We start from the raw sequence: 124169 nt of genomic DNA, 5'->3' as shown, positions 1-124169 counted from the left end.
TAAAAAGTCATAGTATAGCATGTTGACAAAACTGAAAAAATCACAGTGTAGCATGACAAAAAAGTCACCTAGTAGTATATTGAAAAAGTTGTGGTATATCATGTTGAAAAAGTGATTAAAAATCATAGTATAGCATGTTGAAAAAAGTCACAGAATAGTAAATATAAAAAAATGTCAAAAAAGTCATGCTATAGTACAGCATGTAAATTTTTTTTTGAACATTGCATTGTGTTGAAAAAAGTGATAAAAAGTTATAGTATAGTCTGTTGAATAAAGTAGTAAAAAAGTAATAATATGTGTTACATACAATATAGAATGTTGAAACAAGTAAGGGTATAGCATGTTGAAAAAAGTGATAAAAAAGTCATAGTATAGTATGTCAATAAAAGTCATAAAAAAGTCATAGTATAGCATGTTGAAAAAAGTGATACAAATTCATAGTATAGGCTGTCAAACAAAGTAGTAAAAAATGTAGAATGTTAAAAAAGTCAGAGTACAGTATGGTGATAAAAAAGTGATACAAAAGTCATAGTACAAGTGATATAGAATTCATAGTGGTGTATGTCAAAAAACATGATCAAAAAGTCATAGTATAGCATGTCGAATGAAGTCATAGTATAATTTTCAAAAAAAAGTGATTAAAAGTCATAGCATAGCTTGTTGAAAAAGGTCATAGCATAATATGCCAAAAAAGAATGATGAAAGTCATAGTGTCCATGTCAAAAAAAGGAACATGTAAATAAAAGCTGTAGTACAGGATTCCTGTAGAAAAACGTAAAAAAAGAAAAAGTAATGGTGCATAGCATAGTATCTTGTAAAAAAGTCATAGTACAGAATGTCAAAGAAAAGTCAGAGTATAGTTGCTGAGCATATAAGCCAGATCAGAAAACACAATGCAGACACAGGGAGGAGTTCCACAATTTATTCACATAAAACAAGTAAAATATGCAACAAGGTGAATAACACAATAAGGTGAACAGCACATCTGGGCATGGAGCCGGTGTCCAGGTGTGGGGAACTGGGGATCCTAGCAAGGACAGTGGTGAACAAAGACGAGGCTGAGCTCGGCAGACGTTCAGGTGAATGTGGAGGGCTAAAGGGCAACAAAAAAAGGCAAGAAAAATTAAGTATATATAACATTACCATGTCATAAAAGCAAAGTAAAAGTCAAAGTATAAAATATTGTAAAAATGGAAATAAAAGTCATAGTATAGTGTGTCATAAAATGTCATAGTATAGTATGACATAATTATGTCATATATATGTCATGACAACGTCATAGTATAGCATGTCTTACAATATCAAAGTGCAGTATTTTGTAAAAATGTACAAAAGCCATAGTATAGTATTTTATAAAAATCTAAACAAAATTCATAGTATAGTATAACCTAACAATGTAAACAAGAGTATTTATAGTATAGAATGTCATAAAAAAGTCATAGAAAGGTCTTAGTATAGTACATCCTCAAAAATTGTATGTCAATCAAAAGTCATAGAACTGAATGTGAAAAATATGTGAAAAAGTCATTTTTTTACATTCATGACGTACTATATTTTTATAGTGTGTCATAGAAATGTAAACAAGTCACAATAAAGCTTGTCATTAAATCATAGCATAGAACATAAATTCACGTAAAAGTAAAAGGATGTCATGATAAACGATAAATAGTAAATAAAGAAATAATAAATAAAGTCATAAAAAGTCATAGCACAGTGGGCTATGCCATGAAAGTTATAGCATGGTATGTTATAAAACGTAATAGTACAGTATGTAAAAACTTGACAGTTTAGCATGTCATAAAAAAGTAAAAAGGTTATAGTATATACAGATGTAGTAAAAGTACATCATAGTATGTCAATAAAAGTCATGCTATAGTATGTCATAAAAATGGGAGCCATTACACACTGTTAGTATGTAATTAAAACGCCTTAAAAAGTCATAGTATATTGTGCCATAAAAGTTATAGTATTGTATGTCATGAAAAGTAATAGTACAGTATAGTATGTAAAAACAAATGTAAAAAAGTCAAAGTTTGGCATGCCATACAAATGTAAAAAGTTCGTCTATAGAAAGTCATAAAAATATATAAAAGATCATAGTACAGCATGTCATGAAAAAAATCATAAACACTTTTATTATAGTATGTCATAAAAGTCTTAACATTTACTATGTTATAACACTCTTATTACAATTTTTTGTCTGACAATGGAATCAGTAAAATACACCATTCTCGGCAGCTAACCGTCACTGAATCTCAAAGTAAGTGATGACAGATTTCAATTTAAATGAAAATTGATTCTATCAGTTCCTCTTCTTCTCCACCAGGGGGAAACCTAGTGCTACTGTCTCATTTCTTCCTCTCAGGCCAGGGAAGGACAGCCACAGCAGATTAATCACCAACATATCTGACTCACCAAAGAAGCTGGTGTTTCTTCACAGCCCTCTCTCTATTCTCCTGCTTCTCTTTAATGGCCCAGTGCCTTTCTTTTTATAACCAGCTGTCTCTCTCACAGTCTTGTCTGCTAAGCACATCCAGGCTTGAGGGGGTCCATTAAATAAACGCTCTTTGTTTACAGTTTCTCGTTGTTACCCACCATCACTTTCCTATACAGGTCCCTTTTTCATACACAATCTCTGGAGATGACTTTGTCAAGGCCAACTATTTTTATGACAATGGGTATTGGAGGTGTCACAGGGAGGCGGTAATAAGAAGAACACAGGGGAGAAAGGCTAGAGAGAACTTAAGGATACACATTGCTGGAAATCGGCTGCAAACAGTGCAGTGTGTTTTCAGGATGTCAGAGGCAGAATGGAGGCCGAAGAAAGGAGAGGAGTACATTGCTTCGTAGTCTTTCTCTCTATCGTTCTATTCCTCATTTCTACACTGTGTGTTGACCTTTGTAGTACCGCCTCCGGGCTGTATGTTTTAACCTTTCCAGTGAGATCGAGGGGGCCCCTGCACTGGGAATACAAGATAAATCACAACTACTATCTGTTAATGCTACAGACAAAAACACACAGTGGCATGCAGGCACCGGTGAAACCTTGTCCTTTCTCACAAAAACCTCAACGTCACCAAACACACACACACACACACACACCCACACCCACACACACACACACACACACACGCGCACACACATTCACACATGCAGATGGCCAAGCCTTCATAAAGATGTTCACAGCATCAGCATCACTGGGCTATTTCATCAAAAAGTGCACCCTGAATTATTCATCCTTCATTAAAATGCACTATGGGTAATGATAGGCAGTGTGTGCCAGAGTGTTTTGGGGTATGCTTTTTTCTTGTGAGTAAAACACAGGGGTCATTAGGAGTCATTTGTGGTCAATTTTGTATGATCAACCATGCTCTAGAGAACGACAGAAAAAAAAATTCATTTACTTTTTGTGCATTGGGAATTCATGTTGAAAGAGATCAAAGGGGAGAGACAAAGATGAGAGAATCGACATCTTCTCGTCTCCATTTGGCTCCCTATGAGAGGAAGAAAATTACTTTAAAGCTGCTGGCTTGATGAAAGAAAAGGGCGTTATGCCAGATGTATTTCTCCAGAGCTGGAATCAACAGTATGAATGACTCAAAGGCAGAGAGAGGGGGAGAGAAAGAACATTTGTTTGAGTGAAACTAATGGGGGATTTTGGTGAGGAAGGAGAGTGCTATTTGACAGCAGTGAACAAAAAAGCGATTCCCTTGTCAGGAGATGTGACTGGTTCAACATTCAGCACTGTTATTTCCGGTGTGGGCATATAAAAATACAACAGATGTCATCAGATAGTGAGCTCATTTGCAGTATCAGTCTGGGGGTTTTATCAGACAGAGTGCCATCAAAATATTTGTCACAAAATTTGGTGTCATATTCATCTACAACCTTGTTTTTTACAGGACAAGTACAGAATAGGTCATGAAAATGAAATAGCCTCCCAACGTCCCATTAGTTTCTCTCACCTCAACCAGCATTGTCATTTTTCTGACAGAGCTGTCAAAGCGTCGCGCTAACCATCCTAGTTACACATAAAGCAAATAGAAATGAAAACATTGTCAGTGAAAAGACTCATGGGGTAACGGAGACGCCAGAAGCAGGGTGAATCACTTAGCAAGCTGTGCTCCTCCATTCTGCAGCTGCCACCCACCACAACACATCTGCCACTGGGAAAAAAAAAACCATCCAGATAGAAAACCGCATCCAAACAAATAGCTACATGACACAAAAGATCACTTCTTCAAATTGAAATTCATTTGCAGCCGAATCAGGGTTTCTCCCACTGGGCACAAATGTGTGACTGCCGAAACCCACATTCAGGTGGCAAATGCTGGAGACTGTACATACATACACACACGCTCAAACACAGATAATACACTTAGTTCCAGTAAGACCATTTCTAGATTTCTTTGTGTGGGCCCAATGGTTCTACCAATACACCCACCTGTGATATCTCTGGGCAGACATGTGCCACTGCTGGGCAAGATCCTAATGTGTACCAAATCATTTTCAAGCAACAACGCCTGCCCAGTTCAGACAGTTACTGCTATTCCCCTTTTATTACATTTCCCCAGGATTTCATATCATACATGCTGAACTCCACAGAAAGGAGCCAAAGCTCATTTCTCGAGCTGAAATTTCTGCAGAAGGGGGAGCATCTACTGCAGACTGAATATTGCACCAACAATTGCCACTGGCTTTGTTGACATGAGCCACATGGTAACAAATCATTAAATTATTTACATGGACCATTCCAGGAATCAGTTAATTGCTTTAGGGAGGGTGTATCGAATGATGTTAAATATTCAATTTTTTGCCTTTTAGTTTGAAAGCAACAAGTGCTTTTGTAGTCTGCACATTGACTTTTCCCTGAAACACAAGGATTCTATTTTGCAACACTTCATCTATTATTTAAATTTGCTCAGATGATTGAGTTCAAACATATCCAATTATAGATGTTTAGACGAGTGACATTTACAAGCTTTAGTCTTTAAATTGCAGGGATTTGATTGTTCATCTTTAATTGCAGTGGGCAGTTGTTCTAGGTGTGACAAGTATAGTTAATATACAGTGATAGGGGTGAGTAATATAGATAAAATCCTGTTATTGTACATGTAATTTCAAATGATCATATTCAGTTGTGTTTTAGGTGGAAAAACTACTTTGTAAAAAACTAAAAAAACACAATTTTACAAATGTTTGAGATCCTAAAAGCCTGTTCTTGACCAGGTCACAACCGCTCTAAATAATAATACACACAGGAAGCAAAAAAGCATCTTGTCTGACAAGCTAGGATCCATTTTTTTCCCTCTGGAGAACCACCCCAAGTTAAATCAGATTGATTTTACAAGCAGTTTGGTTTTTAACAATATCCCGCAGCTTTTAATCTGGTGTTTAATCTTTAGTTTTTCTGCAAAAGATGTGTGCTGTGGAAGCTCATTCACATTGTGCATGGTGACTGCATTTACTATGCCCCGAACAACTAACAAACATGGTATTAAATGTGTGCTCTTTCATTTTCAAAGGCAATTGGGCATGCATTGTTGTTTTCCCACACTCGGGGCAGTTGACATTGTTAGCCGACCTCTGGGGCCAAACTCATCCAGCCACAGACCATAAATTGTAGACTACTGATAAATAACAGCAGTAACCAAGGGTTTTCATGTCATGCATTCATCCAAGTTTCCAGCAAGTGGCACTTTGCCCCAAATTACTCTTGGCCTCTAATCCTCCGTTTATGTTAGGATATTGTATTTTTTTCTGAAAAATCAAGTGAACAAGACTACGCAAGTTTACATCTAGCGGTACTTGTACAAGATGTCGGTAAAAAATTCAATGGCAATCAATTCAACACTCAAAACAACATATGTGAACATGATGGTGCCACCAAAAGTGTCCAAAACTGTGGATACAACAGAACAGGAATGTGTTACTGTTATTTAAGCAAATTAATTACATGACAAATCTACTTCATCACATTGGTTCATTAATAATATAAAAATTCAATTTTTGCCATAAAGCCGTCCTGCTCAGTACGCCAACAAGGCAATATGGATGCCATTGCAGAGGCATTACCAGAGAAACAGAAAAGCTACTTCGAAACAAGTTTTTATCAGATTTATTCTCAAATTCAACAGGTGCGGCTCAACAATGACAAGAGGCTAACTGCTATCCATGCCCAGCTAGCATGTCTAACTGCAAGCTTTGGCTCTATCAGATCTGATGTGGACAATCTTAAAACTACTGCGGAAAGCAACTCAAGTAGCCATGGCACGCTGCCTAAGTGGTTCTCGGAATTGGGGGATGTTTGGATCGAGATTATGAGAGCCAACCGCATTTACAGTGATCGCTCAAAGAAGAACAACACCACTAGTCGTACGTTGATTTTCAATATCCGTCGCTACACAACCATGGAGATGATGATTCTACAGGCTGCGCAGAAATCCTGGCCCCCTGGCCAACTTCATGGTCAAGCGAGACCAAGCCTTATATCTTACCATGGATTCAGCACGAGTCTAGGGTCTGGATTTTTTCTTGCTTTACCCGGCTACCCTGAAGATCAAGGAAGGCTGTCAGTACAGAGCTTTCACCTCCCCCAAGGATGCTGAAGATTACGTGAACCAGGCTGCTTCCCCTTTCTCCTGTTGCCGTGGAGAACACCATGGAAGAAGATCAGGATAAAAACAACTGCCTGATGAACATGGAGTCTTGGTTTGTCTTAATCTCTTATTGTGTCCTAGTTTCCTTTCTATATATCTAAATATCATATCTGATAGGATTTGAGATAGTGTTTTTTGAATAACATATGTCTTGTTTAATATAGCCTACTATTCATGGGTTAATTAGTCCACTACTAGGTTAGAATCTATTTTCCAATGTGCTCTCCATTTTGTGTGTTATGTTTCCTGTTTTTGTTGACAATAAATGTGTTTATTTTAAAGTCAATTTAGTGTGGAACCTGTTGCTGTTGCAACCAGCTAACTATGGACTGCTGTTCCTTTTGGCTGCCCCAAATCCAATCTTGATCACAGACCTACCCTGAGTGTTTGTGTCACTGTGTTGTCTGTTTTTGTTCTGTGTCTTACATGTTCTATGTGTTGAGGGACTGCATTTTGGATACACTATTGTTAGGATTTAATGAAGTGAAAGGCAGTAACATGTTGCTTTTCCACATTTACTTTCATTTAGCTTTTTTGACCTCACGTTTTTAGTTTGGAACTGTTGTGGTCTAAATACACCTTAAAAGCAAGCCAGCAACCTAGCCTTACTTAAAGAGAGAAATGTTGACATTGCATTACTACAGGACACTCATTTGTTACAGGCTGATACCAGATACCAGATACTCAGCCAACAGAATCTATCATACAATTGCATCCTCCTCAGCAAGCTCACAAAAAAAAGGAGTGGCTAATGTTGTCAAATGGAATCTTCTGCTTAAAGTTTTTTTTCTCTTTGAAAGACAATACAGGCAGAATTGTGATCGCCACATTAGAAATTAGTTCTAGGAAAATTGCATTTCTAAGCTTGTCAGCTTGTGCGCCTGATGTTTTTGATGGCAATTTCACTGGTATGCTCACCAATCAAATGCTGGAGGTAATGGATGGTTCTTTTGTTGTTGACTTCAATACTGTGTGGCACCCAAATATTGATCGGTCGAACACAAAGGCCACTAGGGTTAATCAGGCTCAAGCCACAAATGCTTTGAAATCATGGGCCAGCAGCTTGGGTCTTTTCTTAGGTAGACATCTATTTCTTCTTCTCTTTTTGCATCCACTCAATTATTTCATTCAGCTGACAAAGCGGTGTTACTCCAAAGGGTATTGTTGGCGCTTTAATACTTCTTTACTGAAAAGTGAATCCTATAACACTCAGTTCATAGGAGAATTCCAGATATTTGCAGACATTAATGTTGGCTATGATGAAGAACTGAGGATATTGTGGGATTTCATTAAGAGCAATACCATATAAATCTGCTCTAATGTGCACAAAGCTGGATCACTTCAAGAACAGAACCTTGAAGCTGAGTTCAACAGATTAGACTAATGGTTGCAAACTAGTTTTGCTGACCAAATAGCTTAGAACAATCACTGGTTAAGAAATAAATAAATAACATTCTCAAACAGAACTCTGAATTTCTAATTCATAAAACGAGACAGCGCTTTTACTTTTAGGGTGCTAGATCTAGTCATCTACTTGCCGTACAATTAAGGTCCAAGAACCATTTTGCAGATATTCCCGCTATTACCTCTTCAAAAGATAATATTAGGATTGACCCTGTTGAAATAATTAAATCCTTTCAGACATTTGATTCCAATTTGTACGAATCAGAGGTTACTTTGGAAAAGACCTACTGTGACAGCTGGTTGAATCAGCTTGACTTCCCTGAAACATCAGCAGAGATATCAGTTTCGATCACTGTAGAATAATTAAAAACGGCAGTAGAGAATATCCAAATACACAACTGGACCCATTCTTGATTAACTTTTTACCCAGGATTAAATTTTACAGTAACGGGGTAAAGCAAGGCTAAGCTATCCTTATAATTAGCATAAAGCACATGCAATATCTTTCAACTTTTAAAATGCCATAGAAATTCAAAACACAGAAGATGCAATCACAAATTACAAATGTTTGAATGTTACCTGAAAATCGTCTTCACCGTTGTGTGTAGGAAATAGTTAGAACTGTGGCCTTCAGCTTCGATCAGTGAAGGCCACCTTCACTGATCGTGGTTTCCCTCTGCACCTGTAGCAAGATGATGCAAAATTGCACAACACAAGTATTGTTAGATTAGCGTCACATTCGGTTTCTGAAATGGTTGTGTAACTTAGAACTCCACAGCCACTTTAAAGAACGCCTAGTAGGCCTATAACATGAGCGTCCCATAATATCAGCGATAACTCAACCTATCTCTGCTAATACATTCAAAAAACACTGGACCGAAAAGCCTGTAGTCCAAAGGCCTGTTATGCCAAAATCAAAAGCCCACCTTGGCTAACGTTATCTAACTTAATTTTTGCAGAAGAGCTGTAGAAGTTAAATGGCAGCCAAAATTACAAGTATTTTTAAAAGAGTCATACAAAGTCAAACATTATGATTTATACATTGTTATGCAATACCTCAAGAGATTCTGGAAAGTCACTGGACTTACATTGTTTTTCTCAACAACGGGCATTCTTAGAGAAGACTTCCTATTGTGGCACAGCCATACACTTTTGGTTAAAGATGCTGGGCTTATTGTTTTTGGGTTGTTGTTGATGTTGACACATGACCTTTATTACCTTTTTCTGTTTTCAGTCTTTTTTTTGAAAGAGTGCATCCTGGTGAAGTACAACAGAGAGAAAAGTGTGACAACTAACTAGGGTCTTTAACATGACTTAGCTAAAATAATGTGAAATTACAGTAACTCACAAAAATGAAATAACATAATTCTCACAAAGAGAGCAATGGAGCTCACTGAGGTGTTCTGGTTTTTTATAAAACACACATAGGCCTATGTGTTAACTTAACGTTAGCAAATGTAGTCTAACGTTAGTAACAATGTAACATTATCACTTAACTTTAGACTAAGATTCAACTTACATTGTGCAAAAGTAAAGAGCTTTGACCATTGGTCCTTTTCTTCAGTTGTCTGATGCTCCTCTTTCAAACCGCCTTGTGCAAGTCAGCATTAACAGTAATACAATGTATGTGAATTTTATCCAATCAGAACGCAACATTAACAATATTTTACTGTGGATAAATGCTATCAGTTACAGTAATTATTTTGGATCCACAATGCATTGCAATATACAGCTGAACTTTGTATTATGTAAGAACAAGAAATAAATATAAAATGTAACTGCAGAAACAACAGCAATTTGTTACAGTGCATGACTTCATATATACAGGGACCCTTCCCTTTTTGGATGTCATATGTCTGGAGCTCTCCACGGCTTATATAAATGGAGCGCCAGGAAAGAATTTGAACACTTGGCTCAGCATTGCTAAATCTTTCAAATCCATGTTGTAGACTTGTGCTACAGCCTTTTTGCTTTTATCTGTGGGTGTGTTTGTTCCTTTTTGTCTTCTGCCGGTCTCCCAATGTTTGTTTGTTTGTTTGTCTGTCTTGTTTGTGAGCTGCAGATATCATTCTTGCTGTCGTCATTTTGTTGTGTCTCCCTCATTCCTGTGTCCTCTCTTTGCTTTGGTGTGAAACATTTGGTCGCAAGGAAGGATTGTGGAAAAGGTGTACTGTACCTTCTCTGTTATGTGTAGTGTACCTTTCTGTATATTGTCATCTAGACCAATGTTTTGCACTTTTGCTTGAATAAAAAACTTGATCGCAAAAGAAAAAAGGGTAAACTGTAAACTGTATGGAAATCTCGGACATTTGATGCATTTATAAAAGCTCATGGTAGACTGTGTATCATTATATCAACCACCGCTATTGTTATGACTTAACAAGCGCATGTCGTGCTACTTGTTTCACAGGAAAAAGTGGACTTACATGATTCTTAATCCGAGATGCTGAATTATTAAAAGCGCTGGGAAATGAGCAGAGAAATACATTTCCTCCTTCACAAAACCTTCCTTGGCAGGTGCTATTAGCCTTTAATATCTGTCTAACAAACCAAAGTCACATTCAGAAAGCAATTTTCAGTCCACAACGCAATCTCAGCCATTAATTGCCTAATGAACAAGATGTTATTCAAGGATACCTTTCCAACGGCCACTTAGGAAAAGAAGAAAGAGGACTTAATATGATGGAAATAAGTGTGACAGACTAAACGGTCCCTGGTGCACACTGACGCATGCTCTGACCTTCCCTGTCAATCTAGAGGGCAGACAGGGTGGCCATTTATGTTGTGGCGGCAGAGCTCAGGCTGCAAAAAAACGTTTTTGTCATTACTCCTGAAAAACCTTGTCAGAGCTGTCTGACTGCCTGCCTGCAACCTCCTGTGGGAGGGAAATAACAATAAACAATGACAAATCAGAGAGTCAGGAGGCGTGGAACATTTTCAGGAACATTTTATCAGGCTGTGCAATCTCCTGTGTATCATTGTGAATTCTATGTACTTATGGTCATCTGGATTTCCTGGATCTCAGAGGGGTATTTCAAAAAACTCTGGCTCGGAGTGTGATACAGACTGGCACAGGTGGATAGTGAGCCAGTCAGAAAAATAGCTGCTCAACATGCTTACAATCTTGATTTGATTAACAATCTAGCAATTACCTAACGTGTTCCTTTAATCAATTAGAAGAGCCTGACATTTCAAAATGTTGCAAGTCATTATGCCTGATGGCATCAGTAAAACTGAGTTACCAAAACATTTCCTGTCGTCAGTTCATTTGTTACCAAAAGAATATGAAAAAAGTTGTATGAATAATAAAAAGGCAAAACTACAATTATGACATTTTTAATGACGTTATTTGTAAAACCTTGCATCAATGTCAAATTCCATGAGCTCATATTCGTATTCGACAGGAAAGGCAAGCCTTTGAAATAGTTTTTTAATAAATGTATCCAGGTATTCAATCACTTCAGCTCGCGCCACTAGATTTAGCTGCATGGAAAAATGACAAGCAGCACTGATAGAACGCCAACTAGTTTCAGGATTAATGTCTTCCCTGTCAATTTTCTTAATGTGTATATGTGGTTGTTTTAAATAAGTCAGTGACTAAATCCATTCATGTACAGCAGAGTCTTAATGTTTTTTTGTTTGTTTGTGAAATCCCTGGAATAACAGATCACATGATTACCTAGTTTCAGAAGACAGGGGAAGTGAAGAAGTAAGCTCCCAAGTATGCGTATCATTTCACAACATGGGACAGAGTTAACAGAAAAGTATTGCAGGGCCAAATTTGATTGTGTAAATTCAAAGTGATGAGAATCTGGAGACTATTAGTGGATAAATGATCTGCTCTGCTCATAGGTTGTCACCAACAACACGCCCCCTGGGTTGCTTAAGTCCCATTCAGGGAACATGATGAAAGCAACGAGCCAAGGTGAGACATTTACTATGGTAACAAACAGGAAGTGCCTCAAAGCTGCTGATTATTCCCACATCACATTTACTGCAGTTATTATATACATTCACAGGTCGCCCATCACTGAGGTTTAAAATGCATTCCTACCCATGGAAACAGCAGTTACTAAATACCACTTAGTAGCTGCTCTTGTGCTTTCAATCATTTTACATGATCTTCCTCAGCAGAAAAGATTTACTCAATTGAAATGTCAAGTGTCACAAGTTTCCATTTTTATGAGTACTTTTAGCCCACATGGATGAGTTCTCATCCTTCATCTCATCTCACATGGATGAGTTCTCATCCATGTGGGCTCAAAAGTTGACAATGACTATTAGAAGTTGACATGGCAGCTGAGCAAATCTTAGATGCTGCTGATGAATATCATGATATGATCAAAAGCTGCGGACCAGCTACTAAATGGACCTTGGGTTGAGACTTGTGTTTTATTCATAGCCAATAATTAATTTTTAACTGCCTGTCCACAATGCAAAGATCTACATTTATCTTCAAGTCTTCTTTTTGTAAAACATAATACGTCCGTGCTGTGGGATTATTACTAGTTTCAATACTTTTCTTGTATCAAGTGAAATTTTTCTTCTCCTAGTGCAGCAGTATGACTCATTAGGTCTTCAGTAGGTTTTTTAGGACTTGATACTGTGAAAGATCCTATGATAAAACTGAAAAAGGTCTGCTCAAATGTAGCCGGGTAATAACATTGTTTACAACATTTGCATGTGTTACTATGTCTTACATGGTGACTATCATGGCTACATATACTGTAGTTAACCACTTGTTGTCAGCAAGAGTTTGCTAATAGAAGCTCTGTTTCTATTTCCAGAACGATTCACCACCTTTCCTACTTTGAGCACCACTTAGTTTACAGTTTTGTTGTTCTTACTCAACGCAAACCACCACATTGTACCCAGACAATATGTTCAGCTGGCCCCATGATACTGACAGACAAAAGAGAAAAATCTCTGATTGATGAGAGAAATTAACCCTACACAGCAGAGTTTGAAGCCCCACAGCCACTAGTTGACAGAATTTGAGGGCTGAGTTGGTATCTGCTACATATTTTGTCCTCAGGAGGGGCTACCATGATACAAAGTACTACAAAACCTCTTGTTCTTGTACAAAAACAAACATTTTTTGTAGAAATCCTGCATTTTTAAACAACAACTTATACAGTGAAAACTGCAGACCGTGTGTACGGACGGACATGAATAAGGACTTTGAAAGTGTACACTGCTTGAAGAGGCTTTGAACATAACAGTAAAGGTAGAAACTAAGTTCTTCACAATGGCCGAACTTTGGCACGAGAAAGGCATTACAAAAGAAAACAATGAGTATTTGACAAGGTCAGCATAGGTGATTCCAAACTGAACATCACTTTAATACATTGGTTCATAGTAAACCATTTGGCACTGACTACCGTTCTCTTTGTTGATGTGAGATTAGTGTTTGTTTAAATCATTTGAAAGAAACTCAAGCCACTGACAGGAGGGAGCGATGGGTTCAAACACACATGGAGGTAAGACAAAAGGGCATTGACATCAACAGAAAAACTACATCTGGTGTTACAGTCACAATAGAGTTTTCCCTTCTGCACAAGTGTGTCAGATGAGAGTGTATGTGTGTGTGTGTGTCTCTGTGTGTGTGTGTATACAGTGTGTCATGTGTATGTGTTTAAGTCCACTTCTAGTGTGGACCAGGACTTATGTTTTGACCCAAACCTACTTGGATCTCTTTTTCAATTTATATACTTTTGAGTCCTTCCTTTCCAGCTCTCTTCAAAAAATGAACGTCACAGGGAGGTGGCACTGCCCAGGTATCTATATTTCCACAGGAAACATCCGTCTACATAAACAAGTGGGTTCGAAAGGAATCCTGTTTTGACTGCTAACCCTTAGTCTGCGGTTAAGTCTGCGTTCATTTAACCCAGTCTCCCCTCCACGGTTTTTATCGAGGGGTTGGATCGGGGTATGCAGCGTTCATGCCATGGTTTCTTTTCCTGGGAGTCTCCTGTCGTTGAACGTGTGCATGTTAATGACCTCTTCTGTCTTAACGATGACGGGTGGCTGAGGCTTCTGTTTGAGGCGGCGTTTGCACTTCAGAGACACACGAAGCTCATCCATCATGGCGCTGCAAAATGATCGCTGCAGAAGGCAACAGGAAAGAGGGAAAAGTTATCGCTGGCACCATGCTGTTTTTCCACACTAGACAAATCTATGCAACTCTGCTGCACAAAATATAACCATTATTATTATTATTTTTTCTACATACAAGATGCATTCATTGGTAACATTTTGGTGGGGCTATTCATGACCATACTAATTATGTTTCAATGTATATTTACTTAAGAATGTTCCAAAACCATGTTCCAAAACAATTTTATTATCCCTTTATGAAGTATTGCTTCTGTTTGTATCATATAACAAAAGTACTCAAAATTAAGCAGACATAAGCTTCACAGCTTTACTATCACACAAAGGTCTTAATGGTGTGTCAAAGCCTTTTGCACCCTGCCAAGAACTAAGAGAAACATTCAACACTTTGGTGTGCAAGCAGAAAAAGAAAACATATTGACTAAAGGACAAAATATCCACTTCAGCAGATTAAATCCAAAAATATTGGTACCTTCTTTTAAAACATCAATCACCCCCTCACAGAGTGACACGTGTTATGTAACATCAGTTATATGTGCCTCTGTCATCCCTGCATTATGTATGTGGTGTGAAATCCTATAAAATTTCAATATGCTTGTGCATCAATGTTGCCAAGACAAATTCCCATGCATTCACTCTCTGATTATGCAAAATCTAATTCAAATTCTTAGAGGGTGTAGGAGGAGAGATGATATGAAAGAGGAGGGAGAGCAGTAAAATATGAAGCTATTATTTTTCTGTTTGTGTATGTGCGTAGGTGTGTGAGATGGATATCTGTAGGTGGCTTATGCACCAGGTATTTTTGTTTTTCTCTCAATTTTTTACATATATTTGTCTGGCGCCTGAATGAGATATTTCGCACACTTGGGAAGATGAGTGATTACAGAAGTAGAGAGGGGCAGGAAAGGGTGGGAGAAAAAGAAACTGTGAAAAACAAGGAGGAGGGATATGGATTAGAGTGATGGTGAAAAGAAAGAGAATGAAGGGGGTAAAAAAGGAGGTTGGCGGGGAAAGAAAAAAAAAAAAGGCTTGTTGCTTGCATGCAAATTACTAGCACCTTGGCAGCCTAGAGATTGTGGCATTTGCAAATTATCTGAATATTGTGACCCAGTCTTGCGGCTCTTGATTAATGATAGCCGAGATGTGTTCTGAAAAATATGCAGACCTTAAAAAAGCCAGAAACTAATTACTGTTGCAATAAAGTAACATGCTGCTGGGCTGTGCTAATTCTGTAGATGTAAATAATTAAAACACGCTATCAACAAAACGTTCACAATTATCTGGGAACATCTTCATACGAGTAGAGAACACTAAAATACATACTCCCGTCTGTGTGATAAATCATTTGCACTCAGTACTAAAATAGAGCACAGATAGAACAGTCTGAAATATATGTAGTCTTTTGCTAGTAAGAAACATAACCAGAGGGGCGGGGTGGGGGTGCCAATACGCTGCACTGTGCACAAGGTAAATGTCTTCAGACAAATCTCGAGATGAAAGGATAAGTTCACATTTTCTTACGCCTGTCTTGCAAACAACACCCACATGCAGTTTTTGTTTGCTGTAATGATTCCTCTCGTGCATACTGGCTGTGCAGAGATCCCATCCTGATGTGGCATAAAATTAAGAGATGAGGGGAAAATTCCACAGTCCATGCAAAAGTTCAAGGGATTACTTCACAGCCGGTATGGACAGAAGGAACAATTACAGCGACCAATGACTCGTACATATGGGCATGTGAGTACTGTTTCATCACCAAGTCATTCCCAAACCTGCTAAAAAGAACAAACACGCAAACTAAAAAGGCACTACAAGCGTGCAATACAGTATGTATGTTGAATTTGATAGTTTGATTTCATTTCTCAAATTTTTTGTTTGCTTTAGCTTAAATGGTGAAATTCCGAATAAAAAACTATCATCTTTATGACAAATTGGCAAAAGCTTTAATTCTTAACATGCATCAGAAAAGACGCCAGTACCTTTTCCAGCTGGGCATTCTGCTTAGACTTGTAAAGCACCTCCCCGACAGCCACAAACACTGACAGCACCAGTCCTGCAGCCAGCACGATGAATATCCCGCCGATGTTCTGCACCCCCAGAGCGCTGGCCTCCTTGCTCTCCTCCTCGGGACAGCCGTTCCCTCTCCACCACTTTTCCTTCATCATGTGCAGCTTCCCTTCCTCCTGCAGCTGCAGAATGGCTATCGTGATCTTGTCTCTGTACGGAGAGCCTGTGAGGAGACATGAATTAAGCAAGCTTGGATAATAAGCAAGATATGATTAAACCAGATTATGCCTTGCAAAGTTATTGTTGAGTTTATCTGTATATTTAACCAGCGGTGGTGGGTGTACTTTATGAAACACACTTTGGCTTGCATGTGATCGTATAACCTGTCATGTTATTTTTGGCTGCTTAGAGGGAGTTCTTTTGTAAGTCCTTCTTCAAATCCCACTAATCCCTATATTCACAAAGTGATTCCAAAATTCTCACTCCTCTCTGCAGTGTGTGAATTATAATGCACAGGGAGTTGGCAACAAAGACTTGGCTTTGTGCGTCAGAGCTGCTGTTGATTCTGACGAATTAGCTGCTGTTTGCACACATTTCCATATGCCATAAATTGTGCGTATAAACAGAAAAAAACAGAGAACCCCAGTGGAGTCTACTTTACGAGGGCGCATATGTGTTTGGGATTAAATGTGTGTATCTGAGATATGGTTGCCCTATCAGAGTGTTTTTATGCATGTTATTGTCATTACGAGTAAAAGAACCCAAATCTGGAGACAGTGGGACGGCGCCAGAATTAGCAACAAGGCATTAAGACACAGCGGGTGCTGGGTTGATCAAAGGAGGAGTAATCGTTGCAGAGTACCCGAGTGGGGTCGTGTTCCTCTCCCATCCACAGCTTGTGTAACAGAACACACGGCTGAACGAGATGCAGCGCACCCTGCCTGAACCAGGCCAGAAAAGATTTATACTTACTATGAGCATTCATGTTTCATTTATAAACTGGTTTAAAAGCTTGTTAGTGTATTAATATGGTTAGAGACTCATACATAATGAAGCCCGGTTGCACATTCCCATTTCATGTGCTTATTTAGAGCGACTTAAAAGAGATAAAACAGTAGTAAAATGTAAAAATAATTATAATACAGACAGATCATAGAAATCATTTTTAAAAACATGAGAACATTTTGAGCTAAAACTTTGGGGAGAATTAATTCAATACTGCCCCAGGTAGCATCACTTTGTCTGTTGCTCTCACACAGTTTTGCCCGTCAGCCCCCTTAGATGATTCCCTCTCTGTCTCATCTATCATGTATCTGCTGCCATCCATCATTCTTTCATCTCCATGTCTCTGTGTATTTAAACTGACAAAGGGGACATTAATACAAAAATGAAAAATTACACAAAGTGCAGACGATTTTTGAACAGCATAAGAGTGTTTGCTTCTTTGATCATGACATTTTTTGTGAGTGTACCAGTGGTGTGCTTATAGATGTATATGCTCTTCAATGTGACATACACGCTGTGAGACATATGCGTTACCATCATACCATCTATTCTGTGCATGCACAGTATACATGACTGTATATTCAGAGCTGTACATATCTACTGTACATGCACTGAATGGAATGTGAAAAGCATTGCTTCATTTGTAGATGAGAAATCTATCATGTATCCCAGTCCCCTGGTTCTGCCCCCCCCCCCCCCCCCCCCCCCCCCCTCATATTTCAAATGATTAATGATGGCCTAACAAAGCAGGCCTTGGATAAATGCTAATAGGATGGGTCCTTTGAGATGAGGATATGAAGAGCGGGGCCCAGGCAAATGGAAAAGCGCTGTGCTTGACACACTGTGCATACGCAACTACCTGACAGATGTTCAACAGCAGAGGACATCCATCACTCCCACACTGTCTGGCTTCAAGTATTAATGTGATCATAGTTTAAGTCGATAGCCGTAGATGACGCATTTGCGTTTTGGGAACAGGACGTGTGAAAACCGTCAAGCACTAAAAGGTTAAGACTTATTATACGGCTAGCTGGTTAATTGCTATAACAGCCCTACAGGGAATGCACCACTAAACAGTGTTGAGCAGGGCAAAAGTTATAGTCTAGAGGTTGACATGAAGGCTGAGGTCTTCATGGTGTTTGGGACAAGGAAACAAGGAGAAAAATAACATAGTCTTCTTCCAACCCGACATCCAGCATGAAAACGGAACTCACTTTGAATTAATGAAGCATTTACCAGACCTATCTATTACAGAAGAAACATTTTTGATGCTTTATTTCTGAAATATTGAGAAATGAACATCTGAATTAGAGATTGAAATGAGTTAGAGGGCAGTAATAACTTTGAAACATTTTTAATAATTTTTCATGCATTAAAATACTAAACCACTTATCGTGGAATTGAAGTGATTTGGGGTATATTTTGTAGTCATATCTTTGATAGGCCACATAAATGGAAATAGAGCTGATCCATGTTCTAGGTCTGTGTGTCCATCTCAAGGGCATCAGTGTAAGCAATTCTGCACTCACGGCGCCACAGTGGGACTATATTTCACAGCATAACCTCAGCTTTGTTACAGCTACGGCAATCAGGGCATCCCTGCAGATCCATAACTGTCCCGTACCCATCAACAGTAGCTGGGTCCAGATGTGAATGGCCAGAATTAATCCTCCATATTTTGATGGCCTTCATATCTTTGATGATATATGTGGCTATTACAGCTGGTTGCAATGCTCTCTGTGGCCTTGTCATGACCACTCTAACCTCTGTGACATGAGGATTGAAACCATTACCAAACAAAGGCTATGCAACTCTATGCAAGAAAACTGTTATTATAATACAGAAAGTGGAAACGGTTTTGGTTCCTCAGTTTTATTATTGGATAATGGCACTTTACGATGTAATTTAAGAATGCAAAAAGCTTGTTTTATGATCTCTGAAGGGCTTTGTTGTTGTGGTTTAATGCTGAGACACAAGTCATACGGTGTCAAGCAAGTCACAGGGAATTGAACTAAATTGACTAACTGGTCACTCTCTGTGATTGTTTCACTGTCTTGCACTCACTGCCTTACATGACTGCAAAGTAGACTAAAACAAATGGTTAGAAATCATTATGGCTAGAAAAAACAAAGGGCGCCTGTTTCTTGAGCCTTGGGCACATTTTAACCTTAGCCATAAATTCAACCTCTTCAGCCGTTGGCTTTTTATTAAGATAAACCTTTTAAATCTCACAGTTATAGCATTATACATATGACCCCATCAATAAAGGTCAACCTTTTCGTTCTCAGAGCTTCTCAATCATCCACACTATTTACTTTTATCTGTTCCATAGTATCTGCAGTATCTCTCTCTGACGTAAAGCTTTTCAAACGTTTTCATAAACACATTAGGCAGCCGCACAGAGACACACAGAGATTCGAGGTTATTTACCCATAGGTGTTCCCACTCCATAGGCTTTGGAGTCTATGAGCCCTCCGATCTGTGTGAGGTTGCAGTTGCGCTGGGTGACAAACTCAATGGTGGTGGACTCCATTAGGAAGGCATAGTCTGAGGTCAAGGCGCGCTGGATGCCCTCATCCACATTCTTCACCATCACAGATTGCCTCCTGCTGTTCATGAACTCCCACATCTTGTCGTAGGTGGAGATTTTAGTTTTCTACAAAGTAACAGAGAATAGAAGGGGAATGTGATTGGTGCTGATATTAGGAATAAATGAGGTGGTCAACACTAAATTCTGCAGCTATGATCATTTTGTTTGTTTGTAACATTTTTGCAGACTGTTTGTTTAAGATCATTGCAGAATGAAATTACCAAACTTGCTTGAAACACAAAAGAGAAATACTTTCACAATTCTACAACAAAAACAAGGAAATTAAAGTTATAATCCCCATAATTTTCAGGAAATCAATCGCCTGAGACTATTTGGGGTTGGCATTTTTTTAGCAATACATTGTGGAAATACATTTTTTTCAATAGCTTTCATTGTTAGTGGCGCTGTGGTCAAATTTTCTACCTTAAAGGATAATTCCAGTCAATTTCAATATGTAGTCCTGTTGTTTGTAAATTTAGAGGGCTGTCAGTGGCAAGACAACTGAAACCAATCGGTGCTGTTGACACCATGCTATCCTCCTGTTACATTCTGCACCAACAGGCTTAAACAGGGCAAGTTTTAAACTTGTTTTTAGCTTCTAAACATGTTCAAACTGTCATTACAAGTGCCAAGCCATCCTAGCCATGTGCAGTTAATCCTTCCTAGTGCACACAGCGAATTTGACTGCAGTTGATGTGACAGAAAGGCGTGTTTCAACTAGTGTGGACCTCACCTGAAATGAGGTAAACAGAGACACGTGCACTGGCTGAATAAACACAACTTGTTCACTTGGAAGGATACTGCATATGCGTAGGCACTTGCAATGACATTTTGAGCATTTTTAGAGTCTAAAAACAAGTTTAAAACCTGCCCTGTTTAAGCCTGTTGGCTGCTAACTCTAGCAGGAGAATAACAATGTGTAGGCAGCACTGATTGTTTTCATTTTTCGCGATACTGATAGCACCCCAAATTTACAAGCAACAGACCGACATTGACCGGAATTCTCCTTTAACATGAGAGAATCACAGGACGCAATGCATGAATGTAATCCAACGTTTATGTTTTCAAATTTTATCTCATTGATATCCGCCTCACTGTTTGCTGTTCGCTCTCATAACATCGAGCTACTGCTAATGCAAACTGAACATTTCCTACTGATGCTGGTTCACAATAAAAGTGTTCAACTGGCAAAACAGGTGCTGGCTTTTATTGTGAAGCAGTCACAGGAAATACAATACATCTGTCACCAAGGTTAGTGCTAAACATGATTTCATGAAAAATGCATCTAGAAAAGGGTCATTTTTTGACAGTGGAGCAGTTTTAAATATGGCAATAATTATTTACTGACTCCTTAAATGAAACAAAATGAGTTTGTTTAGCTGCTTAGTAAACTTTTGTTGTAATTAATAAAACAGTAACTGCTTAAAGAGTTTTCTAGTGTATTAAACAACACTTGCTGTCACCACATGTGACCATGAATGTTTAAAATCTTAAGGATTATAAAATAAATAAGTGAGAAAGAAGGATTATGTAATCATAAAACCACCCTGTAAGCACCCTGGGGGACCGAGCTACCTTGAAGAAGGTCATGGTGGCGCCGTCTTCCACCACCCCGTACAGGATTTTAGTTTGTTTGGCCAAGTCATCGGCAGAGTCTATGGGCGACTCCATCCTCTCCACAGTGAGGAAGGCAGCCAAGTTGGCTGTATATGAGGAAATGATGATGAGGGTGAAGAACCACCAGATGCCTCCCACTATTCGAGTTGACAGGGCCTTGGGCATGAGCTCTGAGCCTGGTGTGAGGGAGGTGGTAGGAGGCATTGTTTATTTTTAACATGTAAAAAAAAAAAAATCAAGATTAGATTTGTTTTTAAAAAGTTTTTAGCTCAGACAGATGCAACACACCCGCTTCAAGAACAAATCGTTTGAGAGAGCTCTCTTAACAAGATGATTGTTGGATATCAAACTAGGAAAATTATAATGTCTCAGTCACAAGTGAGTGCTTTAAATAATGCAGGAAATGCAGAAAAACACTATTTAAAAATGTCTCCTGAGAACAAGGTGTTTGCATAAATCAATCCTAGGAAATCAAACACAGTGACGGTCTGTTTGGGCCAGAGAGTCATGTACCCAAGGTAACCTCACATCCTGACTCCATACCCCACTGATCTCTGGGTGCTGATGGGCCATGGGCAAGAGGAGAGGACTCTGGGTAGTATTATCATTACTTTGAAAAAGAGCCTAATAATAGACTGTATCTCAATAGCCATGCTATTTCAGTTGCTGTTTATAAAAACCATATTAGCATTTCTTCAAATGTCATCTCAAAGTGGTATTTGAATCTACCCTGTATGCACATATGTTCTGTGTTCCTATGAGCTAAATTGATTAAATAAAAAAAACATGACATACACATTTAGTCTAAGTTCTGTCTTCCTATCAGTGGAACCCCAGAGGTCTCTCTCTGTTGCCGCTGGCTTGGACAAAACAACCCAACCCTCAGAGACAGTGGGATAAAGAGAGCTTCAGCTCTACAGAGCAACAGCAGCTACAGACTGAGGCAACTACCTTGCTGCATGAGAGCCCCAACTCCAAACCAGAAACTATTGAGTAGCGTAAAATTGTTTTCCACTACATCAGAGTCTGGGTTGCATGGATGCGGGTTGTACCACTCATAAGGGCTAAACCTATAAAAAGGAGAGAGCAAAGAGACACATATGTCAGCACAAAGCAATGAACAGTGTGATCCCTGTTGCAGATTAAACAGCACATTAAACATACATTTTAAAACATTGAGAGCAAAAACAAAAGGAATTTAAATGTGTGGAAATCCTGTGTTGTGGCCTTAGGGTTGGAAGCTCCTGCAGAGACCAAAGCAAATCATTCTGGCTTTTGCCAAGATCAACTTATTGGCATATTCAAATGCCATCAGTTTATTGTGAGAAGAGATCAATAGGCTGGGATAACACTGTCACTGGTGATAATGTCCCAGTACATGATGATCTTTGGAGCTCATTTGGATTCACTGACTCTGGAGCCATAATGTGTTTCCCCGGGCAACTGCAATCACTGTTACTCTGAGAATGCCACGTCCTCCTCACACCCCCGATATGGGACTTGTCTTCTCCTTTTTTCTTCTGGTTTCCCAACAGCAGTCTTTCTTCTTCCCCACTCTAGCTGCTTTACTCTTTTCTCTCTTCTTCATTTACTTTCCCCATCCTGCACCATTCGCACCCCAACACCGCATTTTCCCCCTGATTATCTTGCTTCCCCTATGAACCGCCCCTTTTACCCCCAGCCTCCCGCTGCCTGCCTCGGCTGATTGTCAGTGTCTCCAGGTCAGTCGTGGACATTTCTCATTTATTATCCTAAGCAAAAGTGGCATGACATTAGTGCAGGGTGATTGGGTGAGTGTTAAGCATCAGGAACTGATTGAGTTTGTGCTGTGTGTGTAGCTTTTAGAGACACACACACATTTATACACATACTGTCCCTTTATACTGTGTTTAAAACACACAGTATTTTACATTACCAAACCAAATGTTACATAGTGGCAGTTTTTATAGTAGCACTATCGTGTGCCTTTTCTAGTTGTGTGCATTTGTCCGTGGTTGCAACTGTGTATTTGCATTTGCTCAACCAAATCCATCTGAAAGTCAAATAATTTCATTGATGATTTATTTATGTTGCCGTTTACAGAAAAACAATATTGAGCTGCAGCTGGAGGCCAATTGTGAGTGTCATCTGATATGTGCCGTCGGTGAGGTGGTGTAAATCTATACACCATGCTCTTGATTGGATTGTGTTTGTCCCTCTCAGTGACTACACATGTATTCTGTATGCAACAGGCCCAGTGACTCCTCTGGATGACCTTTGCCTGCAGCCGGCCCGTATTCCTGCGGGCCGTGTTCTGCACACCGATCACCAGGATATAGGGGACGTGAAACATGCGGACGTAAGGTCACCTCTTCACATTGAGCAAGAGGGACATGTTGAATTGTGCACAGAATTCTAAAAAGATCCCCCCCCCCCCCCTGCTTTCCTGTTCCACTTCTCCTTCGTCCGTCCCCGGACACAATAACACAACACGCTCTCTCCATTAACTGTCTGTTGGATTCAATTACTCTGGCTGGCATTATAGATCTGCTGCCTTTCTTCTCTCAGGCCAAGTGAAGAAGCTAGGCTGTGTTGGGGGTGTTAAAATCACAGGCTTCTGGGACTTGGACTGCCAAACCGCAACATCCTGTAATTACATGTAAACATTTTATAATGCAATTTAAATCATTTATTTGTCTTGACAGGTGGACATTTTCTAAACTGGAAGAGGAATTGCGATCTGAGAGAATACAATTTTGTTAATAAACAGACGAATCAATTCAACCACAAACAGAGCTAGAAGGAACCACTGAGTGAAATGTATTTCTTTGGAGCTTGAAATGAGATATCTTATTAGTGTGTGTGTGTGTGTGTGTGTGTGTGTGTGTTGAAAGCAGTGGAAAGACTTGAATCCCTGGTGAGTTTGAAGGTGTTCAGTGTTTTATTGTGCAAAACCAGGACTTCATAAGATCACTCCACTCACTCTATTTGCAGGGGATTTAAGTAAATAATATACTGTGCTTTTGGGGGATTGACCAATCAATCGGTGGCCGTCCAATCAATACTACAATTATGAGAGAACTAACTCAGCGAACTGAAGAAGAAAACACTGTACTTCAGATTTAAACTGTGCTGAATATTTTTTACACATAGTGTAAGGACAAGCAAGATTTATTGCCATGGTCGGCAAAAAAGAGGCACAGTGCATGCATGCAGACAAGAGCATTATAATTTAATAAAAGTACCGAGGCCATTTCATTACAACCATAGGAATATCAATATAATTGCATGCTAATCACTTACCCTGACCATCCGTGGAAACAAAGGGCTACGGGTATAATTTGCATATTCTGAACTAACTTAGGTGACAGTTGCTGCATTCCTCTCATGTGATCATTGTGCCGGTAACATTTGAAGAAATCTGCATTAAACCCAAACCTCTCAGGAATAAAAGCGGAAGAGGAGCCCTGGGCTTAACACACATCTTTCCACATTGGTCATGCATTGGGGGTTTTAGCGGGGTGGGTTCACATAATAATTGCAGGAATTGTACTCTTACAATGGCCGAATTGTACTTGTACATTTCTTACAGCAAATTAAGAGATGTATAACAGGGAGCCTGTTTTACAGTTGCTGATGCTTGGCAAATGTGGAGCTGATTTTAATGACAACGCCAGTGTTTTTCCTTGTTTGAATTTGTTTACAGTAAAAGTACAGAAGGTAATGAATTTTTGATTTTTTCATTTTATCAATGCATAATATTGACGCTAGAATAATTGTTATGCAAAACCTAGGTGGTGAGTTCTTTTGGCAATCACCACACCTTTTATATATATATATTTTACATAAAATAAGTCCACACTTTCAGTTGTATTTTAAGACAATAATAATCAAATTTATTTTAAAAGATATTGTATGTTTGGGAAAATGTTCAACAGTAGTGTAAAGTACAAGCAAACATGTAAAAACATTGGCATGGTCCTTTAAAGTAACGTATTTATATTTGATATATTTCTTTGATGTAGATCATGTCTCCATCATTGAAATCATCTAAGAATAAAGAAGCATGGACTGCCTCTTGCAGGACTGTTTTGGCCACCAGTCACAGCTAGATCATTTTCAATGAATAAATTCCTCTCTTTTCCCCTCTTTAGGCCCGAGGGAGCAAGCAACTGCTGTGTGTTAGTGGAAGCAGGGAAACAGGTAGGGAAAAAGGATGTGGAAAGAGGAATGAGGGGAAAAAGGAAGGAAAGTGTGGGGCTAGACATGTTACCTGGCTATGACAAACAGCACACAACTGACACCCAAGCAAGCCAGCAGAATATACATCCAGATATCGGGCGAGAGGGGGTTGAGGAAGGAGAAGACCCCGGGGTTGGTGCCATTGGGCTTGCGGTACAGGATACTTATCCCCAGCGTCATGTAGGGCTTCGAGAAGTCGATGACCTTCTCTCTGGCGTAGGTGATGGCCAGAGGAGCCACTGCCAAGTCTGCTTTCTGCAATGGCATAATACAGGTTGAGTGGGGTGGGGGGTTGGTGTTTGAGTCAACCAATGAAAAATAACCAATCGAATTAGCATGTGATTTCTGTCGACAGCTCGTCTGGTCAATGTGTACAGGAATTAGAGCCGCAACGGAGGAGAGAAATTAAACTGGGGTCATTAGCTCAACTGGATTAGCAGTTCGGAAGCTGAGTTTTTCTGGAAATTACAGGATACATGTCCTTTTGATCCTTCTCATGTGGTGTCAAATGTGAGTCACTGAGGCAATTTTAAGATTAGATTAATCTAATCCCCCTCAATCGTGAAATTGAGGGGGGGAAGCCTTGAGTTTTTCATTTGCATAATCCCTCCAAGAAATAAAATATCCATCAAAAAGTGCCAGTTTTACTGTTTTCTTTTACTATGTTAGAATTCTTGCTTAATGTTTTGGAAATTCTGTGGGTGGCGCTCTTTTTTTATATAAGTTGCTAATGCTAACAAACAAACTCAAAAATTAATTAAAGCAAAAATGTATAAACTGGCTAGGAAATGGTAATGTCTGATTTTCTCCCTATATCTTTCTAATTGTAGCCCTGGTGATACTTGACTCACATGGTCCATTAGCTCCCGCACCATGCCGTTCCATTGGCCCGTGCTCTCATCCAGCGCTCCGTACTTCCCATCTTCCACTAATCGCACCTCATAGCGGAAGCCTAGGATACCAGAGAGCTCCCTCAGCAGGTCGATACAGAAGCCCTCAAAACGGTCGTTCCCATACAGAGGCTTGTCTGACTTCTTAAACATCACATACGGCTCCTCCTGTACAGGGAAAACAAGATTAGCTGTCGTTCTTTTCTTTTTGTATGCCGCTTGTGTTTTCATTTGTCTTTGTCTACCAGTATGGTGGATACACGCAGGGATTTGTTAGCCAGAGAGTCTGTGATGTTGGATGTCTTGCTTTTGTGAGACTCTGTCATATTCAGACCGCTAGGAGGATCCCATGTTCCAATCTGTTGAAATAGTTCAGTGTCATGTTTATATCACCTTGTCTATCGATAAGAAAAAATAATATTAATGTATTTCTTTAGGACTCAGAAGTCACACATCATCAACTACACCACTGTGTGACACACCTTTTCCAGCCCATCCTCCTTCAGACTGATAACATCCAGGTCGAAATCTGTCCTCAGTCCATTGGTCTTGTTAAAGAGAACACGTCCTGTCAAACCGTCCCAGTGAGCCTGGAGTCAGAAGCACACAGCATTATGAGCTAAAATCTTCAGCACCACTATTACATTAACCTCAAAGTATCGTCTTTTGCAGCAATAACAATCTAACCGTAAAACTTTTTTTGTCCCAATTATGAATTTTGTCTGGCTCTGCCTATACTGTCTGTCTCAACAACATAACAAGAAACAATAAAGCAGCCGGAATAGAAGCAGGTTTGACAGGTAAGAGTTTATTATGCATGTGGTTCATTGTGCTTGAAGTTTCACTTCAAAGCCATTGGAGGAACAGACGGGCATGGAGAGCAATAGCAGACACAAGAGGGGGAGGAAGCGCTAGCTACTACAATGGCTCATTCTGAAAATTACCTGCAATGATACCATCCACAGAATGAAAGAGCTTTGTAGAACAAAGCAAATGGCTGACCCCGACTATAGTTAAGAAGCCACACAGATGCTTTGATATAAACATGGTGGAGACATGCACGGAGAAAGAGACAGGGCGTGAAACATCACAAAAACACATGTTGCTGTGGATAATGAGGTGTTTTTTTAGATTACATTACAATGAAGATTATTGTGTTTTTTGTATTGTTAAGATTAGGCAATAAACTTGTTATAGAAGTTTCTATGGGTTTTATCATGATGATCGCAATATCCTTCAAGAGAAAGACAATAATAATGCAAAATGTGCAACTGAAAGGAAGTTCACAGAGGAAATGCTTGCAAACATGTTATTGTGCTAATCAATACAACATGCCCAAGCTACAGTGTTCAGCGGATTCCATAGGTGAAGACCGGGTGCACATTGATAGCACTGATGGCTTTGTACCTCTTTGATGAGGCTGATGAAACGGCCCCCGAAGCGCCACGGCTTATGGCGATTACACTGCAGAGAGCTGACTGTGATCTGCTGTGATTGCTGCACTGCCACCGCCACCACATGCACGGCGTCGTACATTAGCGCTGCATCCGTCTGCAAACAGGAAGGGGATATCGTTAGACATTTTCACAACACCTGCCAATACATCTGTCCAAGTGACCTTTGATCTGTCCATTTGCGGAGGGACACAAGAAGCCGTGCAAAATCTCAGGTGACTTGCTTTATTCTTTTGTCAGGACAAGAGAACATAAATTAGAAGTAATGCCAGCAGTAAATGCCCCGCATAAATCGCACCGTGTCTCAGCCTGTTAGTAAAAAAATACCAAACCACTGTCTGAGGCAATGAGAAAGCTCCGCCAGGGAGAGTCTCTCAGTGGAAGGCCAGCCTGTCACTGTGAAGACTAATGGTTCCTGATGGGTGTGCCCGCTCTCTAGAGGGAGGGAAAGCAAAACAGGCACCCGTGCATACGGGACAACTCTGACTGGCAGACTTGGTGTAACATGCTAAGTACACAGAACAAAGCACAGCTGGGATACATGTTTAACTGCATTGAAAAGCACTTATGATAGCCATCCATAAAATCCTGGTAATAAGTCATCAAAGAATATAAATGCTTGAGCTAAAATTTCTCACACTGACTGCAATGCTGAGGTTTATCTTTATTTTCTGCCTGGCACACATGAATTCCTTTCATGCCGTCTGTCCTCACAGTTTGAGACACTCTACATTTACCCAGGTCAACACATTACAGCTTTGCTCAGATCCTTTTTCTATGGTCCCACACAGGCTGAAATACACTGTGGTGATCTTATTTGACAAGTCCTGGATGACCAACCTGCGAGGGAGTATGAAAAACGACTTTGAGACCACAAAGTATCCGCAGCTATAGGGTCTTTGTGGATGCGCGTGCTGTCGGAAAGAATGAGCAAGGCTTTGGCTGAGCTAGGCACACAGCAGGAGACCAGTGAGCTGCTGTTCAGCTCATATCAGTTCCCTATGTTGTCTCTATGTGCGCAGTGGAGCATCCATGCCATCCATGTGTGAGAAGAGGAATGCAGAAAGGGTCTGGGGGGGGCAGAAATTGTGCTACATGTACAATTTTTCCAACCTATATTTATAGTGGCAGGTCAATTAAAGAAATAAATCTCACCTCCAACAGCAAGAAAAGAGAACATTCAAGTGAGGAGGGGAGGGAGTGGTGTGTGGTTGTGGTGGTGGGCAGATTGTCAGTTTTTAACTTGTCCCCTCAGTTGTCCTGTGCTTTTGGAGTTTGGTGACTGTTGATGTCAAAGGCAGCAGCAGATCAGAGCATGGGAGACCCATCTCTGCACTCTTTCATCCCGACTGCTTCCCTGGGAAAGGCGACAGCTACTGCCATATCTGCTCTCCCAGCGCAGGCAGGCAGTGTGTGGATGCTGTGCTAGTGTTGTGGTGTTAATGGCAAATGCAGATTAGGAAGAGTCTGTCATTCCGCTAATCTATGTTTTTGAATACTAGGGTGGAGTTTTTCACCCAGTCAGTATCCAAACACTACATTCTCCACTGAAGGGAAAGATTGGATGTCCCATCATCCAATTATTGTGTTATAAACTATATACAACAAGTTTTTTTTTTAAACTGCTCAATCTGGTTTGAGAAAAGTTTAAATAATCACATTTAGTTTCAGTCCACTTCTAAAGGGCCTTATACATTTTGAATTTATTCCACAAATTCACTTTGGAAATGGTTTTAGTTTAACAGTGACAGAGTTGAATTCCTGCAACTCAAAATAAATCTGTGCAGCTTTCTAGTAATGTTTTTTGTCTACCTTTTTACTTTTGTTTTTATTTTTGACCTTTTCCTCAAACCAATATTACATTCCTGTTCTTCCATCTGTGAACTCTTTGTTACTTTGGGTCAAACTACAGCATGCACATTATTTTCTAATAAAACATTATAAAGATATTTGGTGAAAAACAGACATCAGACAATTTTTTCACTAAAATTAGATTGAGTTCGAAAGTTCTGCTTGCAAGTTTATTTTTCATGTTTTTTAAATCCAGTGGGGATATTTTAGCACAACCTGGATGCGTGACTGGAGGCTAATAATGTAGGATTTTTTGTAGATGACAGGGACTACTTTATGAGGAATGACATGCAGCAGATGTGCAGTACACAGTTTCAAAATTAAAACATTGACGCCTTAAACATGCTACGATGACAATTTTATTGCATTCTAATAATATATAAGGCCCTATCCAGTTTTTTATCTAGGCCACGATATAGACGGAAAATTGTTTATTGTAACGTAAAGATCGATTTGCCTACAAGATAGTCTATATAAGAACAGCAGTTTATCAGATGCTTTCCACTGTAAACACAGTTGTGTTTGCTACAGTGTTTGCACTCTGAGGTCAAATACTCCACAGAATCCATCAGCCTCTTTGTTTGATTGATGCCGTTCTATCAGACTTAACAAGCGTACTTGGAAACATTTCCTCCATCTTTTAACGTTTGATTGCTGTAATATATCAAATATTGTCTGGCTCTAATGATTTATGTGGCAAAGATCTTTTTCCTGTTTGCCTTTGCAGCAGAACAATTCCTGAAGACCCCTTTGTGATAGAAACAAAGAGAGGCTGGCATCAAGTGGAAGAAGGAGAGATCAAGAGAAGTGTATGGGGGGTGGGGGGGGGGTGAAACGATGGCTCACAGCTCTGGCAGATTGCATTCAATTTAAAAACAATCCAAGAGCGATCTTGATATTTATTTCAGAGCCAAGCATTGGTCCTATGGGGTGTTTTAAGTGCTTTAAGTGAAACCAATCTCAAACCCCAGGGACACTCAGACAGAGAGGGGAAAGGGTTTCAAACAAGATGCCCGAAATCTTTGTTGCCTTGACTTTCTCGCCTCTCCGTCTCTCTTTCAGTCAAACACCTACATAACCACCTGCAATCAAACACAGAGCTCTCTCTGCTTCAATAAAAGTACCAGCCAAGATGCCCTTTCCTAGGCTACATGTAATGACTCAATTTCTTTTCCATGCACATCTTCCTTTCCACTCCATGATGTCTTAGCTCATCTTTGCATGAACATGAAACATGAGGAGCATACAAATAATAACACAGACATGCAGGAACCAATTAGCAAGATGTGTGTACGCCACACACCGAAACGGGAACACGCTCAGACATAGTGACTAACCTCAAGCTTCCCAGAGGCATGCCTCGTTTGTTGTAGTTGCATGCAGTTTCCTAAATTTAGAACAGGTGAACTGCAAACACTACTGAACTTGCCACTGTGTGTCTGTCTATGTATGTGTGTATTTACACAAATATATTCCTTTTCACGGCATCAGTATTCACACCAGCTCCCCACCTGTGTATAAATCCTCTCATAATGTTGCACCCTGAAAAACGGCTTCTCTCTCAATCAGTCGTCCTCTCCCGAGCATTCCTCCACACCCATGCACCCACCGACCCACACACCCACCCACACACACAACTGCCGTTGCTTGTGTACAGTAGAACTCCAGTGTTTATACATATCATATACATCTGATTAGCCCTAATGAGATTAGCACTGACCTGTTATTCACCATGCATCACTGGGCTCCAGCTGCCAAGCCCAGAGCAATGCAACGCACGCACACAAACACACACAAACACACACACACACACACACACACACACACACGCATGCATGCACGCGCACACAGCATTGCCATCAGCATCGGAGTCACAGTGTCAGCGGGAGAGAGAGAAACTCATTGTTTTCTTGGAGCCGAAGTCACTCTGCCCTCAGATCACAGACAGACCCATGGGGTTTGATGATTTGATAGAAGAAGGAGGTAATTATTCATTTCTTTCCATAGTTTATATGTATTTGTTCTGCTTCAATGCACAGTAGGTGCAAGTTTTTGAGTCACACTTTTTGCTGTTAGACACATAACTGCTTTTCTAAACTTTATGTTTAGCAATTCAATCTTAGTTAGTTAGTTTTCTGTAATAACTACACCGTGATATTTAAATTTAACTCCCCCCTCACTAGGTGAGAAAATAATTTGAGGAAATTGTCACGATGAGGATGGACACTCGTGGGAAATGTCTTCACACAATTAGGGATTAATTTTAAACTTATCAAGAAATATGGCCCCCTTTAAGAGCAGCTAGTGGGAGAGCAAACCACATAGACAAAAGTGGATTGTCTAAATATGGACGAGGGTCCATAACACTTTCCTGTCATATCAATTACAATGAGGATTTGGGGAAATAAATGTATTTGCTTTTTGGTTGATAGTAACATAAGAAGATTGATACCCCCTGTAAGAAAGCAAATATAAGTATTTCTCAAATTTAACAATGGATAGAGTCAGCATACAGTTTACAGACGTTTCTGAGGCCTCAAAACACTCTCAATGTTAGTACGTCTACGTACTAACTACGTGAAACGTTTCTACGTTTTTTGGGAACTACTGTAGTAATTCAATTCTAATGCAAGATGCAACCAAGTATTTCTGGCATTGGTGTGTTACATTAGACCCTGGGGGATGAAACTGAGTCAGTGCACTGAGAATTGTGCAAACTTTCACTTCTAGGACAAAAATGAAAAGAAAAGAGTCGAAAAACACTGAAATATGACATATGTGATTTATGGGGCATATTATAGCTGTTTGAGGCCTCGTAGCAGAGAAGGGAAAGCAGGCAGTGTCAAATCATTTCGGTGGGGAAAAAGCCCTCGGGTGACTGAAACTCTGTATAGTGCCATCTCTCTCTGTCCATAACTTTTCCACTCTGTCTCTCTTTGTCTCTTTCTTTCTGGCCGCCGATGTTCTGCCCCCGTCTCTCCTCAGTCCATCCTCCCTTCATTTCGACTGTATCTCTTTCTCTCTTTCAACCCTTTAGTTTTTTTGTCTTCCCTCTGCCTTCCCCGGTTGCTCTCTACAGTATTTTTCTGAGCTGTGCAAGCGCGTTGCTCAAAGTGTGGGTATATTTGGGGCTCTGCCAGTAGTGTCGCTGTCATTTTTCTTTTTTTTGGTGCGTTGGATGTTTAATCCCTTTCTCACATTGCATTTCCACATGCTGAGGCAACGGAGCAGCTTTGTTTCATTTTTTTAATGAGTTTTTTTTTCACAGGAAAGTAAGACTGCCTTCTTCCGACGAGTACCCCTGGGCAACGGATCCATTGATGGTGCAGGATTTATGTGAAAGCACATTCATGGTTTTATTGTAGATTTAAGCACATTTTAAAGGGAAATAAAGGACTACACCGCAGAGTTATTTTGTTTAAAAGAAAGCACCCTGTGGGAGTAGTGAGAGAGTGGGTTGAACTCTCTTAGGTGTATGTGTACTCAGCATTGATTTGGTGCGATTAAAGTATTTTATTAAATACTGACAGATGCGGGAATTATGACAAATCCCCACTCTGACCGAATCACTTGCCTCAACACTGTATATTGAATGACAATATATATTATATTTGAACTTGGGAACACAGTCAGAAGGGGAGAGAGAGTTAGTGACCTTATCAAACGTTGAAAACAAACAATTTGTATACATAGCTAAATGGGAGAAAACATGCACAGACTGCTCATACTAACTACCTAGTCCCTCTTCTGTTTGTTCCAAACAAACCCCTGATGCTGCTGCCAGAATCACAAATCTTGCACACAAGACTTTTCCCTACAGAAATGTCTAATTTTGGGTGAAAGAAAAAGCAATAAGCAGAATATATTTATTTTGCGCAAAAACAAGATTAAGAGTCTACAGCCACGCCAGCAGCTCTGTGAGGCTGCATTTACCAACAGCAGTGCTTTGAGCTAAAAGCTAATGTCAGCGTGCTAACTTGCTTACAAGGACAATGCTAACATGCTGATGTTAAGCAAGTTGGCATGCTAACATTTGCAAATTAGCAAGTTAACACAAAGTACAGATGGGACTGATAGGAATGGGATTTGTGCTTAGGTATTTAGTCATAAACCATAATATTGGATACATTCAAAACTTGACTTCCTAGACAAAAAAAATCCAGGGTTTACCAAAGTAACCCCTTGAAACATAGTATAAGACATCCTGATGAGGACATTTTATGACAATCCTTTTAATTTCACTCAAAACCACAATTGTTACCCTCATGGTGGCACTGGAGGAAAAACCATGAGATCACCACAATCAGTTATGGTTACATTCTCAAGGGACTATAACTATGTGTACAGAATTTCATGGCAAACCATCCAATAGACCAACTGACATACAGACCTAAACTGCCATCCCTAGAGTCATGCCGCTAGCTCGGCTAGAAATGGAGGGAGGGAGATCACAGATTATTGGAAGTAACTGCCAAATAAAAACATTGAATACGATACATCCCTCATTATTTTATTAAGTCGGACAAAAGTGGTAGTGAATACTTGGAGCAGTGGTGTCCCACCATACACCACGCAACAGCCTGCTGTTGGCAGCACCCTCCACTTCAGAGTTCACCATAATTAGCACCACGCTGCCTAACCTACATCTGATTAAGTGGCTGTTTAACATGGTGGCCTTTACTCAAATTTAATCAGCCTCCAGACACGTTTAACTTAAGAAGCCAGAAGGTGCCAACAGGTTTTTCTTTGTCTCACTTCATCAAATAAATACCCTTTCCCAAATGCCCATAGTAACACACACAGCTTTTGCAATTCAAATGATATTGTTAGGTAATCTTTTTTCCAAGTGTTTTGTCATTTTAACATATTAAAAATAAACTCTTGTTTTAAATTCGACCACTCCATCTCTTTCTCGCTGCCTGTTTTCGCTCACAAAAGGCTTCTATGGACCAAGGGAGCATTGGTGCTAATAATGTTGATGCTGTGCCAAGCCCAGCTGGTGGTGCCCGGCACAGGGCATCGAGTGTCTGCTCTCCACAGTTGCTGTCTTTAAAAGGCTCTCTCTTCTGCCAACTGGGATCAGAGGGAGGGAGATCACATTGCTGTAATGGACGCAACCAACCTGTGAACCTGTTTGGAGTGCAGCCTGGTAGCTCTGCATATCAAATACAACATTGAAGCACTGCCCTATTCTATTTAGCGGCGAAGAAAATGTGTTTTCAAAGCACCTGAGAGCAGGTTGCAATAACATCTTATTAGAGCCTGACATTTACCAATGTATTATATATATATATATTTGAGAGGAAAAAAATCTAAAATGATACATTGGCTATAGGTTATAAATGACAAACCTTACCAATGTCTGATAAAGGCCACTTAAAATTGGTTAATAACAATCGTTACCAACACCTGTAATATTTTAAAGAAAACAAAGTACTACTGGACCAATTATATAATTGCTTCACTGGTTTTAGACATTTTCGGCATTTATGTACTATAATAATTTGTTATTAATAAGCTGACATTAATATTGATACTAATATACGGTATATGTGATAATCTCAAATTGGCCAATAATAACAGTCATGCTGACGCATCAGTCGGCTGCTGAATTAAATTGAATCTGCTACACTATATGTGGGTATTTACTGAGCTCTTCCAATATCCAATATACTTATTTAAGCTGCTGGGGGAAAACTCAGTTTTGAACAAATAAAATGAATCCCCAAATACTGGATCTAATTTCCAGTAAAGTTTATTTGTGCACTGATTCATATCAGGCCAAATAACAGAATGCGTCCCCTTTTCAATATCACATTGACTGGGGAACTCAAAATTTGGCTCCACATCTACACCGAGGACTCTCATTTGGTTGAAATGCTGCATGAATGAAGCTCACAAGGGACGGGGATTCATGTGGAGCTATTCTCTTGCCATTGTCAGATTGCAGGCAGCCATGTGGTCCCCAACAACAAACCTGAGCCAAGTCCTCCCCTTTGGGAAGCCACCAAACATGGGGAAGTGAATCAGACATCTTACAGTATGTGCTTCACACTTACACACAGTACAATACAAACACATCTAGCAGATTCCTTTCTACCGTTCTTGTTATGTGGGTGGCTCCTACCCTACTCCCAGCAGGGCTTGTTAATGCCACAAGGTATCTGTTCTCTCGCCCCTCTCTCCCTCTTTGTCTGTCCCCCTGTACATTTCCCTGCAACAATGCTCCCTCCCTGTTTCTCTTCCTCTGTACACAGTATCCCTTTATCTCGTACAAAGACACAAGCTTTAATCTTAATATAAACAAATACTCCACCCCAAAAAGTTACAAATTTGAACTAAAACCTGTTAACATAATTTCAGTCTTTATGAATCTGGGGGTCACTGGTGGTACTGATAAGTGTTATTTAATATTACAGGTCCCAGACTTCAGTTCATAATTACGTGTATCGATCACTGAGGACAGAAAACACACCTTGAGTGGCCACTCAAACACTGGCTGAGAGGAATCCATTGTATCATTGTTTTAATCGAAGTCGGACAAAGAAGTCTACTGAACTCATGATTGAATGCTATCTTAATTAAATGTCAAATGTTGTCAAATGATTGTCGTTCACAAATGCAGATACATTGGCAGGTACAGAGTTGGTTTCGATAAGTGAAATGTTTCCAAATTACGGAGGGGAAATTATCTCATGTTGCAAATTACAGCTTGCAAATGTTGTGAAAAATGGGACCCAGGATATGTGAATGCATCATTTCCTGTCAATCCCTTGTGCATGGGTATGCACATCGTTTCCCATGGGGGAAAGGCAGACTACCATATGGAGGCAGTTACATAATGCAAATACATTTTACAGCTATTTCTGGAAATATGCTGGCCATAAAGAGTATACAGTGTATATTATATATATTTTCCTTTGGGCGTCCCTATGTGTTTGTCTCTCTCTTCCTGTCTTTCATTATTTGTATGTCACTACAACTAGGTTTCCTTGTGTACAATGTACAATGCTGCTTTTTAATCACATTTAGTCATTAACAATTATTTACTGTACAGTATCCCGTGAAAGCTTGCTGAGCAGGCATGTTGTGCTGATTTCAACTTAAGTGTCTTGCTCAAGGATATCTCAGCAATATCTGCTGATGGAAAGGAACAAAAACAGTCACATTTGCAGATTGTCTTCACTTCTGCCTTTATCTTAAGTAGGCTATATTCATGTTTCTAATGACTGTGACAGACCAACCCAATAATCAGCCGTTGGACGGCAGTACAGAACACACCGAACAGACTTGAGTCACTGACCTTGCCAGACTAAAGTCTGTTTGGTGTGTTCTGTGCAGTGGTCCAAAGGTGCTTCAGCCTTCATTTTGACTGACCTGACATGCTCAAAAGGAAGGCGGGCACTGCCGACAGTCAGTCTCACATGACCAATCTGATTGGTGGAGTGCAAACCCGGAAACGAGGAGCGGGACAAGAGTGTCTCAAAATTTTACCAAATCTTTTAAACTTAAGTTTGTTGATCTGAAATGACGACAGATTCAACAACTGCATGGCCTATTTCTCACTTAAAATGTTTTCAGAAACACGTTTCGTCAGTATAATATGAGATTGTATTCTGATCAAGCTGCGGCAGTCTGGCTTTGAATTTCCGGAGGAACCAGAACCACGTGACGCGTTCCAGTAAGCTGCCGGTTTTTCATTTTTGGGCACCAATTCCGATTACCTCCACCTGCTGTTATGGAGACGTATTACGTTTCCTCGCTTTGGTGTGGTCTGAGGCACTTTTTTGACCGACTCGGGGAGATTGATCAGTCCAACTGCCTTTTCCGCTGAGGGTTTGCCGTCTGGTTGGTGTGTCAGGGGCTTAAATCATTTAGCCTGTGTTGCGCTAAGATGCATTTTATAGTGTCCCATGCGAAGTTAACCAGCAGCCCCATCATTATTATGAGCTATTACACCACAATAGCCTCGCTGTCTCTGGAGAACATCCCACCCTCTGTTGTGGTAATTATAGCTCAATGAAATGTAGACATAAATGAAATGATTTAGATGTAGAATATATCTGGCCCTAAAGCCTCAGTGAGGCTTACAACTGGGAAACTGTTTTTGTCTTTTTCTCAGTTAAATCCAACTATATACTTAGCTCAGTGAATGGGGATTTAAAAGAATGCAAATTACAACGAAGCATTAAACCAAATATCTAATTAACTCCATACAATAATTATCCACAGATGGGAAACAATGAATAATAAGTCCATCCAACCATCCATCCATCCATCCATCCATCCATCCACCCATCCATCCATCATCCATCCACCCATCCATCCATCCATACTAAACAGGTCTTGGGTCTCTAACTGCTGTTAATTCCCATTAAGATCGAGGTTACAACAATTTGAGCTCCAAATTACTCTAGGGGCATGGTTAAAGAGTCTGCACAAACACTTTCATGTCCACACGCAAGTGAACTGAACTGATTAGCATCTCCACTCTTATTATGCACCGCTCCACGTCAGCGATACCTCTGACAAACAGCGCTAAGAGGAAGGGACCGATTGCATTTGTGGCTGCGAGGCTGCCTGGGCGGAGGAGGGACATCTCATTATGCATCCTTCCCTGAGACAACACTCGGCCTCACCCAAGGCTTAGAGTGTCACTGTGATTTTACACTAGCCTGAATTAAAGTGAGCCTAGTGGCAAAACATCGCATGCACCACTCGAATCCTGGGAACACCCACACCCTCATCTTTTCTGCCTGTTCTCCTCATCAACTCCCCTCCTGCTGCCTCCATCTCACCCCCAACCCCACCCCCTCCAACCCTCCTCCTCCCATCTCAGTCAATCAGTTCTTCATAAAATCACAAGGTGACACGAACGGCGTTGTCCTGGTAACCATCGCTACACAACTGTTGCCTGGTCACGGAGCACAAACAAGCCCCGAGCCCAGCATTGCTTCTCTGTTGCAGAGAATGAGAACAAGGCTTGAGAGAGGGGAAATAAAGGCTGGAGGGAGGGTCGGGGGTGGAAGGTCACACACTGGCTGCTGCAGCCCTCTTTCAATTAATGATACCCTTCAAGGTGGCTTCTGAGCCAGGAGCACTGCAGCATAAATATCAGGCAGATCTACAAATGTATTAAACACTTTTGAGTTGCAGAGAAACCAAACCATTATTCTAACCACCACGTTTATAATGTAGGTACGGGCTATTTTTCAAAATCACCAACAGAACTGCTTCTACATTGTTCCTTTATTATACCATTAAAATGAGATTTTTTTATATTCATGCTGCCATTTCTTCATTGACGCATTATAAGGAATCCTTTTAAGACGAAACACTCTAAAGAATAAAATACATCAGAGCCAGGATTTATAAATAGAGCACTCTAATGAAGTACTTTATCAAGCTTGCGTGAGCCTTTGGACGCATTATTCATTATTCTAGTCCAGTGAGATATGTCAATATGTAGTATTGGATCTGACAAAATGATTCATGCAATGCTAATTAATCAATTCAACATTTCCACTAATATGCATTAATTTCCGTCTGAGGAAATAAATCAAGTGATTTAAGTTCCTTGTGCGTTGCATTAATCTTTTTGCATACATACAGTAACTGCTTTGCTTGGTTTTGCACACTTTAGTGACACATAACAAAAAAGGATACACATACTGTTGTTTGAAGGACAAAAATATGATATCTATATTTACTGTATGTGTTTGGCAAAAAATTAAACCGTGGTATATTTACATGGATTTATTTATTAAAGACTAATTGATTTCTAGTGAAGTGAGTAAATTAAAGCTGTGACTGATATATGAATAGACACTTCTTTACTAGAGTCTTTGATGAAAAGACACATCTTGCATTACACTGATTTCTGATACCAGATAAAGAAAGAGTAGCTGAAAGCAGGAAAAAAAGGTGTTTGTCTGCAAGGAAGGTGTTGCGAGGGAGGTGGAGTAAACTCACTGTTTACAACAGCACCCAGGCCCAGAAAGGGACCTTGAATGTCCATGATGAGCTGTATTGACTTTTTCACTTTCAAATCACCTTATCCCATGATTCTTTTGGATGCCATCCTGAAAAAAGCCAAGGCCATAATTTCCATCCAATTTGTTGCATCTCTCTGCATGAACACTGACAGATTGTCATATTTTGGCCATCCTCCCAGAGGAGTGTTGCGAGAGGCAGAAGGGCAGATAAACGGCTATTACCATTCACACCACCTCATTATGGAGCATTTAGACCCAGGAACACCAGCCCAAAAGCACCACACAGTGGGCGTTCATGCTGCCCCCGTGCTCACCCCAGAAGCACTTTACCATGGAGCTTGTGATTGACAACTGGTGCTCATGTGTATTCCCCTTAAAAACTATTGCATATTTCAAAACATGATTTTAAAAAAAGTACAGTAACCTAGTTCTTAAACATAATTACATATACACACACAAATGTCGTCAGCATAAAACCCCTGAAGGAGCTGTTACATTTCATATGGCTTCAGATTGATTCGGTCATCTTGACCTATAAGCATATTTTTGCATGCACAGCATAACATTTGCATTACGTAAGCAGCATAAAAAAGTTGGAGCCTACCGTCATGAATCCATCCAGCAGGCCTGAGTCTGGTTTCGGCGGGGCTTGTAGCCGCTCCATTGACCACTTCTCAATGATTGACGACACCTGAGAGTTTTCTGTGTTGAGGATGCGGAACCCGGTCATGTTGACTCCACTAAAACGATACGGTTCCATGTCGAGGGCAAAAAGGTCCTGAATACATAAGGATTAAAATCTAGTGTTTAAGCTGCAGAAATAATTAATTTCTTCTTCTTCTTTGCTTGTACACTTCTATACTGTACATCTCTCATGCATCCTCAGTAATTAAGAGCAGTTGTTTGAGTGGCAGCAAGTGAGAGTAGAAGACACAGTTGAAGGTATTTCAGGAGTCATTTTATCTCATGCGGAGGCAGCAGCCTTAATGAAGGCAAGGCTTTCAAGGTTACAGGCAGGCTTTTGGTGGACTGCCATCTATCATGTGGAAGTGAAAGGACAACCCAATTGTCCTGCATACAGCATGTCTGGCATCTCACCAGGCGGATGTCTTTGGGACGCAACAACACAGTTGACAGAGCAACAGCAGGTGATGGACGCAGAATGGGGGGGCCACGGTCAATGTTTGCTGTCCTATTCCAAAAGCAGCATGCATGGCTTGGCACCAGTGTACAGCAGCTTTGGCCGGCACAGTGGCCTCAAACAGGCCAACACACTGGCTGATGTTAGGCATGTCCACCCTGACAAGCAGAAGTATGCCTGTTGACAGAGGCCTATAATCACTATTCTCTTTACTTTTCCAATGACATATTAGCTGCCACTCACTCCACTTTCATCTGGCCAGGTTCTTATGTGAATGCACAAGGGATAGTTAGATGTCCTGTCCACTGATAAATGTATTTTTCAGGTCAGTTTTCTCCAACCTTTCCATCAGACCAATTGTGCTTCAAACAACACAGCATGCAATTTATTTGTTAGCTATAATGGACCAAATGGGTGACAGTCTCATCTGCTCAGGGCTATTATCTGAGCTCTCAGTCTTCTGTTCTCTGGGCTCAGGGAAGATGTGCTGCTGTTCATCTGTAGAGTGGTGAGCTATATTTGTAGTGGCTAGATCAAAGAACTTAAAAGAACTTCAATCACTGCTAGAGTCAAAATTAAATATATCCAACTGCTTTTGTTTTCTACACTCAGGGTTGATAGAGTATATTTATAATCAACACCATGACAGTGAGTCAGCTTTTCAAGGCAATGTATTTCTATCAGCACAAATATGGGTTTGAAGTAGTAAATAATAGCATGTTGTTCTTTGTCTGGCTCCTGATGACTCATATTTATTATTTATTTTTAGAGAAGAAACACTGCTTTCAGACACAGACAGACGGATGCATTTTTGCCTTGCAACAAGCAGGTCAAGAAGCCACAACAAAAAAACAAAAAACACACACATTTTTAGTTAGATAGTGCTGTGCAAAAAAATGGCGATGTATTAAATAATTGCATTTTGTCAAAATGAAAAAGCGTACTCACCAGGGTAGTAAAAATATAATGGTAGTATTCTGTCATCATACCCATGGCCAGGGCCTACAAGAACAAAAGCACATCAGTGTAGTAAGTAAAAAATTAATAATACATATTTAGAAATAAGATTAATATTGATGAGAGGACTACTCTATTCAATTAACTCTAAATGTGCAGTCAGCTGATACTGAGATCTCTTCACTGACCAGGAAGTCAGCTTGGAACAGAAAATGTTTCACATTAAAAGAGAGGAGCATTGTGTTAGAGCATTTTAAAATCGGGCAGCCAGGGGGGGTTGATAATTGATTAAAAGATATGTAGAATTAATCTTACACTTACAGTCAGGAAAACACTGTGTGGCCATTGCAAACACAAGATAGCATTGCAGTTATTGGACAAAGACGTCCAATATACTCCAACTTCAATCAATAAATCAACCAACCAACTTTGTCAATAAATAATCATTCTTGTTGCTTCCCGTAGACACACACAGGAGACTTCAAGCGGTGCAATACACTTACACTGAGAAGACTTCAGTTCAATAAGAACCCCCAACTTTCTCATTAATAATGTGCCTCTGTAAAATTAATTTAACATGCCTGTGAGCAGAATTAGACTTTCTAATTAAAAAACCTTTATTGTGCAACGGAGAGCTTCCATTATGATGGGTCAGTAGTAGAGATCTAATATTCTACAAAGAGATTAAAGACGCACCGAGCAGAAAGTAGATGTCTGAATCCTTTGCATCAGTGCTTAAAGAGTGAATAATAAAGGGAAGGGAACACATACTGTATGAGCTTATTGTTTTAGTGCATATTCCTAATGATATGAAGTATGAGTCTATGCACTGAGTACTGAGTATCTATGAAGGGAATTGACGCACATTTCGGGAATGCAGTTAATTCCGTAATTTAATTTTAATTTAATTCAGGAAGATTAATCACTCATTTTATTCAAAAATGACATTTGCATTAACTTAACTGCTCTTACTGTTTGCATATTCAACTTAAAAGGTGAATGGTATGGATCTCCAATGACATTAATTATGTAAAATATTTAAACAAACCAATATTTGTGGAATAATTAAATAATTATTTAAATTTCACATACGAGTAGGACATGTTATTTTATCATTCATTTTAATTTAATTATAGGCAACTTCAAAAGTCTGCTTTATTTTATATTGGTGCACTTCTACTTTATGTAAGTTTTATTCATATATATATATATATATATATATGTACAGTCATTTTTCATGCACAGAAGGAAGGGGATGGGATGAAGAGGAGGGTGGGGCAAGCTAGTCTCGTTTTGTTTGAAAATACTCAGAACGTCAACAAGAAGTAACGTCACCTTACATTGCTTAGAGCACCTTTTAGAGTCAGAAGGCACGTGATTGGTTAAAAGATGAGAGGGCGGTGTCATGAAAGGTGATATGAAATTAAAAATATATCATTGTGAAATAAAAACAAACTTAAGAATAAACTCTACTAAACTCTCTTTCTTTAAAATTTAAAAATAACCCAACATCACGTAGAGCGCCTTTAAGACGGCTTGGGAAAGGGAAGTTTGGGGTCCCCTACTGGAGCTGCTGCTCCCATGACCCGAGACCGGATAAGCAAACGAAGGTGGATGGATATTATTAATCACTTTGGAATAAATAGTCCCCCCAGGTTTGGTATTTGTAATGAATTTTAATGAACTATCCTGGCTCATTAAGTTGGGTCCACACCTGTTTTAGGATCCATGCAGCCATTTCATGTCCACAATCAAAGATGACATGGAACTCTTTTGCCTTCTTCATCTCCTTCAGAAGTGGCTTGGCATCCTTGGTCTCCGTGGGCAGCTGACGGATCTTCAAACGAATGTTGTATCGTGAAGGCGCCTTGATCAGCTCCTGCAGTCGAATGAGACCTGCAGACAAAGAGGACACATATAGCGTGAAAAAAAGAATTATAAAGACACAGCTACATCTTGTGTTTGTATAGCCGAAGCTGAGGAAGCCACATAAAACAACTGGATTCGGGTTTTCTCAGGAGAAAATAGGCACATATGTATGTCTTCCTAATCCACAGTCTATTGGTCCTCCTACTCATGCTTGGCAAGCAAACAGACAGCTACAGACCTATCAAGAGGATTTAAAACCAGCCCAGCACATTGCACTCTTTCATAATAAATGCACAAAATGGAAAGAACCTCTTGTTGCACCCTCCTACAGAAACTTCCAATCCTACAGAAGCCTCCCAAATGTTGATTCGCTCTTGTCTTCAATGATACCATACAGCAGCATGGAATAGGTTCAATTTTATCCTGATGGAAAGCTGCGGCCATTCCTGCCACTCCGCGCTCTCTCACACACACAATTCAGATGTGCTCTGATGAGAGAGGCTCTGTTTGCCCAGCTTGTACTTGCCCCTAGGGAGCATGACGCCACTGTCATATATTGAGCTACAATCTTCACCTTTCATTTCTTGGCCACACACTCAGGTAGAAAGCTCTCCGGGAGATACTGTGATGAGATTACAATGAGTTTCTCCCTCAGTAAAGAACTTCAGAGTGCAGGGATGAAAGAGGCTGGATTGATGGGAGAGATGATTACTTGTCATGTATAAAAATGGATGTAGCTCTGAGGATAGTTTGAGAGGGAACTGGAGAGAGATGGGATTTCTTTTCCTTCTTCTTTGTGGAACCACTTTAAGATAGCTCAGCCTATTTTTTATTTTGAAATGAAGTGCTGTGTGAGCAGTTTAATGGTCTTACTGTGAGTGGGGCTGGGTCTCCCTGAGGCCTATAGAAATATTGGTGTGAAATAGGAGCATGCAAGTCTTGTTGTGAAAAGTACCAGTGCAGGGAGGAATACTGAACCACCTAGCGCTTTCCTCAGGTAATCCCAATAGATCCCTACTCTAGGGCATGTCCTCGTCTCCCTGTTTTTGTTCGTACTGACACTTTGGGAGGTGTTAGGCAAGAAAAAAAAATCTGTCAAGGGAGCTCAACGTTTGGGAAACACTGTCAGTGTAGATGTTTGTGGGCTCTGGCTAATGCCTTCAGACTTTCCCCCTGGATCTTCTAACGGCTGTGTGTGAATATTTTATCCCCTCTGATAGTTTTTCCTGCCAGCCGTCAGATAGACTCCAATCAGCAATGCGGGGCCCTGGAGCATGAAGCTGTGTGATTACAGCCTGGGACCAGGTGGAAGCGGTGGCGGGAAGCTGTCACACTTTTCAGGGCGTCAGGTGTGTTATAGCAGAAATGCGCTAGAGAAGAGGCCAAAGTCGCTCATATCTGACAGAGAGACAGGCGAGAGGTCACCTTTTGGCATCTCACTGGGGCAGATTGCTGGAGAATGAGGGTGTTAACATACTAAGCTGCAAGGCAGGAAGTGGAGAGAGGTCAAGGAGATGAGTCAGAATAATGTGGCAAGTGGGACAAGTCATTGGGATTTGGTCGGGGGTTGGCGCACAGGCGCTAGCCTGCTGCAGGATTGGCTGTTTCCTTAAATCTATGCGTCAGTGAAAGTAGAGATGATGGTAGAAGCGAAATAGCAGTAAAACTATTAGTTATAATAAGGAACAGAAGAGGTGTTACATTTCTTATTTAGCGGCACAATTTGGGAAGTCAACTACAAGACAATATTCATTTGCTCAGAGAAGGGAGTGAATTCATTACGCAACCTGTCTAAAATTTAAACCTTCTTTAAACTCTGTCTAATTTACCTACATTAAGCTGTCAACCAAATCATTCCAAATAACCCATGAATTGCAAATGAGCATTTGAATATTGTTATCTTCTCTCAAGCGATTACACTTTCCCTCATAAAAATATCACTGCACTCCAGCTAAATTATGACTCTTCTTTTAAAATGCATATTATGAGCCACTCTCCACAAAGTCACAGGATAGACAAAATGGCTCACAGACACATTTGATAGCCACCCTCAGAGATCAAGTGTCTCTCTGTTATTAACGTCGGTTGTCAGCCCCCACATACTACAATTCTGAATGGCATTAATCTGAAGAGACACTGGGTCATTTTGGGTAATGTGGTTCTCTTTTTTTAAATGCTGCTGCTCACTCTCCTGGAAGACTGACGTGGGCAGCACCTGCAGGACTGAGGCAGAACAGTGAGCTATTGATTTCTGAATTAACTTGGCAGGTAACAAAGCACTCCCTGAACCCTGACTTTTTGTAGTTCACCTGGTGCCTCTTGTTTTTCTGGGCATTTTAAGGTTTAAAGGTTGCCGTTTTTTTAAATACTTAGCATGCAAAACAATAGCACCACTGAAAGATAAAGACAGACACCGACTGTACCTGTACCTGTGCTGTCGTCGTACACCACAGTGACTGTTCTCCACTTAAAAAAGTGCACCAGGTCGAGAATGGCTCTACTGAGGGAGGAGAAGTCGGGGTACAGGCTGACATAGTACGAGTCCCTGTTGTCTGACACCTGATGCTTCCATTTGGTCTGGACGTGGGGCACTCCCAAAGCATTGCAGATGGATTGGACCGCGTTGGCCGACGAACTGTGTGACGGGCCAAAAATGGCCGCCACCCCGAGGGAAAGCTGATCACATGCTGGGAGGGTAACAAGTAGAAAAAGCAACAAGTTAGCCTTATGTTTCAGTTGGGCTGTTAAATTCCACTGCTCCTAAAGGTCTTTGGTGTTGTTTAATTTGTGCCCACATCTAAAAACTGGTGCTTCACAATGGTCACAACCTAACTGATGTGGAGGGGGGCGGGTTTTGTTTGTGAGGACACACACCATATGGGTGATGAGATACTCATTTCTGCCAATGGTTTTATACTAATCCACTTGGTGGCTGTAATGTGCCAAAATTGCAGCACTGTGCCAGCAAAGGCAGAGAAGAAGAAGACTAGGCTAGCAATGAATACATTGATTTAAAAATGCACGTTTCACAACCATAAAAAAATCCTGGTAAATGTAGCAGCCTATTTCATCACTTTAATGCCGTTGTTGACGGCATTTGGTGTCAGACTACTATTCAAGTATAGTGCATACATTTCACACTCAAATTAAATAGCGGACAGTAAATAGAGTTTAATTTTCAGACACAGTCTATGATTGCCTCCATTGATTTTCTGTATTTGTTTCCAATCTTTGGTAGTTTACATTCAAATTCACATAATCTGTGAGCTGCTTGCTATTGAATACAGTCAATAGCAAACATTTAACATGTTGTAACTGTGTTTTTGGATGGATTTTTTTTTCCTTGTATTGAATGCTTTTTTGCACGGGGAGCCATACGACAAACCTTTTTATTTTCTACGTTGTTGCAACTAGACAGATTTAGCCAATGAAAAACAAGAAGGAAATTACTACAAACTACAAAAATTAAAAATAAGTACTTATTGTTAGGTTCTGCTAAATGTCCTTTTCAAATCTCCCAACTCACCTTTCCTGGAAGCCTCAAAGCTGTCGAAGATGTTTATTCTCTGGATGTCATAGGTAAGCGTGGTGTTGGGGAGCAAGGTGCGGTTCCTGTTGATTGTGTTCAAGGCAAATTTAAATGCAAGTTCCTCTGCTCCAGAAGGGCCGCTCTCAATGGATTCAAATATTCCTCCTGAGGGTCAAAAAGAAGAAGAACAGAAAACAGCTGAGAACAAGACCTCCGAATAGACTTCCTTCTCCAGTAGTTGCAACAGATTCCTGAACACAATTGACATTCTTGTAAATGATCAATATAATGCAGCTCAAGCCGTGTTATCATTTTTTAACACTGATGCTATTGTGTTTAGTACTTTACACAGATCAGTCAGACGCTGACATGAAACTGATTAACGGTACAGATCAGGCCTTTGGAGCTCAGCTGATTTGCATTCTGTGACAGTCGTTGGTGTAATTATAGGCAATTAGTTACATAAGGGGTGAGTTCAGGGGTGGGTGCCCTTCTTTAACTCCCTCGCTCAGCCTTGACAGAGAGGTTCACTCTTCCACTTTGTCCCATTGATTTCAACAATTCTCAAATGAGAGCAGAACGAAGAAAAAGCTCAGGGAGCAGAGAAATGAGGGCAAAAAGACAAAAAAAGGTAGACGAAAAGGTAGAAGAGAGGAAAAAAAGAGAGCCAAGGGATAAATCAGTGAGATATTTAAAGTGGTAGAGAAATAGGAACAAGAACAAAAAGACAGATGTAGTGAGGGGGGCCAATCGAAATCAGAAATTAAGATGAAACCTCAGGAAGCGTTTAATTACACTCATTAAAACTAATCGACTCACAAGTTCAAATGATTATCTCTGCATCATATTTAACTGTTACTTTGGTTGATTTTTAATGGGAGCGTGTCCTGATGGGAGTTTCATGCTGGGCTTGTCAGAGCAATCTTGTTACCTTTTGGATATATGTTTATCACACCTCGCAATGCTCATTAGTTGTCAAAGTTAAAAAAATAAACAATACACAGATTCACCATTGCGCACGAGCCAGAGAGTATAATTACCACCGCAAAGTAAGGTCTTGTCAACTTAAAATAGCTCTCATCGGAATTCAATTATTTTGATCAAAACAAAAACCGTCGTCCCCCATCCCGCTCCCGCCTTTCCCATCTATCCACTGTCACTATCAAATCTTTAAAAAACATAAAATGGTCACCAAGGTGGTTCAGAATGCTAGACAAAGCAAGGCTATGTTTAAACCGTCTAATTTCAAGATATCATGGGATAATTTACCTGCATACATTTGAGTATTCCCAAAAATGGAGGTCAGTAGCGTGCATAGACATATTGCAGTTACTATCAAATTTACATGTTTTTTTTTTTTTACTAAATATATATATATCTTTTTATTTGGTCCATCTAATCTACAAGCCAGGTGTAAAATGGGGTCAGTGAGAATTATGAATCAAGGTGAAGTAGTGTTGTAGGTGGTGAAGTATGCCAGAGTATGTATGATATTACAGTTTTACAGTCTTCAAAAAGAATATTTATATGTCAAACAGCTGAAACATCGGTAGAGTCAAACAACTACTTTCAACTTTCAAAATAAACATAAAAAAGGCAAATCGGAAACGTAACGAAAGCTGGTACACCTTTGAGGATGGACTAAATCCTGAGAAAGCTTTGCAGAAATCAAACTTAAAAGAGAATGGATCAGGGGAAAGGGAGGAAAAGATGAAAGAGGAATGTGAGAGCAGCTCTGAGAAAAAAAAGAAGAAAAAAAACTCTCGGAGTCAAGAGCAGAGTTCAGTAGTCCATTCACGGCTCCCGTCTTCTCAGAGGATAGAGTTGGTTTGACAAAATCCAAATTGAAAAAAAAGTTGAATGCCTGTTTATTGATTCAATTACAAAGAGCAAGGGAAAAGTGCGACTAAATGAGAAAAAGACAGAGAGAGTGATTCATTCGTTTTTTTTTAAAAGAGCGGAGAAAGTAAAAGCTTTACAGTAACAGACACAGCAGCTATAAAAAGCATCTGGCCATGGCAGGAAGTGATAGAAAAGAAGTGCAGGAGGGCAAAGAAGATGTCATTAACTTGAGCTTTCTCACTGTCCCCACTACACCCATATGTCGTGCTGCCCTACCTGCTCCCTTCCTGTGTTATAGCATTTTATTTTAATTCCAGTAGAGAATTGAAAAAGGTGAAATGGAGAGGAAAAGAGTCTCGCAATGGAAGAGGAGAGTTCAGAGTAAACCTCCCAAAGGCACTTCAGTACATGTTTTGTGCTTCACTACCATTGAGCGGTATAATGAGGTTTGCATGCGTCAGACCTGATATACAGCGCTGGGATTTGAACGTGCTGCTATTCATTGCATTGCATTTCATTGAAATTGCACATTAATCTACAAAAGAAGGAATACCCGAGAATCACCATTAAAGATGATTGGAATCATGTCAGTCTGACCCAATGGATAATTATTACACTTTAGCCCTGAGGGAGCAGACTGAGCTCTACTGGCCTGTCCAGGGAGTTTGAAAATGAGGATGAGGGTATTAAGTTATGCTTATCGGATTTCTTTGGCACACTGTTTGGCTTGGACATGCAGGTTTAAAACCAATCATACACCTTTTGTGAACACTGAAGAGCAGGAATATTAACTGAGTTCACAAAGGGTTATATTTCCAAGGAGGTTTCAAGCACTACATTGCAGAAAATTAAATGGTTACTCTTTGATTTAATGCTCCGTGGAATGTGAGAGAATGTTTTCTTAGTATTGTGTACAATGAATGATGAATCCCACACACATTGAGATTTCTTCCCAAATTGGACTGACTGAATTTTGCCGACATTCACAAACGGTCTTTCCATCTTCCTCTCACTGCTTGGTGTTGTGGGCCATCTGATTGTAGGTGTGTGAGTTACAGCTGGGATAATCAGTGTGTTTGTGAATTATACTGCCGTCATCATAGGGACTGGTGTGAATTATAGTGCAAATGAAAGCTCTGAGTGAGTTATGAGCTGGATAATCACCCTGACGAGAAAACAGGCCTGCTGATCTGTGTGTCTGTGTGTGTGTGTATGTGTGTGAGAGAGAGAGAGATAGAGAGAGAGAGAGCCTGAGCCGAAAGTGGAAATGAAAAGGCGGAGGGGGGGGTTCTCTATGTAAATTTCACTCCCTTTTAATATTTGTTCACAGTTAATCAAGTGCATTTTGGATTGATCATTGTAAAGTAACTTTGCCATTGAATTAATTTATAATTGAAAATAAGTCAATTTAAAATGAGCTCCTGTAAATAGGAATCATTCATACATCACAAATATTAGTAAGGGACAAACCTTGAAATGTATAATTAGGTGGGTAAAATATATTCTAATGCTCTTAACAAACCACATTTGTGTGACTTTGGTGCACTGTAAATACTAACAGGGAGAGTGTATTTATTACTAAAAGAAAAGGCTTACTTACTAAACCATGAATGAAAATACAATTAGCCCTCTCTACTCAAGGATGCTCTTGTACACTGGGGGAGTCTGATATGTTGCCATAGCAACTCATACATCTACGCTATGGCTGAGAGGAATCGGCAGTTTTGGAATCTGAGCAGCTGATTGGTGGAAGAAGGCCGTTGTGATAGTGCGGATGGCCTGTCTCTGTGACTAATGACTAGCAGCGCAGCTGCAGGATAGTGGTGGGCTATAGGGTGGGTGCCATGGCAACCGGCGAGCAACCCTGTCGCTAGGGCAAGTGGACCAGGTATGGGTGTAAGGTCGCTCAATTAGGCTTTAAGACCTCCATCCACCATTCCATAAACTAGTCGCCTGTTTCTGTCTCTCTCCGTCTTTCAGCCGGTGAGCATCAATGATTGGAGCCAATAGGTAAGAGGCCAAAGTGATGAAAACACACCGTAAATATCCCTGAAATTCCCGATGGGAATGCTCCCTGACATGTTTGGCGGTGAATGGGACATGATGCATGAAGGCCTGCAGAGAGTCACCGCCCCTGGTCATTAATCTGAAGCTCCCCTTGCGGTAGACTGACCTTCCAATGCTGCACAAGGGCCAATTCTCTCTTTCACTGAAAATCCCCAGAAATCTGACCAGAGCATGGAATACATCAACTGTGCAGGAAGCTCGCCAGTGCTCCGATATCATTCAAACAAAACATCATCAACGTAGTCTGTATGAAAATTCATCTGAAAGCTATTTTCAAGGAAATGAAGACCTGGTGTATGACCTTTTACTCATTAAAAAAAACATTACCGACATTATATTCAATTCTACGTGAACATGCTGGTTTCATGCTGTTAAAAGAAGAGGTGATACAGTAACAGTGTTTTATTTGATCAGCTACATCGTCTTTGGCCTTGGCTCATAGGTAATATCTTACAGAGTCTTGGTGATGTAAGTGCAAAAACAAAGAAGGCAGTAAACTTGGTTAATAGAGGTGATATTTTCTAAGAAGATAGAGATTTTATTCAATAGAGATCTTGGCTGGGTCTACTGAGCTTGTTTAAGAGCCAAACTCAGATCTAAGATCTGATTAGAGAAATAAATAAAGAGCAAAGACTGAATTACTAGTTTTAAGAACTCCAAAGCTACAAAAACTTTAAAATGACCCACAACCCAAGAAAAACAGTTGAAACCACCATTAAGCGACAAGTAAGTAAGGGTAAGTAAACTAATACAGTGGGTCGGCAATCAATCAACTATTAGAAAGCAGCTTTAGTGAACAACAGTTTAGCTGTTGTTATCCGACTTGTTTGGCTCGTTGTGTGTTTTTTTTATTCTCCAGGATAGAATCACTCCTGTCACCCTAAAGCCTCTTGACACTGGACTGGACTGTCACCTGCCACTGCTCGATGCTAAGCCTCAGGCTGACTCACGCACTCAAACGTACTGGTGTGAACACACACACACGATCACGCACTCCAAAGATTGAGCCTAAACAAATGTGTCAGGTAAGAAACAACTGAGTCTGAGAGAAAATGCGACTGATGTAAGAGTTTAAAGCCCACGCCTGTAGCAGGCGTTTAGAGACACCTAAGTTCAGTTCCACTTATAATAATTAGCTCTATCATAGCCAAAAGGTCAATTTAATCAATCTCTTGTAATGAGCACACAAACACAGTCTTCAATTAGAAATGTGTGCCACCACCCTTGTCTCTGACCCAGCGCCAAGTTGGAAACCACTGATCATATAACATGTATTAATTCTGAGCGCTGGCAACACATGTGCTAATTTGCCAGGCTCTCTCTATTCATAATAATGTGCCAGCTCCCTCCTCAAAATATGTGCTAATTTGCAAGGGCTCATTGTGGATGTGCTAAACTACCAGCTGACATTTTGTGTGCTAATTTGTCAAGCAGAGACCCCTTTTGGTACTAATTGTGCCAAACTGTGAGTACACTTCCACAGGCCTTGAATTGCTGAAGTCCCAATTGACTTCTGTCGCAGTTTCCATCCTCTCCACTGCTCTCAGTTTCCAAATGCAACTGAAAAGAAATAGCACTGTGAAAATAAGAAGTATAAGCACCAAGAGCACACGCTCACCTGCATGCACACATACACAAGAAGAGGTGGCTGCTCTTGAGATTAGACAAGCTCTTTAAAAAAATATAGGAATGCTGCTAAAGTCAGAAGCTATGGTAGTTCTGTATCATCAAACACACACTATATGCAGCAATAAAAGCCTGTTCCTGAAATTAAAACAGGCTAGAGTTTATTATGATGATGTGTTATATTAAAATGAACTTTTTTGCTGTTTTTTAATATGAGCATCTATTTATCTATCTGTAAATAACATCTAGATGTGTGCATGATTTGGTAGAGAATGTCCTTGAGTTTCAATTGCAATCACAGAACACAGTGAGAGGCCAACACATGCGTCACATTGTCAGTTAAAACAAATTTCACAAGGAGAGGCTTTGTTAATGTGATTGTTGATTTTGTAAAATATCAGAAAATATTATCACAAATCCCTAATTCAAAGATTGTTCAAACTGTTGGAAAGTTGGAGATTTTGCTTGAAAAAAATGACAATTAAATGTTTGTCAAAATAGATATGACTTAATGTTCCGTTGATCAAATTGTTTTAATTCTTTTCAATAAATTACTCTGCAAGCAGAGATCATAGCATGTAATAAATATCAGTCAATACTTTATTTTTCAAAATGCATACATGCATGCTAGAGCTCATTCAGTACAAAAAGCAAGTATTTGATGTTACTACCAACCATCTGCCAGGCATAGACACATAGCACGCATCACAACATAGAGAAACCTGTAAGAGCCATGCTTGCAAAGAGTAAAAACATCCATTGAAGCTTCTGATGCTAGCGAATCAACAGAAGCATGCGGAGCAGAAGACTGTAACATAACATGCAGAAATGTGGCAAGGTTTTTTGAGCACTTTTTCTGCATCATTCAGTGCTGACTGAGAAAGAGCAGTGAAGCTTCAATAAATATTTTCACTCTTTGCAAGCAAAGATTGTTTTGTAATGTTTCTCTGTGGGCCACTGTAAAAAACCTTCTTTCCACTGTTTATGACAGATAGCAAAGCTAAGAGTTTGTTGTTTGATTTTCACTTTTTTTTTTTTTTACTTACTTATTAATACTTTCACACCCAGTAGGTTTTATGAGCCTTAGAGTTCTCACACGTTGTGTCTGACTTCCAAGTATAAACTAGGAGTATTCCCAAAACTGCCGTCACAAGGTTATAAAGTTCAAGTAAATAACACAAATCCCAAAACTGCAGTCAAGAGCTTTTTACTGCCAACACAGAAAATATGTGATTTGGCTCTAATATACAGGCCATAGGGAGCGAGGGGGACCGGTTATTGAACAGAATGCTTCTGATGCTTCATGCTTCACCCGTTTCTGCCATTTTTCTTTCCATGTTTAATCAAACGGACGGACACACACACACACACACAGACACACACACACACACACACACACACACACACACACAAACACACACGCTTCCTCACTCCCACTGACTACAGTACATCTCATGGTGGCCTCAGCAGGTGACAGATGGTAACCTCGCAGCACTGCTCACTGTAAACTGAGTTTTAATCAAGCCTAAGCACGTGTGATAGATGCTAATTATCCACTGCAGGCTAAGAGAGGCAGGATTCCAGCCCCGAGAACACTGACTATGCATGTGCATCTCTGACTTACTATAACATTCCCCATTGTGAGAAAAAAACACATAATAATTCATTAATTGCATCACAGCTGAAAAGGCAGCAAGTCTCGAGCATCCCTGGATACTCTGGCCCTCAAGCTGTATAGCTCACCAAAATAAATAGAGATTGAGAACTTGACTTAACAGTAATCTTGGAGTCTTAGAAAAAACTCTCCAAAAGTAAAGCAGTGGGATTTCCAACTCTCTCCAACCTACTTGCCAAAAAAAGACTCTCACTCAGTTGTGACATTTCTCAAATAAAACTACCAGTCTTATCCGACAAGAGTGGGAATAGTTACATATCTATCATGACTTTACCATATATTATACGCAACGGACTTCGGACTAGAGCTAAAAATAAGTTTCATTTATAATGTTGCAATTAGGTCACAGCAAATTAGACCATATTCTATCATCTTCTTTGCTCCCTTCGTAGCTCTCATTCTAATTCTTTCACTGTTCTCCTGATCATCAAAATGGCCCTGTATTGCAGTCTATCCATTGTAATTTTGGACAAAATGGCTGTAAAATTAGACTTCTTCCTTGTAGAAGGGCAGATGTTATCTCCAACAGGGCCAAAGGTCAAAAATTAATTCAGTAACCGGATCTTTAATGCTCACAGCTGAGTTTTTGTAGGTTGTTAAAGAGGAGGGAAAAGACTTTTTAACAGGGTTTCAGATTAAAAGGTAATCCGATTAAAATATTGTTTTTATCTTCAGAAATGGAAAGATACTTGCACAGAAGGTAGTTATGGTATTCAGATAGGGAATGACACAGAAGCTGGTAAACCCTGACTTTAGCATACCATAGATGTGTGAAGTAAAATAGAAATATAATAAGTAGATCTGGCAATATTGTTCTTGCACAGACATTTTAAATTACAATCATAAAGAGAGTCATTGCTTATGATTTGCAGTGCGTTAAAACTAGAGTTGCGTCACCACAGTAAAGCCATAAGCTATCTATATTGTCTCATCAAAGCCACTAGTGTCATGGAAATAATATGGAGGCAGTATCAGGGCTGGTTTTAAGCCAAGAGGCAAATGAGTACTGTATATTTGTATAAAAGGTGATGCTACAGCACAATGCTCTATTCCTAGAATAAGGGAAGTGCAATGGAAACCTGAGACCGAAAAGCTACTCTTTGCATAGAAATTCAAAAATACAATAGGTAATAGAGGTTTGGAATGTGTATGATGATTCGTGCCTTTGTGTCCAAGGACACTGAGACCAGGGGAAGAAGGGAAGCTAGGCACGATGATAGTGAGAGAGAACAAAGTAGAGAGGACGGACCAGGAGACAAGCTGAGAGCCGAGGGGAGCAAAAGGGAGACAAAGACGACACAGAGAGGACAATGGAGGACAAAGGGGGGAAATGGAGAAAGGAGAAGAAGGAATGAGAAAAAGAAGCGTTTTTCCTGCATGGAGGAATTTTTGGCGGCCCACAAAGCCCCAAAGGAAATCCCCAGCAACAAAATGATAAGAACTGAGAATAAAAATAGTTATTTAAATCCTCTCAAGAGCAATTTACCAAACAACTGTTAAACAAGCAAAACATAAACTTGAATATGAACGCTAATCACAGTTTTATCTCCAGAGTCAGGCAGTACCAGACTATCCTGGTGATTTATTTAGGTGTTCTTTTTGAAACCAGTTTTGTTATTTGGGGTTTTAAATAACAGGTAAATGTATAGATTTTTGTCAAATAAGGTAACACAGACTCATTGCCTTAACTGTAAACGGACTGATCTTGTTTATTGGCGTGGGTAACCCCCGTCCCCCCAAAGGCCTATTATGAGCCAGGAAAAACCCTGAAAAAGGATTATTTTTTAATCGTGCACATTGATTGGATGCCGAAAGTGCCCCTCCTCGCAGCCCGTCACGTGTTTAGAAAACAACAGGTGATGGCCATGATGTCTAAAGTCAGGGTAAGCTGTAAGATGACAGCGTGTTCTTTCAAAAAGACCAGAAAGAGGGGAGTTTGGAGACAGAGAGAATGAGAAAAGGAGCAGGCGTGAAAAAAAAAAAAAAGATGTGCAAATCACAAAGAGGGAGAAATGGAGAATAAAAGAGGTCACCGGAGGCAGATAAAAGACACTCAATTAAACGACTGAATGGATGGCCCATTAGACCTGAACGGACACCTGCATCCTTCCCCTCCTCTCCTTCAGCCACAGGACAGGAAAATGTCAGTTCTTGGTGTGGGTTCATCAGCCTCCCATCAGCCACTGCAGTACACAAGCTAGCTGATAATCAGAGCTACAGGTACAAGTCAATATGCTACACTTTGCTTCAAGGTGTGTCGATTTCTTCTTGCTTGTTCTACAAACACACACACAGGCAACTGCACAGTAGCAGAGAGAAAAAGAAATGAAACAGAACCTGCACGCTAGCTTTAGCGAGGAAAATAGCCAGAGGCTTACCGACGTTCTGCGTGCTCATTTTGTTCCTCAAATAAATAAGGAAAGATCTATTAAGGATAAATGTAAAAAGACAATAGAGGTGAAATAGGTGGCAAATCAAGAATCCTGTACTAATCTTTCTTTTCATCTGTAGTCTGCCATTTATTTTGCAATTTCTCACATTACTTCATTCATACCCTGCTGAGTAGAAAATCTAAAGTATTTTGTCATGTTCGAGTCAAAATGGCCTTAATAGGTTGGTATATCTCTCATGGGTAGCTGTGTGATGGAACACAGAAGCAATTGGCTTCATTATGTCTCCTCAAAATCTTAAAACAGATTGTACAAGATGGGAAATCAATCCAAATCTGCTCCAGACCGCCGTAATGCTAGGGGGGGGGGGGGGGGGGGGGGGGGGGGGGGGGGGGGGGGGGAGTGTGATATGACAAACGTTTGTTTTTCATTTCAATCAAACGTTGCTATGAGTGTAGGCAACTATCAACAGCACCTGCTAGAGCCAAACAATGTAGTTGGTTTAGAATTACAGCTTGTTTTAATTCTTTCGATTCTCCAACTAAGGTACTAACTTTCATGCTTGTCTCTGTTTTCATGAGCTAAAGCGGACACAAATGTTTTCTTCCCTGTGCATACATCATTTCTCCACTCCTCTCACCTTTCCTTACACAAATACTTTCTAAAGAAAACGCTGGAAGGCTGATTTAGAAAAAACCACACAAACACTTAAAAATCCTGTAAGCGGAAAGGAAAGGACAGAAAATGAAATTCAAACATAGCAGGGGGACGTTTTGCATAGCCCTTGCGGATCGTGGACAATAGAGTGCCATGCTGATTCAAAGAACATGATTTTAGGTAAGCCGGCCTCAATATGTCCTCCCACAGAGGCCCATTTCCCCCCGTGTCCTTGGTTCACACAGAGAAACGTTCATACATCCGTCCGAGTGTGCTGTCAATGGGAACACGAATTCTGCTTTCTCTCTTTCAGTCAGTCGCTTGCCGTTTCCCTCTTACTCCTTTATTCAGCTGGCTGGAGATGAAGGTGAATCACCACATCCTAACCTGATCGCTGCTCCACATCATAGCCAAAACAGGACGGCTTTCTGTAATCGATTGACTTCTGAATCCCACGTACGTCGGTGCTTTCATTTACAGTATATGTGCCTCCAAAAATCTTTACCGCCTGCTTGGAATTCACACAGAATTGCCGGACACGATACACAGTATTAAATGTATTTATAGTTGTATGGATGAAATTATACATATTTCCCCCAACAAACAAAAGACCTCCTACGTGCATTAATAATTAGAGCAAATACACAGTAAACATTAACCCCGGCTCCAAATCAGCATTTTAACAAGCCTCCATAACAAACCATAGACAAGCCATGTTTGTTTCCTTCCATATATGCAAACACTTAATTGTTAATTACAACAGATGAGGTCCGATGAGGGTAATTGTCTCACAAATTTCACCCACACATAACGCAAAGCGTGGCACGATATTGCAGATTATATAAATATATCACACCATTTAAAACGCAGCCGGTTCCAAACGTATATCACACAGAGAGGAAATGATACAGTCGTACTGAGATTGGAACGTGTCAGATCTGTGATAGAAATGTGATAATGTCAACATCAATCCATATACAGGCCCACAGACGTCCCCGCAGCTTGTGGCTGTTTAAAATCGTCATTAATTCACAGTGACATAGATATCCAATCCCAAACATCCTTCTTATAGTACACAATTCCTCTTTTTTTCTAGTTTATATGTTAGCATTGTCGCAGATGGTAATTTGTGATAGGTACACACAGGAGGGGGCCATCCATCCGGGACTTGGCACTGGTTAACTGCTATGCTGCCAGTTTCTTCCTTTTTTTTCATTAGTCCTCTTAGAAATTCTAACATATTGATTTTTTTTCGATTCCCACCATTTTTCAGTCTACTGGAAGTGGAGACAGCCAAATACGTAATAAGACTATATCGATAAATTCATGAGACCCTAATAAGAATACATTTTGTGTTTATTTCCCCAAGGGACCTATGGATATTTTTCACTGTTTTTATTTCCCGTAAAAGCTATTTTCTGCATATCTGTAGTCCCAGCTTGCTAACAGTATATACACTGCTGACATTTATTTAGAGCTGCAGTGCATGACTCCTGGCATCCCACTATATTTCCACAACACACTCCACTGTCTCTCTTCACAGAAACCATCAGAAAACAGTAATAAAAGACCACAACTGCGAGTGGGCTGAGAGTGGACTGCTCAGAGGCAAACTAATCTATCTTTTCTTTGTATCTTTGTTTCTCTTCTCACTCACACTTTACACCGACTCCCCCTCCCTCTCTGGTTTTTCCCCTTTCTAACAAACACTCTTGTTTTTCTTACACCTCTCATTGACTTCAAATTTCCTTCCATCTCCCTTGGTGGGATTGTGAAAAGGACAGCTCCACGTGTGTTAAAATATGCGTAAACACAAAAGATTACTTGTGAGTGTTTTTAGCTCTGAGCCAGCCAGCCATGTTGCTGGACTCTTCTCGAGGGACAGTTTCTAAAAGTCAATGCCGACTTCCACATGTCAGTAGAATAGGACTTTAACTTAAAAAAAATTATAATATCTCTAAGGAGGCAGTTATGCTAGGACAGGTTTCCCTGCAAACAAGGTCACTCATCTAAAGCCATCTTCATGCAAATAATCTTTTCCAATGCAGTGGATAAATCTCAAAAAATGACTAAATACTCAGCACAACAGGAAAACTAATTTCATACCTCACAGATATTTTCCAATTTAAAATTGCGAAGAAATCTGTACACCAAATTAATCGCCATTGAGCCTTTTGTAATTGAGGCATGACAGCAAGACCTTCAAAGTCTCAGGAATGTAAACATGTTTAAGGAATCTATCTAGATAGCTTCCCTGCTTCAAGCCAATGTGTGGTGCAGCATGCTAATGTAATCTTCTTTTTGTTCTTGAAACCCACAGTGGATATTTTTAAACCATGGAAATCATGTGCCAGCAGAGAGGAGATAGTTTCATATTTCTATAAGCTATAGTGCGGCCAAGTGACACATGAATATTTTTAAGCAGCTTTGTGCCTATTTAAAATGGGTTTGCTGTAAACGTGCAGGCAGCAGGCCAGGGTACAGGGTGTTATCCTTAATTCCTGCAAACCCAAACTAAACTTGCATCGTGATAATTCAGGCTGGCAGAAAGCAAAAAGCAAATAAAGTCAATCAACGAGCAGCTCCCCTTGAATTTGTTCCCTCTGCCCTTGCATGTTCTTGACAACCTTGTAATTCCGCCGGCATGAAACAGTTGAGGGAATGAAAAGAGTGTTACGTATTAGAAATGCAATCCGTGCACAGCAGCTGGAAGAAGTTAGATAAACATAGCTTAGTGCATTTTGCAAGAGGACTGATAAAATGTCTTGATTTCCTTTCCAAAATGAAAAACAATGAAGTGTTTTAGTCATGTCAGACATGTCTGTATTGGAAAATAGAACCCAGGAAATAAGCAAACAAAATGAGCACCTCTGAGTCAACAATGCTTTTAGCAGCAGTTGAAAGCCCAGGGCCATACTGCGTATGCCAATGCGGATTGAAGATGGCGCTGATAATGTTATCACTCGAACTTCACAACCGCAGACCAGCTATGGTCATCAGAATTTAAACACTGTCTCCATTGCATTGTTGATTTCCCTTTTCTGTTTAACATCTCCTTGCACTTCTTAACGAATCAGACACGTCTGTAAGTAAACTTCACTGGGCTTTGATGGAATGACAGATGGGATGCAGCATTGCTTGCAGTGTGACTGAGCATTTGTTCGGGGGAGAGCTAAATAAGATCATGTGCGTGTAGCAGCACTATGTATTTCCATGGAAGAATGTAAAATTAGCTCCTTTTATTCTAGCCCACCAGTTAGCAGACTAATAATGCTACAGACTTAAATGCAGCCCTGAATTTTACCCTGGTTGGTTTTACACAGGTTGAGCTTGCAAATTCAAACCCAAGCTCGGTTCTTCGTGCCACACACCAAAGCTGTTACACTTCATGTTGCAAGTGGACATTTTACACTTTTTCTTTTGCCTACTGGTGAACGTGGAGAGAAAAACCCAATTGAAATAGTTTTATTGTGGGAGACTCTTAGCAGTATCAGTAGCTACGCAGTCTCTGTCAGTGCTCCCAAAAGGCAAGTGTAAACTTATTATAAAAAGAGAATCTTATCTCAAGCGTATCTTAATACACTTTGTAAGGGCTGCACCAGGCCCATTTCACTATCAAAGTAAACCAATTACCTGTAAGATTTATAAAAGAGGAACATTGGACACAATAATTCATTTCTGTGTGGAAATTGGCTCAGCATTTTTTCCTGCAGCTGGTGGGCAGAACACTTCTTGTCACACTAGACAAGGTAAGGCCGATGCGATGAATACAAAGGGCTGACTATGCGTTGGTGTTACAGTCTGTGTCTGTGTGTTAGCTTGTGTTTAAAGGTCTCAGCCTGACAGGAGAACCGTGGTTGTACAATGTGAGCTGCCTGTCTGGGCAGAATGGAACTTAGGGTTAGGAAGGGGAACAGACAGACCCAGGGGAGCTGACCTCCTCGTTTAGCCAGCCTCCTGCAGGAGCAGCTGGGAGTATCTGCTGAGCAAGCTCACCCTACAGGACAGGAAATGCACAGGAAAAGGACCAATGAACTCCATTGTCTCTCAAGTCATTTTTGTATTTCTCCTCTCTCTCTCATACATTACACGCACAAATACAAACTTACACACGTTTTCTCAGATAAAATCACCCACACACAAGCCTATCTTCATCTATGTTTTGGAAACTCAGCATATAATCTTTTCTAAAGAGAATGAATTACACTACACGAAATGGAGATATCATACAATGGAAAGACATGAAGTGGATGCTACTTGACTGACAGTGAACTGTTGTACAAAAACCCAGAGACTAAAGCTTTTACAGTCTATTATATATATTTAAAAAAAACAAAAACAACATAAGCTTGAGCTTCCAGTTCAGCAACAGGCAGCAGGTCGCACTGCCTGGGTCGCTGTCCGTAGTGCTGAACTGGAGGATCACTGGCTCGTTTGGCAGCTAGATCAGGACCACGGACAGAAACCTGCCTTTTTAGACGAGTTTCAGCTGCTCTGGTATTACTCTACTGTCACCGTCCAGAACACGGGCCATTTCAAGCAAGAGCTTTAAATACCTCAGAGCAAAAGATCTCAGTAACATGCATCATCTCCTATCTCGCACGGTCATGTCTGTCGTGCAACTGATGCCGGATGCCTTACAGGTGCAGGGTGTGAGCAAAGTCGACGTATGGCGAGGTACAGGCATTAGTGACACGGATTCTAAACTTAACTGACATTGTCAAATAACCATGGTATCAAAAATCCCAAATTCCCTCCAAGCTGTAACAGATATCTTATCAGTTATTCAAGCCACTGCTTTTCCCAGGAATGTACTCATTATTTGGCGGCTTGGAAACTTACGTGTCAAATGCTATTATTATTATCACGGACTTCGCCGTCCCTTAAGGACTACTGAATAGACGTCCGGCGACAGTCAGACACCGTGTGAGACGGGAAAGCGCTCATCGGGCTGAGGATGCAGCAGGGAGACAAGCACATCCCGTTGCCATAGCGGCGGCTACTGCAGACGCGGCCTGACTCTTAAACAGGACCATCTGGGGAATTGGTGATTGTAAGGATGTGTTGTCAACACTTGATGACATCCGCTGTCGGGGGGGGGGGTCTCATGTCACTTCAAAATGCTCTCTGTACATAAAAAAAAAAAAAAAATCAAAACAGCCATCCTGCAAAGGATCTAATTAAACCACAAAGGAAACCTCAAGCGGCCTTGGTTTAGTGATTTTAGAACATGAATACAAGCGTCAATAGCACAATTTAAAAGTTATGAATCAGCAACAAGGTGCCGTGTGGCAACTGTTAAAGAACTACTTTCCTATAAAAGCATTCATTTAATTACTCCGCCATGCGGTATTCTAATTATTGAAGAGTGGCTATGTTTAGGCTAATGAGCTACACTAACTATCAGAATGGTTTTCAGAATGATTTACGGTTAATGCATTTAACTGTTACATTTCAAACCTAGTCACTACTGAGAACCGGAACGATGCTGAAATGAAACACAAAGGCAAACCCCCTGGGATTAGTGGGATAGCGGCTCTGTGGGGTAAAGAATAAAAACTACTGCCCGCCGTATCGATTACCCTTGTGACAGATCAGAGGACTTGATCCGCACTCCGGGTGTAATGTTCACATGTAAACGTTTACAGCAGACGACATGTTGAGGACTCAGCGGTAAGAGGCCGTGGAGATCCAAGACTACGTGAGGGTACCGGAGGGGAAATGTGAGCAACGAGTCCGGTAGTGATTCTTCAGTTTATCAGCTGCCCATATCCGTGAACTGCTGCGGTCTTTTTCTTTCAAAGTTACTGTAACACTGGTTCCAAGGTTCGTGGAACACCTTTCATCCTTGATGGTAGCCTAATATGCACTCGCTAAAAATACTGTTACGAAACCTATTTAGATTATAACGATCCAACCGTAAACTATCCACGAACAAATAGGATTCTTAAGAGCGCAAGTCCGATTGTTTTGCCAACTCTACACTAAAGACAAGGCAAGAGTGAGACCAAATGTCTCGATACATCTGCTTTTGCATCTCGTGATCAATTCGTTCATTCATTGACGACAATCATACAAGCAGTTCGTGTGATCACACGTCGTTCCGGATGATAGCGTAGTGTAAACAAACAGATTCTTACCAAATCTTAAAACGTGTGGCATCCCGCGAGAGTAACCAAGAAACAGCAGCAGAAGCGGGATCAGCCTAAGGTTGGACCTGAAAACGAGACTGCTTATCATCAGATGATGGGAGGTAATCTTCATGTTGTTTTTAAAAAAATGCACAGTGGTTTAATCCCCCCGGTGCGCGGGTTCGAATCCCCCGAAATTCTTCTACGCTCGTTGGGCAAGGCAGGGTGACGGCGGCCCTGGATGCGCAAGATCACGGCATGGTCACTTGCGCTTTCCCTAAATCCATTAGCAGTCCCGGCATGATTCCTTCCCCTTCTCCTCCTTCACTGCGCCAAGAAACAACAATCCTCCCGGTCGAGGGACGGCGGGACATCCATGTCGAAGGGTACGGATCCAGTGGGGAGGGGGGAGCCTTAGCATGGGCTGTAGGTAAGGTACTGGAGAGGGTTTGGAGAGGGGCTAGAGAGCGCCAAGCAGAGGATACAGCAGCGATATACAGCCCCCTATGAGGCGCTCTGGGTTGCTTGCGCTCCCATTATACTGCACTGCTGCACCGGCTCTGACGTCGAGCCAAGGTTAGTGTTGTGAACGCGCACCAGAGAGAGACAGAGAGAGAGCGAGTGAGTGAGAGAGGCAAGGAGAGGTAAAAAAGATTGATAGAGAGAAATAAATAAAGAGAGATATGAGGGGAATGTAAAGAAAGAGGAGAGAGAGAGAGAGAGAGAGAGAGAGAGAGAGAGAGAAAGGTTGGATGGACGGAAAGAGATAGAGAAATAATGGGGAGGGAGGAGTTGTGGAACTTTAATTCATGCTGTAGTTTCTCTGTTATGCCAATAACTTGCCACCAAGCTCGCATGCATTTGGAGATGTGTGGTTAAAGATGAAATGCAAGTGCAAACAGCAACTTCAACACCCTTGGTTGCAATCGGTCCAAATAACCACCAAATAGCCTCAATGATGATAAAAATATCAGTTAGTCAGTCAGATGATAAAGTTATCAGATATGATCATTAATAGGTCCCATGACATGGTGCTCTTTAGATGCTTATATATAGACCTTAGAGGTCCCCTAATACCGTACCTGAAGTCTCTTTCCTAAAATTCAGCCTTGGTGCAGAATTACAGCCACTAGGGCCAGTCCCACAATGAGCTTTCTTTAGTATGTGCCATTTCTGAGTCTCTAGCTTTTGCTCGTTTGAAAGCCATGATGTCTAACGATCATGGGTGGGCCACATTTTCAGGGCGGGCAAAGCAGAGAAATGGGAGGTAACCTTGCCCCCTTTTTGAACTCATTAGGGGCAAGATCCCAGATCGGCCCATCTGAGCTTTCATTTTCTCAGAGGCAGAGCAGAACACCCAGGGTTTGGTTTACATTCATCACTATTTCTAGCCACTGGGGGACCATAGGCAGGCTGAGGGAACTCATATTAATGTTAAGAAAACCTCATAAAGTGAAATTTTCATGCCATGGGACCTTTAAGTGGCATGTGATAAGGGAAAAATGCAACCTCTATTCAACACTGAATACAAAACTGTTTGCTTGTTTAGCCAGGGTCTCCATTCAGCACCGTGGACAGAGACCCAGCAAATCTGCATATCAGCCACAGAAAGCAATTAGAGTCTGAAAGAATAATAAAAGTTTCTCAGGGTTTCTCAGGGTTTAAACAACCAACAATGATTTAGTCACTCTGGAGAATATTTAAGCTTTGTCACTTTCCTGTACAGGCACATACGTATGGAGATAGATGTGTTTCTTCATTACATGAGAGAAAATAAATGATCTGAGAGAGAAAAAAAAAATGTTTGAAAGAAAAAGTTTTCATAACCAATAGCAAAAATTAACTGACTAAAAAAAGCTTAAATATAAATTTGAAATTTCTAAAATAATTCTCAATTTTCTTTCTCTCATAAAGTGCTTTTATGCAATCAGTGTGATTTTTTTTGTCTCTCTCGCATGTAACAAAGAAACAAATCTAGCTCCATACATACAGAAATAGCTATGCACACACTGCGATGCACACAATAACTGGCCAAACCCTGCACACAAGCGATATAAGCTCATGCCTGCAGGTTATCGTTGCGTTGATTTGTTTCTCTCGTACACCCAGTAAGATAAAAGGTCCACTTTGGGTTCCATCGTTCCCATCTTCCCTTTCTAAACCTCTTTTATGGAATTTAGAGCAATAACCCTTTCAAATATTTCCATCATCATTCCAGAAATGTGGGAGTGGGATGAAAGGAATTAAAATAGGCAGAACAGCAAATCCGTAATATCGACAGAAGCTGCTGAAAGGCGCAAATATTTAACCTATGCAAATAACTCGACTTTAGACTTGAAAGCCATCCAGCAACAGACTATGCTCGAGTGTGAGCCATCCTCCGATGTGAAGGTGTGTGGCATTCACACAAATGCTGCGCCGCTTGTAAATTTCAGGGGAATGACATCCCTTCGAGATTGTAAGTAGATCGCATTTCTATCAGATTAGCGAGTTCAAACAAGGCTGCATCCTATAGATGCACAGAGAAGATGGATATCTGCAGCTCTTGCATGAGTCTACACGCTATTGATCTAACACTACGTGCACCTTATCAGTGTCCACCCCCAATGAGCACCTCTTTATGAGCCAGTGCATCAGCTGGAGCTATAGTTACAGCGGTGCACCCCCTTCAAGAGGGTGAAGGGCTATTTAATCCCAACAGAGATGTGAAAGAAGGTCTTTGATCGGCACCACAGTCCAAGGCCTGAATGAACACCGCCATTGTGTGACTCAGGCGTGAAAGGCTGGCTTGTGTGTGTACGAGTGTGTGTGTGTGTGTGTGTGTGTGGTGTAGATCTACTCCAAAATAAAGTCACTACAAGAATTCCTGTAGTGTCTTATAGTGTATTAAATAGATCTTTCAGGTGACGTTGCCATTCTTTATGGTGTATTTATCTCTCGTAATTGCACTGATATTTTTGAAGTAAATTGCTGTGTTGTATCTTTACTAGAGTGCAGAACAGTGAAATTAAAAGTAAATGTGTGGATAAGCAAAGGATGCTGACACATTTCTTTCAGTCGAGTGCTGCTTCATTATACGTTACCGGATCTGTCAAATCCCCATTCACAATTAAAAGCAAATGCATTTAATAGTGAAGAGGGCGATTGTATCAGCTAAAGGAAACACAAAGTAATTACACGAGATCAAGTAGGTGGTGTGAACACTGACTTTGAACGTGTGTCAGTTTGCGTTGGTCTGCACACAGGCAATCTGCAGTGTGAGAATATCAAAGAGAATGGCACTCATCATGCCACCATCTGGACCATTAGCATAATTATGGAGAAATTCAGAGTTCCTGTATAAGTCAGCACAGCTTCACACAGCATGAAAGGAATGTTTATTGAGCTCAGGGAGAAGACATCCACTAAAAGGCTAGCTCCTCTTAAAGTCACAGCATCCCCTAGCCAAATACTAAGGTATTGCACTAAGTTAAGCCACCAGTTGCCCCTAAACACAAAACACCAAAAATTGAATTTGCGGAATAGAATTAAGGCTGCCACAAATGATTCTGACTTAATTTTCTAATACAAATCTAAATCGTATTTTTTGTCCGTGCCTCAGCATAGGGTATGTATGGACTAAATAATCAGTTATGCTTCCTTTCAAGCCTCCTGAGTTCCTTCTTTGTTTGTAGTTTAGTTTAACACACTTCTGACTTCACAGTTAACCAGTCATCATAACATAACTGTGTGTGTAAACCAGAAAAGAGGTGGTGATAGGAATGGTGAATCGCCTCATTATGATGTTAAAATGACTCCTACTACTTTAGCTCGTTGTGACTGATGTGAAAATACCATTTGGGAGATGTACATTTTTTTTTTTTTTTTAAATCCTTTAAATCACATTGAGTCATTTTTAAAGGAGACCACAAATTAGATTACTTAATACACACCCACTCACTTGTAACCCAGGGAGGCTTCCACATTAGCTGGTAGGTGTGTTTATTCAGACGCCATTCATGCACTGGGTAATGCAAAGGGGACTTTATGCAAAGTAGAGATAACCACTGCTAAAAGCCTTCTGTCATTCTCTCTCTCCCCTCCGCCCTTGTTCACTCTCTCGCACAGGCAGACTGGTGGAAAGATGGCATTGGCAGAGGGAGGGAAACCATGGAAACGAGAAGCTGATGCACTTTGAATGGTAAGACCCTGAAAGAGAAAACATTCACTCAATTGAATCGCCCTGTACTAAAGGCTCGTCTCTACTGCATTATTCTGAATGCTACAAGTTTATTCAAACCATGGTTGGCTCCAGAAAGCCAACAATGGTCTCACTTCATCAGCCCATTATGTCACGATGACTGTGGCTAAGGATGTCTTAACATTTTGGCAAGTTGAAGTAGGGGCTCTACAAAAACACACACACACACACACACACGCACACAAAACAATGTATAAACCTGCCCATTTTCCCAGGAACAGTTTAACAGAGATTGTCCCTGCAGATGCCCCACACACCATGTGTGACTCACCTGAGCCTGTTATCATGGCAGTTTTGAGTTCAGTGTATCTACATTTCTCACTTGCGTCTTTGCGTCAGCAAATGCCTTTGAACATAAGAGCATGCCAATATCAGCTCTAGCCTATATGTCTTGAGAAGTGCTGCTGATGAGATTTCAGGGATCTCAGTGGGAATACATTCTTCAGAGACGACAATTAGTCAAGTGAGACAGTAATTAGGACCTCTCTGCACACTGTCACTTCCAGTTAGTGCTGACGGATGCCTACAATTCCCCCCCCCTCCAGCAGTTGCAGAGAGGCAGCCTTACTTCTGGAGCTGCGCACTGTTGTGACAGCCATGTGTAACTTCTGTCTACTATGGTAATAGTTTCAAAAAAATTGCTTGGCATTGTGGTCAGTATAGCATAATGGTAAATTCATTTTGTGAATTATACTTTGTGACCAAATTACCGTTGTCATTTTACTTCCGTGATAGTACCACAGTCCTTACTATGGTGACCAAATTACCAGGCTACAGTAGGCTACTACAGAAGTTTAAATAGTCCCATTATATCGTATTAAAAAATTCCCTGCATACGTGTGTAGAACAATAATACCAGGCTACTTCACGACTCCTCAATTTGAGTTGACATCGACACCGAGAACATACAGTAAATGTCAATATTTACAAGCGTACAGTCCCGCCACGAAGATATTATTAACTGGATCTCATGTTGCAGTCGAAAAGTCATCACAATTCAAACATAACATTAACTTTCCTGGTTAAGAAAAAGTGGCATAACCCGTTACAAGTTAAAGTTGGACACTATAGTCACTAGCTAATGCTTTAGGTAGCCTAACGTTACGCGAGCTAACGTTGCCCGGGTCCCATTTCCGCCACACTAACAATAATATAAGACGTCATATTACGTTTTATGACGTCCTGAATCAGGAATTATGTTCCAATCAAAACATGAATGGACCGGTCATTATAGTTGGCAAATCATATGCTTACCAAGAACATCGTAGGGACGTTACCGGTAGAGCCGGAGTGTGGCTAATGGTTTTGAAAGAAGCTGACAAACACGGATTGGCTGAGTCAAGAGAGTTTGTCCAATCAGGTTACTTGTAGGCGGGACAATTGTCACAGTTGGCATCATAGACCGTATATACGGTCTATGGTTGGCATGGGTTTACAAATAATTGTAATACAGTGACAGCAATGACTTTGACAATAGAGAAGTATTTTAAATGAATGTGTGACATAGTTTGATGTGGCTCATTTTTTTCCGTGAGTATTTCTTCATAGTGCCACGTTTTGAATCATGCATTGTGGTTCACTGTGTGTGTACAGTAGTTCAGTAAATCTGTGTTGTAGTGTATCATTTTAATCAAAATCAATACTGGTGATTGCCTTGACAACTGTGACCCCTCCACCCCTATACGTCAATGATACCAATATGGACCTTTTTCACAGCATTTTGACATGTCACAGTGAAAAGTATAATCAATAATAACAACTGCATTCCATTTAGATAAGCAGTTCTAGTCAGGTTTTGTGCATGCTGGTGTCTTACTGGGTCACCTATTGCAATGGAACTGAGCCATCCTTACTGGTATTAGAACACAGGTGTGGGTGCATAGACCACGGGTTCGTGGGGCCTTCAAATTGGCTCCTGTTCAAATATTACTCACACTATATCTTAAATTAAATCTACTCCACTCTCTGGATCCATTATTTTTAATTAGTTTTAGTCAAAGATAGGATTGCAATTTCAGACAAGAATGAACAAGGCTACCAATAAAGGATTATGCTTCATAGTCCTAAAAGGCCCATATCCACTTGCACAAAAAAATGAAAATAAAAGCCAACGGACCAAATATTGTGTATCCAATATTTCCAAATAATAACCTTTTGTGCCTTCATTAGAACGTATCTGTAGATTGCTTTAAATGCTATTGCAAAAGAATGCTCCATCAAAACCCTATATTTTGAGTACGAAACACATTCAATTAAAAGGTGGGTGTGAAACATTGTTATAGCTGTAATCATTTTGGATTCATATTCATGTTTTTTTGGTGTAAAAAAAAAAGTCAGATAGTCCATAGAAACAACTCCAACTTCTTCAGCAGTATAATCCACATGTCATCTCATGTTCAAATCATGAAAATCATGTAAAAATCATCACAAACCATAATAACAACAAAAAGTTTAAAGAAATAAATATATTACCATTTCTCTTCTTTTTGTATAAGATGTTTGTCTTTGTTCTTGTCAGGGACATCCAGCACATACAGTACATGCTTTCTATTCTTTGTGGTTTCAGAAGAAAACAGACCCACAACATCATGTTCACACACACACACACACACACACACACACACACACACAGACACAGACACACAGCAGAGAGCCATGCTGATTGGACGGTGGATGGCTGGAGTTGTTATTACAGAGCATCCAGCAGAGTCTGGTTTGCAGGATAAGGACGTCCTTACAGTGCATTTCTCTGTGTGAGCGATGAGGAAACAGCCTACTGTGTGTGTGTGTGTGTGTGTGTGTGTGTGTGTGTGAGTGAGTGTGTGTGTGTGTGTGTGTGTGTGTGTATGAGAGAGTGAGATAGACTGATAGAGACCCCAGAGAGAAAGAAAGGAATAGACAGAATGTGGACAGATGCACCTGTCTGCCTACATATTTTGGCCATCAAATAGAAATCTTGGCAATGCTTGCAAAAAGTGACTATTCCCACTGGACTCGTCGGTGCCAAGGGTTTGCCTGCAGAGAAAAGAAACTAGAGAGTAAGAGACGAATTCACAAGGCTTTACAATCTGATACAGGAATGCTTTTGTTTCTGCAAATACATTTGGAGAAACTTTTGTGTCCACAAACAAGACTAAGAGGCGGGCCTTTCCAAGCCAGATATGGAAGTGTAAATAAAGAGCAGACGTGCACGGTTTATTTTCATACATCTGGGGCTTTGTTAATGGTTTCTCTTGGTTCCTATTAGTAACTCATTAGGGTTTCATCTAATTCTCACTATTTTACAGACCACTAACAACAGAGACATGGCAACAACCTGTAAATCTGAATGCCTCCGACACTATGAAGCGTCAGTGTGTATAAATAAATATAAAACCTCATCTGTTGACGCATGAATTGATGCATGAAAACAGTTAAAAAGTCTTCTCAGGGAGGGGTTATAGCAGGCACACGTCCCTAACCTTTTTTTAGACTTCCATCCCAGTAATGAAATCCACTCTGTTTCCACAAAGATCCAGGGATCAACTGTTGCAGCAGGGGATGAGGGGGCCCAGGAGTCGCCTCAGACATCCAGGATCTAAAACTCCAAACAGGGATAACACCCTCTCAGCATTCAATGTTTTCAATCAAGGGATCAGCTACTGTGACTGGAAACAAAATGTCCCAGACAGCTATCAGGCAGGTGTTGCCGGCAGGCAAAAGCTGGCACGAATAATGGCTTGTCAGAGTGAAAATAGCCCGGTATTGTTCTCACCTTCCGGAAAGGTACAGGCAAAACGCTTTTGTCTTGTTCATCTCTCAGGAGTCATGCTCTAATAGCTTTTCTGGCTCACATTGCTTTGGTAAGAGGGATTTAAAGTTGCTACCCACAGAGTGTAGTGATGGAGGTTCAGCTATTCATTTACACATAATTCAGCATAAATCAAATTTACACCGTCATAAACGAGATGAATTCATGTCTTAAGATTAAATGGCATTTGACGCATTGGATTTGAGAATTATGAAACTGCCTGGTTCTGGATTTATTAAAAGTGAGTCAAGGTACATGGACTGTGCCTTCTACAGCTCAAGTGTTTTCATGAGTTGCCAAGACTGCAGTGGTACAAAATATATTGGACAGATAAACAGAAATACGAAATAGTGTGACAAATCTGTCAGGCATCGGTTGTTAAAGGTGGTTGCAAAGGACTGTGAGAGATTAAGGACATATGAAATGTTTTTAGACACATTTCATTTATTGACTTTCAATCCCAAAAACTTGTACTTGGTGACAGTAGGACACACATTTCTTTTGCTAATGAAAACAATTAAATTCATTGCACAATAGATAAATGGTTGCATAAAGTCTAAGTATGGAATTCTAAACATCTGCTCGCAGTTATGTGAAGACATTTTTCTTCTTTTTGTGGCAGATAAATGGTTATTTTTACATATTCATGTCTCACGTCTTCTAAGTTACATTCAGTGGTTTCACTTCCATGCACAAAGCCTTGGAGTGGTTTTAATAGACAAATACTTGTAACAAAGGCCCTTGGCCATAAGCCCTGCACAAAATCCACCCTGAAGTAAAATGTTGCCACCTAAGCCTCTGTAAACACCCAGGGAAAAACATGGATGGAGACCAGCAGATAGAGCGTCAGTTTGAAAAAACAAAAAAGGGTTGGATCTCATTTATGCCCTACTGTTCTGGAGGTGATGAAATGCTGGTCTTGAGCTTGGTGAGGTCCGCCCTCTGCTCTGTTCTTCTCTCCTCTCCTCCTTCCCTGTGCCCTATTAATCACGTCTGCACACATGAAAATGAGCTTAACCCTTTTTCCCATGCAGTGCTCTACTTCCACTGAAGGACACCTTGCAACAGCACATATGAGTAGGATCTTAGTGCATATTTTCTTCCTGCATTTCCACTAATGGACACCCTTTAGTCTTGATCCAGCTTGACTTAGCGATGAAAACATGCTTGATGGGGCTTTATTCACTCTTCCTCATGGTGCCTCATAACAATTAACACTTCCATAAACCCTTTTGTCAAATGCTTTATAGTGAAGAAATTGAAGGACTTATCCTCCTACCCCCTTGAGTCTAACATAATTTCACTGGCAACTAAACTATGTGAAAGAAGGTTGGTGTATAATATATATGCTCATGAAAAAGAGGAGGGTGGAGAAAAAGATAGCAAGGAAGAAGATAAAGTTGCAGAGGGAGAAAAAGAAAGAGAAGTAGTTAGAGAATGAGTAAGGAAGAGAGAGGAAGGGAAAAAGAAAATGAGCTTGGTTCCCTGGGTGGCACAGTGCTTCACCACTTAATCATCCCCTGGTCTATAAATAGACCTTTACAGGCACGGAATATTGGGAGATTAATGGAAGAGAATGGAACACCATAATGCTCAGGAGCTTCAACACTTCTTTTGCACTTCAGTTCAGTGCGGAGTTCATTTTACTTCTCTTCCTCACTTTTATCATTACAGAGTGAAAATGGGAAGGTCCCCAGATTGCATCCAGTTTAATCCTCCCACCTCTTTTGTCTCTTGCAACAGTCTCACAGCAGTGCGGACAATCACAAGCTAAATACCAACTATATACATGTACGTATCTACAGATGTGTAATGGCTGGGATTCTGGTCTGGAGTCATTAGGTTTCCATTAAAGTCAATGTGTGTATTTTCACTGACTGAGGAACTGCTGAGTTCTGACTCCGTCCCAGCTTCGGTGATCCGCAGCCCTCCAGAGCCGATAGCAGAGCTTCTATTTTAGCCAGATGCGGAGAGCTCCTCAGCAATACAGCACACGGCAGATAGTGCGGTAGAGGAAGTCGAGCACATAAACAAAAGAAAATATCTGGTTAATTTTCAAAATAAAACAGACCGTGCTCATGGTGGATCATGTTTCCCTGCACTACACCTTGAAAACAAAGCACATAGTTGTACTCTCTACTGCTCTGGATGGAAATAAACTGTTTTTGTTGTTCTATTCTAAATGAAATTGAGAAATTTTGTGGATCCTTGAGACTTCAGCTGTCAGTCATGCCGTTCTGCAACAAATTTGGACCTGGTGGGTATTAACGGAGGGCAGAGCCAATCCGCAGCCGTACGCGTCTGTTGGAAACTGTCCCAGCAATTAACAAAAAAAAACAACCTTTGTTCCACCTGAACTGCTGCTTTGCAGACTGGTTAGTTTGGCAAACGCCTTCAAGTGTGCCCACTGTTTATTACTTGAGAAAAAAAAATATATTAACATTAAAAGGAAGTTGTCTTAGCTCTGTTGGAACTAATGCTCTTGGGTGGGAATTGTTGAGTCCCTGTAAATTATAAAGTGTGGTCTAGATCTGAAAATTGTCCTGTCATGATTTGGCATTAAATTAAATCACTACCCACTAACTGTTCAAAACACACAAGTCTGCATGCTGACACAAAACTATAACTTCATGCAAGCATATTAGCTAATTAGTAGGATCCTCATAAGCTGCAGAGAGTTGCAGTTATTGCTGTTAACTATAAATATTAAAACAGGGTCATGATTTCGTAATCATGAGAAAAGAGACTGATAAAGTACATAATAGGCCTTTTAATCAGAGAAGAACAAGGTGAAAGTAATACAATCATATATGGCTAAATTCCATTTAAATGCATAGTCGTCAGATCACATTTGCTGTCTCACTGGGACACTTGAATGGAACAGAGCCACAGTTACTACGTTACTACACCTCCAAGTCAAAATGTCTGCAGTGAAAAAGTCCATTGTGCTGCTTCTATCAGGCACAGTAAGGAATCAAACAAGAAACAAATCTAAGAAAGATTGAAGATATAACATTTTAGTGTTGTCTTCTTATCCTTCTCAGTGTTCGCTGTGGAGTCAGGCCTTATGTGCATGGGCACCCAAACCGAACTTTGTAGTCACGGCATGCGCCATATGTCTGGTCCGTATTGCGGCAAACAAATCCGTCAGCTGGATTGTAGCTGAAAAGAATATTCCAAACCGTTAATGGACCCGTATGATATTTAAAGCAAGGAGACCATTGAAAGCAAACAATAAATTCTTTTTGATGGGGCACATGACTAAAACCATTAATTATTGTTTAACTATGATTAAAAAAAATTATCTACTTTATGAAAAAGAAAGAATAAACCACATCACCCCATTTGTCATTACGGTCAGTTTTGAAATCTTTTGAAATGTCTCAGATATCCAGTGTAAACAAAAACAAAATAATGAATACCAATACATTGGGTCATTCCTTTTACCACAGACCAAAAAGGTTCTTTTTCTCCCCCCAAACAAAGCTCTTAGCACAAGAATAAAAAGTATAATAAAAGTAAAGCTCAGCTACATGTGATTTGGAAAGGTGGGAAAGGAGTTTTAATGTTGAGAAGCATTGATTTAATGTTGGAAGTAAAATTAGCACATGTAAAGTTTTCAAATTATTTTCCTGTAAAGCAACTTACATGAAGAAGGTCTGCCCTGTGGAGGTGGCTGGGGTCAGTGTGTCAGTGGTAACAGCCTCGATGGACAGAGGGTTGGCACAGATTTGTCCGGGGTTTTCTGTGCTCAGGTCAATCGCACCCTCCCAGTCCCCTGTTCCACTGGGATCGTCCCGGTCAAACCACTTGGTCCAGCACACTGCAAGAACAATACATAGAGACATGCTGAAGGGAAACTGCAGAACCAAAGCACTGATTACTTATGCCCCTAACATGGTTTACTCAGTAGTTTGCACAAATCATCTTATAGTAGCGAGTAAACTCTAGACCGTAGCCTACGCCGTTTCTTGTGTGCTAGTATGTCTGTTCTAGTGCATCTCTTGAAGCCAAAAGCAGAGCTGGTCTGTGTGAATGGGTGTGGAGAATTTGGTAAAGCGAGTGACAGGGATTATCTTCGGAGCATGTTTTGATTTGGGAATAGTTACCTTCTCCTTAATTTCTCCTTAAAAGAGGGATTAGCGGGAAATGCAATGCTACCAAGCCACAGCCAAGCCAATAACTTGTTGCGGTCTGTGTCGCTATCACACAGTTACATTTCTGGGGAAATGCAAGTCAGGCTACAGTGTAGGGTACGGCGTAAAGTCTGTACCTACATATACAGTACCAATGTGCGTACCTAGAAGATGGCATTGATTCAATGCAGAATCATAAATCAAGAGTAACACTTTAATATAAGGTGCACAAAAAAGGGTAGTTAATGATTAGTTGTTGTTTTTCAGAAGGGTAGTTACTGTTCTTTGAAAGAATAACAAATAATTAGTTACTGTTTCAAAAAACAGCAACTACCCTTCCGAAAAAGGTTAACTAATCATTCGTTGCCCTTCTGAAAAAGGGTGACTACCCTTCTGAAAAAACAACTGATTATGTGTTACTATTTCAAAAACAGTAACTAATTATTAACAAGCCTACCTATTTGTTGTGTACCTCATTGTTAAGTGTTACCAAATCAAGTGAACACTGCACATGTGGTCACAGTACCTTCACAGAAAGATGGAGGGCAGCTGAAACGAACACGATAATCATTACACATCTTATCATTGGGTTGGTCCTGGTTCCTGCAGACGAGTCCGTTTGTTGCGTCACTTCTGAAAAAACAAACCGAGTAGCACAATAATGGCATGGGTTAAAATATTAAAATGTCAGTCTGTCAATCTTCTGTTTGTCCACCACATCGGTCCTGTCTAAATATCTCCACAACCGTTGGCTGGGTTGCCATGAATGGACATTCTTGGTCCTCAGAGGATGGCCACTGATAGCACCTCTCTTTGTGAGATTAGATTAGATTAGATTAGATTAGATTAGATTAGATTAGATTCAACTTTATTGTCATTACACAGGTACAGGAACAAGGCAACAAAATCCAGTTTGGGTCTAACCAGAAGTGCAATAGCAGTGAGTGCAGGATATACAATGGTTTCATGAGTGCAGGATATGGATATGTACTGAATAAATATAGAAATTAATACTATTATAAACAGAATTTTACAGATGGGTGTGTCCTATGAACAGAAAATATAGATAACAAGTATTGTGAGCAAGATTTACAGCTGGATATGTACTGAATATAATACACAGGTATTACTATAAGTAGACATTTTACAGATATGTAAATGTAAATGTGCTGTATTTATATAGCGCTTTTCCAGTCTTAACAACTGCTCAAAGCGCTTTTACATCTACAGGAAACATTCACCATTCACACACATTCATACACTGTGGCCGGGGCTGCCGTACAAGGTGCCACCTGCTCATCAGATAAACATTCACACAAATTCACACTCCGATGCGCAGCACCGGGGGCAACTCGGGGTTCAGTGTCTTGCCCAAGGACACTTCGACAATGACTGCAGGGGCGGGGATCGAATTACCAACCTTCCGATTGGCAGGCAACCGCTCTACCACTGAGCCACAGCCGCCCCAATATGCACCAATATGTACAATGAACATAATGTACTAATGGTTTACAGAGTTTACAGGTGAATATGTACTATGAATATATATACAGGCGACTATTATTATAGGCAGAATTGATATAATAAGTATAATGGATATAATAAATTAGGCTAAAATGAGCAGTATAACAATGACAATGAGCATATTAACATTGGCTATTGCTGAAACCACTGCTGGTTGAAAAGAATAGAAGGTGAAAAGTAGAACCAGTGAAAACATGTTAATATGTAATATGTGGTATGTATATGCAAGGTAATCAAACTGTAGCAATAGCAATGCAAACAATCAGAACACAAAAATAACTATTGCACATGTTAACGGTGAAAACATGTTTGATCTCAACAGGTATTCAAACAAATATACTGTAGTAGCAATATTAATGCAAAACAATCAGTAGAACACAAGATGAATCATTGTTTGAAACATTAAAATTATTCATCCTTATTCAGTACTTACACATAAATCACATCCCCTGCTTCAGCCGCAGTGAGTCCAAACGGAGTTCTGGCCTCAATATCTGATGGATTTGAGCAGATCTTTCCCGGGTACTCCTTGAAAAGTTCAAAGAGGGTTTCCCAGTCTCCAGTTCCAGAGGGGTCATCTCTGTCAAACCATTCTGTCCAGCATCCTGGACCAAGGTATTTAAATTGAGATCAATTAACAAGTCATTTTTCTACACCTTTCAACACAAAGTGAACTAGTAACTGGTTAGTCTGTACTTTAAATGTCAAAATTGCCAGTGAAAAGAATCTAACCTGGGACAGGGGGGTTAAGGTCAGGCACTCTGGCTGGCTGCTGGTTGCTTTCTAGTAAAGATAATCAGAAAAGGTGTTGACAACTGGGACTGAGTATATTTCTGATTATAGAGTCAAAATTGTACACATGATCTTGACACTGGATTGCAGTTATTGAGATGAACCTACCAAAAAACAACCCTGCAACAATGGCCACACTCAGCTAATAGAGACAATAGAAAATAAAAACATTACAATCACAAAATATGGCACAGTGCTAATAAAGTACATGTATGGAAGGAATGTAAATATACATTACCAATTGGATCATGATTGAAGATATTAAGGTTCTTCAAAACTGTAAGGGATGTACGCATTTTAGGAGTATATATGAAAGTACATTTTTTAAAACTTAATTTAAAAACACATTCACAGAATGACACGTTATAATAAACTGTTAAAGAATACCTATGAAATTACATTCAAAATAGTACAGATACATATAGATACATTATGTTACCTCTCTTCAAAATCTTTTTAAATTAAAGACACATACAGGACTTCTCAGTTGAACTGTTGTTTGAACTTATGTGTGGCATATTGAGGCTTTCTCCGGTCTCTCTAAATACAGTTGTGGAAGATATTTAGCTACAGACATAGGTAGTCAGTCATAACACTGAAACTGGAACCACCCAAAGAAACCAATGCCCCATTGAAAAAAACTAAACAAGACATATTCGTACAATATTTCTCAGATTAAAAAGGGTTGAAAAACAAGGTTTGATGTGACAAAGCGGATGAGGTCACACCACTTGTCCCCCTTAACCACTTTTTCCATGGGCAAAGCCATTGTTACCAGTCTTATGTATTCCTTGTTTTAGTTTTAATTCCATATGTGTTACTTCTTACTGACACTGAATATCCAAGAGTAGTTTGTGTTTAGCATTTTATTCAGTTAAAATTTAGATTAATCATTGGGTTAAGAGTACTGTTAAGTTAATGTATTGGTAAATGTCTGTTAGTTATTCTGTTTACTTACCATACCATGCGCTCCAGACAAATGGAATAGAGGACACGTTGATTCACTTCCTCTATTTATACTGGATGTGATGTTATCTTTGATGTCAATGGGTTGGGGGGGGATTAGATAAAGTATGTTTTGTAAATAATTTGTTTTGCTTTAGTAATGGGAAAATTACATTTAACCAATGATTTTCATATTCATTATTCATAACAAGATCTCCAATCTCCAATCCTCAGAATACATGACTTCTGAATCTGTCCTCTGTGTGTTCTCCTTGATGGGAGACAACTGGATTTGTTATGACTTTGTTTTCTTTCCTTGAAGGATAAATGGCATGAAGTCTGACAGAAACAGCTGTCTAGAGCTGTGTATATCATAGCTGGTCGCAGGTCGAGACCACGGCCTATCCAAGGAGACAAGATGTTCTTTTTCAGCTAAGATAGAATGACCGGTAAAACCTGACACACGAAGGGCAGATTCACAAAGACGTACTAGATCCAACTGTCTGCCTGAAATCCATTAATTGTTATGTTTAAGATTAGACTGTTTCGCAAACAAGGTATTCTTTCCTCTTGGGGGCACGAGATATATAAAGAAGTGTATTACTGATTGTATCCAAACAGAACTCTTGCACTCTGTAAAATTGTGCACTGTGAAAACCGTTCTTGTCAATTTTGATTGTTCTCTGCCGAAAACAATCAAACCGAAGACTAAACTTTGATTGAGTTTGCAGCCTGTCTTTATTTTGTTTCAAAAGAGTCTCACTTCCAACTAAATTTCTCTCTCGCTGTGCAAGAAAATTCCACCACACTTTCTGATTGTTTACATGTGATGCATTAGTCCTAAAGAGACAAAGATAAATGTGTTTCTACACAATTAGAATGTCAGAATGTTACTACATACCAGTGGTGGGGAAAGGATTTCATACTTGCCTGTGGATGATATGATCTGGGTATGCAAACTGATGAAAAGGCCTCTTCAAGCAGTTGGATTCAAGCAACTCTGGGGTTAAGATGGCTTGAAGGTGTAGCTGTGTGCACTTTCGGTTTTCCCTAAGTTTATCAAATTTTCTTTGCTATGAGTTGAGTTAAGGCAAAGTTATTTAGTCAATTGTGTTCTTTTGAATTTTGCACATTGCTTTTGGTTACACCAGTCAATAAACCACATCGGGGATGAAATGGACACAGTTTCTAGAATCTCTCTTTGTTGACTACTCTGGTCAGACTTCCTTGTAGTTGGATGTAAGGTGTGCATCTCCCCCAGTCTTCACTTTGTACCTTCTAGATAAAGTTTTCACACAGACACATGCAAATTAATGGGAATGTGTACACAGTACACAATAGACTTGGTCTGAATTCATGTTTGTTTGTGCAATGTATCTCTGCATTAGTGGCGTATGTTGTGTTACAATCTGCTTACTTTTTCAGCTGCAACTCACATTGAAAAAATAAAGTCTTGCATCAAATTGCATCTTATGCAAACTTATATAAACTTTGTCACAGCAACAGACAGTCAGGCAGCAGTTATTGGAAAGTCACATGTTTCTATTACAGAAAGAAGAAACCCAAGTTGGTGTAATGTTAGGGTTGGTTTACACACATTGTGGGTGTGTTTTTCTCAGTTAAACGGTCAACATATAGTTTTCAACTTCTTTGGTATTTAGTAGTTTCAGTAAAAGATTTAAAGAAAGGTCTGTGGATTAGCCGGAGTATGGGGCAACTTGAGGGCATGTGAGAATGAACTATATCAGTAAAGTTGCTAGCTGCAAAACAAAATCAGTGAAGGTGAAAGATGTTATAAAGCTACTTAAGACTGAGGGAAACTGCAGTCAGGGGATCCAACTCACTGCCGGATTATCACAGTTCCCCTTTCTGGAGTAAATGTGGTCATCCGATCACCTGTTCATATACTAATATTTATAAGTTCAGCTTTAAAAAAATACTACTCTGTCAAAAAAAGATCAAATTACCTCCAAATTACTGTATTGTATGCAAATCCATGGGGATACGTAAATAGAGGCGTGTGGTAGACAATATGTTCAAAACCATATCCTGATTTAAAATTCTTTAGGGCTTTATTCTGTTTAACTAAAATTTAGGATGATAATGAACATTTTAAACTGGAGTGGTTACCATTTTTCTCTTAACAAAATGATGGATGACAGCTGAAACTGCACAGCTGCTGAAGCAAATGCCATAATCCAGACATAAATTTGGCTGCCTCTTGCAGTTAAAGGCAGCTGTCATGCTATTTCTGCTACTATGCAGGATGATTCAGGTGCAAGTGGCTGATAGGAATTAGTGCACCTTCCACCATCAGTTTTTTTAGAAAGTGTTTAGATTTTGTGGTTATATAAGGTAGACATATTGACTCATCTTGACACCTGATTACATCCAAACCAATTCCATTTGAAAGGTTAAACTAAACAGTTTTTTCTAAAGAACCAGCCAGAATTCTCCTTTTAAACTACAACCTCCAACGTCCATGCACTGTCCCAGAGTAATTTCCAACCAGACGATCCAGCTGTGTGAACAAAGAGACCAAACAATGAGAGAATTTGAGAAATACACATCTAATAATTTACATCTAATAATTTTGTTATTTAGGGGAAACTTCTTGTCACCGATTCTTTAGGCACTTGGGGTCAGCAGAACAAGCTGTAAACACAACATTGACATATTTGTGAAGGTGAAAACAACACTATGTCCTAAAACAATATCCTAAAGTCTAAAAATCAAAATGCAAAAAAGCTCTGTATAACTGAGGGTTCAAGTGATAATTCTCTGTTGGTTTATCACTGAGGGATGCCTTATTTAGTAGTATAAGTTCAAAGGAACTTGTGTTGGTGTAGACTCACATCAGGAGCATGGAGTTAGAGAGAACCAATTTTTCATTTCCGGTTTCACTTTGTTCGGGGGAATGTTAATCTTTGACGTCAAAATAATGCATCGATATTCTGGTTTGGTCCCTAAATATTTATATTAATGTGTGTATTACCACAATATGTTCTCAAGAGTTGCATGGAACAATATGAACATGCATTGAGAAGTGCTTGTACAATATGTTTTTTATTCAACACTAGAAGTGCCGGCATTCCACTTTAGTGAGCAGACTGCCAGATTCAAAACTCTAGAATCCCTCATAAATACCCAATTATTATCACATGTATTGTGTTAGGCTATCTTTAGAAAAACATAATAACTTTAAAATGCACATTTTAATGAGGTTGATCATATATCTGAGTAGTAACATGTTTTTTAATAAAATCAAACTTGTTGTAAGTGAACGAGAACCTGTCAACGACTACAGGGACAGAGAATAAAGCGTTACTGATATCAATCACAGATAACTCCTAATATCTGATTGTAAACTATTGTAATGAACTCAATTGGTCCTCTTGTTTTCTTTTTCTTTGTGAAGGACATAATATATCAGCTTCTTTGTTGCCCAGTCATAAATTTGTAATAAGCGTTCAAACTCTCACTTTTCTCTGAGCCCTTACCCAATGGTTCCCAATTTTCAGTCTCTTTGCACGCTGTCACATATCTTTCCAAATCTATTCTCAGAGTGGTTTTAGACAAATTCAAAGTAGTGTGTGTGTGCATCAGTTCAGGGACTCTCCAGACTCCTCCCATCTGGGAGCGACTGAGCTGTGATTCAATCAGTACGGTCTGAGTACAGAACCTGTACATTTCTCTCAGAGTTGTCCGCTCTCAGTCCTTCCCTGGCAGTTTAACACTCTTTCTCATTTCACTTTTCCAACAAACTCTCTTTCTATTTCTAACACTTACTTTTCTTTTACACCCATTGTCTTTTTGTCATTTTGTTTTCCTTTAATCTTCCAGATCTCAGACTCAATCTCATCTTATACTTACTTTATCCCCCAATTTTCATTTAATCAAATACTTATGTTGCAACAGTAGTTCAATTCCTACAAGAGCCAACACTTCCTCTTCTGCTTTCTCCTCTCTGTAACTATGCCCTTGCTTCAATATAACCTGCCTATTTTTTCTTTCCCCCATTCTTACCACAGTCTCTCTCTATTTGTTCATCAAATCCACACTTTCAGGCACATCCAACTTTTCAGCAAAAGCATAATCCTATTTCCAGTTACTCAAGTACTTCACATTACCTTTCCCTTTCATGTGCATGTATTTAGCATCTCCCTCTAAGTCATCCTTCTTACAGCATCGGTTTCCCATTGTTGACGTACAGTTTGTATGGAGTTCACCCGAGCAACTGACGTTGATAAATGAGACTCAGTTTTGTGGACCTCGTCAGGCTGCCACTCTTCTCAGTCTCATCAAGACACCATCAAAAACAACTGGACACCTTTCACAAGAACTCAAAAATATCCCCAAAAATAATAATAATACCCTTGCAACAATTTCACTAGTCTGACGTTATTTAGAATGAAGACATCGTATTTATGACATACAGTATATATATAACCTTTTATTCTGAACCTTATGTTAAAATGGCAGATTTGTATATTTTATTTTATATTTCAAAACTCCCTTCTGTTCTTCTCGCTCTGACAGATGAGCCCCCACTTGCTCTCTCCTTTAACGGTCAGTTGGTTACCAGGGCAACCAGCCTAAGCAGTAAGACAGGGCTGTTTTATGTTGAATATCAGCTATTTCTTGTCCGTCTTATTGAGACACCGTTAATAACTATCTGCCAGACAGTTCACACGAATGCAGGAAAGAGACAGAAAAGCGTCATTAAACACAACACAAAAGAACATAGATGGACTAAAGAGCAATTCTGCATTGTCCACTTATACACTGAACAATATAGTGGCTCTACTCCGAGCTCCTCACGAATGAGCATGCTTCTCACCCTATTTCTAAGGGAGACGCCAGCCCCCCTCTTGAGGAAACCCATTTCGGTCGCTTGTACGCTAGATCTCGTTCTTTCGGTCATAACCCAGCCTTCATGACCATAGCTGAGAGTAGGAATGAAAACGGACCGGTAGATCGAGAGCTTTGCCTTCTGGCTCACCTCTCTTTTTGTCACAATGGTGCGATAAATGGAATGTAATACCGCACACGCTGCACCGATTCTCCAACCAATCTCCCGCTCCATTGTCCCCTCACTCAAAAACAAGACTCCAAGTTCTTTAAACTTCTTCACTTGGCGTAAGGACTCATTTGCTTCCTAAAGAAGGCACTCCATCGGTTTACTGCTGAGAACCATGGCCTCAGATTTAGAGGTGCTGATCCTCTTCACTGCCGCTTCACACTCGGCTGCGAACCTGGCCAGTGAGTGCTGACGGTCACAGGCCAATGATGCCATTAGGACCACATCATCTGCAAAAAGCAGCAATGAGATTCACAGTCCAACTAACTGCAACCCCTTCCCACTCTGACTACGCCTTGATATCCTGTCCATAAATACCACGAACAGGATTGGTGACGGTCAACCCTCACCTTGAATAAATCCGACAAAGCTCTCGCTTTGGTCATACAGAGATTAGATGGCCCTGAGAAGGGACCCATTCTCCCCATACTCACGCAGCACCTCCCACAGTCTCTCCCGGAGGACCCGGTCACAAGCCTTCTCCAGATCCACAAAATACATGTAGACCAATTGGGCATACTCCCAGGCTCCCTCCAGGATCCTTGCCAGAGTGAAGATCTGACCTGTTGTTCCACGACCAGGATGGAATACGCATTGTTCTTCTTCAACCCGCGGTTCAACTATTGGCTGAACCCTCCTTTCCAGTACCTTGGAATAGACTTTACCAGGGAGGCTGAGCAGTGTCATACCCCTGTAATTGGCACACATACTCTGGTCCCCCTTTTGGGAAGGAGAATCACCAGCCCGGTCTGCCACCCCTTTGGCACTGTCCCAGACTTTCACGCAATGTTGAAGAGGTGTTTCAACCAAGACGGTCCCTCCACACCCAGAGCGTTCAGTTTTTCTGGACCGATCTTCAATCCCTGGGGCTTTGCCACTGTGGAGTTGTTTAACTATCTCAGCAACTTCCACCAGGGAAATTGACGACAATCCCCCATCATCCTCCAGCTTTGCCTCTGACATAGAGGGCGTATTAGCTGGATTTAGAGTTACTCAAAGGGCTCCTTCCACCGCCCTATAACCTCCTCAGTGGATGTCAACAGTGTCCTATCCTTCCTGCACACAGCTTGGACGGTTGCCCGCTTCCCCCTAATGAGGTGACAAACGGTTTTCCAGAAGCACCTTGGTGCCGACCGGAGTCCTTCTGCATGTTTTTTAAAAACTTCTCCCACACCCTCTGCTTTGCCTCTTTTACGGCAGAGGCTGCAGCCCTTCTGGCCCTTTGGTAACTGCTTCTGGGACAACAAATCCCAGAAAGACTCTTACTTCAGTTGGACAGCTTCCCTGACTACCGCTGTCCACCAGCTGTGCCCGGCTGGGCCCCATGGCAAACCCGGCCACCAGGCGCTTGCTGACGAGCCCTCGGTCTAAGCCTGGCTCAAGACGGAGGCCCCAGGCTTCCTCCGGGAAGGGTCCCTCAATCCCTTCCTCACTTTCACATAAAGTCTTTTGAACCATTCTTTGTCTGGCCCCTCATGTGATAGCACTTTGCCATGGGAGACCCTACCAGGAGCATAAAGCTCCAGACAACACAAACCTCAGGTTCATGGGAACACAAAAACCTCTCCACCATGATAAGTTGATGGTTCTGAAAGAGGACATGAATTTTGTGACGAAGTGGGTTCGCTAACCACTTGTCCCATACAGGTCATTAGTAAAGTAAACACACAGTCATGTTAGTCTCAGTTCCCTTTTATTAGGTTACAAGTTTAAACATGGTTTAAAGTTTCCCTGTATTGATACTTACAATTGTTTGTTCCTTTGTTCAGTTCCACCATGCAGGATAATTGTTTGGGGAGGGGCCCGCCTAAGTATTTCCTGTTTTATTGGAATAGGTTAGTCATGGATGACATCACCGGGCCAAACCAAGTAGAGGGTTTTCTTGTGTTTAGAAATGTTTATTTTGGTTGTTTTTTGTTATTATATAAAAAAGGCATGAATAACCCTGACCTGTTTTGCAGTCAGTAAGATAGGAGGGAACTGGTAACAAATTTCCATAGGTTAAGAGATTGTAAGGTATTAAGGTCATGGAGTGGATCAACCTGCTTGAGGATGAGATGGACTGAAGCACAGGGGTGTTAATTGACAACAGTATATAAATGGAATGATTTGTGCTCCCGGGGAAAAACAGGGAGGTGAGGCTCTGCTGCTAGGATCACATGCCTGTTGTCAGCGCTGCTACTGTTTTGAATATGAAATTGTTTTTTGTTTGATTGTTTAGTTATCCATTTACTTCAGAACACTGGAAATATATAATCAGCTCTTGAAACCTACAATGTCTGACTCTGACCACCTACCACCATCATAGCCACTCTGGCTAACTTACCACAAATTTATGTAATTTTTTTCTCAAATATAACTATACTAAATTATAACTATGATTGATACTATACCTAAATTTGAATAGAATATCAGTTCCCAGCATCTGTTGAAAACAAGTAAGTCTGCATGCTCACACATAATCATAACTCCATTCAAGCATATTAGCTTATTTTTACACATGTCCTCGCAAGCTGGGCAGAGAGTTGAATAAAATGTAATGACAACATTGATTTGTTGTTTATTACCAGTTTTATTACTGTCAACTATTAATTAAGTTCCTACATTACTGGATAATGATTTCACAATCACTAGAAAGAAAAGAGACTGATAAAGCACACATAAGCCTTTTATCGGAAAAAGACACTTACAATATGGTAAAAGTAATACAATTATCTATGGCTGAATTCCATTTAAATGCATAGCCTTCAGGGTCCTGTTATTGCACATCCTGCTCACTGTCACACTGACAGGGCTCACTGGGACACTTTAATAGAACTTTGCCAACATTAATGGTAACACACATTTTTTTCCACCAAGTCAAAATGTCTGCTTTGAAAATGGCCTATTAGGATGCTTCTATCAGACACAATAAGTTTTGAAAAAAATATCAAGAAAAATCTGAAAAAAATGAAATTGATAGAAATGTAAGTGTTGTGTCTTCTTCTCCTTCTCAGTGTTAGCTATAGAGTCAGGACTTATCAGCATGGGCACCCAAACCGAACTTTGTAGTCACGGCACTGGCGAGATTTCTGGTCCGTTTTGCGGCAAACAAATCCTTCATTTTTATTGTACCTGAAAAATGATTCCAAACAGTCAGTATCAGATGTATACTATGTATACAGTATGATATTTAGAGCAAGGAGACCATTGAAAGAGAACAAGAACTTATTTTTAACAGGATATATGTCGCAAACCATGATTTATTGGTTAACTGTGATAAAAACAGGATCTAGATTATTAAAGTCAAATTAAAATTAAACCTAATTATCCCCCGTTTATAGTCATTTTGTTTTTTGATGTCAGGTGTTACTTCTTTTCAAATGTGAAATGTTGCAGAAATCCAATAAAAGTAAAACAAAACAACTAATTATGACTACCAATAAATTGGCTTATTCCTAATTCTTACTCCTCAGACCATAAAGAATTAAAGTTTTCCCAAACAAAGCCCAAGAATAAACTAAAGCTCAGCTACATTTTAATGATTTGGAATCTTTGGGAAAAAGGTTGAGAAGTAGTGATCTAATGTTGGGGTGCTGGCAACAAATAGTATATTTAACTATTCAAAATATTTTCTGATAAAGCAACTTACACAAAGAAGGTCTGCCCTGTGGAGGTGGCTGGGGTCAGTGTGTCAGTGGTAACAGCCTCAATAGACAGAGGGTTGGTACAGATTTGTCCGGGGTTTTCTTTCCTCAAGTTAATCAAATCCTCCCAGTCCCCTGTTACACTGGGATCATCACGGTCATACCACTTGGTCCAGCACACTGCAAGGAACAATAAAAGAGACATGCTGGAGTGACGCTACAGAGCCGAAACACCATCCTAAATACATACTTATGCACATAAAGAATGAAAGAGAAAGGAGAGCGAGCAGAGCCTACGCTGTTGCCTTCTTAAGTGGTTTTGCCATTGTGAAGATTTGCTCATGTGCTAGTATGTCTGTGTCATTCTAGTGTATATATTTAAGAGAATAGCAAAGTCAAAAGTGACAGGGATTAACTTTGGAGCATACTGATTCAGAAAAACATAACCCTCGAGGGAGAACCCAAATACAAGCAGACGCCACCAAGCCACAGCCAAGCGAACCAATCACAGTGATTGCAGTCTGCAGGGCGGCGACGCATGGTTACATTTCTGGGGAGGTGCAAGCCAGGCTACAGCGTAGGGTACGGTGTAGTGGATATCCCTCACATACCAATGTGTGAAGCCCACCTACAGTCTAAGTTCCATGCAGAACCCCTAAATCAAGATTAACACGGCACATCAATGTGTTCACAGTACCTTCACAGAAAGAGGGAGGGCAGAGGAAACGAACACGATAATCATTACACCTCTTTTTATTGGGTTGGTCCTGGTTCCGGCAGATGAATCCTGCAGTTGTATCACTTCTGAAAATAGAAACACAGAGTAGCATGCTAGTGGCATGGATCTAAAAAAGAAAATGTCAGTCTGTCAATCTTTCTGTTGGTCATTTGGTCCATCACTTTGGTCTGGACTTCATTATCTCCACAACCATTGGCTGTGTTAGCATTACAGTTACAGTAGCACTGTTATTCTGAACATGTTAGCAGTGAAAATATATTTGATCTCAACAGGTATTCAAACACATATAGTTGCAACATCCATACAAAACAATCAGTAGAACACAATATGAGTCATTGCATTAAAACTCAATCAATTTATTCATCCTCGTTCAGTACTTACAAATAAATCACATCCCCTGCTGCAGCCGCAGTGAGTCCAGATAGAGTTCTGGCCTCAACACCTATTGGGTTAGCACAGATCTTTCCTGGGTACTCCTTGCGAAGTTCAACGAGGGTTTCCCAGTCTCCAGTTACAGTGGGGTCATCTCTGTCAAACCATTCTGTCCAGCATCCTGAACCAAGGTATTTAAATTGAGATAAGACATTTTTCTAAACCTTTCTATTCAAAGTGAACCACTGACTGCTTTAGTCTGTACTTTAAATGTCAGAATTGCGAGTGAAAAGAATCTAACCTGGTTTAAGGAGGTAAACTAGGTCAGGCACTTTGGCTGTTTGCTGGTTGCTTTCTGGTAAAGGTAATCAGAAAAGGTGTTGACAATGTGACTGAGTATATTTCTGATTATAGAGTCAAAATTGTGCATATGATCTTGACACTGGATTGCAGTTGTTGAGATGAACCTACCAAAGAACAATCCTGCTACAATGGCTACACTAAGCTATTAGAGACAATAGAAAATAAAAACGTTACAATCACAGAATATGGCACAGTGCTAATAAAGAACAAGTACATCTACATTTGAAAAATGTATATAATACAAAGTGATACGTTACCAACTGGATCATGATTGCAGATAATGTGGGATCTTCAAAACTGTACGAGATGTTTTCATTTAGGAATACACATAAATGTGTGCATTTTAAAATAACTTCTCAAAAGTAGCATGAAATTATGTAAACATGCATTGAAATTGCATGTATAATATCTTTTTCCACATCTAAATTTAAAATACATCTTCATTTAAATCACACATTCACAAAATATCCAGTTTATAATGGCATAAATTGTTAAGTAAATAAGGATATAAATGAAATCACATTCAAAATATTAAGCTCAGAAGAAACATTATGTTACCTCTGCAAAAATCAAAGACTCACCCAGGGGAAACAGTTGTGTGAGCTTCTGCGTGGCTAATTGAGCCCCTCTTCTGCCTCTCTCCTTAAATACAGTTCTGGAAGATATTGATATACCAGACATACTGACACAGGTAGTCACAGTCATGCCCACTGACACTGGATCTACCCAAAGAAAACAATGCCCCATTAAAAGAACTAAACAAGATACGTTGGCACATTATTTCTCACACTCAAAAGGGTTGAAAAGAAAACACTATTTGGAGATAAGGTGTTCAAATCCCACAGCAGTAACAATGAAAAATTAAACCAAAGGCATAAAGTGACCATACATATGTGGTTACATTATACCTTCCTTTTCATTGTTATGTTACACTTTTCTTACTCGCTCACCTGACATTCAACTGATGCAAAACAAAGTCTTGTATCAGATTGCATCTTACTGGTTACTGAAAAGTTGCACATCACATGATGTTATTTCAGTGAGAGGACAAACAAGTTAGTCTTGTGTAAGGGTTTCTTCACACAAATCATTAATGGATAACAGTGACACCTTTCACACTAAATGTGGTCATTTGATCCTCTGTTTATACTGTATAAGGATATTGATAAGAGCAGCTTTGAAAATATACTCTTCAGAGATCAAATTACCTCCAAATGACTGTATTGTATGCAAATACAAGCTAATTCGTAAATAGATGCATGTGGTACACAATATGTTCAAATACATATTCTGTATCAAAATTCTCTGATTGCAGCATTTTAGCTTCTTCTTCAGTTAAAAGAGATGAGCTCAATGTGTCACAACATGCCTTAGGAGGTTGACCAGATCATATCCCCAATCAGGCAAAAACATGTTGGAGGTTCACATTCTCATGGATGGAAGGGCTTTACACTGTTTAGCTGAAACATAGGATGATAATGAACATTTAAAACTGGAGCGATTACCTTTTTTGTCTTAACAGAACGATGGATGACAGCTGAAACTGCACAGCTGCTGAAGCAAATGCCATAATCCAGACATAAAGTTGGCTGCCTCTTGCAGTTAAAGGCAGCTGTCATGCTATTTCTGCTACTATGAAAGGATGATTCAGGTGCAAGTGGCTGATAGGAATTAGTGCACCTACCACCATTACAGTTTTTTTAGAAAGTGTTTAGATGTTGTGGTTATATAAGGTAGACAAATTGACTCATCTTGACACCTGAAAACATCCAAACTCATTTCTGCTTGAGAGGTTAAACTAAACTGGTTTTACCATATAGAATTCTACTTTTAAACTACAACAAAGAGACCAAACAAGCCGTAACAATGAGACAATTTGAGAAATACATCTAATCATTTACATCTAATAATTATGTTAATTAGAGAAAACTTGTTTTCGCCGATTTTTTAGGCACTTGGGGTCAGCAGAACAAGCTGTAAACACATTGACATATTATTATCTGACAAAGTGGAGAGGGTAAAAAAAAACACTATGTCCGTATGACTAAAACAATGTCATAAATGCTGAAAAATGCTGAAAAAAAGCTCCGTATAGCTAAGGGAAACTGAGGGATCAAGTGATAATTCTCTGTGGGTTTATCCCTGAGTGATCTAAATCTAGTCATTTAGTAATGTACATTCAAGGGAGCTTGTGTTGGTGTGGACTCAAATCAGTGAAATTCTTTTATTATGGTTTTACTGAAACTGTTGACAAGCATGATACTCTCAGAAACTGCATTGTAAAAGACACAAACAATGCACTGTTCACTTCAGATTGTGCACTTGGCATGGACAATGACAATACATATAGGCCAAAGAGATTGCAATATAAGCCTGTATATTACTATTAGGAGAATAGCCTACATACGTCAAGGATCCACAAATTAAATAAACTTCAGCTGTAGACCGATTTGCCACAGCAACACTGTTGACCACATCTCTTTCCATTCCGTATTCTTTCTACAGCCTTCAAAACCAGTATTCAGGCAGGCAAATAGTACACACGTTAGTGTAAGTGTACCTGTGATGAAAGGGTTTCAATCAAAAGAAAAAATGCCGCTTCTTAGCTAGATAACATCCTGCCATGTTGTAAACTGTAGGGGCGAGGCCTCAAAACCGAGAATATGTTGGGGCTTGATAAGTAAATTAAGTGTGTTTCCAGCCAGACTTATGTGTTTTCTCTTGAAAACACATAAGTCTGCATACTCACACATAATCATAACTCCAGGCAAGCATATTAGCTCATCTTTACGACTCTCATAAGCTGGGCAGAGAGTTGAATAAAATGTAATGACAACATTGATTGGTTGTTTATTAACAGTTTTATTGCTGTCAACTATTAATTCATTTCTTACATTACAAGATAATGATTTCACAATAACTGGAAAGAAAAGAGACTGATAAAGCACATACTAAGCCTTTTATCAGAAAAGACACTTACAATATGGTAAAAGTGATACAATTATCTATGGCTAAATTCCATTTAAATGCATAGTCTTCAGGGTCCTGTTATCACACATCCTGCTTACTGTCACACTGTCAGGGCTCACTTAAATAGAACAGAGCCACCGTTAATGTTACCATACATTTTTTTCCACCAAGTCAAAATCTCTGCTTTGAAAATGGCCTATTACGATGCTTCTATCAGACACAATAAGTTTTGAAAAAACCCACAAGAAAAATCTGAGAAAAATGTAATTTATCGAAAGTTGTATGTTGTCTTCTCATCCCTCTCAGTGTTAGCTGTGGAGTCAGGACTTATCAACATGGGCACCCAAACCGAACTTTGTAGTCACGGCACCGGCGAGTTTTCTGGTCCGAATTGCGGCAAACAAATCCTTCATTTTGATTGTTCCTGAAGCATGATTCCAAACAGGTAATGGATCAGTACGATATTTAGAGCAAGGAGACCATTGAAAGAGAACAAGAACTTCTTACAAGATGCATGACGAAAACCATGATTTATTGGATAACTATGATAAAAACATGATCTAGTTTATTAAAGTCAATTAACAATTAAACCTAATAACCCCCCGTTTATAGTCTTTTTTGTCAGATTTAAATGCTTATCAAATGTGAAATGTTGCAGAAATCAAATCAAATAAACTAATTAATTATGAAAACCAATACATTGGCTTATTCCTGATTCTTACTCCTCAGACAATAAAGAAGTAAAGTTTTCCTGCACAAAGCTGTTAGCCCAAGAGTAAAGTTAAGCTCAGCTACATTTTAATGATTTGGAATCTTTGGGAAAGAGGTTGAGAAGTAGTGATCTACTGTTGGGGTGTTGGTAGTAAAAGGTACATTTAACATTTCAAATTATTTTCCTATAAAGCAACTTACATGAAGAAGGTCTGCCCTGTGGAGGTGGCTGGGGTCAGCGTGTCAGTGGTAACAGCCTCAATGGACAGAGGGTTGGCACAGATTTGTCCGGGGTTTTCTTTCCTCAGGTTATTCAAATCCTCCCAGTCCCCTGTTACACTGGGATCATCACGGTCATACCACTTGGTCCAGCACACTGCAAGGAACAATAAAAGAATGAAATGCTAAAGAGATGCTACAGAGCCGAAACCCCATTCAAAATACATACTTATGCACATAAAGAATGTAAGAGAAGAGGAAATACGCAGAGCCTTCGCTGTTGCCTTCTTAAGTGGACTTGTGGATTTCTACTTATGTGCTAGTGTGTCTGTGTCGTTCTAATGTATTGTCTCCACAGACACCGTCCCGGTGTTCCGGTTTAACGAGAGACCGTGTTAACTGGCGACCGTCAGCCAAATGCGTATGTTGTTGTCGTTGTGACGACAGCTGTTGAAAACGGGAATGGACTACGTAGCTGTCCACGAAAGCTAAAAATGTTAAACATAACGAGGTGTACCTCTCGGATTTGTCTTTGGAGTCTAGTCTGAGGAAACTTGTCATTCGCATTCGGAACGTGGCTTGCTGTTAAGGAAAAAAGCGTAAGACAGCATCTTCTTGTTAATGTCTATACTGTTTTATTAAATACACCTATTCGTCTTCAGAGCCTGTTTAAGTAAACACATGTCACGTAGAAAAGTATTTAGCCCTTTTAAAAGTAGAAAAAATATGAATTAACAACGTATGTCTTTTCAAGTGTGTTTAAAGAGGTTAAAAGAATAGCAAAGACTCTAACCTGGTCTTTTGATGCAACCTGAGGGAGGCACTCTGCCTGGGTACTGGCTGCTTTCTGGTAAAGGTAATCAGAAAAGGTATTGACAACTGTGACTGAGTATATTTCTGATTTTAGAGTCAAAATTGTACATATGATCATGACACTGGATTGCAGTTATTAAGATGAACCTACCAAAGAACAATCCTGCAACAATGGCTACAGTCAGCTAATAGAGAAAATAGAAAATAAAAACGTTACAATCACAGAATGTGGCACAGTGCTAATAAAGACTAGGCATATCTGCATTGAAAAAAACATAATACATTACACAAAGTGATACATTACCAACTGGATCATGATTGCAGATAATGAGGGATCTTCAAAACTGTGGGAAATGTTTGCATTTAGCAACATATTTAAATGTGTGCATTATCGAAATAAGTTCTCAAAAGCAGCATTAAGAAGTGCATTTATATCTTTTTTATTTTACACATCTCAATTAAAAATTACATCTTTATTTAAATCATACATTCACACAATATCCAGTTTATAGTAGCACACATTGTTATATAAGTATTAATATGTATGAAATTACATTCAAAATATCAAGCTCAGAAGAGACATTATGTTACCTCTAAAATCAACGACTAACCCACGGTGCTTCTCAGTTGAACAGTTGTGTGAGCTTCTGCGTGGCTGATTGAGCCCTTCTTCTGTCTCTCTCCTTAAATACAGTTCTGGAAGAAAATAACATACCAGAAATATTGTTGTCACAGAGATGCCAACTGAAACTGGAATACCAAAATAAAACAACATCCCATTAAACAATTAAAGTCCTTACCACTTAAACTGGAACCACCCAAACAAAACAATGTCCCATTAATAAAAATAATTATAGCTTTTAACTTTCAATGTGTCAATGTTGTGTTAGACTTTGCTTACCAGGTCACCTTACAAGTAAAACTTTGGCACGTAAATAATTAGACAGTCAGGCAGCAATTAATTATAGTTTCACATTCCGTTTTTTTATAACAATAAGAAGACAAACCAGTCAGTGTGGTGTGGAGTTAGGAATTAATTGCATGTGCAATGAAACTGAACATTGTTCATAGCCTGCCCCAGATTTCTGGGCCTTATTGCAGCTAACAAATCAGTCAGTTGTCCATCAGTAAGATATTTAAAGCAAGGAGACCATTGAAAGCAAACAGTAACTTCTTGATGGGGTACATTGCTAAAACAGTACGTAATTGCTTAACTATGACAACAACATGATATAGTTTAAAAAAGTCAAATAAAAATTAAACCTTATTATCACCCCATTTATTGTCAGTGTTTCTTGATGTCAGATGTAACTTCATGACCGAAAGAACGAGATCAAGGGTACAAGCGGCCGAATTGGGTTTCCTCAGGAGGGTGGCTGGCGTCTCCCTTAGAGATAGGGTGAGAAGCTCAGTCATCTGAGAGGAGCTCGGAGTAGAGCCGCTGCTCCTTCGCGTCGAAAGGAGCCAGTTGAGGTGGTTCGGGCATCTGGTAAGGATGCCTCCTGGGCGCCTCCCTAGGGGGGTGTTCCAGGCAGGCCCAGCCGGGAGGAGGCTCGGGGAAGACCCAGGACTAGGTGGCGAGATTATATGTCCAACCTGGCCTGGGAACGCCTCGGGATCCCCCAGTCGGAGCTGGTTGATGTGGCTCGGGAAAGGGTAGTTTGGGGTCCCCTGCTGGAGCTGCTGCCTCCGCGACCCGATGCCGGATAAGCGATGAAGATGGATTGATGGATGGATGGAGATGTAACTTCTTTTCAAATGTCTCAGATATCCAATGGAAATAAAAATAATATTTATTATTAATAAGGAATACCACATACATTGGGTTATTCCTATTTCTTACTTGACTGACTAAAAATATTATTTTACCCAAAGAAAGCTTTTGACACAAGAATAAAAATAAAGCTCAGTTACATCTTGATTATTTGGAAATGTTGGAAAAGGAGCTTTTAATGTTGAAAAGCATTGATTTAGTGTTGGGATGTTGCTAGTAAAATTAATACATGTAAAGTATTAAAGTATTTCCTAAAGGGCATACCATGTGGATGGCTGGGTTGTGTGTCAGTTGTAACAGCCTTGAAGTTCAGATGGCGGTCACAGATTTATCCCGGGTTTTCTGTCCTCTGGTTACTCAAAAGCTCCCAGTCCCGTAGTCCACTGGGATCCTCACCCAGTTGGTCCAGCACACTGCAAGGAGCAAAAAAAAAGACAACTGAAGGAAAACTGCAGAGCCAACGCCCTTCTTTAAATGAATGTTATGCACACAAACAATGAAAGAGAAGGAGAAATCCACTTTACATTAGCAGTATAACACTACACATGAATGTGCTCATACAGTACCTCCACAGAAAGCAGCTGAAACAAACGGGATAATCATTACACCTCTTGTTCTTGAGTTGGTCCTGGTTTCTGCAAATGAATCCTGAAGTTGTATCGATTCTGAAAAAAGAAACACAGAGTGGCACTTACTAAAAATAATCTTATGGATGCATCCACTTAAAGGAGACCTATTATACATGGTTTTCAGATTCATACTTGTATTTTGTGATTCTACTAGAACATGCGTAGCTGCACCTGTATTCACCCTCTGTATGAGACGCTCTGCTGGCGTCTCTTTTTGTTGATCAGTTGGTCCCCCACTTTGGTTACGTTGCACAACAGCTGGATTCTTAGATCACACGAGAATTGCAGGATCACTCAAGTTAATTAACTGTGTTGGGCAGACTACAAAACCTGTTGTTCCAAACATGGCATTTCCTTTTGTCAACAATCCCGTTTATGAAGAAGCTGTATTACTTCGCATGGAGTTAAACATACGTCAGGAGATGATATTGAGGCCTGTACTGTAGATGTATTTTCATTTCCAGATAACTACTTATCCGAGGGGTATTGTTTTTCTTCCCAGTCTATCAGTTCTGTAGCCAACATATCCTTATCCATCCTCATATCACTAACGTCACCCATCGTGGGCATGGTCTTACATTGTAAGAGTCTTACTGACTCAAGCAGCAATTTTCTCCCAAATCAATTCTCACTATTTCATAGCAGCCGCTGTGATACTTTTTGTTAACTGAATACATGTTCAAACTTGTTGTATGTGCACCATGGACAGTACAAGAAATGGACAATATGACGCCATTGTTTTCAACGGAGACTGGTGAAGTAATTTAGAAGCACTTTTTTGGTGATGGTTCAGCGTTACTGCGCAGCCTCCAACTGAGATAGAAGACGTAGCTGTGACGTGAACAACGTGTCTGAAAGTTGTAAGTCTACTGGTAGCTGTGCCAAGAGAAATCTCAATCATTCCCAATGTTGCAGAAATGGACAGCGTAGGTATATGTTAGGAGATAACATAGACACAGGCTCCTTTTTGCTAACTAAAATGCTACTTAACATTAGTGATTGAACCTAAACAGCTAATGTAAGATAAAACTGCCTGCGAGCTTATCCTGTACTGTTTGGTAATTCCCGTAAGTAAGTCCCCTGCTGCAGTTGCTGCCCCCGCTGCCCGATGCCGAAAAAGCAGGCGAAGATTGATGGACTGATGAATATAAGTTCCCATCATCTCTTAAAAACACATAAGTATGCATGCTCACACATAATCATAACTCCAAGCAAGCATATTAGCTGATTTTTGCATTTGTCAGAAGCTGGGCAGAGAGTTAAATAAAATGTAATGACAACAGTGATTTGTTGCTTATAAGCAGTTTTATTGCTGTAAACTATTAATGGATTTCTCACATAACAAGATAATGATTTCAAAATCTCTAGAAAGAAGAGAGACTGATAAAACACATAATAAGCCTTTTGTCAGAAAAGACACTTACAATATGGTAAAAGTAATACAATTATCTATGGCTAAATTCCATTTAAATGCATAGTCTTCAGGGTCCTGTTATCACACATCCTGCTCACTGTCACACTTTCATGGCTCACTGGGACACAGAGCCACCGTTAATGTTACTATACATTTTTTTCCACCAAGTCAAAATTCCTGCTTTGAAAAGGGCCTATTATGATGCTTCTATCAGACACAGTAAGTTTTGAAAAAAATCACAAGAAAAATTTGAAAAAAATGTAATTTATAGAAAGTTGTATGTTGTCTTCTTATCCCTCTCAGTTTTAGCTCTGGAGTCAGAACTTGTTAGCATGGGCACCCAAACCGAACTTTGTAGTCACGGCACTGGCGAGATTTCTGGTCCTTTTTGCGGCAAACAAATCCGTCATTTTTATTGTACCTGAAAAATTATTCCAAACAGGTAATGGATCAGTATGATATTTAGAGCAAGGAGGCCATTGAAAGCAAACAAGAACTTCTTTTTGAAATGATACATGACAAAAACCAGGATTTCTTGGTTAACTATGATAAAAAAGTGATCTAGTTTCTTAAAGGGAAATATCAATGAAACGTAATTACCCCCCGTTTATAGTCATTTTGTTTTATGATGTCAGATGTTACTTCTTTTCAAATGTGAAATATTGAAGATTTCAAATTATTTATTTTTTAAAATTATGAATACCAATACATTGGCTTGTTCCTGATTCCTACTCCTAAGACCATAAAGAAGTAAAATTTTCCCAAACAAAGCCCAAGAGTAAAGTAAAGCTCAGCTACATCTTAATGATTTGGAATCTTTGGGAAAGAGGTTGAGAAGTAGTGATCTAATGTTGGGGTGTTGGTAGTAAAAGGTACATTTAACATTTCAAATTATTTTCCTATAAAGCAACTTACATGAAGAAGGTCTGGCCTGTGGAGGTGGCTGGGGTCAGCGTGTCAGTGGTAACAGCCTCAATGGACAGAGGGTTGGCACAGATTTGTCCGGGGTTTTCTTTCCTCAGTTTAATCAAATCCTCCCAGTCCCCTGTTCCACTGGGATTGTCCCGGTCAAACCACTTGGTCCAGCACACTGCAAGGAACAACAAATAGAGACATGCTGAAGTGACGCTACAGAGCTAAAACACTATTCAAACTATAAACTTATGCACATAAAGAATGTAAGAGAAGGGGAAGTACGTAAAGCCTGCGCAGTTGCCTTCCTAAGTTGACTTGCCGTTGTGAAGATTTCTACTTGTGTGCTAGTATGTCTGTGTCATTCTAATGTATCATCTCTACAGACACAGTCGCCTAACTGTTTAGCCAATAAGAAGACAAATCGATTAATACCAAACTTGACCAGAAAATGTTAACCCTGTGATGGTTGCAGCCCTCGCGCTGGGACTGCACAGCGTATGAGGCGCGTCCCCCTGGGTGGCGGATGGGGAGTTACACCCTATGTTGTCGTGGACCAACGCAGTCTAAGGGAAGGACACCCTGACAGAAAACCACTGGCCCTCCAAGCTTGGGGGTTGGGCAGAAGGCTAACAACCTACTCCCGGAAAACAAGCCTGTTACAGAAACAACGGACGTCACATTGCAAGACGACCAAGGCCGCCCAAAAACAACTTGGTGGCGAATGGTGGAAATGGACCGTAACGGTGCAGGCTGGAATACGTGGAACAGAGCACGACGTGCAGCTGCAAACCAAACCCAGTGGAGGAGTGATGTCCAAGCCTTGTGTGCCTCCTGGCACGGAGAGAGTTAACTTAACTTGATGGTTGCAGCTGTGTCAAGCAAAAACAGGACCTTAGTTATTGCAATTCACCCTTTCATTAATTTATAATTACTTATGTCTATAAATCTATGTATATAGTTATTTCAAGAATGTGTGTGATTGATGTTGATGTGTTTTTGTTTTTGAGAAGTTTTGTATTTTTCACTTTTTGGGCTTTTTCTTTGAACTTTTCAAAAGGAAATAAGAGAAACGCACAGACATGTCACGAGTAAAAAGATTCATACAAAATCCATTTTCTGAGTGTTTTTCTTCTGGATATTTTTCTGTAGAAAGTTGAGACATATGGCTATGGTACTAGTGTTGCGTGTATCCCATCTGATATGTTAACAGTGGTGTTTTCAAATCCTTTTACAGATGCTTTACTGGGACGGAAATAGAAAAGCTCCATTCTAATCTAATTGAGAGTGTTCCCAGTGACCTCAGGCACATCCTAGAGGGCCAAAGTATATGGGAGCTGTATCACTTTTTTTTGGTAAAACATTTAGGCGAGAAAGCATGTATGTTCAAGTGTGTTTAAAGAGGTTGGAAGAATAGCAAGGCCGAAAGTGACAGGATTTAGCTTTGGAGCATTCTGACTCAGGAAAAGTTAACCCTGGAGGGAGAACCCTAATACAAGTAGACGCTACCAGGCCACAGCCAAGCATACCAATCACATGGGTTGCAGTCTGCAGGGCCGCGACGCATGGTTACAATTCGGGGGAGGTGCATGCCAGGCTACAGCGTAGGGTACGGTGTAGCGTCCGTACCTTCACATACCAATGTGCGAAGCCTACCTACGTTGTTAGTTAAACGCAGAGCCCCTAAATCAAGATTAACACTGCACATGAACATGTTTACAGTACCTTTACAGAAAGAGGAAGGGCAGCTGAAACGAACACGATAATCTTTACACATATTTTTCTTGGGTTGGTCCTGGTTCCTGCAGACGAATCCGTCAGTTGTGTCACTTCTGAAAAAAGAAACAGAGTAGCATGCTAGTGGCAGGGATCTAACAAGTATGAGTATGAAATGTTTGAACCCAACAGGTACTAAAACACATATAGTAGCAATATCAATGCAAAACAATCAATAGAACACAATATGAATCATTAGGTGAAACTTTGAAATTATTCATCCTTGTTCAGTACAAGGTGGCACTAACTCAAAATAATCTAATAACGGTGTCTACTTAATTGTTGGCTCATAAGAATGGAAATGCCTGAAGTCTTTTAATCTTTCTGTTCATCAGTCGATCCAACACCTTGGTCCAGACTGAAATATCTCCAAGAACATTGGATGGGTTGCCATTACATTTTGTGCTGACATTCTTGGTCTCCAGAGGATGAATCCTCCTGACTTTGATCCTTTGGCTCTTCCTCTAGCACAACCAGCAAGTTATCATGTATGCTAGTGAGGGTTACTATGCAGTTCTGTGCTGTGCTTACCTAAAAATCACATCCCCTGCTGCAGCCACAGTGAGTCCAGATAGAGTTCTGGCCTCAACACCTATTGGGTTAGCACAGATCTTTCCTGGGTACTCCTTACGAAGTTCAACGAGGGTTTCCCAGTCTCCAGTTACAGTGGGGTCATCTCTGTCAAACCATTCTGTCCAGCATCCTGGACCAAGGTATTGAAGTTGAGTTGGATTAGACATTTTTCAACACGTTTCTATACAAAGTGAACCACTGACTGGTTTAGTCTGTACTTTAAATGTCATAATTGCCAATGAAAAGAATGTGTTCACAGTACCTTTACAGAAAGAGGGAGGGCAGAGGAAACGTGCACGATAATCATTACAGATCTTTTTATTGGGTTGGTCCTGGTTCCTGCAGGCGAATCCGTTAGTTGTGTCACTTCTGAAAAAAGAAATACAGAGTAGCATGCTAGTGGCATGGATCTAAGAAAGAAAATGTCAGTGTGTCAATCTTTCTGATGGTCATTCGGTCCATCACTTTGGTCCGGACTTCACTATCTCCAGATCCATTTGCTGTGTTACCATTAATGGACACTCCTGGTGCCTAGAGGATGTGCCACTGATACAGTAGCATTGTTACTATGAACATGTTAACAGTGAAAACATGTTTGATCTCAACAAGTATTCAAACAAATATACTGTAGTAGCAATATTAATGCAAAACAATCAGTAGAACACAAGATGAATCATTGTTTGAAACATCAAAATTATTCATCCTCATTCAGTACTTACACATAAATCACATCCCCTGCTGCAGCCACAGTGAGTCCAGTTAGAGTTCTAGCCTCAACATCTATTGGGTCAGCACAGATCTTTCCTGGGTACTCCTTGCGAAGTTCAACGAGGGTTTCCCAGTCTCCAGCACCAGAGGGGTCATCTCTGTCAAACCATTCTGTCCAGCATCCTGGACCAAAGTATTTAAGTTGAGATAAATTAAACATGTTTCTGCACCTTTCTATACAAAGTGAACCAATGATGGGTTTAGTCTGTACTATAAATGTCAGAACTGCCGATGTAAAGAATCTCTAACCTGGTCTTTCGACGCAAACTTTTGGTGGCTGCTGGTTGCTTTCTGGTAAAGGTAATCAGAAAAGGCGTTGAAACTGGGACTGAGTATATTTGTTTGTATGTTTGTTTGTGATCATGACACTGGATTGCAGTTGTTGAGATGAACCTACCAAAGAACAATCCTGCAACAATGGCTACACTCAGCTAACAGAGACAATAGAAAATAAAAATGTTACAATCACAGAATATGGCACAGTGCTATTAAAGAATGGGTAGATCTACATTGAAAAAACATTAATACATAATAAAAAGTAATACATTACCAACTGGATCATGATTGCAGATAATGAGGGATCTTCAAAACTGTGGGAGATGTTTAATTTTATGAACGCATTTAAATGTGTGCAATATCAAAATAATTTCTCAAAAGTAGCATGAAATTGTATAAACATGCATTGAGAAGTGCATGTATATTATCTTTTTACACATTTATCTACACAAAATACATCTTCATTTAAATCATACATTCACAAAATATCCAGTTTATAGTTGCATAAATTGTTAAATAAATAATAATATATATCAACTTACATTTAAAATATTAAGCTCAGAAGAGACATTATGTTACCTCTGCAAAAATCAAAAACTCACCAACAGTATTTCTCAGTTGAACACTTGTGTGAGAGTCTGCGTGGCCGATTGAGCCCTTCTTCTGTCTCTCTCCTTAAATACAGTTCTGGAAGATATTGATGTACCAGACATATTTTAGTCACAGTCATGCCCACTGAAAGTGGAACCCCCAAAATAAAACAATGTCCCATTAAAACAATTAAAGTCATTACCAATTAAACTGGAACCACCCACATAAAACAATGTCTCATTAAAATGGTTAAAGTCCATATTAATAATAATAATAATAATAATACATTTAATATGTAATGCACTTTATTTTTATGCAAACAGGTAAGTGCTAAAATAATAACACATGGAGAAAAAAAAAACATGGAGAGCATGAAAATTACCTCTTAAACTGGAACCACCCAAATAAAACCATGTCCCATTAGAACAATTAGAGTCACTACCACTTAAACTGGAACCACCCAAATAAAACAATGTCCCATTAAAATAATTATATCTTTTAACTTTTTCAATGTTATGTTAGACCTTGCTAACCAGGTCACCTCACATTCACTTTAATTGAACAAAGTCTTGCATTAGATGTCATCTCATAAAACTTTGTCACGGAAACAATTAGACAGTCAGGCAGCAATTAATGTAAAGTTGCACAGTACATTTTGTTAATACAATAAGAAGACAAACCAGTTAGTGTTGTTTGGAGTTAGGAATTAATTCCACGCGCACCGTAACGGAACATTGTTCACGGCGTGCCCCAGATTTCTGGTCCTTATTGCGAAAAACAAATGAGTCAGTGTTCCATCAGTAAGATTTTTAAAGCAAGGACACCATTGAAAGCAAACAAGAACTTTTTTTTGTTTGGGGTACATTGCTAAAACCATACGTAATTGCTTAACTATGATAACAACATGATATAGTTTAAAAAAGTCAAATAAAAATGAAACCTTCTTAGCACCCCACCTATTGTCACTCCTTTTCAAAATGACTCAGAGAGCGCAGGTATATGTTAAGAGATAACATAGGCGCAGGCTAATTATTGCTAACTAAAATGCTAGTTAACATTGGTAATTAAACCTAAACAGCTAATTTAAGTTGAAACTGCAAGCTTATCCTTTACTGTTTGGTAATTCCTCTACTATGCAACGGTAAGTTGCGTGGTTATGACACAATCGTTGGCCTATATTTACAAAAAACATTTGCTACGGAGCAATAATGTGAGGTATAAGGTAAGGGAGCCTTTTATATATACCTGTGTTTCTTTAGAAAATAAGAACTGGACAAATAGAGTCTTTACACGCTTCAGATGTAAAGTTGTTTACTGTTGCCAAAATGAATGGCAGTCAATGGAATGCCAAGGGCGGTGAAGGTGAAGGCTAGATCTCGAGCGGAGGACATTACATAAACCTAAAGACTTTTTGTGTTTTACAATGATAAAAGTAAGGATTTTTTAAAGCTACATTGTGTAATGATTGCAGTAGTTCAATGTAAACATCTGGATTGCCCGTTCACAAACTTGTCCTTTTTTATGAACATTGACCACCACCCATCAATTTTAAATGTTCCTATTGGCTTGAAATTTTACGTTTGCCTGACTAATGAGGAAGTGATATTAATAAGCATTGTTATTTACATATTAAAAGTGTCAGCTTTTTTGTCAGCTTTTCTTCCTGTTTTAGGAAGCAGTGACTTTATTTCATTTTGCCTGTGAAACCGTGTATGTGTCCTTCATATTCATGTAGAATTATAGTTTGCTCTTTTTATGTAAAATATGCAGCTCTGGTAGATGTTCGTGACTGGTCATGCTGTGCAAACACCGCCTCTTTTATGTGAATGCGCGCGTCTCTGGATTGGGAAACCCCACGTTTATTAAACTAGTCGTGACACAGGTTATGCAGGACTGCGGTTTTTAGGCTCGGTGAAGCTGGGGAACTGAAAGAAATCCTGGGCATGTCAATCCTGCTTCGTAGAACAGGCCTCTGGTGTTTGTGTGCAAGAATGAGTGCTGGGTTTTTGTTTGTTTTTGTGGGTGGGCGACAGGTGTGAAGGTCCAGTACATGGGTTTAAAGCTCCGTTTGTCATCACTCATCTCAACAATACATTATTTATGTGAATATTATTAATTTGAAAAACATAACAATAAAGAGATTTGGGAAAAAAATAAATGAAAATATTGGCATGTTTACACACATTGTAAACTTTATATTTTCTTAATATCAGCATGTTCCCATTGTCATTGTGAGCATGGTAGCATGCTAAAATTAGCGGTTAGCTCAAACCACCACTGTTCGGAAGTACATGTACAGCCTTACAGAACCACGCGTTTGCATGTTTTGTGTGAAGCATAAAACACAATGAATACTTAAAAATAGAAAAGTATTTTAAAACTTTTTTAATATTACAGATGCAATGCCGTCACAGCAAAATGACTGGACACTATTAAAATATAAGAGACCTGCATATTGTACCACCTAACCATTTAAGAATTATTCAGATAAATACATGTTTTTGCTCAGTAGACTGTGTTTTCCTGATGCTCATTGGTGCAACGTACATGGTTGACCAATAGAACATAATATAATATAAAAACAAAAAATGTGTGTGGATATACATGTTTGGTTTCAACAGGTATTCAAACACACACACGGTTAAAACATCGGTGCAACACATTCAGTAGAATACAATATGAATCATTGCATGAAACACATTCAAATTGTTCATAGTCTTTCAGAACTTACTTAAAAATCACATCCCTGCTGCAGCCACACTGAGTCCAGATAGAGTTCTGGCCTCAATATCTACTGGTTCAGAGCAGATCTTTCCTGGGTACCCATTGTAAGGATCAGAGAGGGTTTCCCAGTTTCCAGCACCAGAGGGGTCATGTCTGTCAAGCCATTCTGTCCAGCATCCTGGACCAGGGTATTTAATTTGATATTAGCAAGAAGACGTTTGAATTACTTTTGCAATTTCACTTGTTGTAATTGTCAAATGTCAATGAAGACACAAAAAACGATTAAATGTAAATGTAAAAGCAAAAATGTTAACAACACTCAGGGTGATAGGGCTCTGATAGGAACAGGTTGTTATCAATTAACAAAGATATGTATTAGTATCAATGAAGTTATGATATTAATACAATTTTGAATATTAATCAATAATTGAAACCACCCAGCACTCAGTCACTGCAGTCTCAAATGACGTGTTCACCTAAAAATGCAGATATTTACTGACTATTTACCGATCTCACATTATCAAGTTAAACAGTGAAGGGATGAATCCGAGCACTGACCCGATCTGTTATTACAACACTGGTCTTTAGAACAGTACGTTTGGTGACTGCATCGTCCATGTTTGTGATGCGGTGACAAAATTTGTCCTCAGATAGACATGTAAACACTTTTCATAGACTTCTGTTTGCAACCAGTGGAGTTGTCCCCCGAAGCAGGTTTAAGACATGTCCAGGGTGGCTTCACTTTTCAGACCCCAAAGTTACATCCACTTCTTCTAACGTCTATGATACTTATTCTTTCTAAATTTTACTCAGTGTTTCGATGTGACGAATATTAGTAATTTTATTGAGTTTTTACATTTGTTTCTGGTGATTATATAGGGGCTTTGCTGTTGTAAATTGTATTGCTTTAGAAAAAAACACCATTTAAATAGGCCAATAGCCCTTTTTAATGGACTTCTATTGCTAGAAAACTGCCTGACCCCTTGTTAACTTCCTGTTCGTTGATGCCACTGCAACAGGAAATCAACTTGGGTCCATTTAGAATTTGTATGTTTACTGTTACATTGTACTGTTAAAAGGTCTATATTGAAAATATAAGTACATCCAAATATTCTTCTGAATTTAGTCTTTTTAAAATATATATTTGGTAACAATTTAGAGTAGCACATTGACCATACACAGTTCAGTGACATACTATGTTTTGTCTTGTTTTTTCCCACACTCGTGTTGATACCAAATAGGCTGTAGTTTTATATACAGTCTATGGGTGTATCTAATATCAGACTATATAGAGACAATAGACAATAAAAAGGTTCCAAGCTTATCAGTCAAAATGGCAGACTGCACATATTTAACTTCACCTAAATGGGAATATTATAGAAATTCATGCATTAACAATTTGATCATAGATGCAGATAATGAAGGACTGTAGGAGAAGGAAGAAGTTGTGACATCAATGAAATGGAGAATTATTTTTTATCGGCCAAGTGTGCTTTTGCATACTGGGAATTTTATCCCGGTTTTCAGCAGCTTCTATATCACTCAAAACAGAAGAAAAGATTGTTAGGTTCAAAGCCTCAAGTAAAAAAACTACTCACGGACACAGACTAGCTTTTTTCTTTGCAAAGGGGAATGAGTACTGAAATCATTCAGCAGTCATCCCCTGCTCTGCCGATTTATTGGGAGGGTGTGAACAGAAAGTTGTTTTACATAAATGGGTGTGGTATATAGTTGTTTTACACAAATGTGGGCTAGTTTATCATATTCTTTGCTTTATTATTGGTTGAGCTGTAGCTGGGTGTATTAGGCAAGTTTAGGGTTTAACATAGTTCGCCAAAGTTAAATAAAGAACCAACACGCCTCTTTCACACAGTCACAGCTGCAAGTTTATCTTATCTTACTCTGCTAGCTAGACACTCCTGTGTCCAGCTTCCCTCGTCTCAAAGCTTTGCTTCATTTCTCAAGGTTTCACATATTCACATGATTACTACTTCACAATGTAATTTTGTTCAGTTTCCACAAGATGCAAATCGAAAAGGAGGCCAATTTGATTGCACTACAAGGTATGTTGCAACTATGCAGTGCCATTTTGGCTGAATAAATGAGAGCCAGTTATATACAGCTGGTTTTTTAATTTAACACATCTGGTTTTTCATTTAACCCTCCTGTTGTCACTGGGTCAAAGCTGACCCATTTTCAAAAATTTTCTATATAAGAGATTTGTGTGGCTGGTTCCATTGAAAGCTCTTAAAAAGTAAAATAAATGATCTGTTCACTACTTTTATTGAATGTGGGTGTTTTTTTCAATTTTCTAGCATTTGAAGAAAAAAAGATAACAGAATGTTGAAACAAAGTGACAAAAATGTTGGAAAAAGCTTCAAAAACACTGAAAAAACAAAAGTGACAAAAAAATTGAAATCAAAAAGTTGCATGGTCGACGGAAAGACAACACAAGGGATAAAACATTGTAATGACACAAATTATTAAACAAGAAATGTTATTCTGAAAATAAAGTTCAAACGAGGCATCATGTTCTCTCTGCAAAAACAAAAGAGACTCACCCACACGTATTCTCAGGTGAACATACCGTTGCTGGCATGGTGCCATCTGCCTACTGGAATCCTGTGTTGCAAGTCTCACCCAAAGAAAATATTTGCCGTATTAAAACGTGTCAGCAAATAAAAACATTTTGCACTTCACAAAGAGTTCAAAGAGAAAACAATGTTTGGAAACTGGGAGGAAAATAAGATTGGTAACTAACTTAAAAAGTACAGTTTGAAGTTCCTTCTATAAACTGATTTGTGTGCTGTAGTTTTCCAAGGTTGGGAAGTAAAGAATAATGTAATGTGATGTAACAATGCAATCTGGATTAGTAGCCGTAAATATGATTAAGAAAAAAAATACGAAACTGCAATTAGCCCATGTTACCTTTGATTAAATGTGTGGAATATCTTGGAACTCAACCTTCTGTGGCTGCATACATTTTTTAAATAGAAGGTAGTATTTAACAGTTTTTCTGTTTGATTTTGAAGAAAATCAAACGTATTCAGATAAGATTACAAATTTGATAGGAAGAACATAGATTATTTTTTTAATGTCCACCAGGGTGGACATTTGTCTTCAGGTTACTAAACAAAAGAAACAACAACATAAAGTATACAAAGTAAAACCGACAAAGCCATTTAAAAAAGTCCATGTCAATGTCTGCGGCATTACAGCTCATCAGTAACTTTGTTGAGTAAGAGTATTGATGGCACTCGGCATGAAGGACTTCTTAAATACAGTTTTAGTTCCAAGAGGGACTGTGTAGCACCTCCGGAGCTCAAACTGGCTGAAGACAGGATAGGAGTTATCTGCCAGGATACTACTCACTTTCTTCCTAGCCTTTTTTTGTAAAAAGCCAAAACTACTGTTTACTATTGTATTTTGTTAATTACGTTAAAATTAACAAAGAATTCCAAGCAATTTATATTATATATTATTTATTATTATAATGAGTGACTACATTTCAAAGTAAACTGCCCCAACCTTCTTGTTCTCACATATGGTATGTGGAACTTAACTCTTAGGAATGCAGCTTTAACTTGCATGACTAAATGAATTGAATATAGTTACACAGTGTGAAGAAGCATATGTTGTTCTATCTGCATGACTGTAAATACCATGTCCTTTGTCACCGGAACAATTATGTGTTCTTCCTCATTCTTGGTAAGACAACCACAGCAGGCATAGCAGTACTGTGAGACTAATATTGGGTCTGAGGTTTCTTTCCACCACATTGAGGAGTTTGTTGTTAACTTGCAAAAATCACCACACTGAATTGTATTTTGTTATTTTGGCAAATATAACCATTATTACAAGTCACATGTGTGACTACAAGATTGCAGCCTTGACCATAAGTTACCTGAACTAACAACCACAAAACTAAGTATTAGCATTGTCTGCTTCTTTGATCTAAATAAATCTATATAGAGACTGAAAAAAATAAAAAATATTTAGCAAAATTGAACTGATGCTTTTGCATCACGGCATTGTGTTATGTGAATATGTTGAGTGCTTCTTAAACTGAAGAATGGAGCCACACCCATCTAAACAAATGTAAAACATTATGGGTAATTTCCGTGGGAATTGAGTTGACAAGTATGAAAGAAATAATGATTAATAAACAAGTTCTGAAAAGAAATGTGCAACACCATTCTAAAGATTTCACAACCCTTTTTTTTTTTAAGAAAAAGAACATTTCAAACACCAACCTCTATATGGGAAGAAATACATAATACACTGTTTTATCTTGTTATATGAAACATCTTGAAAAATGTTATATCTTAGCTGAGCCCCAAACATCTTTGGTTTCCACTCTCTCTCTCTTTGGCTTTCTAATCATCTAACGTCACCAATCACTACATTGACTTATCTGCATTTCATTGTTTAGTATGATGCTGCCCTTTTTCTGTGTCCATCCTTTGCAACGGTTGTGTGTACGCTAATTAATTGCCCTTTGGGAAGAATAGCTACCTCCCTCTGTTCAATAGCAGCTGGGGATAGTCTCTGTCTATTCATACATCAGCATTAAACTTTGTCATCTGAAGGGGCCAGCGTAATATTTTACACTAAATTGTGCTTTGGACTGGATGCCAAAGTACAAATGACAGCATGGTGTAGACTCATTTATCATCCAACACAACCCCCCCCAAACATATACACACCTCCCTCTAGCTTTCTGTTTGCACACACACACAGTCTCTCCCTCTCTCTTTCCCCATCTCCATGGAAATCATTGGTGTATTCATCCTCCTGTGGCGAAGGAGCTGACTGCAGACTTTCTGTTGACAATCAGCCCTGTTTATGGAGCTCTGAGAAAACACAAATTTTAGGTGGCATCTGAAATACTCACACACAAACTTTCTATGCAAGAGCTTTCCATTGCCCCATTGACCACATACATCTGACATCAAAGAGGCATGCACCTAATACCCATCACATTCATTATGCAGCTCTACCAATTAATGCAGAAAGTAGTGTGATGGTCATTCATTGAAATAATGCTGAACTGACAATAAACAATCTTTATCAACAAACACAGTTTTGTTGTATCTTAATTATTACTAGTGCATGTGTTATGTACTCTGCTTACTGCTGCTAACTCCCACTATAAAAGAATAAAATCTCCGCCAGAAAATCATTCAATTACAACTTATACAAACTTAGCCAATTCTTATTTTCTTCTGTCAGGCCGCATTAACACTTTCACAGGCTGTGTTTCCATTGAGAAGCAACAAGTTGCTGGTAACAAAAACAAACACTAATAAATAGTTGCTGTACTGGGGAAATGCAGAGCTGGGGGATTGGCAAAATGGCAAAAGAGAAAACATTGTCTGTTTTTAATGTGGGTGAAATAACCCTTTAAACATGATGAATACAGCTTGGGACATTACATGTTTGGGATATGTAGGGAATGAATAGGTTATAGCTAATACATTATAAGAATTCTGCTTCATCCAGTTTATCCTGTACATTTAGCAATTCTTACTTCACATCTACATTGTCAAGTCAACCCCTAAACCTAAATTAACTGCTTAGAAAAGTAGAGACCTTGTCCACACTTCTTAGGTCTAAAACTAAAGCAGGTTCACGTCATTACATAAATATCTTAGGTCGTTAAACGCAAAAGGCAGCAGGAAAGTACAGGCAATTGGTAATGTCTCACAGCTGAAAGGTTCCTCGTGCACTCACAATGCATTAAGATTACTAGGTACGCGCCCTTCCAATGCTCCCAACTCACCTCTAATGGAACAGGCTGTTCAGGGGGTCATAAACTTGACCATAGCATTACTGAACCACTTATGCAATTGGCTGGCACTATTGCTGCTCCCAGTCACTAACTGACAGTACAAATGGTATATATGAGATAGGAGGAATATGTGTTGATTTAGACTGCTTTGTTTTCCCGATTTGCTTGTAATTGTTGGTGACGGTGTTTCTGGGTTTAAGCCAGAATCATCATGACCTAATTCACATTTTTTTGGCTTGATGGTTTAACCATAATCAACCAATTTGAAGCTAAAGGTCAAAGTACCATGATTAATGTCCATATGTTCTTGTACAGTAATTTGGTCAGACGTGCCAGTAATGATGAAGCCCATTTTCTCTCTGAACACATTATATCTTTTGAAAGTACTTCTGTATTCAGCATCCAGCTGTTCAGAGTCTATGAAGTAGAAAGGCCTGGGGATAATTATGTAAAGTAGAGGTAAGAAGATGAAAATGTGGATAGGCTTTAATTATCACCGGAAATGAACTTCATTCTGCATAAAGGCAAGAGACAGACACAGTACTTAGTAGGCGCAGATTTTGACAATGTGCCTTTTTAAATGTAGCTCCCTGCGTCTGCCACATGTGTCGCATACCATTTTCATCTACCAATATCTTCTTGCTTATTTATTGGTATTGATTATTAGTGTGTGCAACCAAGTAGTTGGTAAGAAAGAGCAGAATAATTCAGACTTATAACAGAAATTATTGCCACCCTTATTTGATTTGAAAAATGGTATTCTGTGATCCAATGTATGTTATTGTCCTATCTGCAACATATGCAAATAGGGACAGCAGTAGATATCTAATGCATGCATGTACATACAGTGGTAGATTATTTTATAAATGCACACATTAATTCCAAGTGAATTCATGCCATGAAATACGCATATTTGTATTTCAGGATGAGGAGTTAGATAGTTTGTGTAGACTCATTAATATTTTTCTCAGGTTGTCAGAAATGCTCGTAGACCCCCCCCCCCAATACATGATGTATGCTATGCATGCCCAAACGCACGCATGCACACACACATTATTATTAACATTATTATTATTGGTTTTAACCGTGCCTCAGTGTGAAGTGTGGCTGTCAGTAGGGCTCTTATAGGCTACGTCATCATTCGTCTTGCATCCTGTCAACCATTCAATCAAACACTGGCCTGGATTGAGCCAGAACCCTTTTCCACAGGGATGTATGTTACCATGGTAACCAAGAAGGTGTGCGACCCACCAACAAGCTGAAGAATGAGGTGTCTTTTTTCTTCTTTTTCCCCTGAGAAAACATCAACTTTGTTTAGTTTATCTGTCTCTCTCCCTGTATCTTTTCTTTCTGGTTTCTCACCTGCATGGAGGAATATATACCGCACTCACTTATGATTCTTAGGCTTGTGGGTAATCGTGATGTGCCACACAGGTGTGTCAGAGTACAAGGTTTCAGTTGTCAGCCCATCAATTGTCAGCCTGGAAAATCTACACACTAGTTTTTTTAAAACAGACTGGTGCCGCACTATATCCACATGGAGCTCTGCAACATGGTGGTGACATGTGACTACCAAAAATGCATAGCCTACTGTGGTATGCTATAATCCTTTTTGTTTAAAAATGGTCATGACAAAGCATGAGCTTTTCACAAACATGATGAAGAAGGTAGGCTAGATTAAGTCTGGAGCCATGGTTTATGTTAGTTTCTAGTAAACTAGTCCAAACAGCCATGCTATTGGCTCTGTGAGACTGGACTTAGGGGCAGCGGTGCTTTAAGCTAAACGCTAATGTTGGTGTGCTAACATGCTCACACTGGCAAAGCTAACATGTTGATCTTAGGCAGGCCTATAATGTTTATAGTCTTAATTTAGCGTGCTACAAGCATTAGCACTAAACACAAAGTAGAGTTGAAGCACATGGGAAAGTCATTAGTATTAAGTGGCAATGATGACAATTTACCCATCTTATTTAAGTGCTTTAAACAAACATTTTACAACAATGCCATACTTTAATACAATACAACTGTAAGGTACTTTAAATTGAGTATTGTTATTTTTATTACTTGCCTATTGTACGTTTTACTTATCTATTTTTAAAGCTTTAGTTACTTTGCATTTCATATACATTTTACAAAATATAACAAATAATCTATGCTGTATTAAAGTGGATAAAGAGGAGACTTTATTGATCCGGTGGTTAAATTCATAAGCTAGCTGCCAAGTCAAACTTCCAGTGTTATTATTGTGAAAGTAACTCAAAAGTAATGCAAAAGTAGTGTAACGCATTACAATTCAGAGACCGCAATATTGTAATATAACTTATTACTCAAAATTGACAGTAGTAGGCCTAATCTATAATATATTACAGTCTGGAAGTAACTTGCCCAACACTTACAGTCATACACTTGCAATAGCAGTTGAGACATTTCACACAAACTACAAATGTCAGACTAGTGCTAGAAGAAAAAATCAGTTAAAAAAATCCCTACAAATCATTAGGATTTATCATGGGGGACATAAACAAGATTTCATCCATCCAATGGTTGAGATATTTCAGTCTGGATAACAGCAGAGGAACACAGAGTCATGCCGCTAGCATATGTGAAAATAATAATAATAATAATGCTGTCATTTTTAATACATTTCATGATCATTAAAACCATTTTTATAGTACTACCATAATTATTATTTCAAAGTAGAATTCAGCTCTCTGTGATGGATTGCATGTCTAAAGAGTCCTTCCTAGTCTGAATCTCTGGTGCCCCACAGCTAAAATCATCCAGCATGTCTTACATGGAGCCTACTTGCTATTTTCACTTGACATCCTCTTTCTCTGTGAGTAATTAAAGCAAAGGTTTGGGAACAAGCAGTGACATGAGGTCCGCTGAGATAGCCAGTGGTCTAATTAGAACCACATATCTCCATTCTCATCTATAAAAACACACGTCACCCATGCTTTTACACCAGCTGCGATTTAAGTATCCCGCTGCAGAATGGGTGTTAAGTGACACGCTTTTTGCTGCAAGAATTTCAAGGCTGCTGAACAGCAAACAAAACAACACTCAGGAGAAATTAGGTGTTTTTTTCACTTCAGTGTTTTGTCTGAAATTATGATTAATCACCTTGCAAGAAGAGACTTGTGGAAAACAAGCTGTGCCTCTCACAGACAGTGAGCAAGAAATGTGGAACAACATATGGTCAGCGTTCAGATGGATGCAGCTGGTTCATCACATTTGGTGTTTTTGTGTGGATGCAGGGCGGGTATAACTGATAAAATATTAACAAGGCAGAATATTTATGCATGCGTTTTCATTCATACCCGACAGGCTTATGTTGTCAAGGAAGTGCTATGAACTGATTTATTATGCCGGAGGATCATGTTTACTCAGCTCGGCTCTGTATTATTTCTCACTCACAGCCCCTACGGTGCCTAGGCCCATTGACATTGAACGTTACAGCCAACTGCCAATCTGTACTCTGCTGTGCGGGGCTTGCCTGCTGACAAATGGCCCGGAGGACAGGTCCAAGGAGAGTCCTGTCAGTGCCAGTCAGCGCTGCGCTGCTGCTGCAGCAAGCTGAGGAAATAATGTGAGGGACAGAGAGAGAGAGCGAGAGAGAGAGAGAGAGAGAGAGAGAGAGAGAGAGAGAGAGAAAAGTTCATATAATATAACCCTAAAAAAGTGAACCAAAAAGCTTAAATTCATTCCCTGCAACAGACATTCAATCAATTTTTGTCAAAAAATCCTTTAACAAGACACTGATGCTCCAGACTGGCTGAAAAGCATAAATTCCTTGGAATGGATTTGCAGCCAACACATTGGAATAAAAATAAGAGCAAAAATGCAGAATGATCAGTGATGAAAACAACTCTCTGGCCTCGTAGTAAGCCGTATAGCAAATGGATCTGGGTTAACCAGTGCGAAATTGAAAAGCTGTCAACACCAGCTTGATTTACGGGTTTATTGACTGATTAGGTCAAAACTGCTGAGTCTGGTTATGATCCAGGGAGAGAAAGAAAGCAAAGGTTCAAATGGAGACTTGATGTTTGCCACAAGAGGAATAAAGGCTCTAAAAAACCTTTAATGTGACTGTAAGCTGTATTCCTCAATGGTTGATTTCAATTGGCGGAGTATTACCAGAAAAGTAAAATGGTAAAAGACTGGGTTCACATACAATAGATACAGCTTAGACGCAGAACAGATTTCACAGCAACTTTTTTTTTACCCACTGTCAATGTTTTTAATGCATTAACCTAATGTTAGACCTAAATATAAATTTAAATCCATGAATTTTACTTAATTGAGTAATTAAGTATTTTCACACAATTTCTTTACTACTATTAGTATTTTAATTGAATATAGGATCTGGATACTTCTTTCTATTCTACCATGGCTGCAATTAAACATGTACATTTTACAAAGTGTAATGCATGTTTGGAGCAAAACAATCCTTCATCCAGTTCAAGTTCCCAATGCCTTGAGCAAGACATAGAATCCCTGCGAGGCAGAGGCAGAGTTGACAAGTCACACAGAAGTGAATCCGTCCTCTGGGAGTCAAGCGAGTCTCAGAAAAAGAACTTACTAAATCATTTTGAGGACATTTCTGCTTCATCACATATAGCTCAGTAAAGAGGCAGGACATCCTACAGCAAGGATTCACATTTAAATCCATGATGTGCTGAGTACAGTGCTTTCACCTTAATATTGCTACTCCAACCTGATATTCCACATATGAATCACGTCATTGTAAACATCCCGCAGTGGTGCTCCAAATTTCAGATTTGGTACAACAGCCTGGAGTGGTATGTGTGTTGCACGCTCTGCATTGTGCAGCATACTAGACTACTGAAACTATTCTGGTAGGGGAAAAGCAAACACACTGGCAGCAATATCACAGTCAATGTTTTATAATAGGCACAAGGCAAGAGAAGTAAAACATCCATGAACCCTCCCTCTCTCCTTCAAACAAATGTGTAAGTACACAGGGACATATGCACAAGAACATGCACACACACTTTAGTATCCCTCTTGGCTTGCGTTGCAGTTCTATGATAGTAAGATGTCTCACTCCAGGGGTTCAGTATTGCATTGTCAGAGGTGTGTGACAGATATTAATGTCATGGAAGAACATGATGGATGGAATTCCTTTATGATGTTTCTTTTTTATCTCTACGGCTCTGTCTCCCAGAGCCTGGCATGCAGCAGACAGCCCTTTAATGAGCTCTGGAAGCATCCATATCCGCTGACAGCCCTTCCTTAGCGGCCTCTTTGCCTTAAAATGGTCTGAAGGGCACTGACTGCGGGGGAGATGGGTGGAAGTCTAGAACAAAACTCAGATGTCTACACAGGAATGTGGCGTAAATGACATTCTGACATTATTCCTTTAATTATGAATGAGAATGTGATTGTGGAAGTTTACAAGAGCTATGTTGTGTTCAAAAGAAAAGTAGTTACCAGAATTACAAAAAGCACCACCTATATCATGTGTCATTTATTATTATAATATCTTGGCCTTGCTGACATGAACATATGAGAGAGCTATGATGAAAAATGATGACACCGTCTGTTCATTTATTAGACACTGATAAGTATCATCAAGTGTATCCTTTCTCTCTCGGTCTTACTCATATCACACCCCGTAATATTGATTCTGTGATATTCTCACACCAGTATTTTTTATCCATGATTCACGTTAATTATGCTGTGAGAAGGCTGTGAAATGCTGGTTGATAGATAGTTTATAATCAGTTGTTATAATCAGATAAGATATGGTCACTAATTAAAAGAAACAATTGTTGAGCGACGGACTCTTACCTGCATTGCTACTGAAAATTGGTGATTGCATCTGTATCTATTTAATTCGGTCAATCCTTACCGTAAAAAATAAATAAATGTACAGGGCTTTTTTCTGTATTGTTTTTAATTTGGCTCATTATTATATGGAGGAATCTAAATATGTTTCTTCACAAAACTTTGGTGAGCCAACATGTTACATGAAACATACATTAAAAGAAGCAACAAGAGAAGTAAAATAGTCATTTGTTTTTGTAAATAATTACCACACAACTCATGCAAGTGCATCATTACACCGGATGTAAAGCAGAGATTTCATTCTGTGTGAGCTCTGAAACAGTCATGTCACGACTGCTTCCTGTGCATCTGCAGTTCTACAGTGAAACTGAGCTGACACCTAGTGGTGGAAATAGTAACCAGCTGCTGTATTATTTTTAACTCAAGGTACTTTGACGATCCCATTAGTGTTACCTTGTGTGCCGCCCTCCAGGGTGATCAGAGGTCAGGATTAATTACAGAACAGCTTCCTTGGTGTTGTCTGAGAACAAATCAGCAGGGCTCAAAGAACCCTGGTTTGGTGGACAAGTCCCGGTGGAAAAAATGCCCCCATGGTGCCTCAGGAATCCAGATCTGGTTACTGCAGGTTAATTAGCCAATGTTACCAATACCAGTACTTAAAGAATTTCTGCTTCATTAAATTTGGAACATTTAATATATACATACATTCTGGAATAAAGCACCCAGTTTTATAAAACACAAATTGCCTATGTCCGGGATTACAGATACACATTTGACAAACAAAATTTCCACAATTTAACCATGTGACTAAATGGATACATGCTATGAAAGTTCTTTTTGTATTTATAAAAAGACAGAGGACAAATGTGGTGAGATATAACGGGTTGATATGCAACAGAAGTGAACCAGAGTTGTTGCTGCCAAGAAAAGAGCCTCAATACACTATGCCATGGGGGCACACATAGGAGCTGATACATTTAAATACAACATATCAGGCTATGTCACAGATAGATTTATAACTGGACTTATTTCCATCTTTGTCCCCGGTCCACTAACCTTTATCACGACTGAGAGAGGGGTATTCAGTGTTTGACATTGAGGTAAACTGTGTTATAAAATAATATAAAGTCTTTACAGATTGCAGACAAGGTAAAAAGTATCAACAGAAGAAGATCATAAAAGATTGTGGTTGTGAAGCAAGTTCAAGATGCAAAGATCAATGAAATGTAGAAGATGGATAGAAAGACATATATACTGTATGTCAGCAACACTAACATTATTCCACTATCAGCCCTTAGAAACACAAATCATAAAGAGAGTTGATGAAGCACAAATAAAAACTCAAATTTCTCTTGAAGTGTATGGATTCCTTGAATCTGCATCTCTGTCTTGTGTATGCTCTGGCTGCCTAAAACACACTCCAAAGGTGCTGGAAGCAAAAATGAACCACACAAGATGGCGCTCTAGTACCACAGCTGATCTTGCTATTTTTCTGAGCCTCGGTGCTCCATGTTGTTAAAAATTAACAAAAGGAGTGATTTAATGGCCTTTCTGTTTTATTCTATGTACATTCTTTAAATGTGTACAACACAAAGCATTATTTTTCAAAGTTACCCTAAAAATTAGTTAACACTGCCCAAGCATTTTGTTTAGCCTCACTATGTACTGGTCTGAGGAGAACCAGGCTTTGAGAATTCCATGTCCAAGCTAAGGGCAGCCCACTGTTCAGTGGAGGTCAGTAAAGCGTACAACTATTTCCTTTCTGCAGGATATGAACACCTGCATATCTGTCCATCACAGGCTTCACACCTCAACAAGTGAAATCATCCACTTCCTGTGAGTGCCCTCTCACTCACCTCTACGCTTTATTGTTCATCTCTGATGTGTGACGGCGTGCATCCGAGAATGGTAGAGCCCCCCTGCTGCAAGGAAGTAGGCATTTCTGCCCAGTTCCTGTATTTCTTGATGACCCCACAGTCAAACATGTGCATATTTACAGGCAGGGGAGCGACGGGAGAAACACTTTAAATCCAGATAGAGGCTGAGCTTAATGGCTGCATTGGAGGGACAGTGATATCTGTTGACTTGTGTTTGATCGTACCAGGAAGGCATGGAAAGAGTAGAGATTATAAGTAGGACAGTAAGAGCATGGCAGAACTGGCAAGATAATCAGAGGAATCACCGGGTGAAAGGGGTTAGAGACAGTAAAAACAAAGTAACACAGCCCTGTTGTTCTGTCTCTCAGATGTGTGTAACTGCAAGATTAGCTGTGTGATTGCACACTGATTCCGTGTTGAGTTCAGCATTAATTGTATCAACTGATAATCTAGAAAAGCAATCACAGCCCATAAATTGAGAGTCAAGCCTCTCTGTATCTGTGGATAACATCTCTTCTTTTCTCCGGAACCAAAAGGGGGTCCATTCTCTTATTCCATGTCCAAGGAAGAGAGGAAAGGTCCCAGGCGCTAGAGGCAGAAGGGTAAATATTTGTTTTGAGGTCTCTCTGCTGAGCTCCAGACCTCTGTGTGCCTCTTAAGAAAACTTTCTCCCGCACAGGAGCAACCAAAGCAAACAATCCCACAACACGCCGTCTGGCTCGCCACGGACCCTCATGTGTTTGTTTGTTCAGACAGCCGCCATGACAGACGGAGGAACAAGAAATCTGAACAACGAGAGAGGGAAGAATTGGAGTGTAGGAGGAGGTGGAGGAGGTCGGGCTGTTTCATGAGATAGAGGACTGATGGAGAAGTACATCACAGATGGTGTGCTTATCCTATTCCCAAAAGCTTTGCTCTCTGCAGACATGGGTCGACCAGTATTTAAAAATAATTCTTAGCATGTGTTGTTACTTGCTTGGTGTCTAAAAAGACGGAATGCACCAAACAGGATGACAGGAGTGAGAGAACATTTAGACAACAACAGGAATGTGTTTAAAATACAGTTAGGGATGCTTTGTCACTGAAAACTATATAACGGTATTCACTAATGTGATGCTTGAACAAAAACAGTAACGTCTACTGACTGAATTCACCAAATGTAAGAAATGTACCGTATCAGATTCAATTTTCATTCTGAAGCTTTTCATGTGAATCATTTGGAAGAAAACTAGTAAATGAACTATCCATATGTTTGTGTGTGTGCGTGTGTGTGTGTGTGTCCCTCCTCCCCTCAGCTCAGGCCCATTTGTAATGTGTGTGTGTGTGTGTGGGGGGGGGGAGCAGAGGGGTTTGAAGGAGCAGATCAGAGGACGCTGTAGAGGCTCACTGAGCACTGGGGTGAGATTAGCTCCCTCACAGAGGAATCAAACTGACCTGGGAGGCATGCCATCAGAAGGACAGATGGATAAGAACTATTGACCTGCTGACCTGCATCAGATTCTCACTAACTCATGCTAATTCGCATGCAAATTAGTACAAATGCCCACTCTGACTTTTTCTCTCGTTCTCTCTGTCGGGGTTGCTCTATTTCCTCATTTATTTTTTACTACTTGCACACATAATCCACAACACGTACTGGGCATGCATACGAAGACATACAATACATAGACACAGAGACATATAAACACACACACATACACACCAACATCCAAACACATCCCTTGTGGCGTGCCCTCATGGTGGTCGGTTGCACTTCTAAAGGCTTAATCTGTTGGTCCCACCTCCCTGGTTAAGAGAACAAAGGCCCCTCTCCCCTGACACAAAGGGAGCTCACACACGTCCGATTTCAGCCCCAGACGGACCACCCATCCTTAAAGACCATTGCCTCACACAGAGAGGGGAGACAGCAACAGTGGCTGTGTGTCAATGAAAAGAGTGTCGAGCAATTCTACTTACACCGTTCCATACATTAAAGTCTCTTTTCCATTTTTCCCAGAGTGGGCCGTTCACACACTCTTTGGGGGCATTTTGTTTGTGTGATAGAAAAGGGGATCAAGGGACACTGTGTTAAGGAGTCCCTGGTAGGCTTTGATCCAAAGGTTTGCTGGGATATGTGGCCCCAGTGGTCAAGAGATTAGATTGTCGCACCTCTGTACAGAATTATCGCCATTCTTGAAAAGTGAAAGGATCAGATATACAATTATCCTTTAAAGAGCAGCTATATACAACAGCCACTTTAAAGGTCAGTAGATGCTGTATTGGAAGATGTCAGTCGTGCTTAAAATGACGAAAGATTGCATTATGCAGTTAATCACAGACTGTTGCTTTCGGTGTAGATTTTTTTTATTTTTTTTAAAGGAATTCTGTTTTTTTTTTACTGACTGAGGTCATAGGGAATTTACCATCCCTGTTCCAGTCTAAGCTTACCAACCAGCTATGATATGTTCTTAATAAACAATGCCAAACAACACTGGCTGTGTCCAAAGTTAACAAAAACCTCGCACCAGCACCTTCAAAGCTCACTAATTAACAGGTAATGTCTTTTTTGTTCAATCCATTCAAAAACAGATCCAAAAGTCCAAAAAACAATACATTGGGGCTTTAATAAGAGTTGTGTGCTAAAGTATTTCTCAGCTTGGTTTCTCTGCTGGTTGCCAGGAAGAAACTGTAACGCATAAAAACACTAGTGAAACACAACTTTTTTCTCTTTAATTTGTGTACAGATTAAACAAATGAGACATAACATGTGAATCAGGGAGCTTTAGAGGTGCAACATCCCCAGTTGGTTGAATTGGTTACCTTGGACATCTGTTTCCAGTCTTTGTGCTAAGCTAGAATTAACCAGGTATTAGCTGTAGCTTAACATTTACTGTACAAAATTACTTACTCACAAATTTACTTACTCCCAAATCTTCAAAAATGGCAGCTTGGTGCACTTTTTTTGTTTTGTATGTGCAGGACTGTTTAATAGAAGACCGCCCTCCCTCAAAAACGTCCAGGTAAGTTGGCTGTTATAGCAGTGAACTCTAGTGGATGTAGTACTTCTGATGGGCGCTTGAGGAAGTCAGGTGAAGTAGTATAAAGAGCTACAAAGTTTGCGTTGGGAGAAAGATGGGGTGGATGGATGTGTCAAACAAACACAAGATTTTCACACACAAGACCTTGTGTCCCATGTGACACCGAAAGTCAATGTTGACTTAGTTTGACTACATTTACGTAACGCTCTTGATCAGGTCACAACTTAAGGCACATGACAATCGTCCTATTTTAAATCCAAACCATGATCTTTTCCTAATCCTAAAGTAGATTTGTTGCCTAAATCTAATAAAGAAGGTTTTTTTAATCCAAAACATTAATCACGTGTTCAAAACTGAAAACATTTTACAGCTACAGCACCATCATTTGAAGGATAGGGCCACCAAGCAAGCTGCCTTAATTGCCTTATTTGACTAATTGAAAGTGAAAACGTGTTGGTATGTACATGAGAGTGGTATCGAGATTCTTTTTTAACTCTCAACAAGAAAGCAAATAAAGCAAAGTATTTCTAAAATGTTAAGTTCTTCCTTTTAATTAAATGTATTATTGAATACATTTGAATGCCAGCTATCAGTTTATTTCTTCACCTTGGACATTAAAGCTACAGTTAGTAGTTTCTGTTGCCCCCATGAGTAATTCTAAGTAATGACAACAACAATGTCAGCGCATCCACATGATAAATCCTTCCATGATTGTGCACATGCCCCCACCCCTCCTCCACACAATTGCTGGTAGCCAAAGAGGACACGGAGGATTATAAAACACAACGGACTTTTCAAACGAGGTCACTATCATCATTCGAGCTTCTGCGCATTTGCCGGACAACACAATCTTCAAAGAGAGAGTTTTGTGGAGCTGAAATTAGCTTTGTAGCAACTCATTTGGCAACGGATTAAAATTGACTGGACGTTCACGGATATCAAAAAATTACGCACTAAAGCTTTAATAAATACAATCCGATAAAATGTTAGATACTTAACTCCTGTGTGTGCTAAACCTCATTGCCAAGTACATAATATATCACTTGAGGTAATGCATTTATTGTTTACTAGATTCTCCTAACTAAAAGTACCTAGAAATCTTCACACATCCACTAGTTTTACCCCATTACTCCAACAGCAATTTTCTCAGTCTGCCTTTGATTAGTCCTGTCAGTATCTAAGGAAAAGCTGCCTGACATGGATTATGTTTTTCCACATGCTTTAAATTTGTTTTTAGCTTTAAGGGTCCACTCAGAATCCAGTTATTTTTAGATGTTCATGTGTGTCTTAATGATTGAACCAGCAGAGACCCTCCTGGGCCCACATGCTGGATATTCCCCCTTGGATCATGGCAGTGTGTGCCATAAGCCTTATACTGCTCCATTGGCTGAGTAACTGCATTTGTTTGAGTTGAGCTTTCTTCTCGTTTACTCACAGCCTCTGCTGAGTTGCCAGCCAGATCTCCATAATCCGCAAACAATTATCATATTTGCCTCAGCGGACGACTCAGGTTTTTGTTTACTGATTCAAAATTAACAATTTACACAGCTGGGTTTGTAGCGAACACCTTTCTTGGCTGGCAGCTCTCCATCTGGAACCAGAACAGCAGGTTTGGTAAAAAATGAAGTAGACATATGCAAATGAGTCTTTATCAAATTGAAAAAAAATTGTGATTTTTCATTTGAGTAAACTTAAAAATGTTGTGGATTTGAAAATAAACTGACTGAAGAACGAGAACAAAAAACAAACTAGATTCAATAATTTCACTTTACTGGCCAGTGGGATAGCAAATTATAACAGCAACATTAAAATATATGAGCAATGTATGAGAATTTGGAAAGTGGATGGTGTTAAGTCTCCATAGAAATGGAGTGTTTAGTGTTTTTAAAAGAATAATCAAATTGCTCAAGCTCATCTCAAAATGTTAAAATGACTCATGAACAGAAAAACCAGCACACAGCAGTTGATATGTTTATAATGGTTGGAAAAGTTTAGCAAACAGGTTGAATGTATTTATATTCATGAGCTGGCCTTTTCTATGTCAGCTAGTGAGCAATAATCACTTCCTTGAGTAAACGATGTTAAATGAGGCATAGTTGTAAAGGCCGTAAATCTGCCAAAGCACACAGAGAAAGTACTTCTTAAGCTTAACCTTCCTCTGGTGTTAGCTTTCTGCTGCCATCTGAAGTGTTAGCGGGTCATTTCGGACCCGTGTATTAAATTAG

General features: G+C 39.7%; 2 protein-coding genes across 11 annotated transcripts; both read right to left on the bottom strand.

Annotated features, from left to right (window-relative positions):
• Positions 1 to 11383: 11383 nt before the first annotated feature.
• LOC117961488 (glutamate receptor ionotropic, kainate 2-like) lies at positions 11384 to 64267 on the bottom strand. Of its 2 annotated transcripts, none has more exons than XM_034900192.1 (16): positions 63701 to 64267; positions 47301 to 47468; positions 46198 to 46461; positions 43620 to 43801; positions 41897 to 41950; positions 40412 to 40585; positions 27915 to 28058; positions 26990 to 27097; positions 26753 to 26866; positions 26469 to 26675; positions 25649 to 25872; positions 22348 to 22466; positions 21355 to 21572; positions 19620 to 19845; positions 16157 to 16407; positions 11384 to 14168 (listed from the first exon to the last, which is right to left on the bottom strand). In XM_034900192.1, exons 1-16 carry the CDS (start codon positions 63822 to 63824, stop codon positions 14004 to 14006), a joined length of 2742 nt encoding a protein of 913 aa, XP_034756083.1. In that variant the 5' UTR covers positions 63825 to 64267; the 3' UTR covers positions 11384 to 14003. The 2 variants fall into 2 exon arrangements, with proteins under 2 accessions (XP_034756083.1, XP_034756085.1); XM_034900194.1 differs by having other exon boundaries at positions 46204 to 46461; positions 63701 to 64266.
• A 10488-nt stretch (positions 64268 to 74755) lies between these two features.
• On the bottom strand, positions 74756 to 102780 carry LOC117961661 (cartilage intermediate layer protein 1-like). Of its 9 annotated transcripts, none has more exons than XM_034900484.1 (9): positions 102713 to 102780; positions 102408 to 102447; positions 102255 to 102288; positions 101809 to 101980; positions 100466 to 100572; positions 88945 to 89116; positions 88522 to 88628; positions 87830 to 88004; positions 74756 to 74883 (listed from the first exon to the last, which is right to left on the bottom strand). In XM_034900484.1, the coding sequence occupies exons 2-9, from the start codon at positions 102417 to 102419 to the stop codon at positions 74787 to 74789; spliced, it is 876 nt and encodes a 291-aa protein (XP_034756375.1). In that variant the 5' UTR covers positions 102420 to 102447; positions 102713 to 102780; the 3' UTR covers positions 74756 to 74786. The 9 variants fall into 9 exon arrangements, with proteins under 9 accessions (XP_034756375.1, XP_034756374.1, XP_034756373.1 ...); XM_034900483.1 differs by lacking the exon at positions 87830 to 88004 and adding an exon at positions 75370 to 75544; XM_034900482.1 differs by lacking the exons at positions 87830 to 88004; positions 88522 to 88628 and adding exons at positions 75370 to 75544; positions 76384 to 76490.
• Positions 102781 to 124169: the final 21389 nt, after the last annotated feature.

The sequence above is a fragment of the Etheostoma cragini genome, chromosome 18 (assembly GCF_013103735.1).
Source record: "Etheostoma cragini isolate CJK2018 chromosome 18, CSU_Ecrag_1.0, whole genome shotgun sequence".
Taxonomy (NCBI): Eukaryota; Metazoa; Chordata; class Actinopteri; order Perciformes; family Percidae; genus Etheostoma; species Etheostoma cragini.
The sequence above is the reverse complement of the archived record's forward strand: the minus strand, read 5'-3'. Positions and strand labels throughout refer to the sequence as shown.

Bases quoted from the DNA above. Each gene is read 5' to 3' on its own strand.
- LOC117961661 (XM_034900484.1), bottom strand. The intron at 100,573-101,808 runs GTAAGTACTGAA...TTCTTTTTTCAG, and splicing joins GCAGGGGATGTGATTTATGT to AAGTGACACAACTGACGGAT. The intron at 88,629-88,944 runs GTAAGTACTGAA...TTCTATTTTCAG, and splicing joins GCAGGGGATGTGATTTATTT to AAGTGATACAACTGCAGGAT.
- LOC117961488 (XM_034900192.1), bottom strand. From the start codon at position 63,824: ATGAAGATTACCTCCCATCATCTGATGATAAGCAGTCTCGTTTTCAGG. The intron at 40,586-41,896 runs GTGAGTACGCTT...TTATGTATTCAG, and splicing joins ATTATATTTTTACTACCCTG to GACCTTTTTGCCCTCGACAT. The intron at 19,846-21,354 runs GTAGCTCGGTCC...GTTACTTTGTAG, and splicing joins CCACCATGACCTTCTTCAAG to AAAACTAAAATCTCCACCTA.